This window comes from Salvelinus alpinus, chromosome 11 (assembly GCF_045679555.1).
Source record: "Salvelinus alpinus chromosome 11, SLU_Salpinus.1, whole genome shotgun sequence".
Lineage (NCBI taxonomy): Eukaryota > Metazoa > Chordata > Actinopteri > Salmoniformes > Salmonidae > Salvelinus > Salvelinus alpinus.
The window spans coordinates 2,240,940-2,347,148 of record NC_092096.1 but is presented as its reverse complement, the minus strand read 5'-3'; the positions used below and the strand labels follow the sequence as shown (position 1 = coordinate 2,347,148).

General features: G+C 42.6%; 4 protein-coding genes and 1 long non-coding RNA gene across 15 annotated transcripts in view; 3 read left to right on the top strand and 2 right to left on the bottom strand.

The window, feature by feature from the left end:
• The window catches only part of LOC139533466 (globoside alpha-1,3-N-acetylgalactosaminyltransferase 1-like), a 72,010-nt gene extending 65,743 nt beyond the window's left edge, over positions 1–6,267 (bottom strand). For both annotated transcript variants that reach the window (XM_071331504.1, XM_071331507.1), the window contains exons 1-3: positions 5,976–6,267; positions 1,994–2,032; positions 1,850–1,909 (exon numbers count right to left, since the gene is read on the bottom strand). In XM_071331504.1, the coding sequence (XP_071187605.1) occupies positions 1,850–1,909; positions 1,994–2,032; positions 5,976–6,043 (167 nt within the window). In that variant the 5' untranslated portion in view covers positions 6,044–6,267. The remainder of the gene's footprint in view (positions 1–1,849; positions 1,910–1,993; positions 2,033–5,975) is intronic.
• Positions 6,268–8,477: 2,210 nt separating this feature from the next.
• Positions 8,478–11,371, top strand: LOC139533464 (uncharacterized). Its single transcript, XR_011666756.1, has 2 exons — positions 8,478–10,266; positions 10,426–11,371. It is a non-coding gene; the product is annotated as an uncharacterized lncRNA (long non-coding RNA).
• A 15,541-nt stretch (positions 11,372–26,912) lies between these two features.
• Positions 26,913–83,276, bottom strand: LOC139533463 (globoside alpha-1,3-N-acetylgalactosaminyltransferase 1-like). Of its 5 annotated transcripts, none has more exons than XM_071331499.1 (9): positions 83,104–83,276; positions 79,250–79,288; positions 79,106–79,165; positions 41,815–41,853; positions 41,671–41,730; positions 33,712–33,765; positions 30,063–30,095; positions 29,656–29,790; positions 26,913–28,004 (listed from the first exon to the last, which is right to left on the bottom strand). In XM_071331499.1, the coding sequence occupies exons 1-9, from the start codon at positions 83,169–83,171 to the stop codon at positions 27,314–27,316; spliced, it is 1,179 nt and encodes a 392-aa protein (XP_071187600.1). In that variant the 5' UTR covers positions 83,172–83,276; the 3' UTR covers positions 26,913–27,313. The 5 variants fall into 5 exon arrangements, with proteins under 5 accessions (XP_071187600.1, XP_071187601.1, XP_071187602.1 ...); XM_071331500.1 differs by having other exon boundaries at positions 79,106–79,141; XM_071331501.1 differs by lacking the exon at positions 33,712–33,765.
• LOC139533462 (putative nuclease HARBI1) lies at positions 48,807–52,226 on the top strand. Of its 5 annotated transcripts, none has more exons than XM_071331493.1 (9): positions 48,807–49,242; positions 49,330–49,506; positions 49,597–49,658; positions 49,741–49,827; positions 49,915–50,198; positions 50,278–50,313; positions 50,412–50,966; positions 51,248–51,359; positions 51,454–52,226. In XM_071331493.1, exons 1-5 carry the CDS (start codon positions 49,074–49,076, stop codon positions 50,005–50,007), a joined length of 588 nt encoding a protein of 195 aa, XP_071187594.1. In that variant the 5' UTR covers positions 48,807–49,073; the 3' UTR covers positions 50,008–50,198; positions 50,278–50,313; positions 50,412–50,966; positions 51,248–51,359; positions 51,454–52,226. The 5 variants fall into 4 exon arrangements, with proteins under 5 accessions (XP_071187594.1, XP_071187597.1, XP_071187598.1 ...); XM_071331497.1 differs by having other exon boundaries at positions 48,807–49,506; XM_071331494.1 differs by lacking the exons at positions 50,412–50,966; positions 51,248–51,359; positions 51,454–52,226 and having other exon boundaries at positions 50,278–50,382.
• Positions 83,277–105,222: 21,946 nt separating the features above from the next.
• The window catches only part of mrps33 (mitochondrial ribosomal protein S33), a 16,482-nt gene continuing 15,495 nt past the window's right edge, over positions 105,223–106,209 (top strand). Inside the window, exon 1 of one of the 2 annotated variants that reach the window (XM_071331491.1) lies at positions 105,223–105,415. The gene's annotated coding sequence lies outside the window, so the exon portion shown is untranslated. The remainder of the gene's footprint in view (positions 105,416–106,209) is intronic. The other variant, XM_071331492.1, reaches the window with a different exon arrangement.

Genomic DNA, 106,209 nt, shown 5'->3' with positions numbered 1-106,209 from the left:
ATTGAAGTGGATTTAGCAAGTGACATCAATAAGGGATCATAGCTTTCACCTGGATTCACCTGTCAGTTTATGTTATGGATGGAAAGAGACGGTGTCCTTAATGTTTTGTACACTCAGTGTGTAAACGCAGCATGTTAAGTGTTGGTCCCATGTTCCATGAGCTGAATTTTTCCCCCAGAAATGATCCATACGCACAAAAAGCTTATTTCTTTCAAATGTATTTACATCCCTGTTGGTGATAATTTGGGTATTTCTGATGGGTCATGGGGTTTGGGTATTTCTGATGGGTCATGGGGTCGGGTGTTTCTGATGGGTCATGGGGTCGGGTGTTTCTGATGGGTCTGGGGTTGGGTATTTCTGATGGGTCATGGGGTTGGGTATTTCTGATGGGTCATGGGGTCGGGTGTTTCTGATGGGTCTGGGGTTGGGTATTTCTGATGGGTCATGGGGTTGGGTATTTCTGATGGGTCATGGGGTCGGGTGTTTCTGATGGGTCTGGGGTTGGGTATTTCTGATGGGTCATGGGGTTGGGTATTTCTGATGGGTCTGGGGTTGGGTATTTCTGATGGGTCTGGTGTTGGGTATTTCTGATGGGTCATGGGGTCGGGTATTTCTGATGGGTCATGGTGTTGGGTGTTTCTGATGGGTCTGGGGTTGGGTATTTCTGATGGGTCATGGGGTTGGGTCTGGTATTTCTGATGGGTCTGGGGTTGGGTATTTCTGATGGGTCTGGTGTTGGGTATTTCTGATGGGTCATGGGGTCGGGTATTTCTGATGGGTCTGGGTTTGGGTGTTTCTGATGGGTCATGGGGTTGGGTATTTCTGATGGGTCATGGGGTTGGGTATTTCTGATGGGTCATGGGGTCGGGTGTTTCTGATGGGTCTGGGGTTGGGTATTTCTGATGGGTCTGGGTTTGGGTGTTTCTGATGGGTCATGGGGTTGGGTGTTTCTGATGGGTCATGGGGTTGGGTATTTCTGATGGGTCTGGGTTTGGGTATTTCTGATGGGTCATGGGGTTGGGTTTTTCTGATGGGTCATGGGGTTGGGTATTTCTGATGGGTCATGGGGTTGGGTATTTCTGATGGGTCATGGGGTTGGGTATTTCTGATGGGTCATGGGGTTGGGTATTTCTGATGGGTCATGGGGTTGGGTTTTTCTGATGGGTCTGGTGTTGGGTATTTCTGATGGGTCTGGGTTTGGGTATTTCTGATGGGTCATGGGTTTGGGTATTTCTGATGGGTCTGGTGTTGGGTATTTCTGATGGGTCTGGGTTCGTTGGAACCAAAGCTGATGGTTGTTGGTTTGCTCTTAGTGGGACTATAATTAGTTGGTTTTCTCTAATTGTTCCTCCGAACCAGTTTGAATACAAGGGGAAGCTTGTCGATGGCCCATCAGCAGGCCGTTAAGTTTACTACGTTGAAGGCCTACGAGAGGGTTTTGATCCTCCAGGAACTGTCGTATGCTCTTCTTAATAATAGTGTAGGGTAACAGCAACGATGAACCAACATCACAATATGACTTGTTCACATCCTTATTGGTGCCATGACGATGTTAGACACCATCTATCAACAGCCAATAATACCCTTGAGAGAAATGATAGATTTGACTGTGAAGTTCTAAATATTAGTTTCTCAGCTTGTCCTGTCAGGTCTATAGTGTTGAGGAGCGCATTAAGGTGTTGAATGACTGAATGTAATCCCATAATAGGCCATTAGAACCACTAGTAACTGTGTACAGTACATCTCTGTAAATTATTTAACGGGTAACATTAAGGAAATAGGAAAGAGTGTTTAGAAGTACCAAGTATCATGACTTTTTGGGAGAATTTCTCAGTTTATATCAACTAACCTGGTGTTCCTCTGGTCCTCATCAACCGGGATATCTCTGTTGGAAGCCTCACACCAAACCCTGTGAATATGAATCAAATCAGAAAATCCATAGCACAGTATAGCATCATTCGGGTGTAATAAATGAACAGAAACTTGAGCTTACCAGTTGAGCCTTTCATTGAAGAAGCTGTAGTGAACATACCTATCGGAAGAGAGGAGAAAATCAGTTCAAGTCTGTCATGAAAACATTTAATTTATTACACAACATGTGCTGCTGACACTGCTTTTCATCCACATCAGATTTGCAGCTTGTCTTTGAAGCCTAATTTATATCCTACACAATTAGGCAACGCAGTAATGCAGTTAGCTACTGAAAATGGTGATCCAGCGTAGTTGAGTCGAGTTACAAATTATGGGCTGCACAAGTTTGCTTACACTATCCTTACATTACCTTCTCTCTTGTCACTGGGATGTTACTCTGGGTGTAGACCCTTGGTAATGTAAGAAATGTGTCACCTTCCACGTTGCCAATTTCTAATCCAGATATCTCAAAGCTCATGGTAGAACTCTCCTGCCCCATTGTGCGTAGCAGAATTTCATGCTCTCATTTTCCTGTTCCTCCTCTGTGACCAGCTCTAATACAGATTCATGAGCATTCTGAAAGTAATTTCCCTGTTCCTCCTCTGTGACTAGCTCTAGTACAGATTCATAAGCATTCTGAAAGTCATTCTCCTGTTCCTCCTCTGTGACCAGCTCTAGTAGAGATTCATGAGCATTCTGAAAGTCATTATCCTGTTCCTCCTCTGTGACCAGCTCTAGTACAGATTCATGAGCATTCTGAAAGTCATTTTCCTGTTCCTCCTCTGTGACCAGCTCTAGTACAGATTCATGAGCATTCTGAGTCATTTTCCTTTTCCTCCTCTGTGACCAGCTCTAGTACAGATTCATGAGCATTCTGAAAGTCATTTTCCTGTTCCTCCTCTGTGACCAGCTCTAGTACAGATTCATGAGCATTCTGAAAGTCATTTTCCTGTTCTTCCTCTGTGACCAGCTCTAGTAGAGATTCATGAGCATTCTGAAAGTCATTTTCCTGTTCTTCCTCTGTGACTAGCTCTAGTACAGATTCATGAGCATTCTGAAAGTCATTGAGAACAACATCAAATGCCTCAAGACGCTCATTCACAGTTTCAAAACTTCCTCCATCAACAAGAATGACTATTATTTCATTAATTGTGTGTGTACAACTCTCCAAGTTTGCCTCTCCGGGCTGCATAGAGTGAATTTAAAATGCTCCTCTGCCCTCTCCAGTGGGGTCTTATTTGGGATTTCATCCTCCATCATTCTCTTTTAGTTCACTCAATTTACAATGACACGGTTGTTGGTTTGATTTTAAAGCAGCATACCACCCTGCATACCACTGTTGGCTTGCTTCTGAAGCTAAGCAGGGTTGGTCCTGGTCAGTCCCTGGATGGGAGACCAGATGCTGCTGGAAGTGGTGTTGGAGGGCCAGTAGGAGGCACTCTTTCCTCTGGTCTAAAAAAAATATCCCAATGCCCCAGGGCAGTGATTGGGGACACTGCCCTGTGTAGGGTGCCGTCTTTCGGATGGGACGTTAAACGGGTGTCCTGACTCTCTGAGGTCATTAAAGATCCCATGGCACTTATCGTAAGAGTAGGGGTGTTAACCCTGGTGTCCTGGCTAAATTCCCAATCTGGCCCTCAAACCATCATGGTCACCTAATAATCCCCAGTTTATAATTGGCTCATTCATCCCCCTCCTCTCCCCTGTAACTATTCCCCAGGTCGTTGCTGCAAATGAGAACATGTTCTCAGTCAACTTACCTGGTAAAATAACGGAAAAATAAAAAATGCAACGCCCCTTTAGACCTCCTTTAATGCTTTTAAAACACAGTCATCCATTTCAGCATATTGACCCATTTTGAATTGAACATGTGCAAGTTTGACATTTTAAATGCGTTTTAAACAATTCTTCCCATTCTAAGTTTTGTCCCCTTTAATGAAGTTTAAACACGCAGTATCTTTAGATCCTTTAGTTGCATTCGTTGTGTTGATGCATTGCATTGCCACATTAGGCCAAATATTAGAGATCTGACTAGGCTACATTGTGCAAAGGATCTCAGTGTTTCCCAAACTCAAACTTCTTAATTGTTTTCACAGTGCTGTGTTTGGGGTGTAGTGTTTGAGCATAGCCTGAAGGAAGGGAGGGGCATTTCCTCTTGCTGTTCCGTAGGTAAACACCACGTCTTGTAGTGGAGCTTCAACTGGAAGCCAGTGGAGTGTGTGGAGGAGCGGGGTGACATGAGAGAACTTGGGAATGTTGAAAACCACGCGGGCTGCAGTGTTCTGGATTGCAAGGGGTTTGATGGCACAAGCAGGGAGCCCAGCCAACAGCGAGTTACAGTAGTCCAGACGGGAGATGACAAGTGCCTGGATTAGGACCTGCGCCGCCTCCAGTGTGAGGGTCGTACTCTACGGGTGTTGTAGAGCAGGGCGGCCCAGACTTTAGTTACATACGATCTGCTTTTTCCACACTCTTCCTAATGCGGTGTACCCCTCCCCTCCTCCCCCCGCCAATATTAAATAAAATGTCACCCTATTGACTTTATGGTTTGCACTGCATGCTGTCAGCTAGCTTAGCATGGTCTGGGTTGTAGCTAGTGATTGCTAGCCTCAAGCAGGTGTCCAGGTGATCATCTGCTATTTTGACCTGATCTTCATGTCTGAAAGTGTTGACTCACAAAGCTAGTTAGATCCAAAATATGCTGTCAAGTACATGGCAACTTTTCTCATGTTTGGATATTTCTCCTCCACGATAAGGTTACAAAAGTGTTCCCCCTGATGCCCTCGATTTGTATTGGAGGTCGCTTTGCAGTGTCAAATTTTCACTCTCGACGGCTGATGTTTCCTAATGAAACAATTATGCAATTTTTGTTGCAATTTCGACAACATCAACTTCCACACCAAACGGAAAGAACATAAATGTTGCCAGAGGTTCCAGGATCGCAAAGTCTTGAAAGCGTCAGTCAAAGTCTGCGATAATGTTGTTCACCTTTTCAACGTATCAACCACAGTCACAAATTGCAGGTGCTTTTCCCTGTCTTTCGAGCTCTGACATCATATTTTTTAGAAATTCCTCAGTTCATGTCGCTGCAATTGGGAGGGTGACACTGTGGAGTTGTCAACCATGATGGAGAGGTCTTTGAGCTTGCAGGCCTTCCCTGGGAGGAAGAGCTGCTCCGTCTTGCCGAGGTTGAGCTTGAGGTGGTGGGCCGACATCCAAGTTGAGATCAGATCCTCTCCAGGAAGTAGGGCCTTCGGGGAGGGGAGTCCTAGTTAGACGAGGGTGAGGTATAGTCTTTTGACCATACATACAGACATACATACAAACACGTTATATTATGCATTTTTCACATCAATTAATCTGCTTTAAATTGCATAATTATTTGTTAGATAGAAGAAGAATTAACCTTTTTGTTGCACCATATCCCTATCTGAAGATGAATGTACTGACTGTGATATGTGGTTGTCCCACCTAGCTATCTGAAGATGAATGTACTGACTATGACTGTGATATGTGGTTGTCCCACCTAGCTATCTGGAGATGAATGTACTGACTATGACTGTGATATGTGGTTGTCCGATCTAGCTATCTGAAGATGAATGTACTTACTGTGATATGTGGTTGTCTCACCTAGCTATCTGAAGATGAATGTACTGACTGTAAGTCTCTCTAGATAAGAGCATCTGCTAAATGAGTGAAATGTAAAAAGTACACCAAAGCTAGATAAAGTGCACGTTTAGTCTACATGGGATATGCTAGTGACGTTACTATTTGCAATTATCTTTCAGTGTCACTACAAGTACACCGAAAGTGTATAGAGAACACTCAAATATAATCTCACAAGTACAGTTTAAGGTGGGTAGATAAGGTGGGTATAACAAACACTTGTAGGTGGGTCAGTATACTTTCCTTAGTACACTTAGTTGACATGAAATAGTACTATAACATCACTTTAATTCAACTTCTATTTATTTAGTACAGATTTCATTGTTCCAAAATAACACCATTTACATACAGATATAGTACATGCATAGTAATTACATAAAATATAGAAACATACATACCCCAGAAGCAAGAAGATTCCAACAATGAGAAGGAGAACAAACGGCTTTACATTTGAACTGAAACGCATTGTTCCTCCAATAGTGTCAGCAAGTATTTAGTTTATCCTACACTAGAAGCAATTTCCAATCAAATGAAGATCTCTCCAATGAAACCATCTTCTGCAAGCCTTGTGAGAACTTAGGACCCAGTAAAAGTTGTTTGTTGTCAGTTAAAACTGGATCTTGTGGTTTTAAATAAGACGTGAAATTGATTTTCTGTCCTTTAACTCTAACTGGTCAGCTCTCCCTTAACCCAGACTCATGTCCTCTTAAAGGGGCCCACACCCATTTAACATTTTAAATGAGTCTCAACGTCAACAGTGAAGAGGCGACTTCTAGGCAGAGTTCCTCTGTACAGTGTCTGTGTTCTTTTGCCCATCTTAATCTTTCCTTTTTATTGGCCAGTCTGAGAGATGGCTTTTTCTTTGCCACTCTGCCTAGAAGGCCAGCATCCCTGAGTCGCCTCTTCACTGTTGATGTTGAGACTGGTGTTTTGCGGGTACTATTTAATGAAGCTGCCAGTTGAGGACTTGTGAGGCATCTGTTCCTCAAACTAGACACTAATGTACTTGTCCTCTTGCTCAGTTGTGCACCGGGGCCTCCCACTCCTCTTTCTATTCTGTTAGAGACAGTTTGTGCTGTTCTGTGAAGGGAGTAATACACAGTGTTGTACGAGATCTTCAGTTTCTTAGCAATTTATCATATTTAATAGCCTTCATTTCTCAGAACAGGAATAGACTGACGAGTTTCAGAAGAAAGTTCTTTGTTTCTGGCCATTTTGAGCCTGTAATCAAACCCACAAATGCTGATGCTCCAGATACTCAACTAGTCTAAAGAAGGCTTTATTGCCTCTTTAAATCAGCACAACAGCTTCAACTGTGCTGACATAATTGGAAAAAGGGTTTTTATGATCAATTAGCCTTTTAAAATTATAAACTTGGATTAGCTAACATAACGGGCCATTGGAACACAGGAGTGATGGTTGCTGATAATGGGCCTCTTGTACGCCTATGTACAACTATGTCGATATTCAATACAAAATCAGCCGTTTCCAGCTACAATAGTCATTTACAACATTAACAATGTCTACACTGTATTTCTGATCAGTTTGTTGTTCTTTTAATGGACAAAAAACGTGATTTTCTTTCAAAATTAAGGACATTTCTAAGTGACATCAAACTTTTGAACGGTAGTGTCTTTCGCCAGTAAGTAAATCCTTGTTGAGAACTTAGGACACAGTAAACGTTTTTTTGTTGTCAGTTAAAACTGATTCTTCCGGTTTTAAGTCAGATGTCAAGTTCACATTCTGTCCTTCTTTTGCAAATGCAGTTTCTCTATCTGGTCAGCTCTCCCTTAACCCAGTCTCAGGGGCTCTTAAAGGGGCAGACACCCATTTAACATGAACATCCCTCCTAACTTCTCAAAGATAAACCCATTTGGACATTTGTTCAACAGCAGTAATAATAATGATAATGATTTAAGGGTGCACACACCAGTCAGTGATACAGAGTGAGCCTTCTGGCTGCACTGATGAACTCTCATTGTGCCACTGAGTCATCATGACTTCAGTACTACAGATGCGTCAGGTAAATTAAGTGCTATTTGCATGTTATATAACCTTTATTTAACCAGGCTAGTCAGTTAAGAACAAATTCTTATTTACAATAACAGCCTAGAAACATTGGGTTAACTGCCTTGTTCAGGGGCAGGACGACAGACTTTTACCTTGTCAGCTCGGGGATTCAATCAAGCAACCTTTCGGTTACTGGCCCAACGCTCTAACCACTAGGCTACCTGCCGCCCCTAAATGTCATGGGATGTGATGTCATTTGCTCCATTGTTGAAATGTGTGGCTCAGTCTTTGAGAGTATTGACCAATGAATGAGTGTGGCTATAAACATCCTCATCACAAGCTCTACAAACCACGTTGGCTTGCCAACTTCAACTGGGGTTTCCTCTCTGATTCCCACAGCATTTCCTGCAGGGCTGCTTTCTAATGCATGTGTTTGAAACAGAGACTTAGATAGACATTGCATCATTTTACTGGCCCCATTAAGGGGTCTGTGAGAGCACGGGCAGCGCCATTGAGGCCAACTCCATTATGAAGTAGTACATTTTGTTATTCTACTACTTCTATGAGTTGGTAAACAAACTAGAAAGGGTGCATACTGCCCCCTGGAGGGAGTTGTATGAACAGGTATAAAGCCAAGGTTGGTGATTTACTGCCACCTGGAGGGTGTTGTCTGAACAGGCATAAAGACAAGGTTGGTGATTTACTGCCACCTGGAGGGTGTTGTCTGAACAGGTATAAAGACAAGGAAGGTGATTTACTGCTACCTGCAGTTATGGTATGTTTCCTCACGGATATAATTCATTGGCTGATCCCTCCTGGTGACCTGGATGGAGTTGTGTTCCTTCCTTAAACTTTCAGACGCATGTAATTGTGCCACCGCACACGCTCTCAACGCCTGTGTGTTGCACCGGCACAATCTCAAGAGTCTGATCGTTGTAGCCCCTCCCACCTCAAAATAATTGACTTTGTTTGACCCCCAGGCTTGTCGCGATGAATCGCTTACTCAGGGAGGGAGGAGATGTTTCTAACAATGGATCAAATTGTTAAAATTAGTCAATCACATTTACAGAATGTAAACGCTACAGCAAGGCTTTGGTGAGAAAAATTTAGGAAAAAATGTAAACGACTTTTTTCCACAAAGCGTTAGAACTACAAAGCTGACGCTGGCTAACTAGCTTCTTTTCATTGAAATAGCATGGCTGGTTAGCTAGCTAGCAATAGTCTTCTGTCTAGCCTCTAACTAATGGTTGTTACGTTGTGGAACAGAATAGTTCTTTGTACTTGTAATTTGGTTGAGACTAACATTAGTTTAGAAGGTCATTGTTTACTTTGTGTATATTTGTTGTGTAATTGGTTGGCTTTGCCAGTTAGGAAGCTGAGATGTATTTGCTCAAGTTGGCTATCTTAGCTGTTAGCTAATGTTTTAGTAGAACGTGCTAATTCCCTGCAGAATCTAGACAACGGAGAATGGGGAATAAGATCTTAAAAAGTTATTCTGCTGTCCCCATAGGATAACTTTCTGAAGAACCCTTTTGTTTCCAAGTAGAACCATTTTGGGTTCCAAGTTGAACCATTTTGGGTTCCACGTGGAACCCTTTCCACAGAGTGTTCTACATGGAACCCAAAATGGTTCTACCTGGAACCAAAAATGGTTCTACTATGGGGACAGCTGGAGAACCCTTTTGGAACCCTTCTTTCTAAGAGTGGGTCTAGTTGTTGTTCTGATGGAACGAGGAGGACAAAAGCCTTGTTTGAATGAGAAAGCTAGAACAATAACAACTAGCTGTATCAGATAAACATGTTCGGGAAAAGCAGGGAGAGCGCAAGCTAGTAGTAGTAACATTATTTGAAACCTCACATGCTCATAATCTGTATCTGTGTTGTGTTTAAGCAATAAGGCACCTCAGGGGTTTGTTGTATATGAATAATATACCACGGCTAAGAGCTGTTCCTAGCACGACACAGCGTGGAGTGCCTGGATACAGCCCTTAGCCGTGGTATATTGGCCATATACCACAAACCCCCAAGGTGCCTTATTGCTATTAAAAACAATTGCTATTGCTATTACAACAGTGAACAAGTAATATTGACTCATACCCGTGGTATACGATCTGATATTGTAACGGCTCTCATTGGTGGTAGAAAGAGTAGACCACAGCGCAGCATGGAAAGTGTTCATGATTTTCATTTTAGAAAACACTCAAACAAAATAACTAAATCGAAAACGAAAGCGCACAGTTCTGTCAGGGAACAGTAACTAAACAGAAAACAAGATCCCACAAACGCAGGTGGAAAACGGGCTGCCTAAATATGATCCCCAATCAGAGACAACGATAGACAGCTGCCTCTGATTGGGAACCACACTCGGCCAAAAACAAAGAAACAGAAAACACAGATTTTCCCACCCGAGTCACAACCTGACCTAACCAAACATAGAGAATAATAAGGATCTCTAAGGTCAGGGCGAGACAGTACCCCCTCCCCCCCCAAAGGTACGGACTCCGGCCGCAAACCTGAACCTATAGGGGAGGGTCCGGGTGGGCATCTACTCTCGGTGGGGGCTCCGGTGCGGGACGCAGACCCCGCTCCGCTTGAGGCTCCCCCCACTTCGGTGGCGCCTTTGGTGCAGGGATTGTCGCTGGGGCCTCCGGACCGTAGATCGTCGTAAGGATCTCTAAGGTCAGGGCGTGACAGATATACCATGGCTTGCTATCTGTCTCATGTTGTAACTATCATCAACATGAACAAGACTGAATTCTTTTGAATTGTCAACTGGTCTAAATTCTAGGAAGATGTTGCTGTTCAGAATGACATGTTTATGACTGTTGATGTTCACAGGAATCTCCAAATGCTATGTAGAACGAGCACAACGGATGAAGGAGGGGGGGAGGAAAACGGACAACTTCATTCTACTACACCTTCACCAAGTCATACAATGTTTACTTCATGAATAATTGTTACATCAGAAATAAATACAGAATTATTTTAGTTTATTCTGTTTCTAATGTTTTATATGCTGGATGTGAGTAATTTAGCAGGTCTATAGTATAATGTATTGTTTTGAAACATTTAATAAATAACTATTCAGTCAAAACTCAATTATTATTTTATGTTTGCGAAAATAATGTGTGTTTTGTGCTGTTACTTTTTACATAGTGAAACATTCTCAATAGCTTTGAGCTAGACTGATGGAGGAAATGTCAACTGTAAATGTCTACTACCGTTTTTAAAATGTTGATTGAAATCAGCACCGTTTGAAATAGTTTGTTGCTACTGTCTAGAGATGAAATGGGCAATATGGAATACATTGGAGGAGGAAGGGAGAATTAATGAGAAATCAGAACTTGGACAATGTAAAGGAATGAGTAGGTAAATGTACCGCCTATCAATTACAAAAGAAACGGTGCAGATGTAGCCTTAACATACCATTAGATATGTGCATGTTATGTACTGGACAGACGGCTAGCCAGCTATTCTTGTCACACCCTGGCCATAGAGAGGCTTTTAATTCTCTATTTTGGTTAGGCCAGGGTATGACTAGGGTAGGCATTCTATGTTCGTTTTTCTATGTTTGTGTATTTCTATGTGTTTGGCCTGGTATGGTTCCCAATCAGAGGCAGCTGTCTCTGATTGAGAACCATACTTAGGTAACCTGTTCCCACCTGTGTGTGTGGGTAGTTCATTTCTGTTTAGTGTGTGTTGCACCTGACGGAGCTCTTTCGGTTGTCTCTTTGTTGTTTTTTCATTTTAGTGTTCAGTTTGGAATAAACATGACGAACACTTACCACGCTGCGTTTTGGTCTTCACCTTCTTCCACCAACGGCCGTGACAATTCTCAAAAGATTGGATTACCAACTTGAGCGGTGACATCTCAGTTTGCAGCACATCGTCACATGGACATAGTTATACACTGAACAAAAATATAAATGCATCATGTAAAGTGTTATAAATAAAAGATGTCCGAAAATAAAAGATGGCCGGAAATAAAAGATGGCCGACATTTTCGATGCGCACATTAAGCTTATTTCTCTCAAATGTTTCACCCTGGTCCTTCCTCCGCTGCCTCCTTAACAGTTTATAAATTCCTTTTTAGAAAACATTTTAATCCAGCCTTTGTGGTTTGGAAAATATAGTGACTATTATTGCTTTAATTTATTTATCAAACAAAGTAGGTACTTTTCTCAAAACAATCCCATCTGTGGATGGGAAGTGTCATCATTTTTTTTCACATGGACTTAGTGCTTGATACTTCAGACAAGGAACAATGATGGATAGCTAATTATAATAAGAAAATACCTTTTTGAATTATGGAACCGTTATTTGCTTTTTCTCCACACATAAATTATTTTAAAAAATCACAAAATGTGACATTAGCTACCAAATAAATTGTTTTTGGCAATAATCCTAAAACAACTCCAAAAATGCCATTCCTTACCCAACAGGCTGAACAGGTGTAATGAACAGGTGTAAAAATGCCCATAACAAGCGTTCTAATCACCTGTACATGAACACTGAACAGGTGTGCATTTACCTTAGGATGCTTTTTAACTCTTTTAGTTATAAAATTGTTATTCTTTGTTGTTTTTTATCCTCTTATGATTCTGGAGTAGTAAATATTTCCGTTTTTATTTTAATAGTTTTTTCCTAAGAAGTGCATTGTGTTGCATTCCTTGTCTGAAATGTGCTATATAAATAAAGCCTGATTTGGTTAATTACTCTGTTCCACAATAAATTGCCGTTGGAATGACCCAGGTTCTTCCTCCACTGCAGCTTCCTTAACAGTTTATTAATTCCTTTGTAGAAACAATATTTTCATCTGGGCTTTGTGTCTTGGAAAGGGAAGTGACTATTAATACATGAATCTAACGATCAAACAGATGGGGTTTTGGAAAAGTAGGTACTTTAGTCAAAACACCCCCATCTAGTGGATGTATAGTGTCATTACAATGAGTAGGAAATCACTATTCAAGACGAAGGCTGGAGGAACATATTGTTTCTATAAAATAGTGAATTAACGATGGAAGGGATTTGTTTTCACATGGACTTATAGAAATTGTATAGATTGTTGATGTATAGAAATTAAAAAAGATCAACTGTATTTGTGGCATTGAGCTCTAGAATGACATTTGTTTGTCATCACAGAGAGTCTGTGTAGCGTCAGCCAGTCAGTCAGTTTGACCCTTTTCTGATATCAATGACAACAGAATTTGATTTTATTGCTCACAGTAAAAAAAATATATATATACACATTATGAATTAACACAATAAAAATAGCATAAAAAACACAATTAGAGCCAAATACGGATTACACGATGATTGAGGACACAGTATGGATCCCAAATCAGTCCACGGCCCAGAGGGACACATTTCACACATTTTCCCACTTTGGTGTGGCAAAGTCTAATGACCATATTCATTAAGGTCCATGTCTGTGGGTAATGTTTTGGTTTGACAACCACTTGTAGGAGGTAGCTAAATATGGTTATCACTGGCATTGGTAATTTGAACAAACAGGACTGAGGATATGCAATGTAATTTTGTATTATCAGGGAACAATCTTTGCCAAATAAAGCAATTGATATGTTATTAAATTGAGGTATGAAATAATGTATAAAATAATTGGAGTGACATCTCTATGGGTCCACTTTGGAGGGTCATAGGTCATACCTGTATGCATTGTGGGGTATATTGATGAGACAGAATGGGCAGCATTGGGATGTGCTTTATTATCACATCGTACCATAGATGATAACTACAACAAACTTCCCACAGAACAAGGAGACCCATTGGGAAAGTTTCATAGAGTCATCATGGATTCAGTGTAAAATCAGTCACAACAGCCCATTTTCAAGTTGGCCGCCATTCATTTCAATGTGGAGGAACTGAATAGATTTCTCAGGGCATAGATTATGCCAGTGATAACCACATTTGGCTCCCTCCTACAAGTGGTTATCCTTTTAAGGATCGGACCCGTTTTTAAACATTTTCGCCTGAAATGCAATACCCAAATCTAACTACCTGAGGCTCAGGACCTGAAGCAAGGATATGCATATTATTGATACCATTTGAAAGGAAACACTTTGAAGTTTGTGGAAATGTGAAATTAACGTAGGAGAATATAACACATTAGATCTGGTAAAATATAAGATGATACAAAGAAAAAACATTTTTGAAATGCAACAGAAAGGCCATTATATCATTTAGGAGTCTAGGCACAATATAGATTATGGCCACTAGATGGAAGCAGTGTATGTGTAAAGTTTTAGAGTGATTCAATCATCCATTGCATTTCTGTTCAAAATGTTGTATCAAGACTGCCCAAATGTGCCTGGTTGGTTTATTAATAAATGTACAAGTTCATAACTGTGCATTCTCCTCAAACAATAGCATGGTATTATTTCACTGTAATAGCTACTGTAACTCCCCCCCTTCCTGGGTTGGCCCCATCCCTCTATGGCCCTCTGTAGTGGATCCCCCTGGTGGCCCTCTGTAGGGAGCTAGGTGGATGTAGTGGGTCCCCCTGGTGGCCCTCTGTAGGGAGCTAGGTGGATGTAGTGGGTCCCCCTGGTGGCCCTCTGTAGGGAGCTAGGTGGATGTAGTGGGTCCCCCTGGTGGCCCTCTGTAGGGAGCTAGGTGGATGTAGTGGGTCCCTCTATGGCCCTCTGTAGGCAGCTAGGTGGATGTAGTGGGTCCCCCTGGTGGCCCTCTGTAGGGAGCTAGGTGGATGTAGTGGGTCCCCCTGGTGGCCCTCTGTAGGGAGCTAGGTGGATGTAGTGGGTCCCCCTGGTGGCCCTCTGTAGGGAGCTAGGTGGATGTAGTGGGTCCCCCTGGTGGCCCTCTGTAGGGAGCTAGGTGGATGTAGTGGGTCCCTCTGGTGGCCCTCTGTAGGGAGCTAGGTGGATGTAGTGGGTCCCTCTGGTGGCCCTCTGTAGGGAGCTAGGTGGATGTAGTGGGTCCCCCTGGTGGCCCTCTGTAGGGAGCTAGGTGGATGTAGTGGGTCCCTCTATGGCCCTCTGTAGGGAGCTAGGTGGATGTAGTGGGTCCCCCTGGTGGCCCTCTGTAGGGAGCTAGGTGGATGTAGTGGGTCCCCCTGGTGGCCCTCTGTAGGGAGCTAGGTGGATGTAGTGGGTCCCCCTGGTGGCCCTCTGTAGGGAGCTAGGTGGATGTAGTGGGTCCCTCTGGTGGCCCTCTATAGGGAGCTAGGTGGATGTAGTGGGTCCCTCAGGTGGCCCTCTGTAGGGAGCTAGGTGGATGTAGTGGGTCCCCCTGGTGGCCCTCTGTAGGGAGCTAGGTGGATGTAGTGGGTCCCCCTGGTGGCCCTCTGTAGGGAGCTAGGTGGATGTAGTGGGTCCCTCTGGTGGCCCTCTGTAGGGAGCTAGGTGGATGTAGTGGGTCCCTCTGGTGGCCCTCTGTAGGGAGCTAGGTGGATGTAGTGGGTCCCTCTGGTGGCCCTCTGTAGGGAGCTAGGTGGATGTAGTGGGTCCCCCTGGTGGCCCTCTGTAGGGAGCTAGGTGGATGTAGTGGGTCCCTCTGATGGCCCTCTGTAGGGAGCTAGGTGGATGTAGTGGGTCCCCCTGGTGGCCCTCTGTAGGGAGCTAGGTGGATGTAGTGGGTCCCCCTGGTGGCCCTCTGTAGGGAGCTAGGTGGATGTAGTGGGTCCCTCTATGGCCCTCTGTAGGGAGCTAGGTGGATGTAGTGGGTCCCTCTGGTGGCCCTCTGTAGGGAGCTAGGTGGATGTAGTGGGTCCCCCTGGTGGCCCTCTGTAGGGAGCTAGGTGGATGTAGTGGGTCCCCCTGGTGGCCCTCTGTAGGGAGCTAGGTGGATGTAGTGGGTCCCCCTGGTGGCCCTCTGTAGGGAGCTAGGTGGGTGCGTCACTTGAGTGGGTTGAGTTACTGACGTGATCTTCCTGTCTGGGTTGGCGCCCCCCCTTGGTTTGTGCTGTGGTGGAGATCTTTGTGGGCTATACTCGGCCTTGTCTCAGGATTGTAAGTTGGTGGTTGAAGATATCCCTCTAGTGGTGTGGGGGCTGTGCTTTGGCAGAGTGGGTGGGGTTATATCCTTCCTGTTTGGCCCTGTCCGGGGGTATCATCGGATGGGGCCACAGTGTCTCCTGACCCCTCCTGTCTCAGCCTCCAGTATTTATGCTGCAGTAGTTTATGTGTCGGGGGGCTAGGGTCAGTTGGTTATACCTGGAGTACTTCTCCTATCTTATCCAGTGTCCTGTGTGAATTTAAGTATGCTCTCTCTAATTCTCTCGTTCTCTCTTTCTTTCTCTCTCTCGGAGAACCTGAGCCCTAGGACCATACGTCACGGCAAACCGGGCATGATGACTACTTGCTGTCCCCAGTCCACCTGGCCTTGCTGCTGTTCCAGTTTCAACTGTTCTGCCTGCTGTTATGGAACCCCTACCTGTTCAACTCTTAATGATCGGCTATGAAAAGCCAACTGACTTTTATTCCTGATTATTATTTGACCATGCTTGTCATTTATGAAAATTTTGAAAATCTTGGCTCTCTCTAATTCTCTCCTTCTCTCTTTCTTTCTCTCTCTCGGAGGACCGGAGCCCTAGGACCATACGTCAGGACTACCGGGCATGATGACTCCTTGCTGTCCCCAGTCCGCCTGGCCCTGCTGCTATTCCAGTTTCAACTGTTCTGCCTGCGGTTATGGAACCCCTACCTGTCCCAGACCTGCTGTTTTCAATTCTTAATGATCGGCTATGAAAAGCCAACTGACATTTATTCCTGATTATTATTTGACCATGCTTGTCATTTATGAACATTTTGAAAATCTTGGCTCTCTCTAATTCTCTCCTTCTCTCTCTCTTTCTCTCTCTCGGAGGACCTGAGCCCTGGGACCGTGCGTCGGGGCTGCCGGGCGTGATGGCTCCTTGCTGTCCCCAGTCCACCTGGCCTTGCCGCTATTCCAGTTTCAGCTGTTCTGCCTGCGGTTATGGAACCGCCATCTGTCCCGGACCTGCTATTTTCAACTCTTGATGATCGGCTATGAAAAGCCAACTGAAAATTATTCATGATTATTATTTGACCATGCTTGTCACTTATGAACATTTTGAACATCTTGGCATAGTTCTGTTATAATGTCCACCCAGCACAGCCAGAAGAGGACTGGCCACCCCTCATAGCCTGGTTCCTCTCTAGGTTTCTTCCTAGGTTTTGGCCTTTCTAGGGAGTTTTTCCTAGCCACCGTGCTTCTACACCTGCATTGCTTGCTGTTTGGGGTTTTAGGCTGGGTGTCTGTACAGCACTTTGAGATATTAGCTGATGTACGAAGGGCTATATAAAATAAACTTGATTTGATTTGATTTGATGTAGTGGGTCCCCCTGGTGGCCGTGGGCGGGGGTTGGCCCCCCTCCCTGGGTCTGCCTCAGATCTCTGGCCACTCCCCCCATATCCCTGGGGAAGGGAACTGGGTGGTTGTTTTGGCGCCCCCTGGTGGCCGTGGGCGGGGGTTGGTCCCCTTCTCTGGGGGACGGCCCCCCCTCACTTGTTCGACCTCATCTCCCTGGAGCAGGGACCTGACTGGATGTACTGGTGCCCCCTGGTGCCCCGTGAGCGGAGGTAGGCACCCCTCTCCGGGGGTCGGGCCCCCCTCCCTGGGTCAGCTTCAGCCCACTCCGGCCCCTCCCCCCATATCCCTGGGGAAGGGAACTGGCTGGATTTGCCCCGTGCTCGGGGGTCGTCCCCCCCTGTCTCTGGAGGGAGACTAGACAGAGTCTCCAAGTTATAGCATTAATATCACCTGTAAATTCACACTGAACAGGTGTAATGAACACTGAACAGGTGTAATGAACACTGAACAGGTGTAATGAACACTGAACAGGTGTAATGAACACTGAACAGGTGTAATAAACACTGAACGGGTGTAATGAACACTGAACGGGTGTAATGAACACTGAATAGGTGTAATGAACACTGAACAGGTGTAATGAACACTGAACAGGTGTAATGAACACTGAACAGGTGTAATGAACACTGAACAGGTGTAATGAACACTGAACAGGTGTAATAAACACTGAACGGGTGTAATGAACACTGAACAGCTGTAATGAACACTGAACGGGTGTAATGAACACTGAACGGGTGTAATAAACACTGAACGGGTGTAATGAACACTGAACAGGTGTAATGAACACTGAACAGGTGTAATGAACACTGAACAGGTGTAATAAACACTGAACGGGTGTAATGAACACTGAACAGCTGTAATAAACACTGAACGGGTGTAATGAACACTGAACAGGTGTAATAAACACTGAACGGGTGTAATGAACACTGAACAGCTGTAATGAACACTGAACGGGTGTAATGAACACTGAACGGGTGTAATGAACACTGAACGGCTGTAATGAACACTGAACGGGTGTAATGAACACTGAACGGGTGTAATGAACACTGAACGGCTGTAATGAACACTGAACGTGTGTAATGAACACTGAACAGGTGTAATAAACACTGAACGGGTGTAATGAACAATGAACAGGTGTAATAAACACTGAACGGGTGTAATGAACACTGAACAGCTGTAATGAACACTGAACGGGTGTAATGAACACTGAACGGGTGTAATGAACACTGAACGGCTGTAATGAACACTGAACGTGTGTAATGAACACTGAACAGGTGTAATGAACACTGAACAAGTGTAATGAACACTGAACAGGTGTAATGAACACTGAACGGGTGTAATGAACACTGAACGGGTGTAATGACCACTGAACAGGTGTAATGAAGACTGAACAGGTGTAATGAACGTGTGTAATGAACACTGAACAGGTGTAATGAACACTGAACGGGTGTAATGAACACTGAACGGGTGTAATGAACACTGAACGGGTGTAATGAACACTGAACGGGTGTAATGAACACTGAACGGGTGTAATGAACACTGAACAGGTGTAATGAAGACTGAACAGGTGTAATGAACGTGTGTAATGAACACTGAATGGGTGTAATGAACACTGAATAGGTGTAATGAACACTGAACAGGTGTAATGAACACTGAACAGGTGTAATGAACACTGAACAGGTGTAATGAACACTGAACGGGTGTAATGAACACTGAACGGGTGTAATGAACACTGAACGGGTGTAATGAACACTGAACAGGTGTAATGAACACTGAACAGGTGTAATGAACACTGAACGGGTGTAATGAACACTGAACGGGTGTAATGAACTCATTAACATGTTTTTACTAAAATTATTTTAAAATAAATAATAATTATATCCAACTATCACCTGTCCTGGAGAGAGAGAGGGAGAGAGGGGAACAGAGAGAACTGTCTATCACTCAGTAATACAGGAGCAGAGCAGCGCTAAGGTAAGAAGACACTGGTATAGCCACACACACACAAATTCAAACATAAACCTTACACGCTCACGCACGCTCACGCACGCTCACGCACGCTCATGACTAGAATCTCAAAAGACGAAAACGTCGTAATTTTTGGGGTAAATTGAAATTTGCTATCGTAAATGTTAGCAACACCTCCGCCTTTGCGGGATGCACGGGGGATATGGTCACTAGTGTAACCAGGAGGTGAGGCCTCATTTAACACAGTAAATTCATCAGGCTTAAGCCATGTTTCAGTCAGGCCATTCACATCAAGATTATGATCAGTGATTAGTTAATTGACTATAACTGCCTTGGAAGTGAGGGATCTAACATTAAGTAACCCTATTTTGAGATGTGAGGTATCACGATCTCTTTCAATAATGGCAGGAATGGAGGAGGTCTTTATTCTAGTGAGATTGCTAAGGCGAACACCGCCATGTTTAGTTTTGCCCAACCTAGGTCGAGGCACAGACACGGTCTCAATGGGGATAGCTGAGCTGACTACACTGACTGTGCTAGTGGCAGACTCCACTAAGCTGGCAGGCTGGCTAACAGCCTGCTGCCTGGCCTGCACCCTATTTCATTGTGGAGCTAAGGGAGTTAGAGCCCTGTCTATGGTCGTAGATAAGATGAGAGCACCCCTCCAGCTAGGATGGAGTCTGTCACTCCTCAACAGGCCAGGCTTGGTCCTGTTTGTGGGTGAGTCCCAGAAAGAGGGCCAATTATCTACAAATTCTATTTTTTGGGAGGGGCAGAAATGTTTTTTCAACCAGCAATTGAGTTGTGAGACTCTGCTGTAGAGCTCATCACTCCCCCTAACTGGGAGGGGGCCAGAGACAATTACTCGATGCCGACACATCTTTCTAGCTGATTTACACGCTGAAGCTATGTTGCGCTTGGTGACCTCTGACTGTTTCATCCTAACATCGTTGGTGCCGACGTGGATAACAATATCCCTATACTCTCTACACTCGCCAGTTTTAGCTTTAGCCAGCACCATCTTCAGATTAGCCTGATGGTCCCACCTGTACGTGGAATTTATCACAGGGTTACCCCCACCCCAAGCCCTAGCCCATTTCATCGCCTTAAACAAGTTGCCCTTGGCGAAGGAGACAGCTGATCTCATGATTACTCATCTCTTTCGACAACATGGACTTCCCCAGGACATTGTCTCGGTTTGTGGGTCCCAGTTCGTTGTGCGGTACTAGAAAGCCTTCTGCACCCTGCTGGGGGCGTCAGTGAGTCTCTCCTTGCGTTCCAACCACAGTGTAATGGCAGACTGAGCGGGTGAATCAGGAGCTGGAGAATTTCCAACACTGTTTTGTTGCACCTCAGGCCATCAACTGGAGCAAGTTCCTTGTCTGGGCGGAATACGCTTTTAACACACTGCCGAACTCGTCCACTGGACTGTCGCCCTTCGAGTGTCAGTTTGGGTTTGCCCCCCCTGTTTCATGAACAATAGGCCGAGCTGAGGTGTTCAGTCGATGATGTCGCCGCACCTGGATCAGAGCGCAATCCTCTTTGCTCCGCTCCTCTGCCCGTCACCAACACCAGGCAAACCGGCACCGAGGGGCTCTTCGGCTCCTCCGACCGGGTCAACGGGTGTGGCTATCCTCCTGTGATATTCCCTTAAAGGTGGACTCGTGGAAGCTCACTCCATGCTACATAGGACCATTCAAGATCCTGAGTTGCATCAACCCGGGCCACCTATCATCTCCAACTTCCCAGGTCTATGAGGGTCTGTACATCCTTCCATGTCTCCCATCTCAAGCTGGTTATTACCAGTCCCTTCTCTCTCCCTACACCTGCCCCTCCACCCCCTTGACTTGTTGATGGCCACCCAGCCTACACTGTCCGGGATCTGTTGGAGGCTCATTGGGTCCGAGGCGGAGGGCTAAGGCACCGAGGAGTGGGCGTGGGTGCCTGCCCGGGACATCCTGGATCTGGGATTTGGGACTTCAACCAACTACGTGGTTGTTTGAATACCATGGCAACCATGTTTAACTTTTACTTGGTACTCATCCCGGATCCGGGAGCACCCCCCCCCCACAGTAAAAAAGCTGACTAGCATAGCCTAGCATAGCGTCACAAGTAAATACAAGCATCTAAATATCATTTAATCACAAGTCCAAGACACCAGATGAAAGATACAGATCTTGTGAATCCAGCCATCATTTCTGATTTTTAAAATGTTTTACAGGGAAGACACAATATGTAAATCTATTAGCTAACCACGTTAGCAAAAGACACCACTTTTTTTACTCCACCATTTTTTTACTCCATCAGTAGCTATCACTAATTCGACTAAATAAAGATATATATAGCCACTAACCAAGAAACAACTTCATAAGATGACAGTCTGATAACATATTTATGGTATAGCATATGTTTTTTTTGAAAAATGTGCATATTTCAGGTATAAATCACAGTTCTACATTGCAGCTGCAATCTGAAATAGCGTTGGAAGCAGCCGGAATAATTACAGAGACCGACGTCAATTACCAAAATACTCATCCTAAAACATTTCTGAAAAATACACAGCCTACAGCAATTGAAAGACACAGATCTTGTGAATCCAGACAATATTTCAGATTTTCTAAGTGTTTTACAGCGAAAACACAATATATCGTTATATTAGCATACCACATGAGCTAACATCACCCCCGCATTGAATCAAGGCAAAAGGGGCGATAACGTTATCGCCACCAAAATATATTAATTTTTTCACTAACCTTCTCAGAATTCTTCAGATGACAGTCCTGTAACATCATATTACACAATGCATATAGAGTTTGTTCGAAAATGTGCATATTTAGCATCACAAATCGTGGTTATGCAATGTAATCTGTCAAAACATGGCATGCATTCTGGCCGGCGCCATCTTGGAAAGGCACCTATGTTTACGATTATTTATCGATTAGATTGACTAAAAAAATACAGGTTGGACAGCTAATGAAAGATGCATTGGTTATTAATGCAACCGCTGATTTAGATTTTTAAAATTAACGTTACTAGACATACATTGTGAGTTACAGCCAGACTAGTGCCGCAAAAAATGTCCGACAACTGCGTTTACATTTTTCCACATAAATACGGAATAAAATCATAAATAACTCTTACTTTTGGACGAGCTTCCATCAGTATCTTGGGCAATGTGTCCTTTGTCCAAAATAATCGTTTCTTTGTTGTAAAACGACCTCTTCAACTTCGGAACTAGCAGCTAACGATAGCTACACGGCACACACATGTCCAAATCCTCAAACGCAATACTAAGGAAATTCCGAAAATTAACAATATACTCGCATAAACTGATATAAATCGGTTTCAAATAACTTCGTTATGATGTTTCTAACACCTATTTCGAATTAAATCACAGACGGATATATCTTAGCCCGATAACAAGAGCTATTCAACATGCAATTCTGATGTCCCCTCTTGCGCCTTGGCGAGCGTCGAAAAGAAGGGACATCTGACTCCATTGCCTTTTATAAACTCTGAGAAACACGTAGAGACACCATTCCACTTCTCATTGGTTACTGACATCCAGGGGAAGGCGGGTGCAGTTCATTTCGATCCATAGGGCATACACAGAGTTTTAAACTGATCCGAGATCAGAGCCTAGTTTTCAGACCTTCGCAGTTCCTGTCATGATTTTTGCTGTAGAAAGAGTTCTGGTTCACCCACAGACATAATTCAAACGGTTTTAGAAACTAGAGATTGTTTTCTATCCAATAGTAATAATAATATGCATATTGTATGAGCAAGAATTGAGTACGAGGCAGTTTAATTTGGAAATGTAGAAAAAAGTAAAATGCTAACAGCTCCCCCTATTGACAAAAGGTTAAATTACACAAACTGGAACACACTGCTTAGAGTGACAATGGAAAACAAGCTAAACAGGTGAAATAGTGACTCAGCAACGACCCAGAACAATCTGATCATAATCCTTTCAGGGAACTGAACTGGCTTCCATTTGATCTCTGGTTGGTGCAGATCAATCTGTTCATGGTGTTTAAAGTAGTACACGACATTCAGTTACCTGTCTGGTTATTTAAATTTCATTACAGACTCTCGTAGCCATCACACCAGAGTTGCCCATATCAGACCGCTGCGCTATAGGAGCCTGGCTCCTATAGCGCCAGGCTCCTATACACTAGTTCTTAATGCAATCGCCTTGTTAGAATTCTAAAAATAACTTCATTACGACATCCAGCTTACGTTATAGCGAGAGCGTGCCCAAAATCTGTGCGCTAACTAATAGTACACATGTTCGACAGATATATGAAATAGCATCATAAAATGGGTCCTACTTTTGATGATCTTCCATCAGAATGTTGTACAAGGGGTCCTATGTCGGGAACAATCGTTGTTTGGTTTTAGAATGTCATTTTTCCCTCTCGAATGAGCAAGCAAAACTAGCCAAGTGGCGCTAAGCTCTCCTTCTTCACCAAACGCAAAGAACGCAACACGTCTAAACTCCCGAAAAAAATTCAATAATCTAATAAAACTATATTGAAAAAACATACTTTACGATGATATCTTCACATTTATCAAATAAAATCAAAGCCGGAGATATAAGACGTCTATAACGATTGCTTTTCAGAAGCCAATACTGGTGACCTTTATGCGCTTCCTGAACAAACGAATTCTGGGGTCATGTCATTCCAAGCTGTCTCTTTTGACCATAGAAAGAGATTGAGACCCCATTTCACCTCTCACAGCCTATTGACATCTAGTGGAAGGCGTATGAAGTGCATGTATAGTCATAAATCTCAAGCAAAATGATAGGGAGGGCCTGGAACAGAGCCTCGATTTGAGATTTTTCACTTTCTGACAGGAAGTTTGCTGCAAAATGAGTTCTGTTTTACTCACAGATATAATTCAAACGGTTTTAGAAACTTGAGAGTGTTTTCTATCCAATAGTAATAATAATATGCATATTGTACGAGCAAGAATAGAGTACGAGGCCGTTTAAATTGAGTACGATTTTCCCCCAAAGTGTAAATAGCGCCCTCTGTCCTCAACGGGTTTTAGACTGAACAGGCTAGGAGAAAGTATAATATACTGAACAATAATAGAAACACGACATGTAAAGTCAAAGATTCCAGAAATGTTCCACACAAAAAGTTTATTTCTCTCAACATGTTGTGAACAAATTTGTTTCCATCCCTGTTAGTGAGCATTTCTCCTTTGACAAGATAATCCATCCACTTGACAGGTGTGGCATATCAAGAAGCTGATTAAACAGCATGATCATTACACAAGTGCACCTTGTGCTGGGGACAATAACAGGCTAATCTAAAATGTGCAGATTTGTCACACAGCGTAAAGTCACAGACGTCTTAAGTTTTGAGGGAGCATGCAATTGTCATGCTGACTGCAGGAATGTCCAACAGTGCTGTGGCCAGATAATGACATGTTCATTTCTCAACCTTAAGCCACCTCCAATGTCATTTTAGAGAATTTGGCAGTACATCCAACCGGCCTCACAACCGTAGACCATGTATGACCACACCTGCCCAGGAGTTCCACTTCTGGCTTCTTCACATGCTGGATGATCTGAGACCAGCCACCCGGACAGCTGATGAAACTGTGGGTTTGCACAACCAAAGAATGTGTGCTAAAGCTGTCAGAACCGTCTCAGGGGAGCTCATCTGCGTGCTCGTCGACCTCGCCGGTATCTTGACCTGACTGCAGTTCGGCGTTGTAACCGTCTTCAGTGGGCAAATGCTCACCTTTGATGGCCAATGGCATGAACAGAGTTCCTCATGGTGGTGGTGGGATTACGGTATGGGCAGGCATAAACTATGGACAACAAGCACAATTTCATTTTATCGATGGTAATTTGAATTCTCAGAGATACCGTGACGAGATCCTGAGGCCCCATTGTCGTGCCATTCATCCTCCTTCATCACCTTATGTTTCAGCATGATAATGCACAGCCCCATGTCGCTAGGATTGGTACACAATTCCTGGAAGCTGAAAATGTCCCAGTTCTTTCATGGCCTGCATAATCACCAGACATGTCACTTATCTCCAGAGCACCAACAGCAAATTGCTAAATTGTAATTATTTCACCACTATGGCCTATTTATTGCCTTACCTCCCTCATCGTACTTCATTTGCACACACTGTATTTCTATTGTGTTATTGGCTGTATGTTTGTTTATTCCATGTGTAACTCTGTGTTGTTGTTTGTGTCGCACTGCTTTGCTTTATCTTGGCCAGGTCACAGTTGTAAATGAGAACTTGTTCTCAACTGGCCTACCTGGTTAAATAAAGGTGAAATAAAATAAAAAAAATACAAATAAATCCGCAGGACACAATCAACAGCCTGATCAACTCTAGGAGATGTGTGAGGAAAATGATGGTCACACCAGATACTGACTAGTTGTCTGGTCGACGCCCCTCTACCTTTTTAAAGTTTTATTTGACCAACAGATGCATATCTGTACTTCAAGTCATGTTGAATCCATAGATTAGTGCCTGATGAATTTATTTACATTGACTGATTCCCTGATATGAACTGTAACTCAGTAAAATCTTTGAAATTGTATGTTGAGTTGATATTTTTTGTTCAGTGTCGTATTAATGAAACTATTTGTTTTCATATTATAATCTTGTGTATATATTTCGTTTTCATGTATTTTCAATTTTAACTTGTCATCTTCATTCATTTTAAATGGATTTTATACATCTGTGGTTGTATTGTGTTTTGAAATGGTCAAATCTAATCCCCTAGTGGGTCATGGAACACACCTTCCATGTCGTTCATTATTTTCCATAGAACCCATAGCTCCTCATTGATTATCCCTTACATAACATTGATTATCTCTTACATAACATTGATTATCTCTTACATAACATTGATTATCTCTTACATACCATTGATTATCTCATACATAACATTGATTATCTCTTACATAACATTGATTATCTCTTACATAACATTGATTATCTCTTACATACCATTGATTATCTCGTACATAACATTGATTATCCCTGACATAACATTGATTATCCCTCACATAACATTGATTATCTCTTACATAACATTGATTATCAATGACATAACATTGATTATCCCTCACATAACATTGATTATCTCTTACATAACATTGATTATCTCTTACATAACATTGATTATCCCTTACATAACATTGATTATCCCTTAAATAACATTGATTATCTCTTACATAACATTGATTATCCCTTACATAACATTGATTATCCCTCACATAACATTGATTATCTCTTACATAACATTGGTTATCCCTTACATAACATTGATTATCTCTTACATAATATTGATTATCCCTTACATAACATTGATTATCTCTTACATAACATTGATTATCTCTTACATAACATTGATTATCCCTTACATAACATTGATTATCTCTTACATAACATTGATTATCCCTTACATAACATTGATTATCTCTTACATAACATTGATTATCTCTTACATAACATTGGTTATCCCTTACATAACATTGATTATCTCTTACATAACATTGATTAGATGGTACAACTTGAATTGAAGGATTTCCCCTTTTGCCTTGACATTGGCAGGATGCTTTTACACAAGGAAGTGAATCCTCCATAATACCTTTTTAAAGGGGTATTTTTCTTTGTTTTCATGTTTGTTTTCATGTTTGTTTTCATGTTTGTTTTCATACTGTTTACAGTATATGTCTAGTGGTCAGAGGTTGTTTCTGGACAGGAATGCCAGCTCCACGTTGACCTTCTGCCAATGTTATTCTTAACAGAAATTCAGTCCACCGCTGTGTCTTGTCTGATCTACACATCTATAGATGGAACCGGTGCAATATTCCCCATTTCTCCATCTCTCCACTAAACCACTGGTTTGTTACTCATACACCGCATACCTTTGTCACAGAGGAGATGTTGTTTTTAGTTAGGCTATAGAAAATATAACAAGTAGTGAAATAACACAAACATTCTGAAAGTGGTTAAATATTTATTTCAAGAAAAATACACATAATCGTAATATTTTTTTAAACATAATATTTATTGAGATTGTTCCCAGTAATCAACATACACAGTAGATAAGCTACAGAATACAGGATGAAACAATTATAATTTCCTCTAAGTGGAGAACGTTATGATCCCCAAACTACAGCAGTGACTGATACACAGTACATTTAAAATAGTAGTTTTATGTCAGTGTATATATTTCACCAACAGAAAATGAACGGCGCCGGACAGCTGTATACCCAATGTGACATTTTATGCCTTTCCCTAACCATAACCCAAACCTCAGTGAAACTATACCTGAACTTAACCTAACATTAACCACAATCAATTAAGTTTTTCTTCTGCCGGTCGAATATCCAATTCCTCGTCTTATACATTGGGACGAATTTCAGCATAGTTTTTAATGATCCCAGAGAAGCGAATGACCTTGATCTCTTTGGTTTTGCCATGGAAGTCCTGCCACAAGTACTCTGGAGACAACAGCTTGCTGGGTTTGTTGTAAAGCAGGTACCTGTTGAGGTGACTCTCCTCCTGCCAGGCAGCCTCGATGGAATTCCTTGCATCCTTTTCAAGCTGCTTCCGACATACCTTTGTTAGTGTGTACACATCCTCCACGAACCCTCCGAACACAGCCCCGGCGTAGTAGTAGTCTCCCTCATCCATGGGGATGTAGGCTGTCGAGGCTGGACGCCGTTCATACGAGAAGCGGTCCCGGGGCTGATTGTATAATTCTGGGTGAATCACAGCAACCAGCCTGCCCAGAGACTCGGCCCCCCAGCGAGCGTGGAACTTGCTGTCCACGTCAAGACAGAAGATGTAGTCAGCCTCCCTGCTGATCTGACGTTCGATGGCTGTCTGGATGATCTCCATCCTCCGGGCTGATATCTCCTGCCAGCGGTTTGAACCTGGGACCTGGATCACACTCAAATGTCTCCCCTGGGACATGGTCACTGATGGAACATTATCGGGACGATCAGTGAAAACATAGTAGCGCACGTTGAAGTCGACCAGGAAGTACTTCTCTGCTGTCTCCAGGAAATCTCGGAGAAAGCGGACGTATCTGTCAGAATTTAAAACAAACAGGTAACTGCCAAAATATAGGAAATAGAGAGATGGGCCACCACGAGCCACCTTGGGCCACCACGAGCCACCTTGGACCACCACGAGCCACCTTGGGCCACCACGAGCCACCTTGGGCCACCACGAGCCACCTTGGGCCACCACTAGCATCCTTGGGCCACCACTAGCATCCTTGGGCCACCATCAGCCACCAGAACAGCTCTAATGCACCTTGGCAAAGATTCTACAAGTGTCTGAACAGAGTGTTGGGCCACCACGAGCCACCAGAACAGCTCTAATGCACCTTGGCAAAGCTTCTACAAGTGTCTGAACAGAGTGTTGTGCCACCACGAGCCACCAGAACAGCTCTAATGCACCTTGGCAAAGATTCTACAAGTGTCTGAACAGAGTGTTGGGCCACCACGAGCCACCAGAACAGCTCTAATGCACCTTGGCAAAGCTTCTACAAGTGTCTGAACAGAGTGTTGTGCCACCACGAGCCACCAGAACAGCTCTAATGGACCTTGGCAAAGCTTCTACAAGTGTCTGAATCTCTATAGGAGGGATGCAACACCATTCTTCATAATTTTGAGTTTTGATAATTTGGTGTTTTGTTGATGGTGGTAGATAACGCTCTCTCAGACACAGCCTCATTTGGATTGAGATCTAGTGACTGTCATATGGTTCACATCGTTTTCATGCTCATCAAACCATTTATTGACCACTTGTGCCCTTTAAATGGGGGCATTGTTGTTCTGGGTTCAGAGCCATGGTAGCTAAACGAATGACCAAAATAAATGGCTATCCCAGCGTTTTTACACATGATCATTAGCATAATGGGATGCTAATTGCTTAATTAACTCAGAATCCACACCTGTGTGTAAGCACCTGCATTCCCTATACTTTGTATCCCTCATTCACTAGTGTTTTCCATTATTTTGTCAGTTACCTGTACATAACATAAGGGTTTAAGATGCCTTGCTCAAGGGCACAACGGCAGTATCAGGCACCTGAGATTCTGATGCCAGCAACCCTCTGTAACTGTATGGTCATTCTCATAGGACTGTATAGGACATTCTCAACAGTTTCTGACCAGAAATTACAGTCTACCAGAAAATATACAAAGCAGTACAGTTATTCAAATCTTAGCCAAGCCATGAATCACGATATCATGATATTGTATTACCTGCCGTGTGACATGAGCTGGTTATGTCCTTATACACTGAGTGTACAAAACATTAACAACACCTTAATATTGAGTTGCTTCACCTAAAGTGTTCCACAGGGATGCTGGCCCATGTTGACCTCAATGCTTCCCATAGCTGGTTATGTCCTCATACACAGAGTGTTTTTTTAGTCTTGCCCATTCACCAATCTTAATGGCACACATACACAATCCATGTCTTAAATGTGTCGAAACTGAACCTTCTTTAAACCTGTCTCCTCCCCTTTGTCTACAACTGATTGAAGAGGATTTAGCAAGTGACATCAATAAGTGATCATAGCTTCCACCTGGATTCACCTGGTCAGTCTGTTATGGAGAAAGCACGTGTTCATAATGTTTTGTCCACTCAGTGTAGTTTCAATGTTGTAAAAGTATTGATAGTTTAACTTCCCTTTTGAACATTTGGGAAAAGTTGTAGGCTACTCACTTTCCAACGGCAAACACTGTGGTTGCTATGGTGAGGTTCATGGACTTGTAGATTATGTCGACGAGGTCAGGGTCAAAGGTTCCTTGCCAGACGATGGGTGCCAACCATGGGGTGACTGCCATCACATCAGTACGACTAAAGAAACAAAACAAGATCAAGCCGGACTGTGTTGTACTGATTATTACCTCAATGTTTACAGATATACAGATCAAGCCGGACTGTGTTGTACTGATTATTACCTCAATGTTTACAGATATACAGATCAAGCCTGACTGTATTGTACTGATTATTATCTTAATATTTTTGCAATTTAAGGTCCATGAAAAGATGTGTGGTATACTAGGCTACACGCTGATGTGGAAGATAACAATGATATGTAACTAACATAAGGTAACAACACTACTCACCCCACCAAGACACTGGGCTGCTTGTACAATAGCCTGGGAGAACAAAATGCAATTCATTAGTTAAAACCTCTCTAGGGTATGTGGGACAGTAGCGTCCCACCTCGTCAACAGCCAGTGAAACTGCAGTGCGCCAAATTCAAAACAACAGAAATCCCATAATTTAAATTCCTCAAACATACAAGTATTTTACACCATTTTAAAGATACACTTATTATAAATCCAGCCAAAGTGTCCGATTTCAAAAAAGTTTTACGACAAAAGCACACCAAACGATTATGTTAGATATGAGCCAAGTCACAGAAAAACACAGCCATTTTTCCAGCCAAAGAGAGGAGTAACAAAAAGCAGAAATAGAGATAAAATTAATCACTAACCTTTGATGATCTTCATCAGATGACACTCATAGGACTTCATGTTACACAATACAAATATGTTTTGTTCGTTAAAGTTCATATTTATATACAAAAATCTGAGTTTAGGAGGGACGCTACTGTCTCACTTGGCAAAAAGCCAGAGAAAATGCAGAGCGCCAAATTCAAATTAATTACTATGAAAATTACTATAAAAATCTAACTTTCATTAAATCACACATGAAAGATACCAAATTAAAGCTACACTGGTTGTGAATTCAGCCAACATGTCAGAATTCAAAAAGGCTTTTCGGTGAAAGCAAACGATGCTATTATCTGAGGATAGCACAATAGTAAACAAAGACAGAGAAGCATATTTCAACCCTGCAGGCGCGACACTGTGAAAAGTGAAAATGAAAATATAATTCATGCCTTACCTTTGACGAGCTTTCTGTTGTTGGCACTCCAATATGTCTCATAAACATCACAAATTGTCCTTTTATTCGATTAATTACGTCGATATATATCCAAAATGTCAATTTATTTGGCGCGTTTAATCCAGAAAAACACTGGTTCCAACTTGCTCAAACGTGACTACAAAATATCCCAAAAAATGTCAAACTACTTTTGTCATACAACTTTAGGTATTTTTTAACGTTAATAATCGATAAAATTGAAGACGGGATGATCTGTGTTCAATACAGGATTAAAACCAACAATAGCTAGCTTTCTGGTCACGCGCTTCTATCTAACAGGACACTTCAATAGACTCTCGTTCAAGATGGCCGTACTTCTTCATTACACAAAGGAATAACCTCAACCAATGTCTCAAGACTGTTGACATCCAGTGGAAGCGGTAGGAACTGCAAGCAGGTCCCTTAGAAATCTGGTTCCCCAATGAAAATCATTGTAAAGAGAGTGACCTCAAAAAAAAAATCTGAATGGTTTGTCCTCGGGGTTTCGCCTGCTAAATAAGTTATGTTATACTCACAGACATGATTCAAACAGTTTTAGAAACGTCAGAGTGTTTTCTATCCAAATCTACTACTAATATGCATATCTTATCTTCTGGGGATGAGGAGCTTGCAGTTTAATTTGGGCATGCTTTTCATCCAAAATTCCGAATGCTGCCCCCTACCCTAGAGAAGTTAATCAACATCCACATCATCGGCACCCGGGGAACAGTGGGTTAACTGCCTTGCTCAGGAGCAGGACGACAGACAGGTTAACTTGGCGTTCTAGGGTACGGGGATTATGGTGGTCTGCTTGAAACATCTGGATATTACAGACTGGGCCAGGGAGAGGTTGAAAATGTCAGTGAAGATACTTGCTAGCTGGTCAGCGCATGCTCTGAGTACACGTCGTGGTTATCCATCCCGGCCCTGCAGCCTTGTGAATGTTAACCTGTTTAAAGGTCTTACTCACAATGGCTACGGAGAGTGTGATCACACAGTCGTCCGGGAACAGCTGGTGCTCTCATGCATGGTTCAGTGTTGCTTGCCTCGACGCGAGCATGAAGGCATTTAGCTCGTCTGGTAGGCTCGCGTCACTGGTGCAGCTTGCGGCTGGGTTTCCCTTTGTAATCCGTAATAGTTAGCAAACCCTGCCACATCTGACGAGCATCAGAGCCGGTGTAGTAGGATTCAATCTTAATCCTGTAATGATGCTTTGCCTGTTTGATGGTTCGTTGGAGGCTTTCGTGAGACTTCTTATAGGTGTCTACATTTTTGTTCTGCTCCTTGAAAGCGGCAGCTCTAGCCTTTAGCTCAGTGCAGATGTTGCCTGTAATTCATGGCTTTCGTTTAGGATATGTACGTACAGTCACTGTGGGGACTACGTCGTCGATGCATTTTTGCTTGTTTGTTGAAAAATGTATTTTGTCTGCTTGAGATTGGAGTCTGCGGTTTGATGGCTGGTCTGGTGGAATAGTTAACCGTTTGTCTGTGTCCTTGTGTTGGGGAAGGGGTTGGGTCTGGTGGAATAGTTAACTGTCTGTGTCCTTGTGTTGGGGAAGGGGTTGGGTCTGGTGGAATAGTTAACTGTTTGTCTGTGTCTTTGTGTTGGGGAAGGGGTTGGGGTTGGGTCTGGTGGAATAGTTAACTGTTTGTCTGTGTCCTTGTGTTGGGGAAGGGGAAGGGTCTGGTGGAATAGTTAACTGTTTGTCTGTGTCCTTGTGTTGGGGAAGGAGAAGGGGAAGGGTCTGGTGGAATAGTTAACTGTTTGTCTGTGTCCTTGTGTTGGGGAAGGGGTTGGGTCTGGTGGAATAGTTAACTGTTTGTCTGTTTCCTTGTGTTGGGGAAGGGGAAGGGGTTGGGTCTGGTGGAATAGCTAACTGTTTGTCTGTGTCCTTGTGTTGGGGAAGGGGTTGGGTCTGGTGGAATATTTAACTGTTTGTCTGTTTCCTTTGGTTGGGGAAGGGGAAGGGGTTGGGTCTGGGCTGGCTGTTTCTGGGTGGAGATGGCATTTGTAGTTGGTCTGTGTCCTTGTGTTGGGGGAGAGGTGGGATCTATTGTACCCAATGAGTGAAAAGTATCCCATCCTCTCAAACCCATGCCCTCTTCAACTTACTCTCCAACACTTTGGGGATAAAGTGATATATTTACATGCTGGTAACAGGTAGCCTTGTAGCATTATTAAGACTTGTCAATTGATCACTGACAGGAATAAGTCGCTAATGTAATCTGCACTGACCAAAATGAGAATGGATTGTGTTTGTGATGAATCGTTGCTCATCAAACATCACAAACATATTCTTACAAAACTGATGTCTGCAGCATCAGGGAAAATCATTATGTTCATACGTGTAATAGATCTTCAATGATCTATACAAAATCTGGTTTAGTAATAATATCAACATTACATATGTGTAATTTGACATCTGCAGTCATAAATCACAACTTGTGTAATGTTTTACCTGACATTAGATAATCTGTTGTAAACAGACATCAATCACATACAACCTCTAACATAGTCTTAATTAACATAACTAAAGCCCACAGCCACTGGAGGACACACCCCTACCCCCCCCCCCCCCCCCCCAAATCAGTTCTCCACAAACCTCATGTTTACATCCATGGGTTAAACCACGTGGATGAAAAAACGACATGGAAATTCCACTAATTAAAAAAAGTTCAAATGTGTTTTTGTTAGAGAAATCGTCGCGGACGTACTCAGAGCCAGATTCATTGCGGTGAAGAAACGAACGTCCATGGGCGTGGCGTAGAGTTTGGCCAGGAGCATGTAGTTTGGGTAGCCAGCCAAAATAGTGAACGATGGTACAGTAAAATACAGATACCCACCTTTCCGGAGAGACGATGTTCTGTACTCTGCTCCTGAATATGGGCTTACTCAGACTGTATGAATAGAAAGACATAGTAAAATGATTAATGATGGCTGTACAGTATACATAATACACATACTGAATCTATTGTAACTATTATCTATGCCCGCTACATAGACCATCCGACTGTTAAATAGCCATCACTAGCCAGCTACCACCCGGTTACTCAACCCTGTACCTTAGAGGCTGCTGCCTTATATACATAGACATGGAATCACTGGCCACTTTAATAATGGAACACTAGTCACTTTAACTTCTTAGGTATAGGGGGCGACATTTTCACTTTTGGATGAATTTGTGCCCAAATTAAACGGCCTCGTACTCTGTCCTAGATCATATGATATGCATATTATTATTACTATTGGATAGAAAACACTCTGACGTTTCTAAAACTGTTTTAATTATATCTGTGAGTAAAACAGAACTCATATGGGATGCAAACTTCCAGAAAGGAAGTGAAAATTATGAAATGGGTCGCTGTGAAAGGCATCGCCTATTCAATTGCCTTATATTTATGGATCTTTATGCACTTCATACGCCTTCCACTAGATGTCATAAGGCAGTAGAACGTGGAATGAAGCATATAGCTTCATGTGGGACCGGATGAGAGCCTTTGGAGTGACAGGTCAGGCAGATTGCCAGTTCTTAGCCACGCACAGAGGGAATGTGATGTCTTTGTCTGCACTGCGTTAGATAGACATGAAGAAATGCTCCGTTTGGGACGTTATTGGATATATATGAGAAAAACATCCTGAAGATTGATTCTCAACTGAGTTTGACCAGTTTATTCGATTTGTAATATCACTTTTTGAAGTTTTCGTTCATTCGCGTAAAGTTCGATGGACACGTGAACTACACATGCTAGCCAAAGTTGCTAATTCGACAGAAGTAATGGACATTATAAAAGAAAAAAACGATTTATTGTGGAACTAGGATTCCTGTTACTGCATTCTGATGAAAGATCATCAAAGGTAAGGGAATATTTATGATGTAATTTCGTATTTCTGTTCACTCCAACATGGCGGAGAATGGCTGAGCGCTGTCTCAGATTATTGCATGCTGTGCTTTTTACTAAAGTAATTTTTTTAATCTAACACAGCGGTTCATTAAGAACCAGTGTTTCTTTAATTATATGTTAAACATGTATCTTTCATCAAAGTTTATGATGAGTATTTCTGTATTTCACGTTGCTTTCTGTAATTACTTTCGCTATTTTGGAGCCATTTCTGAACATGGCGCCAATGTAAAACCACGATTTCTGGCTATAAATATGCATATAATCGAACAAAACATAAATGTATTGTATAACATGATGTCATATGACTGTCATCTGATGAAGTTGTTCAAAGGTTAGTGATTCATTTTATCTCTATTTGTGGGTTTTGTGAAAGCTATCTTTCCTGTGAAAAAATGGCTGTGTTTTTTGGGATATGGTGGTGAGCTAACATAAATATATGTTGTGTTTTCGCTGTAAAACATTTAAAAAATCGGACATGTTGGCTGGATTCACAAGATGTTAATCTTTCATTTGCTGTATTGGACTTGTGATTTCATGAAATTATATTCTATTATATCCCTGTGGCACTAGGCTAGGCTATGCTAGTCAGCGTTTTTGATGACAGTTATCCCGGATCCGGGGTGGGTGATCCAGATTAATAATGTTTACATTCTGCTTTACTCGTCTCATATGTAAATACTGTATTCTATTCTACTGTATTTTCATCAATGCCACTCTGACAATGCTAATCATAATACTCATATATTTCTTAACTCCATTATTTTACTTTTAGTTTGTGCATTTCGCTATATAACATCTGCTAAATATGTATTTGTGACCAATAAAATTTGACTTGATTATTAGTGATGGGCACCGATATGGAAACTCTATATCGATGTCAGCTACATTTTTTTCAAGCTGATATCAATATCATATCGATTTTATGAATAACCAATTTAAATATCATTTTGGTTTTATGAATAACCAATTTAAATATATTGGTTTTATGAATAACCAATTTATATATCATATTGGTTTTATGAATAACCAATTTAAATATAATTTTGGTTTTATGAATAACCAATTAAAATATAAGTTTAGTTTTATGAATAACCAATTTAAATATCATAATGGTTTTATGAATAACCAATTTAAATATAATAATGGTTTTATGAATAACCAATTTAAATATCATATTTGTTTTATGAATAACCTGAGGGTGTGCTAGCGAATAGGAAGCCTTTTCCCTGGAGCTAAACAACAAATGATGTTACAGAGACAAGATCAATGTCTATCGTTGCCAAATGTTTTCCTTCCAAGTTTTTTTTTCTCATTCCAAGTAGAATAGCAGCCATTTTGATAATTATAATAGTAAAAACATTGTATCTAAAAATTATAAAACAAAATTAATCCTGAACACTTAGCTAACTCTCCCAACTTCACACACACACAGGAGGGGGAAGCGGCAGCAGAGGGAGAGTAAAACTCTCTCAGTCTTGTAATACTATCTCAGCTCTCTCAGTTTAGTAATACTCTCTCAGTTTAGTAACACTCTCTCAGTCTAGTAATACTCTCTCAGTTTGGTAACACTCTCTCAGTTTAGTAATACTCTCTCAGTTTAGTAATACTCTCTCAGTTGAGTAATATTCTCTCAGTTCAGTAATATTATCTCAGCTCTCTCAGTTTAGTAATACTCTCTCAGTTTAGTAATATTCTCTCAGTTTAGTAATACTCTCTCAGTTTAGTAATATTCTCTCAGTTTAGTAATATTCTCTCAGTTTAGTAATATTCTCTCAGTTTAGTAATATTCTCTCAGCTCTCTCAGTTTAGTAATATTCTCTCAGTTTAGTAATATTCTCTCAGTTTAGTAATACTCTCTCGGGTTAGTAATACTCTCTCAGTTTAGTAAAACTCTCTCAGTTTAGTAAAACTCTCTCAGTCTTGTAATACTCTCTCAGCTCTCTCAGTTTAGTAATACTCTCTCAGTTTAGTAACACTCTCTCAGTTTAGTAATACTCTCTCAGTCTAGTAATACTCTCTCAGTTTAGTAATACTCTCTCAGTTTAGTAAACCTCTCTCAGTTTAGTAATACTCTCTCAGTTTAGTAATACTCTCTCAGTTTAGTAATATTCTCTCAGTTTAGTAATATTCTCTCAGCTCTCTCAGTTTAGTAATACTCTCTCAGTTTAGTAATATTCTCTCTGTTTAGTAATACTCTCTCAGTCTAGTAACACTCTCTCAGTTTAGTAATACTCTCTCAGTTTACTACTACTCTCTCAGTTTAGTAATATTCTCTCAGTTTAGTAAACCTCTCTCAGTTTAGTAATACTCTCTCAGTTGAGTAATAATCTCTCTGTTGAGTAATACTCTCTCAGTTTAGTAATACTCTCTCAGTCTAGTAATACTCTCTCAGTTGAGTAATATTCTCTCAGTTTAGTAATACTCTCTCAGTTTAGTAATACTCTCTCAGTTGAGTAATAATCTCTCTGTTGAGTAATACTCTCTCAGTTTAGTAATACTCTCTCAGTCTAGTAATACTCTCTCAGTTGAGTAATATTCTCTCAGTTTAGTAACACTCTCTCAGTTGAGTAATATTCTCTCAGTTTAGTAATACTCTCTCAGTTGAGTAATACTCTCTCAGTCTAGTAATACTCTCTCAGTTTGGTAACACTCTCTCAGTTTAGTAATACTCTCTCAGTTTAGTAATACTCTCTCAGTTGAGTAATATTCTCTCAGTTTAGTAATATTATCTCAGCTCTCTCAGTTTAGTAATACTCTCTCAGTTGAGTAATACTCCCTGAGTCTAGTAACACTCTCTCAGTTTAGTAATACTCTCTCAGTTTAGTAATATTCTCTCAGTTTAGTAATATTCTCTCAGCTCTCTCAGTTTAGTAATACTCTCTCAGTTTAGTAATATTCTCTCAGTTTAGTAATACTCTCTCAGTCTAGTAACACTCTCTCAGTTTAGTAATACTCTCTCAGTTTACTACTACTCTCTAAGTTTAGTAATATTCTCTCAGTTTAGTAAACCTCTCTCAGTTTAGTAATACTCTCTCAGTTGAGTAATAATCTCTCTGTTGAGTAATACTCTCTCAGTTTAGTAATACTCTCTCAGTTTAGTAATACTCTCTCAGTTGAGTAATACTCTCTCAGTCTAGTAATACTCTCTCAGTTGAGTAATATTCTCTCAGTTTATTAACACTCTCTCCGTTGAGTAATATTCTATCAGTTTAGTAATACTCTCTCAGTTGAGTAATACTCTCTCAGTCTAGTAATACTCTCTCAGTTTGGTAACACTCTCTCAGTTTAGTAATACTCTCTCAGTTTAGTAATACTCTCTCAGTTGAGTAATATTCTCTCAGTTTAGTAATATTATCTCAGCTCTCTCAGTTTAGTAATACTCTCTCAGTTTAGTAATATTCTCTCAGTTTAGTAATACTCTCTCAGTTTAGTAATATTCTCTCAGTTTAGTAATATTCTCTCAGTTTAGTAATATTCTCTCAGTTTAGTAATATTCTCTCAGCTCTCTCAGTTTAGTAATATTCTCTCAGTTTAGTAATATTCTCTCAGTTTAGTAATACTCTCTCGGGTTAGTAATACTCTCTCAGTTTAGTAAAACTCTCTCAGTTTAGTAAAACTCTCTCAGTCTTGTAATACTCTCTCAGCTCTCTCAGTTTAGTAATACTCTCTCAGTTTAGTAACACTCTCTCAGTTTAGTAATACTCTCTCAGTCTAGTAATACTCTCTCAGTTTAGTAATACTCTCTCAGTTTAGTAAACCTCTCTCAGTTTAGTAATACTCTCTCAGTTGAGTAATACTCTCTGAGTCTAGTAACACTCTCTCAGTTTAGTAAAACTGTCTCAGTTTAGTAATACTCTCTCAGTTTAGTAATACTCTCTCAGTTTAGTAATATTCTCTCAGTTTAGTAATACTCTCTCAGTTTAGTAATACTCTCTCAGTTGAGTAATAATCTCTCTGTTGAGTAATACTCTCTCAGTTTAGTAATACTCTCTCAGTCTAGTAATACTCTCTCAGTTGAGTAATATTCTTTCAGTTTAGTAACACTCTCTCCGTTGAGTAATATTCTATCAGTTTAGTAATACTCTCTCAGTTGAGTAATACTCTCTCAGTCTAGTAATACTCTCTCAGTTTGGTAACACTCTCTCAGTTTAGTAATACTCTCTCAGTTTAGTAATACTCTCTCAGTTGAGTAATATTCTCTCAGTTTAGTAATATTATCTCAGCTCTCTCAGTTTAGTAATACTCTCTCAGTTTAGTAATATTCTCTCAGTTTAGTAATACTCTCTCAGTTTAGTAATATAGAGAATCCCAAACGTGCAGTAGGTTCATTTGTTTTTCCACCAGGAAGAGGAGTCCGATGTTTTCGTTCCATTGGAAATAACATTGCAACTGTGTCAATGTTTCATTGTCTGTTCACTTCCAAGGCTTTGTGAGGTCCAGACAACTGCATGCTGATTGCCCATTAGGACAACTGTGAATTATCTGGCAGCATAACTTTTATCCAAATTTCTAAAAATCTGTTTTTGGCTTTGTCATTATGGGGTATTGTGTGAAGATTGATGAGGGGGGGGACAATGTAATCCATTTTAGAATGAGGCTGTAATGTAATAAAATGTGTCAATAGTCAAAGGGTCTGAATACTTCCTGAATGCACTGTATATGTAGCCTTAGAAATAAGATTTATTAAATCAATAACTTGCTAACATCAGATAATATTCTGTATATTAGCCATTTATGAGACTCACTAAGATAATTCCTTTAATGATACAGCAGTAGCAATAAGGAAATAACATCTACAGAAGAGACAGGAATGCTTATGGGGGAGGTGTTGCTGTATATATTCAGAGCCATTTCCCTGTAATGTTTAGAGAAGATCTCATGTCAAGTGTTATTGAAGAGATTGCAGGAGGTACCTGCCTCATCTAAAGCCTTTTAGGGGTATTTATATAGGTCACCAAGTGCTAACAGTCAGTATCTAGACAATGTGTGTGAAATGCTTGATAGTATATGTGACGGTAAACAGAGAATCTACTTTCTTGGGGACCTGAATATTGACTGGTTTTCATCAAGCTGTCAAATGCAATACATGTACAATTATCTCAAGGCTTAAAAATCCTTCTTTAACCTGTCTCCTCTCCTTCATCTACACTGATTGAAGTGGATTTAACAAGTGACATCAATAAGGGACCATAGCTTTCACCTGGATTCACCTGTCAGTCTATGTCATGTAAAGACATAGTGTCCTTAATGTTTTGTACACTCAGTGTGTAAATGCAACATGTTATGTTTTGGTCCCACGTTTCATGAGCTGAATTTTTTTCTCCCAGAAATTATCCATGCGCACAAAAAGCTTATTTCTTTCAAATGTCTTTACATCCCTGTTGGTGAACATTTCTCATTTGCCAAGATATTCCAGCCACTTGATAGGTGTGGCATATCAAGAAGCTGATTAAACAACATGATCATTACACAGGTGCACCTTCTGCTGGGGACACTAAAAGGCCACCCTAAAATGTGCAGTTTTGTCACACAACACAATACCACAGAGGTCTCAAGTTTTGAGGGAGTGTGCAATTTACATGCTGACTGCAGGAATGTCAACCAGAGCAGTTGCCAGATAATTGAATGTTAATTTCTCTACCATAAGCCGCCTCCAACGTCCTTTTAGAGAATCTGGCAGTACGTCCAACAGGCTCCAGCCTCGGTGTGAGCCGAATTAGGAGGAGCTGGTACTCACTGAGCAAGCGGTGTTACATCCGATACACATATGGTTTTGTTCAAGTATTGTAGTTTGTTTGACAATTTTTTACAATGAGAAAACAACCAAACGGAAAAAATACATTGTAACAAATAATCAAACCCTGATTCAACTACAGCAAACAATCTGAGAGAAAATGCCCCTCAGACCCTTTGCCTGCCATTGTGACAACATCAGACTGATTTACATTGCTCGTCGGGTCATGAGGTCGGGTATTTCTGATGGGTCATGGGGTTGGGTATTTCTGATGGGTCATGGGGTCGGGTATTTCTGATGGGTCATGGGGTCGGGTATTTCTGATGGGTCATGGGGTTGGGTATTTCTGATGGGTCATGGGCTTGGGTATTTCTGATGGGTCATGGGCTTGGGAATTTCTGATGGGTCTGGGGTTGGGTATTTCTGATGGGTCTGGGGTTGGGTATTTCTGATGGGTCTGGGGTTGGGTATTTCTGATGGGTCATGGGCTTGGGTATTTCTGATGGGTCATGGGCTTGGGTATTTCTGATGGGTCTGGGGTTGGGTATTTCTGATGGGTCTGGGGTTGGGTATTTCTGATGGGTCTGGGTTTGTTGGAACCAAAGCTGATGGTTGTTGGTTTGCTCTTAGTGGGACTATAATTAGTTGGTTTTATCTAATTGTACCTCCGAACCAGTTTGAATACAAGGGGAAGCTTGTCGATGGCCCATCAGCAGGCCGTTAAGTTTGCTACGTTGAAGGCCTACGAGAGGGTTTTGATCCTCCAGGAACTGTCGTATGCTCTTCTTAATAATAGTGTAGGGTAACAGCAACGATGAACCAACATCACAATATGACTTGTTCACATCCTTATTGGTGCCATGAAGATGTTAGACACCATCTATCAACAGCCAATAATACCCTTGAGAGAAATGATAGATTTGACTGTGAAGTTCTAAATATTAGTTTCTCAGCTTGTCCTGTCAGGTCTATAGTGTTTAGGAGCGCATTAAGGTGTTGAATGACTGAATGTAATCCCATAATAGGCCATTAGAACCACTAGTAACTGTGTACAGTACATCTCCGTAAATTATTTAACGGGTAACATTAAGGAAATTGGAAAGAGTGTTTAGAAGTACCAAGTATCATGACTTTTTGGGAGGATTTCTCAGTTTATATCAACTAACCTGGTGTTCCTCTGGTCCTCATCAACCGGGATATCTCTGTTGGAAGCCTCACACCAAACCCTGTGAATATGAATCAAATCAGAAAATCCATAGCACAGTATAGCGTCATTAGGGTGTAATAAATAAACAGAAACTTGAGCTTACCAGTTGAGCCTTTCATTGAAGAAGCTGTAGTGAACATACCTATCGGAAGAGAGGAGAAAATCAGTTCAAGTCTGTCATGAAAACATTTAATTTATTACACAACATGTGCTGCTGACACTGCTTTTCATCCACATCAGATGTGCAGCTTGTCTTTGAAGCCTAATTTATATCCTACACAATTAGGCAACGCAGTAATGCAGTTAGCTACTGAAAATGATGATCCAGCGTAGTTGAGTTGAGTTACAAATTATGGGCTGCACAAGTTTGCTTACACTATCCTTACATTACCTTCTCTCTTGTCACTGGGATGTTACTCTGGGTGTAGACCCTTGGTAATGTAAGAAATGTGTCACCTTCCACATTGCCAATTTCTAATCCAGATATCTCAAAGCTCATGGTAGAACTCTCCTGCCCCATTGTGCGTAGCAGAATTTCATGCTCTCATTTTCCTGTTCCTCCTCTGTGACCAGCTCTAGTACAGATTCATGAGCATTCTGAAAGTCATTTTCCTGTTCCTCCTCTGTTACTAGCTCTCGTACAGATTCATGAGCATTCTGAAAGTCATTTCCCTGTTCCTCATCTGTGACCAGCTCTAATACAGATTCATGAGCATTCTGAAAGTCATTTTCCTGTTCCTCCTCTGTGACTAGCTCTAGTACAGATTCATGAGCATTCTGAAAGTCATTCTCCTGTTCCTCCTCTGTGACTAGCTCTAGTACAGATTCATGAGCATTCTGAAAGTCATTTTCCTGTTCCTCCTCTGTGACTAGCTCTAGTACAGATTCATGAGCATTCTGAAAGTCATTATCCTGTTCCTCCTCTGTGACCAGCTCTAGCACAGATTCATGAGTATTCTGAAAGTCATTTTCCTGTCCTCCTCTGTGACCAGCTCTAGTACAGATTCATGAGCATTCTGAAAGTCATTTTCCTGTTCCTCCTATGTGACCAGCTCTAGCACAGATTCATGAGCATTCTGAAAGTCATTTTCCTGTTTCTCCTCTGTGACCAGCTCTAGTAGAGATTCATGAGCATTCTGAAAGTAATTTTCCTGTTCCTCCTCTGTGACCAGCTCTAGTACAGATTTGTGAGCTTTCTGAGTCATTTTCCTGTTCCTTCTCTGTGACTAGCTCTAGTTGTCACGTTCCTGACCTGTTTTCCTTGTTTTTGTATGTGTTTAGTTGGTCAGGGCGTGAGTTGGGGTGGGCATTCTATGTTATGTGTTTCTATGTTGGGTTAAATGTGTTGCCTGATATTGTTCTCAATTAGAGGCAGGTGTTTGACGTTTCCTCTGATTGAGAACCATATTAAGGTAGGCTGTTCTCACTGTTTGTTGGTGGGTGATTGTTCCTGTGTCTGTGTCTGTTGCACCACACGGGACTGTTTTGTTTGTTCGTTCGTTCGTTCGTTTGGCTAGTCTTTCCTGTTCGTGCGTTCTTCGTGTCTATGTAAGTTCTCAAGTTCAGATCTGTCTACGTCGTTTTGTTGTTTTGTAATTATTCAAGTGTTCTTCGTGTGTTCGTCTTTGCTTTATTAATAAATTCATTATGTCATCGTACAACGCTGCGTTTTGGTCCGACCCTTACTCCTTCTCCTCATCCGAGGAGGAGGAATTAGACAGCCGTTACACTAGTACAGATTCATGAGCATTCTGAAAGTCATTTTCCTGTTCCTCCTCTGTGACCAGCTCTAGCACAGATTCATGAGCATTCTGAAAGTCATTTCCCTGTTCCTCCTCTCAAACTTCTTAATTGTTTTCACAGTGCTGTGTTTGGGGTGTAGTGTTTGAGCATAGCCTGAAGGAAGGAAGGGGCATTTCCTCTTGCTGTTCCGTAGGTAAACACCACGTCTTGTAGTGGAGCTTCAACTGGAAGCCAGTGGAGTGTGTGGAGGAGCGGGGTGACATGAGAGAACTTGGGAATGTTGAAAACCACGCGGGCTGCAGTGTTCTGGATTGCAAGGGGTTTGATGGCACAAGCAGGGAGCCCAGCCAACAGCGAGTTACAGTAGTCCAGACGGGAGATGACAAGTGCCTGGATTAGGACCTGCGCCGCTTCCAGTGTGAGGGTCGTACTCTACGGGTGTTGTAGAGCAGGGCGGCCCAGACTTTAGTTAAATACGATCTGCTTTTTCCACACTCTTCCTAATGCGGTGTACCCCTCCCTTCCTCCCCCCGCCAATATTAAATAAAATGTCACCCTATTGACTGTATGGTTTGCACTGCATGCTGTCAGCTAGCTTAGCATGGTCTGGGTTGTAGCTAGTGATTGCTAGCCTCAAGCAGGTGTCCAGGTGATCATCTGCTATTTTGACCTGATCTTCATGTCTGAAAGTGTTGACTCACAAAGCTAGTTAGATCCAAAATATGCTGTCAAGTACATGGCAACTTTTCTCATGTTTGGATATTTCTCCTCCACGATAAGGTTACAAAAGTGTTCCCCCTGATCCCCTCGATTTGATTTGGAGGTCGCTTTGCAGTGTCAAATTTTCACTCTCGACGGCTGATGTTTCCTAATGAAACAATTATGCAATTTTTTGTTGCAATTTCATCAACATCAACTTCCACACCAAACGGAAAGAACATAAATGTTGCCGGAGGTTCCAGGATCGCAAAGTCTTGAAAGCGTCAGTCAAAGTCTGCGATAATGTTGTTCACCTGTTCAACGTATCAACCAAAGTCACAAATTGCAGGTGCTTTTCCCTGTCTTTCGAGCTCTGACATCATATTTTTAGAAATTCCTCAGTTCATGTCGCTGCAATTGGGAGGGTGACACTGTGGAGTTGTCAACCATGATGGAGAGGTCTTTGAGCTTGCAGGCCTTCCCTGGGAGGAAGAGCTGCTCCGTCTTGCCGAGGTTGAGCTTGAGGTGGTGGGCCGAAATCCAAGCTGAGATCAGATCCTCTCCAGGAAGTAGGGCCTTCGGGGAGGGGAGTCCTAGCTAGACGAGGGTGAGGTATAGTCTTTTGACCATACATACAGACATACATACAAACGGGTTATATTATGCATTTTTCACATCAATTAATCTGCTTTAAGTTGAATCATTTTTTTGTTAGATAGAAGAAGAATGAACCTTTTTGTTGCACCATATCCCTATCTGAAGATGAATGTACTGACTGTGATATGTGGTTGTCTCACCTAGCTATCTGGAGATGAATGTACTGACTGTGATATGTGGTTGTCCCACCTAGCTATCTGAAGATGAATGTACTGACTATGACTGTGATATGTGGTTGTCCCACCTAGTTATCTGGAGATGAATGTACTGACTGTGATATGTGGTTGTCCCACCTAGCTATCTGAAGATGAATGTACTGACTATGACTGTGATATGTGGTTGTCCCACCTAGTTATCTGGAGATGAATGTACTGACTGTGATATGTGGTTCTCACCTAGCTATCTGGAGATGAATGTACTGACTATGACTGTGATATGTGGTTGTCTCACCTAGCTATCTGGAGATGAATGTACTGACTGTGATATGTGGTTGTCCCACCTAGCTATCTGAAGATGAATGTACTGACTATGACTGTGATATGTGGTTGTCCAACCTAGCTATCTGGAGATGAATGTACTGACTATGACTGTGATATGTGGTTGTCCCATCTAGCTATCTGGAGATGAATGTACTGACTATGATATGTGGTTGTCCCACCTAGCTATCTGAAGATGAATGTACTGACTGTAAGTCTCTCTAGATAAGAGCATCTGCTAAATGAGTGAAATGTAAAAAGTACACCAAAGCTAGATAAAGTGCACGTTTAGTCTACATGGGATATGCTAGTGACGTTACTATTTGCAATTATCTTTCTGTGTCACTACAAGTACACCGAAAGTGTATAGAGAACACTCAAATATAATCTGACAAGTACAGTTTAAGGTGGGTAGATAAGGTGGGTATTACAAACACTTGTAGGTGGGTCAGCATACTTTCCTTAGTACACTTAGTTGACATGAAATAGTACTATAACATCACTTTAATTCAACTTCTATTTATTTAGTACAGATTTAGTTGTTCCAACATAACACCATTTACACACATAGTACATGCATATTAATTACATAAAATATAGAAACATACATACCCCAGAAGCAAGAATATTCCAACAAGGAGAACAAACAGTTTTACATTTGAACTGAAACGCATTGTTCCTCCAATAGTGTCAGCAAGTATTTAGTTTATCCTACACTAGAAGCAATTTCCAATCAAATGAAGATCTCTCCAATGAAACCATCTTCTGCAAGCCTTGTGAGAACTTAGGACCCAGTAAAAGTTGTTTGTTGTCAGTTAAAACTGGATCTTGTGGTTTTAAATAAGACGTGAAATTGATTTTCTGTCCTTTAACTCTAACTGGTCAGCTCTCCCTTAACCCAGACTCATGTCCTCTTAAAGGGGCCCACACCCATTTAACATTTTAAATGAGTCTCAACGTCAACAGTGAAGAGGCGACTTCTAGGCAGAGTTCCTCTGTACAGTGTCTGTGTTCTTTTGCCCATCTTAATCTTTCCTTTTTATTGGCCAGTCTGAGAGATGGCTTTTTCTTTGCCACTCTGCCTAGAAGGCCAGCATCCCTGAGTCGCCTCTTCACTGTTGATGTTGAGACTGGTGTTTTGCGGGTACTATTTAATGAAGCTGCCAGTTGAGGACTTGTGAGGCATCTGTTCCTCAAACTAGACACTAATGTACTTGTCCTCTTGCTCAGTTGTGCACCGGGGCCTCCCACTCCTCTTTCTATTCTGTTAGAGCAAGGTTGTGCTGTTCTGTGAAGGGAGTAATACACAGTGTTGTACGAGATCTTCAGTTTCTTAGCAATTTATCATATTTAATAGCCTTCATTTCTCAGAACAGGAATAGACTGACGAGTTTCAGAAGAAAGTTCTTTGTTTCTGGACATTTTGAGCCTGTAATCAAACCCACAAATGCTGATGCTCCAGATACTCAACTAGTCTAAAGAAGGCTTTATTGCCTCTTTAAATCAGCACAACAGCTTCAACTGTGCTGACATAATTTGGAAAAAGGGTTTTTATGATCAATTAGCCTTTTAAAATGATAAACTTGGATTAGCTAACATAACGGGCCATTGGAACACAGGAGTGATGGTTGCTGATAATGGGCCTCTTGTACGCCTATGTACAACTATGTCGATATTCAATACAAAATCAGCCGTTTCCAGCTACAATAGTCATTTACAACATTAACAATGTCTACACTGTATTTCAGATCAATTTGATGTTCTTTTAATGGACAAAAAACGTGATTTTCTTTCAAAATTAAAGGACATTTCTAAGTGACATCAAACTTTTGAACGGTAGTGTCTTTCGCCAGTAAGTAAATCCTTGTTGAGAACTTAGGACACAGTAAACGTTTTTTTGTTGTCAGTTAAAACTGATTCTTCTGGTTTTAAGTCAGATGTCAAGTTCACATTCTGTCCTTCTTTTGCAAATGCAGTTTCTCTATCTGGTCAGCTCTCCCTTAACCCAGTCTCAGGGGCTCTTAAAGGGGCAGACACCCATTTAACATGAACATCCCTCCTAACTTCTCAAAGATAAAACCATTTGGACATTTGTTCAACAGCAGTAATAATAATGATAATGATTTAAGGGTGCACACACCAGTCAGTGATACAGAGTGAGCCTTCTGGCTGCACTGATGAACTCTCATTGTGCCACTGAGTCATCATGACTTCAGTACTACAGATGCGTCAGGTAAATTAAGTGCTATTTGCATGTTATATAACCTTTATTTAACCAGGCTAGTCAGTTAAGAACTAATTCTGAGATGGCTGACATTTACAATGCGCACAAAAAGCTTATTTCTCTCAAATGTTTCGCCCTGGTCCTTCCTCAAGCTGCCTCCTTAACAGTTTATAAATTCCTTTTTAGAAAACATTTTAATTCAGCTTTTGTGGTTTGGAAAGTATAGTGACTATTATTGCTTTAATTTATTTGTCAAACAAATGGGGTTTTGGAAAAGTAGGTACTTTTCTCATCTGTGGATGGGAAGTGTAATCATTGTTCATGGACTTAGTGCTTGTCACGTTCTGACCATAGTTCTTGTGTGTTTTACTTGTTTTAGTGTTGGTCAGGACGTGAGCTGGGTGGGCATTCTATGTTGTGTGTCTAGTTTGTCTGTTTCTATGTTTGGCCTAATATGGTTCTCAATCAGAGGCAGGTGTTTTGTGTTGTCTCTGATTGGGAATCATATTTAGGTTGCTTGTTTTGTGTTGGGGTTTGTGGGTGGTTGTTTCCTGTCTTTGTGTTCTGCACCAGATAGGACTGTCTCGGTTTTCACGTTTGTTATTTTGTATTTTGTATAGTGTTCACGTTATCGTCTCTTTGTTTATTAAACATGTTGAACACTAGCCGCGCTGCATTTTGGTCCTCTCCTTCATCCCAGGAAGAAAAACGTAACAGTGCTTGATACTTCAGACAAGGAAAAATGATGGATAGCTAATTAAAATAAGAAAATACCTTTATGAATTATGGAACCTCTATGTGCTTTTTTTCGATACATAAATGATTTTTAAAAATCACAAAATGTGACATTAGCTACCAAATAAATTGTTTTTGGCAATAATCCAAAAACATCTCCAAAATTGCCATTCCTTACCCAACAGGCTGAACAGGTGTAATGAACACGTGTAAAAATGCCCATAACAAGCGTTCTAATCACCTGGGGCCTGTTGCACAAAAGTAGAATTAAGACATCCTGGATAAATGACTCAGCTGAGCTCAATGAAGCCAAAACATGTGCGTCCAGGCTTAATTGGTTGCACAAAGACCAAGCCAGGATGAGCAGACACGGATTCATTAAGCCAGGTGAAACCAATCCTGGATAGGTGCGCGCTCACGGCTCACTCAAATAGACCCCGCCACAGATCACAGATTAACTGATTTACCATGGCAACTAGAGCCGCGTACTTTTCACCGTCGGAAGCACAAATCCTCATGGAGGCATACGAGGAGGTAAAAGATATAATTAAGAAGAAAATATAATTAAGAAGAAAGGCAACACCGCCACAGTGATAAAGCAAAGAGAAAAAGCGTGGCAAAGTATTGCAGACCGCCTGAATGCGTAAGTAGTGCACAATTACACACTCACCGCTCCGCTGAAACATCACAATTACAATTCAAATATTTAATTCACATCTCCAAAAATGCAGTTGTACTGTAATTATGAAACGGTTAAATTTTTAATTGAAATGCACTGCAGATATGAGTGAAATTGTGTAAAGTAACTCCATCACACTGTATAAAGCTATGATAAATTTTTTGATATTTTTACTGAAAACAAGACAAAAATACCAAGTAATTTTTTGCAGTGTGACTCCATTAAATGTGTGTGTGTGTGTGTGTAGATTAAACATGAACGGGCCAAAACGGACATGGCAGCAGGTCAAAATCAAATACAAGAACATTCTGCAGAATGGTATGGTCCCTGACTAATATTTAACAAAGCACAAGCATATATTGTACCCAGAAGGTGCCTGCTCACACATTGTCTGTACTGTTTTAGCAGTGAAAAAGAATACCCACAGACAAGGCACGGGTGGTGGGTCACCAAAGGCTGACCTTACCCCAGCAGAGGACATGGCCTTGGAGCTAAATAAAGGCAGGCCCGTCTTAGAGGGGATCCCTGGGGGGAAAGAGACGAGCATAGGTTCCTCCCAAGATGCCACCCGCTTCATTCAAGGTATGTCCTTCCATCTCTACATGGGATACAACCACATTCATATTGAATCAATTTGGACTGTCTGACTTTGGTTTACCTATTGCCTTGCAGTGTCTGGCAGCACTGTGTTCCTGTTAGAGCCACCAGCACAAGCACCAGACGATGCTGATCCAGTGAGTACTCCATCAAAGGCAAACTGTAGGCCTGGCATGTCTTGTCTACTAGCTTCAATATGAATCCGATTAAATGTGATAGGGTGAAGGCCCCAGTGCAGCAGCAACAGCACATGATGGAGACGATGATGAGGAGGAGACCATCTCTCTGGATTCCAGAAGGCATGAGGTATCATGTTAAGACTGTGAAAGTACTATTTACTCTACAATGGTGAGGAGTCCTCATCAAAATCAAAAAATCTAATTTCTTTTACAGGACCCAGATGCTATACAGTGGGAAAACCAGCCTGGCAACATAGTGCGTATTAATAAAAGGACACCACATCCTGCCAAATTCCAGCTGCGCTAATTGTATTGTGTTCACAGAGCTCACAAGCTATCAGAAAGTTGTATGGCAACCACCTCCGGCGCCAAATAGAACTGGCAGACATAGACATTCAGTACAAGAAGAAAAAGATGGAAAATCTTGCACTGGAGTCCGAAATAAAAAAGAGGACAATTAGGAAACTGGACCTTGAAATAAAAAAACTTGAGAGGGAGGTGAGATATGCCTTCAATGTACACTGTATGCTAACTGTAACACAAATGTATTAATCATTATTTTTCTTTCCTCCCCCAGCTCCAAGAAGATGACACAGCTCAAAATAAAAATTAGGTATATTCTCGTAAAGTCAAGTGAGCCATGACATATGAGCTCTTATTGTGAGCACACAGGACGGTGGCATCTTTCTAAGTTTTTTTTTATTTTCCCAGCAATCAGTACAACCAAGTCATCGTTATAAGGCATCGCCCTCTTTTGCCCACCCCCCCAGCACCAGGTGTGGCCACTAGCCTATATGAAGGCCCAAAATTGTGTGTTCCTTTCTGCTCTGACAATGGCATGCCCATTCGTGCGAGATGTGGTGGATGAAGAAGCACTTGTGCTGAGGAGAGCCTTCAGGCGAGAAAGGGTCTTCAGGGACCGGTTGGACCCACTGGCCTTCCCTGATGACCATCTATATGAAAGATACAGGTTTTCTGCAGATGGCATCAGGTATCTATGCAGACTACTGGGTCCCAGGATTAAGCACCGCACTGCACGGAGCCATGCACTGAGTGTGGAGCAAATGGTTTGTGTGGCCTTGCGCTTTTTTGCTAGTGGAGCCTTCCTGTACTCAGTGGGGGATGCAGAACAGCTGAACAAGGCCACAATTTGCCGCACAATAAGGAGTGTGTGTCTGGCTATCAAAGCATTAGCAGATGTCTTCATCTCCTTCCCTGGCCACAGAAGACTCTGTGACATCAAAGAGGAGTTCTATAGGATTGCAGGTAAGAGGATCTACAAATTACAGGACAACTGTTAACACATAGTAGGATACTCATTACTTTGTGTGACAGGTTTCCCCAATGTCATTGGTGCAGTGGACTGCACACACATAAGGATAAAAGCCCCCTCAGGTGCCCATGAGGCCGATTTTGTGAATAGGAAATCCTTTCACAGCATTAATGTTCAGGTGAACATAACTTTTTGATATTGTCCATTGACGAACACTCTGCATTGCCAGTGATGTGCATTGATTGGTGTAATATTCCTCATCTTATGATTTCAGATGGTCTGCAATGCTGACTGTGTGATCAGCAATGTTGTGGCAAAATGGCCTGGCTCAGTCCATGACTCCAGAATCTTTCGGGCCTCTGAAATCTATCAGTGCCTATCACAAGGTAAGCCACACAACCCCTATTTATAGCCATCATGGCTGTGTCAAGAATATCACTGTGTTTATGAGGTAGTAATGATGAGATTTTGTGTTGACAGGTGAATTCTCTGGTGTGTTGCTGGGAGACAGGGGGTATGGCTGCCAGCCTTTTCTCCTGACACCTTTCACAGACCCCCAGGAAGCACAGCAGGCCTACAACCATGCCCATGCCAGGACCAGGGCCAGAGTTGAAATGACCTTTGGCCTCCTGAAGGCACGCTTTCACTGCCTTCACAAATTAAGGGTCAGCCCTGTTAGGGCATGTGATATTACTGTGGCTTGTGCTGTCCTCCACAATGTGGCCTGCCTGAGGAAGGAGAGGGCCCCCAGAGTGCCACCAGCCATGGACTGGGACAATCCGGCAATCTTCCCTGATGACGACAGTGGTCGGCTGCTGAGGGACCAATATGTGTTGAATTATTTTAGTTAGTATGTGTGCTTTCAATTTTGGTTAAATATGTCCTGCGGTGGCAGAGGAATTTGGGTTTTTTTGGGTTCGTTTTTTTACGAATTTGGCCTCTTATGATGTTTGTGCGGTATACTGTGTGTAATACAAGGCTGCAGGGAGGCTACTGCATCCATTCATTTGTCTGTTCAGTTGATGTGTATGGATTTGTCCTGCATTTATTTTAGTGTGCAGACATGCAGGGTGTGTTATATACAGACCTTTGAATGTGTATGTATCATTTTGTATAATATGCTTGGATTCTGTGCTTTCCATCTTGTAGAGTCACTGTGACTTCAGTTTCGAAAGGAGCTGATGGTTTACCTGCTTTGTTTTGTCCTTATTCAATAAAGGAACATAATGTTACACATTGTGTTTTTATATTCATATGGAATGTGTATTTGTTTATATGACAGAGTACTAGGGCCACACTGAAGAAAAAGGATAAAGTCATAAATTTATGAGGCTGGTTCTTTCTGCAGAAAAGCTACATATTGTTTTGATACTTATGACAATGTGATACTTAATATTCTGGCACATCAGCATGTCTTTGTTTATGAAACCATACTGAAGTACAATTTCACGAAATGCCCCACATCTGTCATTTTAACAACTGTCCTCCTTTAAAACAACTGGTTACAATATTATGACTTGTGTTTTTTTCCCCTCTGTGGCCCTAATATTCTATCATTTTATATATAGCCTTATAGTCTATGGGAAACTGTAAATTATCTAATGATAGCAACATCATCTAAAAATCATTTTTTATCCAAAATCATTGAAATTAATGATCACAAACGTTTAAATAATAACAGTGGGTCTAGTTATATGTGATAACAATGTATAGTGAGCAGTGAAATAACTATTGGTTTCCATTTGTGGTGACTGCTGACTGACATTAGGGATGAGATTAAATAGATCCTGGAATTTAGCCTGGTCTGGAGCAGGCTAGCTCCACAGAATAAATCTCCATGGTAATTTATACCATAACATATCCTCCTGCCCCCTATCCATCTTTAGTGCAACCGGATTACGGATCAATTGAGCCAGGATCACCAAGATATCCTGGCTTAATCCCTTATCCTAGTTTTGTGCAACAGGCCCCTGTACATGAACACTGAACAGGTGTGCATTTACCTTAGGATGCTTTTTAACTCTTTTAGTTATAAAAGTGTTATTCTTTTGTTGTTTTTTATCCTCTTATGATTCTAGAGTAGTAAATATTAAAACATTTATTTTCATAGTTTTTTCCTAAGAAGTGCATTGTGTTGCATTCCTTGTCTGAAATGTGCTATATAAATAAAGCTTGATTTGATTTATTACTCTGTTCCAGAATAAATTGCCTTTGGAATGACCCAGGTTCTTCCTCCACTGCAGCTTCCTTAACAGTTTATTAATTCCTTTGTAGAAACAATATTTTCATCCGGGCTTTGTGTCTTGGAAAAGGGAAGTGACTATTAATACATGAAACTAACGACCAAACAGATGGGGTTTTGGAAAAGTAGGTACTTTAGTCAAAACACCCCCATCTAGTGGATGTATAGTGTCATTACAATGAGTAGGAAATCACTATTCACGACGAAGGCTGGAGGAACATATTGTTACTATAAAATAGTGAATAAACGATGGAAGGGATTTTTTTTCACATGGACTTATAGAAACAATTATATACATCAAAATTGTATAGATTGTTGATGTATAGAAATTAAAAAAGACCAACTGTATTTGTGGCATTGCGCTCTAGAATGACATTTGTTTGTCATCACAGAGAGTCTGTGTAGCGTCAGTCAGTCAGTTTGACCCTTTTCTGATATCAATGACAGCAGAATTTGATTTTATTGCTCAAAGTAAAACATATATATATACATTATGAATTAACACAATAAAATAGCATAAAAAACACAATTAGAGCCAAATATGGATTACACAATGATTGAGGACACAGTATGGATCCCAAATCAGTCCACAGCCCAGAGGGACACATTTCACACATTGTCCCACTTTGGTGTGGCAAAGTCTAATGACAATATTCATTAAGGTCCATGTCTGTGGGTTATGTTTTGGTTTGACAACCACTTGTAGGAGGGAGCTAAATATGGTTATCACTGGCATTGGTAATTTGAACAAACGGGATTGAGGATATGCAATGTAATTTTGTATTATCAGGGAACAATCTTTGCCAAATAAAGCAATTGATATGTTATTAACTTGAGGTATGAAATAATGTATAAAATAATAGGTCATACCTGTATACATTGTGGGGTATATTGATGAGACAGAATGGGTAGCATTGGGATGTGCTTTATTATCACATCGTACCATAGATGATAACTACAACAAACTTCCCACAGAACAAGGAGACCCATTGGAAAAGTTTCATAGAGCCATCATGGATTCAGTGTAAAATCAGTCACAACAGCCCATTTTCAAGTTGGCCGCCATTCATTTCAATGTGGAGGAACTGAATAGATTTCTCAGGGCATAGATGAACCTTTTAAGGATCGGAACCTTTTTTAAACATTTTCGCCTGAAATGCAATACCCAAATCTAACTACCTGAAGCTCGGGACCTGAAGCAAGGATATGCATATTTTTGATACCATTTGAAAGTAAACACTTTGAAGTTTGTGGAAATGTGAAATTAACGTAGGAGAATATAACACATTAGATCTGGTAAAATATAAGATGATACAAAGAAAAAACATTTTTGAAACGCAACAGAAAGGCCATTATATCATTTAGGAGTCTAGGCACAATATAGATTATGGCCACTAGATGGCAGCAGTGTATGTGCAAAGTTTTAGAGTGATTCAATCATCCATTGCATTTCTGTTCAAAATGTTGTATCAAGACTGCCCAAATGTGCCTGGTTGGTTTATTAATAAATGTACAAGTTCATACCTGTGCACTCTCCTCAAACAATAGCATGGTATTGTTTCACTGTAATAGCTACTGTAAATTTGACAGTGCAGTTAGATTAACAAGACTTTAATATAAGATATGTCTATGTCCTGGGATATTTTCTAATCTCATTAGCCGACGTTAGCTCAACCGTCCCGCCGGGGACCCGCCGATCCTGTTAATAATCAGGTTAAGACGGGCTTAGGAGATCTTATACATTTTCTTCTTTGAGATAATATCAGTAATTTATAAATAAATAAAATAAATAATGTAACATGACCTTTATAAATTATGAAGCCTTTATGTGAATAAATGCTTTAAAAAAAAATCACAAAATGTGACGTTAGCAGATGAAGATTATCTCATAGAACAAAACGTAGAACATTTCCTAAGCCTGTATTTACCAAAAACGCCATTTATTACCCCATAGGCTGTGGAACGAACCATGGCCAGTTAGTGCCTACAAAAATACGCCATTACAATGTCTCTTTATAGCTGGAACAGGGAGCTGGCTGGATGAAGTGGCTACGGGCGTGGTTCGGACCACCTGTCCGGGGATTGGCCCCGGCTCCCTGGGTTGGCCCCAGCCCTCTCTGGGTGAATTTAGTAGCACCCCCTGGTGGCCATGGGCAGGGGACGGGCCCTCTCTCCAGCGGTCGTCCCCCTCCCTGGGTCTGCCTCAGATCTCTGGCCCCTCCCAGGGGACAGAGTCTCCAAGTTATAGCATTAATATCACCTGTAAATTCACACTGAACGGGTGTAATGAACACTGAACAGGTGTAATGAACACTGAACAGGTGTAATGAATACTGAACAGGTGTAATGAACACTGAACAGGTGTAATGAACACTGAACAGGTGTAATGAACACTGAACAGGTGTAATGAACACTGAACAGGTGTAATGAACACTGAACGGGTGTAATGAATACTGAACGGGTGTAATGAACACTGAACGGGTGTAATGAACACTGAACGGGTGTAATGAACACTGAACGGGTGTAATGAACACTGAACGGGTGTAATGAATACTGAACAGGTGTAATGTACACTGAACAGGTGTAATGAACACTGAACAGGTGTAATGAACACTGAACAGGTGTAATGAATACTGAACAGGTGTAATGAACACTGAACGGGTGTAATGAACACTGAACAGGTGTAATGAACACTGAACAGGTGTAATGAACACTGAACAGGTGTAATGAATGCTGAACGGGTGTAATGAACACTGAACGGGTGTAATGAACATTGAACAGGTGTAATGAACTCATTAACATGTTTTTACTAAAATTATTTAAAAATAAAGAATAATTATATCCAACTATCACCTGTCCTGGAGAGAGAGAGGGAGAGAGGGGAACAGCGAGAACTGTCTATCACTCAGTAATACAGGAGCAGAGCAGCGCTAAGGTAAGAAGACACTGGTATAGCCACACACACACACAAATTCAAACATAAACCTTACACGCTCACGCACGCTCATGACTAGAATCTCAAAAGACGAAAACGTCGTAATTTTTTTTGTAAATTGAAATTTGCTATCATAAATGTTAGCAACACCTCCGCCTTTGCGGGATGCGCGGGGGATATGGTCACTAGTGTAACCAGTTCAGTGATTAGTTAATTGACTATAACTGCCTTGGAAGTGAGGGATCTAACATTAAGTAGCCCTATTTTGAGATGTGAGGTATCACGATCTCTTTCAATAATGGCAGGAATGGAGGAGGTCTTTATTCTAGTGAGATTGCTAAGGCGAACACCGCCATGTTTAGTTTTCCTCAACCTAGGTCGAGGCACAGACACGGTCTCAATGGGGATAGCTGAGCTGACTACACTGACTGTGCTAGTGGCAGACTCCACTAAGCTGGCAGGTTGGCTAACACCCTGCCGCCTTGCCTGCACCCTATTTCATTGTGGAGCTAAGGGAGTTAGAGCCCTGTCTATGGCCGTAGATAAGATGAAAGCACCCCTCCAGCTAGGATGGAGTCTGTCACTCCTCAACACCCAGGCTTGGTCCTGTTTGTGGGTGAGTCCCAGAAAGAGGGCCAATTTTCTACAAATTCTATTTTTTGGGAGGGGCAGAAATGTTTTTTCAACCAGCGATTGAGTTGTGAGACTCTGATGTAGAGCTCATCACTCCCCCTAACTGGGAGGGGGCCAGAGACAATTACTCGATGCCGACACATCTTTCTAGCTGATTTACACGCTGAAGCTATGTTGCGCTTGGTGACCTCTGACTGTTTCATCCTAACATCGTTGGTGCCGACGTGGATAACAATATCCCTATACTCTCTACACTCACCAGTTTTAGCTTTAGCCAGCACCATCTTCAGATTAGCCTGATGGTCCAACCTGTACGTGGAATTTATCACAGGGTTACCCCCACCCCCAGCCCTAGCCCATTTCATCGCCTTAAACAAGTTGCCCTTGGCGAAGGAGACCGCTGATCTCAGGATTACTCATCTCTTTCGACAACATGGACTTCCCCAGGACATTGTCTCGGTTTGTGGGCCCCAGTTCGTTGTGCGGTACTAGAAAGCCTTCTGCTCCCTGCTGGGGGCGTCAGTGAGTCTCTCCTTGCGTTCCAACCACAGTTTAATGGGCAGACTGAGCGGGTGAATCAAGAGCTGGAGAATTTCCAACACTGTATTGTTGCACCTCAGGCCATCAACTGGAGCAAGTTCCTCGTCTGGGCGGAATACGCTTTTAACACACTGCCGAACTCGTCCACTGGACTGTCGCCCTTCGAGTATCAGTTTGGGTTTTACCCCCGTGTTTCATGAACAATAGGCCGCGCTGAGGTGTTCAGTCGATGATGTCGCCGCACCTGGATCAGAGCGCAATCCTCTTTGCTCCGCTCCTCTGCCCGTCACCAACACCAGGCAAACCGGCACCGAGGGCCTCTTCGGCTCCTCCGACCGGGTCAACGGGTGTGGCTATCCACCTGTGATATTCCCTTGAAGGTGGACTCGTGGAAGCTCACTCCATGCTACATAGGACCATTCAAGATCCTGAGTTGCATCAACCCGGCCACCTATCATCTCCAACTTCCCAGGTCTATGAGGGTCTGTACATCCTTCCATGTCTCCCATCTCAAGCTGGTTATTACCAGTCCCTTCTCTCTCCCTACACCTGCCCCTCCGCCCCCTCGACTTGTTGATGGCCGCCAAGCCTACACTGTCCGGCATCTGTTGGAGGCTCATTGGGTCCGAGGCGGAGGGCTAAGGCACCGAGGAATGGGCGTGGGTGCCTGCCCGGGACATCCTGGATCTGGGATTCGGGACTTCAACCAACTACGTGGTTATTTGAATACCATGGCAACCATGTTTAAATTCCACAAACTAGAACACACTGCTTAGAGTGACAATGGAAAACAAGCTAAACTGGTGAAATAGTAACTCAGCAACGACCCAGAACAATCTGATCATAATCCTTTCAGGGAACTGAACTGGCTTCCATTTGATCTCTGGTTGGTGCAGATCAATCTGTTCATGGTGTTTTAAAGTAGTACACGACATTCAGTTACCTGTCTGGTTATTTAAATTTCATTACAGACTCTCGTAGCCATCACACCAGAGTTGCCCATATCAGACCGCTGCGCTATAGGAGCCTGGCTGGAAAAAGCTATTTCCTTAACACTGGTGCAGAGGAATGGAGTTGTGTACCAAACCAAATTCATCCCTACGCTAGTGAGTTTTAAGTCCTTAACAAATTGTACTAAATGTTTTAAACAGAACAGGCTAAGAGAAAGTATAATATACTGAACAATAATAGAAACACAACATGTAAAGTCAAAGATCCCAGAAATGTTCCATACACACAAAAAGCTTATTTCTCTCAACATGTTGGGAACAAATTTGTTTCCATCCCTGTTAGTGAGCATTTCTCCTTTGACAAGATAATCCATCCACTTGACAGCAATTGTCATGTTGACTGCAGGAATGTCCAACAGTGCTGTAGCCAGATAATTACATGTTCATTTCTCAACCTTAAGCCACCTCCAATGTCATTTTAGAGAATTTGGCAGTACATCCAACCGGCCTCCCAACCGTAGACCATGTATGACCACACCTGCCCAGGAGCTCCACTTCCGGCTTCTTCACATGCTGGATGATCTGAGACCAGCCACCCGGACACCTGATGAAACTGTGGGTTTGCACAACCAAAGAATGTGTGCTTAAGCTGTCAGAACCGTCTCAGGGGAGCTCATCTGCGTGCTCGTCGACCTCACCGGTATCTTGACCTGACTGCAGTTCGGCATTGTAACCGACTTCAGTGGGCAAATGCTCACCTTTGATGGTCAATGGCATGAACAGAGTTCCCCGTGGTGGTGGTGGGATTATGGTATGGACAGGCATAAGCTACGGACAACAAGCACAATTTCATTTTATCGATGGTAATTTGAATGCACAGAGATTCCGTCACGAGATCCTGAGGCCCCATTGTCGTGCCATTCATCCTCCATCACCTCATGTTTCAGCATGATAAAGCACAGCCCCATGTCGCTAGGATCTGTACACAACTCCAGGAAGCTGTAAATGTCCCAGTTCTTTCATGGCCTGCATAATCACCAGACATGTCACTTATCTCCAGATTACCAACAGCAAATTGCTAAATTGTAATTATTTCACCACTATGGCCTATTTATTGCCTTACCTCCCTAATCTTACTTCATTTGCACACACTGTATTTCTATTGTGTTATTTTTTTTATATGTATTTTTTTATTTTACCTTTATTTAACTAGGCAAGTCAGTTAAGAACAAATTCTTATTTTCAATGACGGCCTAGGAACAGTGGGTTAACTGCCTGTTCAGGGGCAGAATGACAGATTTGTACCTTGTCAGCTCGGGGATTTGAACTTGCAACCTTTCAGTTACTAGTCCAACGCTTACTAGTCCAACGCTCTAACCACTAGGTAGTGTTATTGACTGTATGTTTGTTTACTCCATGTGTAACTCTGTGTTGTTGTTTGTGTCACACTGCTTTGCTTTATCTTGGCCAGGTCACAGTTGTAAATGAGAACTTGTTCTCAACTGGCCTACCTGGTTAAATAAAGGTGAAATAAAATACAAATTAAAAAAATACAAATAAATCCACAGGACACAATCAACAGCCTGATCAACTCTAGGAGATGTGTGAGGAAAATGATGGTCACACCAGATACTGACTAGTTGTCTGGTCGACGCCCCTCTACTGTTATGCTGGTGAATGAGGACCCAAAAGCGACTTAATAGAAACAGAGTCTTTATTCCAGTCTTAAACAAAAAACGATACTCCTGGATATTATCTTAGGTAAATCCAAAACAGGAAAACTGAAATCCTCTCGTCAGTAGAGAGGAACGACTGGAGACGCGACCACAGACTGCAGGTCGCTTCGGGAAGGCACAGGCCGTAGCTGACATAGACACCTGCTCACACGCAGCATCTGAAGAAGGCAAAAACACGACAGGGCGGAACAAGGACACAGAACAGCAAACATCAAACAAGGATCCGACAAGGACAGAAGCGGAAAACAGAGAGAGAAATAGGGGCTCTAATCAGAGGGCAAAATAGGGGACAGGTGTGAAAGAGTAAATGAGGTAGTTAGGAGAATGAGGAACAGCTGGGAGCAGGAACGGAACGATAGAGAGAGAGAGCGAGAGAGGGAGAGAGGGAGGGGGAGAGAGAGGGATAGAAAGAGGGAAAGAACCTAATAAGACCAGCAGAGGGAAACGAATAGAAGGGAAGCACAGGGACAAGACATGATAATCAATGACAAAACATGACAGTACCCCCCCACTCACCGAGCGCCTCCTGGCGCACTCGAGGAGGAACCCTGGCGGCAACGGAGGAAATCATCAATCAACGAACGGTCCAGCACGTCCCGAGATGGAACCCAACTCCTCTCCTCAGGACCGTAACCCTCCCAATCCACTAAGTACTGGTGACCACGTCCCCGAGAACGCATGTCCATGATCTTCCGTACCTTGTAAATAGGTGCGCCCTCGACAAGGACGGGGGGGGGGGGAGGGAAGACGAACGGGGGCGCGAAGAAAAGGCTTGACACAGGAGACATGGAAGACAGGGTGGACGCGACGAAGATGTCGCGGAAGAAGCAGTCGCACAGCGACAGGATTGACGACCTGAGAGACACGGAACGGACCAATGAACCGCGGAGTCAACTTGCGAGAAGCTGTCGTAAGGGGAAGGTTACGAGTGGAAAGCCACACTCTCTGACCGCGACAATACCTAGGACTCTTAATCCTACGTTTATTGGCGGCTCTCACAGTCTGCGCCCTGTAACGGCAAAGTGCAGACCTGACCCTCCTCCAGGTGCGCTCACAACGTTGGACAAAAGCCTGAGCGGAGGGAACGCTGGACTCGGCGAGCTGGGACGAGAACAGAGGAGGCTGGTACCCAAGACTACTCTGAAACGGAGATAGCCCGGTAGCAGACGAAGGAAGCGAGTTGTGAGCGTATTCTGCCCAGGGGAGCTGTTCTGCCCAAGACGCAGGGTTTCGAAAAGAAAGGCTGCGTAATATGCGACCAATCGACTGATTGGCCCTTTCTGCTTGACCGTTAGACTGGGGATGAAACCCGGAAGAGAGACTGACGGAAGCACCAATCAAACGACAGAACTCCCTCCAAAACTGTGACGTGAATTGCGGGCCTCTGTCTGAAACGGCGTCTAACGGGAGGCCATGAATTCTGAACACATTCTCAATGATGATTTGTGCCGTCTCCTTAGCGGAAGGAAGCTTAGCGAGGGGAATGAAATGTGCCGCCTTAGAGAACCTATCGACAACCGTAAGAATCACAGTCTTCCCCGCAGACGAAGGCAGACCGGTAATAAAGTCTAAGGCGATGTGAGACCATGGTCGAGAAGGAATGGGAAGCGGTCTGAGACGACCGGCAGGAGGAGAGTTACCTGACTTAGTCTGCGCGCAGTCCGAACAAGCAGCCACGAAACGGCGCGTGTCACGCTCCTGAGTAGGCCACCAAAACCGCTGGCGAATAGAAGCAAGCGTACCCCGAACGCCGGGGTGGCCAGCTAACTTGGCAGAGTGAGCCCACTGAAGAACAGCCAGACGAGTAGAGACAGGAACGAACAGAAGGTTACTAGGACAAGCGCGCGGCGACGCAGTGTGAGTGAGTGCTTGCTTTACCTGTCTCTCAATTCCCCAGACAGTCAACCCGACAACACGCCCTTCAGGGAGAATCCCCTCGGGGTCGGTAGAAGCCACAGAAGAACTAAAGAGACGGGATAAGGCATCAGGCTTGGTGTTCTTCTTTCCCGGGCGATAAGAAATCACGAACTCGAAACGAGCGAAAAACAACGCCCAACGAGCTTGACGTGCATTAAGTCGTTTGGCAGAACGGATGTACTCAAGGTTCTTATGGTCAGTCCAAACGACAAAAGGGACGGTCGCCCCCTCCAACCACTGTCGCCATTCGCCTATGGCTAAGCGGATGGCGAGCAGTTCGCGGTTACCCACATCATAGTTGCGTTCCGATGGCGACAGGCGATGAGAAAAATAAGCGCAAGGATGGACCTTATCGTCAGAATGGAAGCGCTGGGACAGAATGGCTCCCACGCCCACCTCTGAAGCGTCAACCTCGACAATGAATTGTTTAGTGACGTCAGGAGTAACAAGGATAGGAGCGGATGTAAAACGCTTCTTGAGGAGATCAAAAGCTCCCTGGGCGGAACCGGACCACTTAAAGCACGTCTTGACAGAAGTCAGAGCTGTGAGAGGGGCAGCCACTTGACCGAAATTACGAATGAAACGCCGATAGAAATTAGCGAAACCGAGAAAGCGCTGCAACTCGACACGTGACTTAGGAACGGGCCAATCGCTGACAGCCTGGACCTTAGCGGGATCCATCTGAATGCCTTCAGCGGAAATAACAGAACCGAGAAATGTGACAGAGGAGACATGAAAGGCGCACTTCTCAGCCTTCACGTAGAGACAATTCTCTAAAAGGCGCTGGAGTACACGTCGAACGTGCTGAACATGAATCTCGAGTGACGGTGAAAAAATCAGGATATCGTCAAGGTAAACGAAAACAAAGATGTTCAGCATGTCTCTCAGTACATCATTAACTAATGCCTGAAAGACAGCTGGAGCATTAGCGAGACCGAACGGCAGAACCCGGTATTCAAAATGCCCTAACGGAGTGTTAAACGCCGTTTTCCACTCGTCCCCCTCTCTGATGCGCACGAGATGGTAAGCGTTACGAAGGTCCAACTTAGTAAAGAACCTGGCTCCCTGCAGAATCTCGAAGGCTGACGACATAAGGGGAAGCGGATAACGATTCTTAACCGTTATGTCATTCAGCCCTCGATAATCCACGCAGGGGCGCAGAGTACCGTCCTTCTTCTTAACAAAAAAAACCCCCGCTCCGGCGGGAGAGGAAGAAGGCACCACGGTACCGGCGTCGAGAGAAACAGACAGATAATCCTCGAGAGCCTTACGTTCGGGAGCCGACAGAGAGTATAGTCTACCCCGAGGGGGAGTGGTCCCCGGAAGGAGATCAATACAACAATCATACGACCGGTGAGGAGGAAGAGAGTTGGCTCTGGACCGACTGAAGACCGTGCGCAGATCATGATATTCCTCCGGCACTCCTGTCAAATCACCAGGTTCCTCCTGAGAAGAGGGGACAGAAGAAACAGGAGGGATAGCAGACATTAAACACTTCACATGACAAGAAACGTTCCAGGATAGGATAGAATTACTAGACCAATTAATAGAAGGATTATGACATACTAGCCAGGGATGACCCAAAACAACAGGTGTAAAAGGTGAACGAAAAATCAAAAAGGAAATGGTCTCACTGTGGTTACCAGATACTGTGAGGGTTAAAGGTAGTGTCTCACATCTGATACTGGGGAGAAGACTACCATCTAAGGCGAACATGGGCGTGGGCTTCCCTAACTGTCTGAGAGGAATGTCATGTTTCCGAGCCCATGCTTCGTCCATAAAACAACCCTCAGCCCCAGAGTCTATCAAGGCACTGCAGGAAGCAGCCGAACCGGTCCAGCGTAGATGGACCGACAAGGTAGTACAGGATCTTGATGGAGAGACCTGAGTAGTAGCGCTCACCAGTAGCCCTCCGCTTACTGATGAGCTCTGGCTTTTACTGGACATGACATGACAAAATGTCCAGCAGAACCGCAATAGAGGCAAAGGCGGTTGGTGATTCTCCGTTCCCTCTCCTTAGTCGAGATGCGAATACCTCCCAGCTGCATGGGCTCAGTCTCTGAGCCGGTGGGAGGAGATGGTTGAGATGCGGAGAGGGGGAACACCGTTAACGCGAGCTCTCTTCCACGAGCTCGGTGACGAAGATCTACCCGTCGTTCTATGCGGATGGCGAGTGCAATCAAAGAGTCCACGCTGGAAGGAACCTCCCGGGAGAGAATCTCATCCTTAACCTCAGCGTGGAGTCCCTCCAGAAAACGAGCGAGCAACGCCGGCTCGTTCCAGTCACTGGAGGCAGCAAGAGTGCGAAACTCTATAGAGTAATCCGTTATGGATCGATCACCTTGACATAGGGAAGCCAGGGCCCTGGAAGCCTCCTTCCCAAAAACTGAACGATCAAAAACCCGTATCATCTCCTCTTTAAAGTTCTGATAATCGTTAGAACACTCAGCCCTTGCCTCCCAGATAGCTGTGCCCCACTCCCGAGCCCGACCAGTAAGGAGTGATATGACGTAAGCGATCCGAGCTCTCTCTCTTGAGTATGTGTTGGGCTGGAGAGAGAACACAATATCACACTGGGTGAGAAAGGAGCGACACTCAGTGGGCTGCCCAGAGTAACATGGTGGGTTATTAACCCTAGGTTCCGGAGACTCGGAAGACCAGGAAGTAGCTGGTGGCACGAGACGAAGACTCTGAAACTGTCCTGAGAGGTCGGAGACCTGAGCGGCCAGGGTCTCAACGGCATGACGAGCAGCAGACAATTCCTGCTCGTGTCTGCCGAGCATTGCTCCCTGGAACTCGACGGCAGTGTTGCGAGAATCCGTAGTCGCTGGGTCCATTCTTGGTCGGATCCTTCTGTTATGCTGGTGAATGAGGACCCAAAAGCGACTTAATAGAAACAGAGTCTTTATTCCAGTCTTAAACAAAAAACGATACTCCTGGATATTATCTTAGGTAAATCCAAAACAGGAAAACTGAAATCCTCTCGTCAGTAGAGAGGAACGACTGGAGACGCGACCACAGACTGCAGGTCGCTTCGGGAAGGCACAGGCCGTAGCTGACATAGACACCTGCTCACACGCAGCATCTGAAGAAGGCAAAAACACGACAGGGCGGAACAAGGACACAGAACAGCAAACATCAAACAAGGATCCGACAAGGACAGAAGCGGAAAACAGAGAGAGAAATAGGGGCTCTAATCAGAGGGCAAAATAGGGGACAGGTGTGAAAGAGTAAATGAGGTAGTTAGGAGAATGAGGAACAGCTGGGAGCAGGAACGGAACGATAGAGAGAGAGAGCGAGAGAGGGAGAGAGGGAGGGGGAGAGAGAGGGATAGAAAGAGGGAAAGAACCTAATAAGACCAGCAGAGGGAAACGAATAGAAGGGAAGCACAGGGACAAGACATGATAATCAATGACAAAACATGACATCTACCTTTTTAAAAGTTTTCTTTGACCAACAGATGCATATCTGTACTTCAAGTCATGTTGAATCCATAGATTAGTGCCTGATGAATTTATTTACATTGACTGATTCCCTTATATGTACTGTAACTCAGTAAAATATTTTAAATTGCGTGTTGAGTTGATATTTTTTGTTCAGTGTCGTATTAATGAAACTATTTGTTTTCATATTATAACCTAGTGTATATATTTCGTTTTCATGTATTTTCAATTTTAACTCATCATCTTCATTCATTTTAAATGGATTCTATACATCTGTGGTTGTATTGTGTTTTGAAATGGTCAAATCTAATCCCCTAGTGGGTCATGGAACACACCTTCCATGTCGTTCATTATTTTCCATTGAACCCATAGACCCTCATTGATTATCCCTTACATAACTTCTACTTCATCACAATCCCGGATCCGGGAGCACCCCCATCAGTAAAAAAGCTGACTAGCATAGCCTAGCATAGCGTCACAAGTAAATACTAGCATCTAAATATCATTAAATCACAAGTCCAAGACACCAGAGGAAAGATACACATCTTGTGAATCCAGCCATCATTTCTGATTTTTAAAATGTTTTACAGGGAAGACACAATATGTATTTCTATTAGCTAACCACCTTAGCAAAAGACACAACCTTTTTTTCCCACCATTTTTTTCCTGCATAGGTAGCTATCACAATTTCGACCAAATAAAGATATAAATAGTCACTAACCAAGAAACAACTTCATCAGATGACAGTCTGATAACATATTTATTGTATAGCATATGTTTTGTTAGAAAATGTGCATATTTCAGGTATAAATCATAGTTTTACATTGCAGCCACCATCACAACTCTCACCAAAGCAACTAGAATAACTACAGAGACCAACGTGAATTACCTAAATACTCATCATAAAACATTTATGAAAAATACACAGCGTACAGCAAATGAAAGACAAACATCTTGTGAATCCAGCCAATATTTCAGATTTTTTAAGTGCTTTACAGCGAAAACACAATATAGCATTATATTAGCTTACTACAATAGCCAACCACACAACAGCATTGATTCAAGCCAACCATAGCGATAACGAATAAACCAGCAAAAGATATCAATTTTTTCACTAACCTTCTCAAACTTCTTCAGATGACAGTCCTATAACATCATATTACACAATACATATAGAGTTTGTTCGAAAATGTGCATATTTAGCGGCACAAATCGTGGTTATACAATATGAATAGTAGCCAAAATGCAAACAAAATGTCGGGGGAAATCTTGGGAGAGGCACCTAATCTAATCAGTAACTAATCATAAACTTGACTAAAAAATACAGGTTGGACAGCAAATGAAATATACATTAGTTCTTAATGCAACCGCTGTGTTAGATTTTTAAAATTAACGTTACTACGACATACAGCGTGCGTTAAAGCGAGACCGCATCGAAATTAATGGCGGAATAGGAGTTTTACATTTTTCAACAGAACAACGAATTAACATCATAAATACTTCTTACTTTTTGATGAGCTCCCATCAGAATCTTGGGCAAGTTGTCCTTTGTCCAGAGGAATCGTTGCTCGGTTGTATATTGTCGCCTTCAACTTTGGAATTAGCAGTAAACATTAGCCATGTGGCGAAGACGTGTCCAACTCACTATAACGCAGCACAAATAAATATCCGAAAATCGCAATATACTGATATAAACTGATATAACTCGGTTTAAAATAACAATATTATGATGTCGTTAACACCTATATCGAATAAAATCAGAGCCGGATATATCTAACTCCTATAACGAGAGCTTTCTAGAACGCCATCCTGAGGTCTGTCTTGCGTCATGGAGAAAGTTGAAAAGAGTGGACCCCACGTTCCAAAACCCTTTATATGTCCTCAGATCTGCCTAGCAACTCCATTCCAATTCTCCCTATTTGTTGACATCTGGGGGAAGGTGTATGCAGTGCATCTCGACCAATAGAAGACATGCAAATTAATAAACTGACCTCAGAACAACCTGCCTTATTTCAGATTTCTCACTTCCTCACAGGAAAATTGCTCCAACTCGAGTTCTGTTTTACTCACAGATATAATTCAAACGGTTTTAGAAACTAGAGAGTGTTTTCTATCCAATAGTAATAATAATATGCATATTGTACGAGCAAGAATTGAGTACGAGGCAGTTTAATTTGGGAATGAAATTTTTACAAAGTGAAAACAGCACCCCCTATTGAGAAAAGGATAACATTGATTATCCCTTACATAACATTGATCATCCCTTACATACCATTGATTATCCCTTACATAACATTGATTATCCCTTACATAATATTGATTAGATGGTACAACTTGAATTGAAGGATTTCCCCTTTTGCCTTGCCATTGGCAGGATGCTTTTACACAAGGAAGTGAATCCTCCATAATACCTTATTTAAAGGGGTGTTTTCCTTTGTTTTCATGTTGTTTTCATGCTGTTTACAGTACATGTCTAGTGGTCAGAGGTTGTTTCTGGACAGGAATGCCAGCTCCACGTAGACCTTCTGCCAATGTTATTCTTAATGGAAATTCAGTCCACCACTGGGTCTTGTCTGATCTACACCTCTATAGATGGAACCGGTGCAATATTCCCTATTTCTTCATCTCTCCACTAAACCACTGGTTTGTTACTCATACACCACATATGGTTGTCACATGGATAGATGTAGTTTTTAGTTAGACTTTAGAAAATATAACAAGTAGTGAAATAACACAAACATTCTGAAAGCGGCTAAAACTTTATTTTAAGGAAAAATATAATAATAATCGTAATATTTTATTAGACATATTTATTGAGATTGTTCCCAGTAATCAACATACACAGTAGATAGGCTACAGAATACAGGATGAATAAGGTTATAAAACAATTATATTTTCCTCTAAGTGAAGAACGTTATGATCCCCAAACTACACCAGTGACTGATATACAGTACATTTAAAATAGTACTTTTATGTCAGTGTATATATTTCACCAACAGAAAATGAATGGCGCCGGACAGCTGTATACCCAATGTGACCTTTTATGCCTTTCCCTAACCTTAACCCAAACCTCAGTGAAGCTATACCTGAACTTAACCTAACATTAACCATAACCCAAACCTCAGTGAAGCTATACCTGAACTTAACCTAACATTAACCATAACCAATTAAGTTTTTCTTCTGCCGGGCGAATAATTCCTCGTCCTATACATTGGGACGAATTTCAGCATAGTTTTTAATGACAGTAGAGAAGCGAATGACTTTGACCTCGTTGGTGTTGGTCTTCGTGTCGTCCCACTGGTACTCTGGAGACAACAGCTTGCTGGGCTTGTTGTAAAGCAGGTACCTGTTGAGGTGACTCTCCTCCTGCCAGGCAGCCTCGATGGAATTCCTCGCGTCCTCTTCAAGCTGCTTCCGACATACCTTTGTTAGTGTGTACACATCCTCCACGGATCCTCCGAACACAGCCCCGGCATAGTAGTAGTCTCCCTCATCCATGGGGATGTAGGCTGTCGAGGCTGGACGCCGTTCGTATGTGAATTGGTCACGGGTCGCCTGGTACAACCATGGGTGAATCACAGCAACCAGCCTGCCCAGAGACTCGGCCCCCCAGCGAGCGTGGAACTTGCTGTCCACGTCAAGACAGAAGATGTAGTCGGCCTCCCTGCTGATCTGACGTTCGATGGCTGTCTGGATGATCTCCATCCTCCGGGCTGATATCTCCTGCCAGCGGTTTGAACCTGGGACCTGGATCACACTCAAATGTCTCCCCTGGGACATGTTGACTGATGGAACATCGTCGGGACGATCAGTGAAAACGTAGTAGCGCACGTTGAAGTCGACCATGAAGTGCTTCTCTGCTGTCTCCAGGAAATCTCGGAGAAAGCGGACGTATCTGTCAGAATTTAAAACAAACAGGTAACTGCCAAAATATAGGAAATAGAGAGATGAGCCACCACGAGTCACCTTGGGCCACCACGAGCCACCTTGGGCCACCACTAGCATCATTGGGCCACCATCAGCCACAGCTCTAATGCACCTTGGATTCTACAAGTGTCTGAAACTCTATCGGAGGGACAATTTGGTGTTTTGTTGATGGTGGTAGATAACGTTCTCTCAGACACCGCCTCATTTGGATTGAGATCTAGTGTCTGTCATATGGTTCACATGGTTTTCATGCTCATCAAACCATTTATTGACCACTTGGGCCCTTTAAATGGGGACATTGTTGTTCTGGGGGCAGAGCCATGGTAGCTAAACGAATGACCAAAATAAATGGCCATCCCAGCCTTTTTACACATGACCGTAAGCATAATGGGATGCTAATTGCTTAATTAACTCAGGAACCACACCTGTGTGGAAGCACCTGCATTCAATATACTTTGTAACCCTCATTTACTAGTGTTTTCCATTATTTTGTCAGTTACCTGTACATAACATAAGGGTTTAAGATGCCTTGCTCAAGGGCACAACGGCAGTATCAGGCACCTGAGTTTCTGATGCCAGCAACCCTCTGTAACTGTATGGTCATTCTCATAGGACTGTATAGGACATATTGCAGTTCTTGACACAACCTGTTCTGGGCGCCTACTACCATACCCTGTTCAAGCAGTATCAGGCACCTGAGATTCTGATGCCAGCAACCCTCTGTAACTGTATGGTCATTCTCATAGGACTGTATAGGACATATTGCAGTTCTTGACACAACCTGTTCTGGGCGCCTACTACCATACCCTACTCAAAGAAACTTAAATATGTTGTCTTGCCCATTCACCATTGGAATAGCACACATACACAATCCATGTCTTAAATGTGTCGAGGCTTAACAATCCTTCTTTAACCTGTCTCCTTCCCTTTGTCTACAACTGATTGAAGTGGATTTAACAAGTGACATCAATAAGGGATCATAGCTTTCTCTTGGATTCACCTGGTCAGTCTGTTATGGAGAAAGCACGTGTTCATAATGTTTGTACACTCAGTGTAGTTTCAATGTTGTCAAAATATTGATAATTTAACTTCCCTTTTGAACATTTGGGAAAAGTTGTAGGCTACTCACTTTCCAACGGCAAACACTGTGGTTGCTATGGTGAGGTTCATGGACTTGTAGATTATGTCGATGAGGTCAGGGTCAAAGGTTCCTTCCCAGATGATGGGTGCCGACCATGGGGTGACTGCCATCACATCAGTACGACTAAAGAAACAAAACAAGATCAAGCCTGACTGTATTGTACTGATTATTACCTCAATGTTTACAGATATACAGATCAAGCCGGACTGTATTGTACTGATTATTACCCCAATGTTTACAGATATACAGATCAAGCCTGACTGTATTGTACTGATTATTACCTCAATGTTTACAGATATACAGATCAAGCCTGACTGTATTGTACTGATTATTACCTCAATGTTTACAGATATACAGATCAAGCCTGACCGTATTGTATTGATTATTACCTCAATGTTTACAGATATACAGATCAAGCCTGACTGTATTGTACTGATTATTACCTCACTGTTTACAGATATACAGATCAAGCCTGACTGTATTGTACTGATTATTACCTCAATGTTTACAGATATACAGATCAAGCCTGCCTGTATTGTACTGATTATTATCTCAATAGTTTTGCAATTTAAGGTCCATGAAAAGACGTGTGGTATACTAGGCTACACGCTGATGTGGACGATAACAATGAGACGTAACTAACATAAGATAACAACACTACTCACCCCACCAAGACACTGGGCTGCTTGTACAATAGCCTGGGAGAACAAAATGTAATTCATTAGTTGATTGCGTCATTGTAATGAAGAGATGTTGTTACTCTCATAGAAAGTTGCTAGTGCCAAAAAGGGTTTTCAACTTTTCTACTGTCGGGGAAACTTTTTTTATATTGGTTCTTTGGATAATCCTTTATTTAACTATTTTTAGAACTGCTGAGGAGTGCGTTTTCTGTGATTGTTTGTTCTAAACAATGTTAAACGATGAAATGTCAGGTAGAATATGAATATTAAAGTCTGGTTTGAGTTGTCAAGAACATTTTAAATTGTTTACTTTATTTGATTCCCAATTGTATTTTGTACAGTATATTTATAGTAATCTATATTATTTATTTTATATTATTCAAGCCTTAGAATAAAAAATTGGCTGACTTTGTTGTGCGTACTAAGAATATAGTATGGTTTGGTACGTTTTTAGTTAATAGTACCTAACTCACGTTCTGACCTTTATTTTCCTTTGTTTTGTCTTTAGTTAGTATGGGCGTGAGTTGGGGTGGGCAGTTCTATGTTGTCTGTTTCTATGTGGGGTTTTCTAGTTTGGCCTGACATGGTTCTCAATCAGAGGCAGGTGTTTTGTGTTGTCTCTGATAGGGAACCATATTTAGGTAGTCTGTTTTGTATTGTGGGTTGTGGGTTATTGTCTATGTCATTACGTAAGTTGCCTGTGTCTGCACTTGTCGTAGTATAGCGTCACGTTCGTTCGTTTGTTGTTTTGTTAGTTTGTCAAGTGTTCTTCGTTTCGTCTTCGTTAAATAAATTCAAGTATGTATTCAAACCACGCTGCGCTTTGTTCCGATCCTTGCTCCTCCTCAGACGAGGAGGATTACGACGTTCGTGACATGCGTACTAAGAATATAGTATGGTTTGGTAAGTTTTTAGTTAATAGTACCTAACTAAATCAAGGTAATCAGTTTCCAAAAATGGTTTGAGTAAGGTCCTATGAATCTGAGTTTCATTGAAGTTAATATTTTGAGATGGTACAACTATTGCACTACTCAATGAAGTTGAGTAAAGATAAAGCATGGCAATTAAATATGCAGCAATTACATTATTTAAACATATTTTTAAGATAAGTACGTACATTTTTTTTGAGTTTGCATAAGTACAAGTAATTCAAAAAGATTTAGGTGGGACCTTACTTTTTACTTTTGAGTTTAACTAACATTTTCCGAGGTAATCTGTTTCTTAAAAACATTTGAGTTCACGGAACTTATCTGGTTTTACAGTGAACATGGTGTGAGCTATTCTTATAAATCTGCCAGAGAACTAGTTTGGATTTAAGTATAGCTTTTGTATTACTGAAGCCTTTATTGAGAGGTCTAAGGCTTTAGTGTATAAATAGGCCCGTTTAATTTTTTCTGGCATACCGTTCCAAGTAAAATGTAATATTTTTTGCTCCTGTAATTAAAAAAACTAGTTGGTAGGTGTAGTCAAGGCCATAAGGAAATAGGTAAACTGGGGTATGACTAAAGAGTTAATCAGGGGGATTTTTCCACAAATAGACAGATATTTTCCTTTCCATTGTAGCAAGATCTCATCTATTTTTGTTAACTTTCTATTAAAATATATTGTAGTGAGAAAATGTCTTTCTTTCGGGATATGAATACAGAGTATGTCAGCTTCGCTGTCAGACCATTTTATTGGTAAACTACACAGTAATTACATTTTTTTTTGTGATCCAATACGTAATATAGTAGTACACTTGTTTAAATTTGGTTGTAATCCAGAGAGGTTTGAATAATTGTCTAGATACTCTATGAGGCTGTGTAGGATTTATAAGAAAACATTAATAGTCAGCGGACAATGACATTTCCAATCCCTTGATATTATTGTAGGATCTGATTTTAACAGCAAAAATTTTGATGGCAAACATAAATAGATATGCCGATAGTGGACAACCTTGTTTTACTCCTCTTGACAGTTTAATACTTCCTGAGAAGTAGCCGTTATTTACTATTTTCCACCTAGGGTCACTAAAACATAACTTTAACCTATTGTATTAGAGATTCTCCAAAATTGAAATATTCCAGGCATTTAAATCTAAATTACATGCGTACTTTATCAAAAGCCATTTCAAAGTCAGCTATGACTTTCATGGTATTCTGTTGTTTCCAGACTTGTCTTATCTCCTTATGGCTGAAGGGGCAGTAATGAGTAGCTTGGATGAAAGTGCCCAGAGTAAACGGCCTGCTCCTATGTCATAGTTGCTAATATATGCATATTATTATTAGTATTGGATAGAAAACACTTTCACAGGTTTCTAAAACTGTTTGAATTATGTCTGTGAGTATAACAGAACTCACATGGCAGGCAAAAACCTGAGAAGTTCCACTTCCTGTTTTTATTTTTTCTGGGGGTGCCAGATTTTCAACCAAGCTCTCATTGAAATTACAGCGAGATATTGATGTGTTTTCACTTCCTACGGCTTCCACTAGATGTCAACAGTCAATAGAACTTTGTCTGATGACTCTAATGTGAAGGGGGGCCGAAGGAGACAGGAATTAGTCACCACTGCCACGAGCCGGCCATGCTTTCACCATGCGCGTTCACATGAGGAGGACCTCCGTTCCACCGCTCATCTGAAGTCAATCTAATTCTCCGGTTGGAACGTTATTCAAGATGTATGTTAACAACATTCTAAAGATTGATTCAGTAGATCGTTTGACATGTTTCTACTGACTGTAACGGAACTGTTGGACATTTCGTCACGTTATAGTGGACGGTAGTGGACGTGCTACCGCTACCATCCACAGAGAGGAGCTGGCGTTGAGAGCGCTGCAGAGTGAGAGTCGAGTGAGAGCACTCCTCGCGTGCTGAGGAGCGTGACACCAGTCCGGTGTCATGTGCACCTGTTTCACGCATCTGGCTTCCAGTGCGCCTCCCCATTCCGTTTTGTCCTGTGTTTCCTCCGCGCACTCGCCCTGAGGTGCGTGTCATCAGCCCGGTGCCACCTGTACCGGTCCCACGCATTAGGCCTCCAGTGTGCCTCCACAGTCCAGTACGTCCTGTTGTGCCTCTTCCCCGCACTCGCCCTGAGGTGCGTGTCATCAGCCCGGTGCCACCTATACCGGTCCCACGCATCAGGCCTCCAGTGCGCCTCCACAGTCCAGAGCTTCCGGCGACAGTTCCCAGTCCAGAGCTTCTGGCGACAGTTCCCAGTCCAGAGCTTCTGGCGACAGTTCCGTCCAGAGCTTCCGGCAACAGTTCCCAGTCCAGAGCTTCCGGCGACGTTTCACAGTCTGGAACCTCCAACGACGGTCCACAGTCCGGAACTTCCTGAGACGGTCCATGGTCCGGAACCTCCTGAGAAGGTCTACGGTCCGGAACCTCCTGAGACGGTCTACGGTCCGGAACCTCCTGAGAAGGTCTACGGTCCAGAACCTCCTGAGATGGTCTACGGTCCAGAGCCTCCTGCGACGGTCTGCGGTCCGGAACCTCCTGAGAAGGTCTACAGTCCAGAACCTCCTGAGATGGTCTACGGTCCAGAGCCTCCTGATACGGTCTGCGGTCCGGAACCTCCTGAGACGGTCTGCGGTCCGGAACCTCCTGAGACGGTCTGCGGTCCGGAACCTCCAAAGACGGTCAGCAATCCAGAACCTTCAGCAGGGGTTCTCAGTCCAGAGCCTCCTGCGACGATCTACGGTCCGGTGCCTCCGGTGACGACCCACGGTCCGGAGCTTCCGGCGACGATCCCCGCACCAGAGCTGTCATGGAGGATGAAGTATCTACGATCGGAGTGGGTACTTCGCCCCGCATTGGAGCCGCCCCCAACGTCCTGTGTCATTCATCGTAGATTCCCACCCGGACCCTCCCCTATTAAGTCAGGTTTTGCGGTCAGAGTCCGCACCTTTGGGGGGTGGGGTACTGTCACGCCCTGACCATAGAGAGCTGTTTATTCTCTATGTTGGTTGGGGCGTGATAGTGACTAGGGTGGGTCAAATAGGTGATTAATGGTTTATGTTTGCCTGGTATGCTTTCCCAATCAGAGACAGCTGTTTATCGTTGTCTCTGATTGGGGATCATATTTAGGCAGCCATTTCCCCTTTGTGTTTTGTGGGATCTTGTCTACAGATAGTTGCCTGTGTGCACACCAGTAGCTACACGTTTAGTTCGTGCTTTTGCTGTTTTTGTTCTGTGTTCATATTAAATAAAGAAAATGTACGCCTTGGTCCAATCCTTACGACGATCATGACAGTATGTCTATATAGGTATGTGTATATGTGTGCATATGTGTATGTACATGGATATATATATTTACATAAAAAATATACTGGGGATTGGAAATTATCCAGACAATTACATTGATGGAAGCAACAATTTTTCCGCAATATTAAGCTGATCCACCCCTTAAATAAAAAAATGTAAATTAAAATGTAAAAAAGTGTTTGTCCTCAGGCCCCTAATCCATTTCTACAACACAGAATGTACACGTGTGTGTATAGTTCATATGTTATCGTGTGTATGCATATGCCTTTGACTATGTTAGTCTTGCTTCACAGTCACCGCTGTCCCATAAGGTGTATTTTTATCTGGTTTTAAGTCTAATTGTACTGTGTCAGTTACTTGATGTGGAATAGAGTTCCATGTAGTCATGTCTCTATGTAGTACTGTGCGCCTACAATAGTCTGTTCTGGACTTGTGGACTGTGAAGAGACCTCTGGTGGCATGTCTTGTGGAGTATGCATGGGTGTCCGAGCTGTGTGCCAGTAGTTCAAACAGACAGCTCCGTGCTTTCAACATGTCAATACCTCTCACAGATACAAGTAGTGATGAAGTCATCTCTCCTGCGCTTTGAAAATATCAGTGAAGACACTTGCCAGCTGGTCAGTGCATGCTCTGCATACACGTTGTGGTAATCCATCTGGCCCTGCGGCCTTGTGAATGTTAACCTGTTTAAAGGTCTTACTCACATCGGCTACGGAGAGCATGATCACACAGTCATCCGGAACAGCCGGAACATCAATCACATACAACCTCTAACTTAGTCTTAATTAACATAACTAAAGCCCACAGCCACTGGAGGACACACCCCTACCTAATTACCAACCCCCCCCCAAATCAATTCTCCACCAACCTCATGTTTACATCCATGGGTTAAACCACGTGGATAAAAAACTACATTGAAATTCCACTAATTATTTTGTTCTAGAGATTGTTGCTGATGTACTCAGAGACAGATTCATTGCGGTGAAGAAACTAACGTCCATGGGCGTGGCGTAGAGTTTGGCCAGGAGCATGGAGTTTGGACAGGAGCATGGAGTTTGGACAGGAGCATGGAGTTTGGCCAGGAGCATGGAGTTTGGACAGGAGCATGGAGTTTGGCCAGGAGCATGGAGTTTGGACAGGAGCATGGAGTTTGGACAGGAGCATGGAGTTTGGACAGGAGCATGGAGTTTGGACAGGAGCATGGAGTTTGGACAGGAGCATGGAGTTTGGACAGGAGCATGGAGTTTGGACAGGAGCATGGAGTTTGGCCAGGAGCATGGAGTTTGGCCAGGAGCATGGAGTTTGGCCAGGAGCATGGAGTTTGGACAGGAGCATGGAGTTCGGACAGGAGCATGGAGTTTGGACAGGAGCATGGAGTTTGGCCAGGAGCATGGAGTTTGGGTAGCCAGCCAAATAAAATACAGATACCCACCTTTCTGGAGAGATGATGTTCCGTACTCTGCTCCTGAATATGGGCTTACTCAGACTGTATGAATAGAAAGACATAGTAAAATGATTAATGATGGCTGTACAGTATACATAATACACATACTGAATCTATTGTAACTATTATCTATGCCAGCTACATAGACCATCAGACTGTTAAATAGCCATCACTAGCCAGCTACCACCCGGTTACTCAACCCTGTACCTTAGAGGCTGCTGCCCTATATACATAGACCATCAGACTGTTAAATAGCCATCACTAGCCAGCTACCACCCGGTTACTCAACCCTGTACCTTAGAGGCTGCTGCCCTATATACATAGACCATCAGACTGTTAAATAGCCATCACTAGCCAGCTACCACCCGGTTACTCAACCCTGTACCTTAGAGGCTGCTGCCCTATATACATAGACCATCAGACTGTTAAATAGCCATCACTAGCCAGCTACCACCCGGTTACTCAACCCTGTACCTTAGAGGCTGCTGCCCTATATACATAGACCATCAGACTGTTAAATAGCCATCACTAGCCAGCTACCACCCGGTTACTCAACCCTGTACCTTAGAGGCTGCTGCCCTATATACATAGACATGGAATCACTGGCCACTTTAATAATGGAACACTAGTCACTTTAATAATGTTTACATTCTGCTTTACTCGTCTCATATGTACTGTATATACTGTATTCTATTCTACTGTATTTTAGTCAATGCCACTCTGACAATGCTAATCATAATACTCATATATTTCTTAACTCCATTCTTTTACTTTTAGATGTGTGTATTTCGCAACATCCGCAATAACATCTGCTAAATATGTATTTGTGACCAATAACATTTGATTTGATAATTAGTGATGGGCACTGATATGGAAACTCTATATCGATGTCAGCTAAAAAAAATTCAAGCTGATATCAATATCATATCGATTTTATGAATAACCAATTTAAATATCATTTTGGTTTTATGAATAACCAATTCAAATATAATATTGGTTTTATGAATAACCAATTTAAATATCGTATTGGTTTTATGAATAACCAATTAAAGTATAATTTTGGTTTTATGAATAATCAATTTAAATATAATTTTGGTTTTATGAATAACAAATTTAAATATAAGTTTGATTTTATGAATAACCAATTTATATATCATATTGGTTTTATGAATAACCTATTTAAATATCATATTGGTTTTATGAATAACCTGAGGGTAGCGAATCGGAAGCCTTTTCCCTGGAGCTAAACAACAAATGATGTTACAGAGACAAGATCAAAGCCTGTCGTTGACAAATGTTTTCCTTCCAAGTTTTTTTTTATTCCAAGTAGAATAGCAGCCATTTTGATAATTATAATAGTAAAAACATTGTATCTAAAAATTATAAAACAAAATTAATCCTGAACACTTAGCTAACTCTCCCAACATCACACACACACAGGAGGGGGAAGCGGCAGCAGAGGGAGAAAATATATTATAAAGTAGAGAATCCCATACACGTCCAGAAGTTAAATTTGTTTTTCCACCAGGAAGAGGAGTCTGATGTTTTCGTTCCGTTGGGAATAACATTGCAACTGTGTCAATGTTTCATTGTCTGTTCACTTCCATAGCTTTGTGAAGTCCAGACAACTGCATGCTGATTGCCCATTAGGACAACTGTGAATTATCTGGCAGCATAACTTTTATCCACATTTCTAAAAATCTGTTTTTTGCTTTGTCATTATGGGGTATTGTGTGTAGATTGATGAGGGGGGAAACCATTTACTCCATTTTAGAATGAGGCTGTAATGTAATAAAATGTGTCAAAAGTCAAAGGGTCTGAATACTTCCTGAATGCACTGTATATGTAGCCTTAGAAATAAGATTTATTAAATCAATAACTTGCTAACATCAGATAATTTTGATCCTCCAGGAACTGTCGTATGCTCTTCTTAATAATAGTGTAGGGTAACAGCAACGATGAACCAACATCACAATATGACTTGTTCACATCCTTATTGGTGCCATGACGATGTTAGACACCATCTATCAACAGCCAATAATACCCTTGAGAGAAATGATAGGTTAGACTGTGAAGTTCTAAATATTAGTTTCTCAGCTTGTCCTGTCAGGTCTATAGTGTTGAGGAGCGCATTGAGGTGTTGAATGACTGAATGTAATCCCATAATAGGCCATTAGAACCACTAGTAACTGTGTAACTGTAAATTATTTAACGGGTAACATTAAATTAAATAGGAAAGAGTGTTTAGAAGTACCAAGTATCATGACTTGTTGGGAGGATTTCTCAGTTTATTTCAACTAACCTGGTGTTCCTCTGGTCCTCATCAACCGGGATATCTCTGTTGGAAGCCTCACACCAAACCCTGTGAATATGAATCAAATCAGAAAATCCATATCACAGTATAGCATCATTAGGGTGTAATAAATGAACAGAAACTTGAGCTTACCCATTGAGCCTTTCATTGAAGAAGCTGTAGTGAACATACCTATCGGAAGAGAGGAGAGAATCAGTTAAAGTCTGTCATGAAAAGCATTTAATTTATTACACAACATGTGCTGCTGACACTGCTTTTCATCCACATCAGATGTGCAGCTTGTCTTTGAAACGTAACGCTACACAATTAGACCGACGTAACGCAATAATGCAGTTAGCTACTGAAAATGGTGATCCAGCTTAGTTGAGTCGAGTTACAAGTTTGCGTATCCTATTGTATTACGGTATATATACATTAGGCTTTACACTATCCTTACATTACCTTGGATGTGGTGTCATGCTGCGTGTGTGTGTGCAAACCATAGTATATAATAGTATTTAAAAGAAGGCGAGTGTAACGATAGTCTGTCGTCCTCCTCATCGGACGAGGAGAGGCGAGAAGGATCGGACCAATATGCAGAGTGGTTAGTTTCCATGGTAATTTAATAGACACGAAAACAATATGCGATACAAAATAACAAATGAAACTACGGTGACATTCCCGTGTGGCGAAACACTAACAAGGAACAAACACCCACAAACCACACGTGAAACCCCGGCTGCCTTAGTATGATTCTCAATCAGGGACAACGATTGACAGCGGCCTCTGATTGAGAATCATACCAGGCCGAACACAAAAAACCCAACATAGAAAACACACATAGACAAACCCACCCCAACTCACGCCCTGACCATACTAAATACATACAAAATAAGGGAAAGTAAGGTCAGGAACGTGACAGCAAGATATTCAAACTATACAGGAGCTTTTCAATTAAACCATATTGCACACTTGAATAATGCAATGATTAAAAAGTGTGAAGAAATGTTTTAAAGGGTTTAATCTTTAGCTATTACAACAACAATGATGTGTAATTATTGCATGGGCACGTGGCCTCGGAGAGACATTGTGTTTATTTATGATGCCCACGATAATATATATATATATATATATATATAGTTGAAGTCGGAAGTTTACATACACTTAGGTTGGAGTCATTAAAACTCGTTTTTCAACCACTCCACAAATTACTTGTTAAAAAACTATAGTTTTGGCAAGTTGGTTAGGACATCTACTTTGTGCATGACACAAGTAACTTTTCCAACAATTGTTTACAGACAGATTATTTAACTTATAATTCAGTGTATCACAATTCCAGTGGGTCAGAAGTTTGTTGAATGTTCCAAGTTGTGCCTTTAAAGAACTTGGAACATTCCAGAAAATTATGTCATGGCTTTAGAAGCTTCTGATAGGCTATTTGAAATCATTTGAGTCAATTCGAGGTGTACCTGTGGATGTATTTCAAGGCTTACCCTCAAACTCAGTGCCTCTTTGCTTGACATCATGGGAAAATCAAAAGAAATCAGCCAAGACCTCAGAAAAACAATTCTAGACCTCCACAAATCCGGTTCATCCTTGGGAGCAATTTCCAAAAGCCTGAAGACACCACGTTCATCCGTACAAACAATAGTACGCAAGTATAAACACCATGGGACCACGCAGCCATCATACCACTCAGGAAGGAGACGCATTCTGTCTCCTAGAGATGAATGTACTTTGGTGCGAAAAGTGCAAATCAATCCCAGAACAACAGCAAAGGACCTTGTGAAGATGCTGGAAGAAACAGGTACTAAAGTATCTATATCGACAATAAAACGAGTCCTATATCGACATAACCTGAAAGGCCGCTCAGCAAGGAAGTAGCCACTGCTCCAAAACCGCCATAAAAAAAGCCAGACTACGGTTTGCAACAGCACATGGGGACAATATTGTACTTTTTGGAGAAATGTTCTCTGGTCTGATGAAACAAAAATAGAACTGTTTGTCCATAATGACCATCGTTATTTTGGAGGAAAAGGGGGGATGCTTGCAAGCCGAAGAACACCATCCCAACCGTGAAGCAAGGAGGTGGCAGCATCATGTTGTGGGGGTGCTTTACTGCAGGAGGGACTGGTGCACTTCACAAAATAGATGGCATCATGAGGCAGGAAAAGTATGTGGATATATTGAAGCAGCATCTCAAGACATCAGTCAGGAAGTTAAAGCATGGTCGCAAATGGGTCTTCCAAATGTACAATGACCCCAAGCATACTTCCAAAGTTGTGGCAAAATGGCTTAAGGACAACAAAGTCAAGGTATTGGAGTGGCCATCACAAAGCCCTGACCTCAATCCCAGAGAAAAGTTGTGGGCAGAACTGAAAAAAGTGTGTGTGAGCAAGGAGGCCTACAAACCTGACTCAGTTACACCAGCTCTGTCAGGAGGAATGGACCAAAATTCACCCAACTTATTGTGGGAAGCTTGTGGAAGGCTACCCAAAACGTTTGACCCAAGTTAAATAATTTAAAGGCAATGCTACCAAATACTAATTGAGTGTATGTGAACGTCTGACCAACTGGGAATGTGATGAAAGAAATAAAAGCTGAAATAAATAATTCTCTCAACTATTTTTCTGACATTTCACATTCTTAAAATAAAATGGTGATCCTAACTGACCAAAGACAGGACATTTTTACTAGCATTAAATGTCAGGAATTATTTAAAAACTGAGTTTAAATGTATTTGGCTAAGGTGTGTGTAAACTTCCGACTTCAACTGTAGATGGGGAATACAACCATCCCAGCTCTGCAGATTTTGCTGCGAAGAGACAGAATCATTAGATCATTTGTTTTGATGTAGCTCGTTTTTGGTTGCAGGTTCCGGAATGGATGAAGAATTACAACATTTAACTCTGCAAATACCACTGCTGAATGGTCTGAAAAGTCATAGTCAACTGATCGATCAATAATATAATAATACTTTTAGACAAAATGTTTTTGTTTAATTTACAATCTGTAGAAACTATGAGAATAGAAAGGTTCAGACTTTTTATGGAACATCACAGTTTAAAAATATACAGCGCATTCGGAAAGTATTCAGACCCATTTCCTTTTTATTGTTACATTTCAGCCTTATTCTAAAATAGATTAAATAAAATGTCCCTCATCAATTTAAATTAAATAAAATGTCCTCATCAATCTACAGACAATACCCCATAATGACATCACAATACCCCATAATGACATCACAATACCCCATAATGACATCACAATACCCCATAATGACAAAGCAAAAAAAGGTTTCTATACATTTTTGCAAATGTATAATTTTTTATATAAAAAAAAATGTATTTACATAAATATTCAGACCATTTGCTATGAGACTCGACATTGAGCTCAGGTGCATCCTATTTCCATTGATCATCCTTGAGATGTTTCTACAACTTGATTGGAGTCCACCTGTGGTAAATTCTATTGATTGGACATGATTTGGAAAGGCACACATCTGTCTATGTATTTCTGATTGATGAGGGAAAATACGATGTAATACATTTTAGAATAAAGTAACAAAATGTGGTAAAAGTCAATGGGTCTGAATACTTTCAAAATGCAAGTACACTTTTAGGTGTCGGTATACTTTAAGGTGGACCAATTAGCACGCAAGGTACACTTAGTTGACATAAAATAGTACTAAAACACCACTTGAATTCAACTTTAAATGTAGTTGTCCCAAAGTAACACCATTTAAGTAACATTAAATACATGCATAGTATATAAAAAATACAAAAAAGAAAAGTATACTGAAAAAGTACACCAAAGCTAGATAAAGTGCACCTTTAGTGTACATGGGATATGCTAGTGACATTATTATTTGCAATTATCTTTCAGTGTCACTACAAGTACACTGAATGTGTATAGAGAACACAGATGTAGTTGCTCCAAAATAACACCATTTACAGACACACATAGTATATGCATAGTAATTACATAAAATATAGAAACATACATACCCCAGAAGCAAGAAGATTCCAACAATGAGAAGGAGAACAAACAGTTTTACATTTGAACTGAAACGCATTGTTCCTCCAATAGTGTCAGCAAATATTTAGTTTATCCTACACTAGAAGCAATTTCCAATCAAATGAAGATCTCTCCAATGAAACCAGTGGATCTCTTCAGCAAGCCTAGTCAAATGAGGAGGAGGAGGAGTCTCAGCCCTTTGACCTGTACCTCCATGGACTTATACACACATCACCACAGTAACCCACACCCAAACCAGAAGTAACCTGAAAATAGAGTCCTTTACCAACCAACCCTAACCAGTTGTACATGTAGTGTCCATCCAAATAAGACAGTAGAGCCAAATAAGGTGAAATATGACCAAATAAGGTCAAATAAGGCCTCAGATTTAGCATTAATTAGGATTCCTGAATAGCTACTCTTCTTGGGGACCAAACAGGAAACAACACAACAAATACATAACATACATACATATACATGGCACTACATTTACATTACAATGTAGTCATTTAGTAGACGCTCACATTGATTGGTCACAAGTATAATATTAATAACTCTTTCACCAGTAAGTAAATCCTTGTGAGAACTTATGACCCAGTTAAAGTTGTTAGTTGTCAGTTAAAACTGGTTCTTCTGGTTTTAAGTCAGATGTCAAGTTTACATTCTGTCCTTTGTTTGCAAATGCAGTTTCTCTATCTGGTCAGCTCTCCCTCAACCCAGTCTCAGGGGCTCTTAAAGGGGCAGACACCCATTTAACATGAACATCCCTCCTAACTTCTCAAAGACAAAACCATTTGGACATTTGTTCAACAGCAGTAATAATAGTAATAATAACTAGATGGTAATTGTACATGAAGTACAACTGATGGGACTTGCTTTAACTCTAAAAGTATGTTTCTGGTAATGGTAGAAGTTTAAAAACGTTTTAAACAACTATTTAAAGTAAAGCAGTTGTAAGTATTTTTTTTTTTAAACGTTATAGTAGTATTAGTGTCTGCAGTAGTAATTCTGGTGACTGGTTATAGTTGAAAAGGTAGGTAGATTAACATTATAGTAGTATTAGTGTCTGCAGTAGTAATTCTGGTGACTGGTTTTAGTTGAAAAGGTAGGTAGATTAACATTATAGTTGTCACGCCCTGACCGTAGAGAGCCTTTTAATGTCTCTATTTGGTTTGGTCAGGGTGTGATTTGGGTGGGCATTCTATGTTCTTTATTTCTATGATTTGTGTTTCTATGTTTTAGCCGGGTATGGTTCTCAATCAGGGACAGCTGTCTATCGTTGTCTCTGATTTGGAATCATACTTAGGCAGCCCTTTTTCCCACCTGTGATTGTGGGATGTTAACTTTGTTAGTGGCACTATAGCCCTCGGAAGCGTCACGGTCGTTTATTTTGTTTCTTGTGTTGTTGGCGACATTCTATAATAAAAGGAAATGTACACTTACCACGCTGCACTTTGGTCTCCTTCCGACGACGGCCGTGACAGAACTACCGACCACCTAAGGACCAAGCAGCGTGGCCAGGAGAGGCAGCCCCAATACGTTTTTTTTGGGGGGGGGGGCACACGGGACGGTCGGTGGAGCTGAGGTTGGAAGCAGAGACAGTTAAGGAGTTGATGTGGAGATTGGAGGAGAGAGTTAGGAGAGAGCTGCTGTGTTGGTGCATGAGGCACGACATTCGCCCTACGGAGCGTGTTCTCAGGTTAATGTCACCTGAGTCAGCTCTCCATACTCGTCCTGAGGTGCGTGCTAGCCGTCGGGTGAAGACTGTGCCAGCCCCACGCACCAGATCTCCTGTGCGCCTCCCCAGCCCTGCACGTCTTGTGCCAGCTCTGCGCACTGTGTCTCCGGTGCATCTGCACAGCCCAGTGCGTCCTGTGCCAGCGCCCCACCTTTGCCGGGCGAAGGTCACTATCCAGCCAGGACGGGTTGTGCAGGCTCTACGCTTGTGCAGGCTCTACGACCTCCAGTGCGCCTCCACGGCCCAGTGTATCCAGTGCCTACTCCCAGACCAGGCCTCCTGTATGTCTCCCCAGCCTGGTGAGTCCTGTGCCTGCTCCCAGAACCAGGCCTCCTGTATGTCTCCCCAGCATGGTGAGTCCTGTGCCTGCTCCCAGAACCAGGCCTCCTGTATGTCTCCCCAGCCTGGTGAGTCCTGTGCCTGCTCCCAGAACCAGGCTGCCTTGACGTCTCCTCACTCCAGTGATGATCCATGGCCCGAAGCCTCCAGTGATGATCCATGGCCCGAAGCCTCCAGTGATGATACATGGCATGAAGCCTCCAGTGATGATCCATGGCCCGAAGCCTCCAGTGGTGATCCATGGCACAAAGCATCCAGTGGTGATCCATGGCACGAAGCCTCCAGTGATGATCCATGGCACGAAGCCTCCAGTGATGATCCATGGCACGAAGCCTCCAGAGATGATCGGCTCCAGTCCGGAGCCTCCAGCAACGGTCCCCAGTCCGGGGCCCGCAACGAGAGTCCCCAATCCGGGGCCCGCAGCGAGGGTCCCCAGTCCGGGGTCGGCGACGAGGGTCCCCACACCAGAGGCGCCACCAAAGTGTGAGCCAGACCTAGCTACGCCCAGGACCAGAGCTAGTGTGAGCCAGACCTAGCTAGCTACACCCAGAGCTAGTGTGAGCCAGACCTAGCTAGCTATGCTCAGGACCAGAGCTAGTGTGAGCCAGACCTAGCTAGCTATGCCCAGGACCAGAGCTAGTGTGAGCCAGACCTAGCTACGCCCAGGACCAGAGCTAGTGTGAGCCAGACCTAGCTACGCCCAGGACCAGAGCTAGTGTGAACCAGATCTAGCTACACCCAGGACCAGAGCTAGTGTGAGCCAGACCCAGCTAGCTATGCCCAGGACCAGAGCTAGTGTGAGCCAGACCCAGCTAGCTACGCCCAGGACCAGAGCTAGTGTGAGCCAGACCCAGCTAGCTACGCCCAGGACCAGAGCTAGTGTGAGCCAGACCCAGCTAGCTACGCCCAGGACCAGAGCTAGTGTGAGCCAGACCCAGTTAGCTACGCCTAGGACCAGAGCTAGTGTGAGCCAGACCCAGCTAGCTACGCCCAGGACCAGAGCTAGTGTGAGCCAGACCCAGCTAGCTACGCCCAGGACCAGAGCTAGTGTGAGCCAGACCCAGCTAGCTACGCCCAGGACCAGAGCTAGTGTGAGCCAGACCCAGCTAGCTACGCCCAGGACCAGAGCTAGTGTGAGCCAGACCCAGCTAGCTACGCCCAGGACCAGAGCTAGTGTGAGCCAGACCCAGCTAGCTACGCCCAGGACCAGAGCTAGTGTGAGCCAGACCCAGCTAGCTACGCCCAGGACCAGAGCTAGTGTGAGCCAGACCCAGCTAGCTACGCCCAGGACCAGAGCTAGTGTGAGCCAGACCCAGCTAGCTACGCCCAGGACCAGAGCTAGTGTGAGCCAGACCCAGCTAGCTACGCCCAGGACCAGAGCTAGTGTGAGCCAGACCCAGCTAGCTACGCCCAGGACCAGACCCTGTTCCATTTATAGAAAACTGGCACACTATATATATATTTTTTTTGTTTACCTTTATTTAACTAGGCAAGTCAGTCAATAACAAATTTGTATTTTTAATGGCGACCTATAAACTGCCTTGTTCAGGGGCAGACCAGATTTTTTTACCTTGTCAGCTCAGGGATTCGATCTTGCAAACTTTCGATTTCTAGTCCACCGTTCTAACCACTAGGCTACACTAGGCTACTCTGCCTATAGGGAATAGGGTGGCATTTTTGGACGTACCAGTGTCGTGTCTTTGGCTATGCCGGATTAAGTGATATGACATGCTATTCTATAAAATACTTTCTCCGTAATGAATATTACCTGAGTGAGCTAATCATGTAAATGTAATTAACTAGAGAGGAGGGGCACCACGAAATAATATTTATAGAGCTGTTATCTTCCGAATAAACTCTTAAAGACCTAGTAATATTTTACATCAATAGCAGTCAATATTAATCGTCACCTTATTTCAGTCTCATCTGAAAGTTGTAAATTCTTGGTTATCTTCATGAACCCTGGCTAACAAGTTGAATCAGCAATACAAAATTGGGTCTAATTATTTATTTACTAAATACCTAACTAATCACACAGAATTACATATACACAGAATGAATCATACCTTGATTACAAATTACATCATAAAGGAAAACGTCCCTAGCGGGCGGAACAGATATGACAGCTTGTTACACAAAAGAAAAGGACTGGGTTTGAGTGAAAGAGCGGGAAGACTGAGGAACAAAGGGCAAAGCTGTGCTAGCGTAAATACAATATATTATGCATTATAAATTACCGCCCATTTGGAAAAGGAAAATGCAATAAATATTTACTCTGAGCTGTGCTTCGGTAGGTTGGTGGTAGATGGAAGGCCGTGTTGCCCAACCGGGTCCTTTGTCCTTTGAAGAATGTCTCTGCTGCTGCTGGGTGGTAGACGGGATACTCTGTCTGTACTAATTTACATTTGCAGCTGCTCTTGCTAACTCAACGTCTAGGAGTTATCACTTCTATAGTGAATAAGAGTTCAAAGTTCATACCATTCGCAACCAAAGCTCATGCTGAGGTTGGCTTAGTTCTGTAGTTGACATGTTATCTGAACCATTCTGACATCGGACCGTCATCCTCACATACTCGGAACAGGAAGTTACATTTTCGTCAATGGCTTATATAGTGGAGGGAGAAGGGTGTGTCTGAAAAGTTTATAACCCATGTCTCTTCACAGGGGCGGGCCACTGGTTGAGCAGAGCCCTAAACGTATGAAAACCCAAATCTCTGATTTGGAAGCTAAAATTACATTTAATCTCTTCACAAATAATTTAATTTTCAAACATTTGAATTGAACAACAATTCCAGGTGAATCCGATACCTCTGATGTGTAGACTTTCCACAGTAGAGTTTATGTCATTCTATCATTGATGAGAATGTGCCAGATGACAACCGAACTGACATAATATACCTTAAGTACCACTGCATATGTTCAGTTGGTCGGATTACCAAAATATAGTTAATTTCCCTCCAACTTCTGATGTTCCTAGAATCTCTATGTTAACCAAATGGGTTTTCTAATGTCACATCAGTAGGGTAGAGAGAGGAAAAAGGGGGGAAGAGGTATTTATGACTGTCATAAACCTACCCCCAGGCCAACGTCATGACAGTCCCCCCATGTTGGGTTCAATCTTGCGATTAACCTGCATGTTGCAAACCAACATAAAAATTACCGTGGGTTGTCCTGGTTGTGGACCATCGTTGTGGTCCCCATCTGGTGGTCGACCCGGGTAGGGTTTCTGCGAATTAAGTCCGCTCCATGGCTGGACAGCAGATGTCCGGTTGGTGATCGCTGTTGCAGTCCCCCCTCTGGTGTCGTCGACCCGGGTAGGGTGTCTGCAAATGAAGAAGTCTGCTCCATGGCTGGGCAGTGGATGTCCTATTTGGGATCGCCGTTCCGGACCCGTCGTCTGGTCGTCCAGACTGGAAGATCTGGGCAGTAACTTAGGCAGATTTTAACTTCTATGCGCTACGGATACCGGTACCGGGTTTAAATTCGACAACATACGGTGATCGCCACATAAAGTCATATTAAACATTTCTGAAAATACAAGTGTCTCACATGCTTCAAAAGCCTAGAATCTTGCTAATCCAACTGCGTTGTCAGATTTAAAAAAGGATTTACTGCGAAAGAATACGATGCGATTATCTGAGCACAGAGCCCCATACCAAAATACTATTTCAACCAGCACAGGAGTAACAAAATCACAGATTGCAATGAAATAAATCATTTACCTTTGAAGATCTTGCTCTGTTTGCAATCCCAAGGCTCATTGTTACACAATGAATTGACCCAAAGAAACCGATTGGAAGACAACAAGTAACGACCTCATTGTGCACCAATTATAGGACCGCTGTTTCGTTGATTGACTGTATTTTAACCCAATGACCACTGATCGTCTTGAAATCTAGCTGGGTAGATAGCCAATGAGCAGAGGTAAATGACAATATGTAATGGTTCTGTGTTGGAAGACCAACCCATGTAGTAAACTCTGGTGTAAAGACGGGCTTTCACCACTGAAGATTCATACTGGAAGGAGCCAAGTTCGTTATGCACAGCTCTATTCCGGTAACACGCAGCTTCAGCTGTTTATATATTTTTTTTATTTTTATTTCACCTTTATTTAACCAGGTAGGCTAGTTGAGAACAAGTTCTCATTTGCAACTGCGACCTGGCCAAGATAAAGCATAGCAGTGTGAACAGACAACAACACAGAGTTACACATGGAGTAAACAATAAACAAGTCAATAACATGGTAGAAAAAAAGAGAATCTATATACAATGTGTGCAAAAGGCATGAGGAGGTAGGCAATAAATCGAATAATTACAATTTAGCAGATTAACACTGGATATCGAACGTCATGGCGTTTATATATCGAACGTCATGGCGAAAAAGTCAGGGAAAGCTAAATCTAAGACTAGATATACGAATGTAGACAAAATTATAGAGGAAATTGATCGTGAAAGTGAAACATATGCTTTTGGAAGACGACTCAGTTAGCGACCATGACTCAAATGGAAGCATATTTTTTGAACGGAGAGGACATTGTTTAGGACTGGTAAGTTCTTCTCATGCTAATGCCGTTGTTTGAAATTAATAATATAAAATATTATTTGTGATTGTTTTTACATTTTATTTGCAATATATAAAAATGTAATGAAATGTTTAAAGTACACTGTTCATATTTACTCTTGAGGTGCTGTCCTGTTGCACCCTCTACAGCCACTGTGATTATTAGTGTCTGACCCTGCTGGTCATCTATGAACGTTTGAAAATCTGTTCTGTTATAATCTCCACCCGGCACAGCCAGAAGAGGACTGGCCACCCCTCATAGCCTGGTTCCTCTCTAGGTTTCTTCCTAGGTTTTGGCCTTTCTAGGGAGTTTTTCCTAGCCACCGTGCTTCTACACCTGCATTGCTTGCTGTTTGGGGTTTTAGGCTGGGTTTCTGTACAGCACTTTGAGATATTAGCTGATGTACGAAGGGCTATATAAATACATTTGATTTGATAGAGGACTGAGGGTCTTCCAAATTTTGAAAGTGTGTAAATAGTTACCCATGTTATTTTGTAAATGTATATGTTTTTTTTCTTCATATTTTTTTTTTTTAATTTTTTCCCTCCATTTTTTTGGGGGGTGTGTTAGAATACCATTTTGGTATTTTGTATATAGTTATTTGTTTCAAAATGTATACCTTCACCAATTTGGCCACTTGGGTACATTTGGGCTACTTGTGTGGGACACCTTTCAATTTCAGGTAGGTCCCTCTACGTTTCAGCACCTCTGTTGATGTTTGCCTCCCAGTGATTACACCCCACGCTCGTCAACAGGCCTCTAGTTGGCGATGAGGCACGAGGGGGGGTGTGCTATATAGCCAATATACCACGGCTAAGGGCTGTTCTTAGGCACATCCATGTTGTGCTGTTCAAGATAATACATTCCTGTAAAATGAGCCTTTTGTAAATGAGCAGCAGGTCTATTCTACTGTCAGTACTGTGAATACAGTATTCTATTTATTTAACCTTTTATTTAACTAGGCAAGTCAGTTAAGAACAAAATCTTATTTACAATGACGACCTACCGGGGAACAGTGGGGTTAACTGCCTTGTTCAGGGGCAGAACGACAGATTTTTTACCTTGTCAGCTCGGGGATTCGCTCCAGCATCCTTTGTTACTGGCCTAATGCTCTAACCACTAGGCTACCTGCCTCCTCTAACCCACTAGGCTACCTGCCCCCTCTAACCACTAGGCTACCTGCCTCTTCTAACCCACTAGGCTACCTGCCCCCTCTAACCACTAGGCTACCTGCCTGCCTCCTCTAACCACTAGGCTACCTGCCTCCTCTAACCACTAGGCTACCTGCCTCCTCTAACCACTAGGCTACCTGCCCCCTCTAACCACTAGGCTACCTGCGTCCTCTAACCACTAGGCTACCTGCCTCCTCTAACCACTAGGCTACCTGCCTCCTCTAACCACTAGGCTACCTGCGTCCTCTAACCACTAGGCTACCTGCCTCCTCTAACCACTAGGCTACCTGCGTTCTCTAACCACTAGGCTACCTGCCTCCTCTAACCACTAGGCTACCTGCCTCCTCTAACCACTAGGCTACCTGCCTCCTCTAACCCACTAGGCTACCTGCCTCTTCTAACCCACTAGGCTACCTGCCTCTTCTAACCCACAAGGCTACCTGCCTCCTCTAACCACTAGGATACCTGCCTCCTCTAACCACTAGGCTACCTGCCTCCTCTAACCCACAAGGCTACCTGCCTCCTCTAACCACTAGGATACCTGCCTCCTCTAACCACTAGGATACCTGCCTCCTCTAACCCACTAGGCTACCTACCTCCTCTAACCCACTAGGCTACCTGCCTCCTCTAACCCACTAGGCTACCTGCCTCCTCTAACCCACTAGGCTACCTGCCTCCTCTAACTCACTAGGCTACCTGCCTCCTCTAACCCACTAGGCTACCTGCCTCCTCTAACCCACTAGGCTACCTGCCTCCTCTAACCACTAGGCTACCTGCCTCCTCTAACCACTAAGCTACCTGCCTCCTCTAACCACCAGGCTACCTGCCTCCTCTAACCACTAGGCTACCTGCCTCCTCTAACCATTGGGATACCTGCCTCCTCTAACCACTAGGCTACCTGCCTCCTCTAACCCACTAGGCTACCTGCCACCCCTAGTATACTGTATGACCAATGTGGACTGAAGACAGGATTATCTGTCTGAGTGTCAAGGTGAATGTGAATGGAACATCTAGTCTACAAAAAGTAATTGTTTCAACAGGGAGGGATAACCTCAGAACACTGATCTGCATTCTACACTAGAAATGTGGTGATTTGCCAAGCAGTGTCCCCTCCACCCCATCACCAGACACAGTGCCAAGCAGTGTCCCCCTCCACCCCATCACCAGACACAGTGCCAAGCAGTGTCCCCCTCCACCCCATCACCAGACACAGTGCCAAGCGTTTGTTTGTCTGTTGTGGTGATTTGCCAAGCGTTTGTTTGTCTGTTTGTTTGTCTGTTGTGGTGATTTGCCAAGCATTTGTTTGTCTGTTTGTTTGTCTGTTGTGGTGATTTGCCAAGCGTTTGTTTGTCTGTTTGTCTGTTGTGGTGATTTGCCAAGCGTTTGTTTTTCTGTCAGTAGTGGTATTGTTCTGTCAGGGACGTGTCATCTGTATTCCGGTCTCAGTATGATGTCACCGCAGAGCGCTGGGTCTCCTCGTGTCAATATGACGTCACCGCAGAGCGCCGGGTCTCCTCGTGTCAATATGACGTCACCGCAGAGCGCCGGGGTCTCCTCGTGTCAATATGATGTCACCGCAGAGCGCCGGGTCTCCTCGTGTCAATATGACGTCCCGCAGAGCGCCGGGTCTCCTCGTGTCAATATGATGTCCCCGCAGAGCGCCGGGTCTCCTCGTGTCAATATGATGTCACCGCAGAGCGCCGGGTCTCCTCGTGTCAATATGATGTCACCGCAGAGCGCCGGGTGTCCTCGTGTCAATATGATGTCGCCGCAGAGCGCCGGGTCTCCTCGTGTCAATATGATGTCACCGCAGAGCGCCGGGTCTCCTCGTGTCAATATGATGTCACCACAGAGCGCCGGGTGTCCTCGTGTCAATATGACGTTGCCGCAGAGCGCCGGGTCTCCTCGTGTCAATATGATGTCACCGCAGAGCGCCGGGGTCTCCTCGTGTCAATATGACGTCACCGCAGAGCGCCGGGTCTCCTCGTGTCAATATGACGTCACCGCAGAGCGACGGGTGTCCTCGTGTCAATATGACGTCACCGCAGAGCGCCGGGTCTCCTCGTGTCAATATGACGTCACCGCAGAGCACCGGGTCTCCTCGTGTCAATATGTCTTTCTCTCTGTCTTTCAGACATTTTACGCAGCTAATCAATAGCTCTGTTACTGTTGTCGCTGAAGGATTCGGATGGATGGACAACATTTAACATCTAATGACTAGTTGTAAGCCAGTATGAATAGCCAGTGTCCGGGACAAGGTAGCACGTCTGGTGAACAGGTCAAGGTTCCGTAGCCGCAGGCAGAACAGCAGAGACTGGATCAGCAGCACGACCAGGTGGACTGGAGACGGGGACAGTCAGGAGTCATGAGACCAGGTAGTCCTGAGGGATGGTCCTAGGACTCAGGATGACACCAGACTAGACGGGAGAATGACACCAGACTGGACGGGAGAATGACAGCAGACTGGATGGGAGAATGACACCAGACTGGACGGGAGAATGACACCAGACTGGACGGGAGAATGACACCAGACTGGACGGGAGAATGACACCAGACTGGACGGGAGAATGACGACAGACTGACTCTATCCTCCTGGCACACAGACTGTTGCAGCATAGATACTGGAGACTGAGATGGGGGAGGGGGGCCACTGTGGCCCTGTCTGGTGAGCGGCAGTAGGAGTAGTGCAGAACCCTTTTTCTATGTGGGATTTAAAATCAGGAACAGCATCATCCACTGTGAAAGCTGTGTGTTCCTCTGTGACAACAGTCTGTGTTTTATGTTGTAGTTCCCTATTTGACAGACCATCAGAGTGCTGGTCTTGTAGTATGAAGTCAACTGAACTAGTCACATTCATGCCTAACATTTTGACTGAGGAAACACAAGAATAGATTTGGGTGATTTCTACTTCTCCTGTTGTCATGAGGTGTTCTAGAACCGTGTTCAGGAACAGAGCAGAGCAGTGTTCTAGAACAGAGCAGTGTTCAGGAACAGAGCAGTGTTCAGGAACAGAGCAGTGTTCAGGAAGAGTGTTCTGGAACAGAGAAGTGTTCTGGAGCAGTGTTCTAGAACAGAGCAGTGTTCAGGAACAGAGTAGTGTTCAGGAACAGAGCAGTGTTCTAGAACAGAGCAGTGTTCAGGAACAGAGCAGTGTTCTAGAACAGAGCAGTGTTCTAGAACAGAGCAGACCTGATGTAGAGTTCCACTCTCTGGGAGAGGAGCTGTACTCCATATATAGACCAGCAAGTTATCAATGTCTCTCTTGTGCTGCTGCTGCTCACTAGTAGTAGACCTACCAGTCAGGTGGTGGATTACAGGAGAGGACCTACCAGACTGATGGTGGATAACAGGGATTACAGGAGAGGGCCTACCAGGCTGGTGGTGGATAACAGGGATTACAGGAGAGGGCCTACCAGGCTGGTGGTGGATAACAGGGATTACAGGAGAGGGCCTACCAGGCTGGTGGTGGATAACAGGGATTACAGGAGAGGGCCTACCAGGCTGGTGGTGGATAACAGGGATTACAGGAGAGGGCCTACCAGGCTGCTGGTGGATAACAGGGATTACAGGAGAGGGCCTACCAGGCTGGTGGTGGATAACAGGGATTACAGGAGAGGACCTACCAGGCTGGTGGTGGATAACAGGGATTACAGGAGAGGGCCTACCAGGCTGGTGGTGGATAACAGGGATTACAGGAGAGGATCTACCAGGCTGGTGGTGGATAACAGGGATTACAGGAGAGGGCCTACCAGGCTGGTGGTGGATAACAGGGATTACAGGAGAGGGCCTACCAGGCTGGTGGTGGATAACAGGGATTACAGGAGAGGACCTACCAGGCTGTTGGTGGATAACAGGGATTACAGGAGACGGCCTACCAGGCTGGTGGTGGATAACAGGGATTACAGGAGAGGGCCTACCAGGCTGGTGGTGGATAACAGGGATTACAGGAGAGGGCCTACCAGGCTGGTGGTGGATAACAGGGATTACAGGAGAGGGCCTACCAGGCTGGTGGTGGATAACAGGGATTACAGGAGAGGGCCTACCAGGCTGATGGTGGATAACAGGGATTACAGGAGAGGGCCTACCAGGCTGGTGGTGGATAACAGGGATTACAGGAGAGGGCCTACCAGGCTGGTGGTGGATAACAGGGATTACAGGAGACGGCCTACCAGGCTGGTGGTGGATAACAGGGATTACAGGAGAGGGCCTACCAGGCTGGTGGTGGATAACAGGGATTACAGGAGAGGACCTACCAGGCTGGTGGTGGATAACAGGGATTACAGGAGAGGACCTACCAGGCTGATGGTGGATTACAGGAGAGGGCCTACCAGGCTGCTGGTGGATAACAGGGATTACAGGAGAGGGCCTACCAGGCTGATGGTGGATAACAGGGATTACAGGAGAGGGCCTACCAGGCTGGTGGTGGATAACAGGGATTACAGGAGAGGGCCTACCAGGCTGGTGGTGGATAACAGGGATTACAGGAGACGGCCTACCAGGCTGGTGGTGGATAACAGGGATTACAGGAGAGGGCCTACCAGGCTGGTGGTGGATAACAGGGATTACAGGAGAGGACCTACCAGGCTGGTGGTGGATAACAGGGATTACAGGAGAGGACCTACCAGGCTGATGGTGGATTACAGGAGAGGGCCTACCAGGCTGCTGGTGGATAACAGGGATTACAGGAGAGGGCCTACCAGGCTGGTGGTGGATAACAGGGATTACAGGAGACGGCCTACCAGGCTGGTGGTGGATAACAGGGATTACAGGAGAGGGCCTACCAGGCTGATGGTGGATTACAGGAGAGGGCTGAGCACGCACCCTTGTGGGATACCTGTGTTGATGGTCAGCGTAGCAGAGGTGTCGTCAACCTTCACCACTTGGGGTCGTGCTGTCAGCAAGTCCAGGATCCAGTTGCACAGGGAGGGGTTCAGACCCAGGACCCTGAGTTTAATGGTGAGTCTGTGGATCTGTTAGGGCGGTATGTGAATTGAAGTGGGTTTAGGGTGTCGGGTAAAGTGAAAGTGGTGCTTAACTTGCTTCTCAAATCACTTCATCCTGACAGAATGAATGCTACAGGGCGATTAGTAATTTAATTCAGTTACCTTCGCATTCTTGGCTACAGGAACAATGGTGGACATCTTGAAGCAAGTGGGGACAACAGATTGGTATATGGAGAGATTGAATATGTCCGTGAACACTTCAGCCGGCTGGTTTGCACATGCTCTGAGAATGCAGCTTGGGATGCCGTCTGGGCCTGCAGCCTTGCGAGGGTTAACACACTTAACCATCTAATTGGACTGTATTCCATCTACGTCCATGGTCTTGGCAAAATGACCCTATCATGGCATTGTCTAATGCCATATCTAGGGCTTTCCTAATTTGCGGGGTGTTGGTTAAGGTACTATCCTAAGTTGATGACTATATGATAAGTCTACAGCTGTAAGGCACTAGTTTTGGGAAGTCTACAGGGATGACCTATGGACTTCTGAGAAGAAAACTGGTGAGTGCTGTAGCTGTAGAGTTAAAGGCCTCAAAATAAATGTTCAACTTTACTAAGGCTGGTATTTTGCTCGGACCCTTAAGTGATCCTAGCATAAATCCTAATTGGACTTCCTAAACCGGAGTCGATGAATAGTAACGGGGGGTGTTGCAAATGGCCTTGTTCTACGATCTACGTAGATCTACGATGATTGGTCTCGTTACTAATCAGTTAAAAAATATATTTAAAAAAGAACAAGTCAAAGTACAACTTCTATCAGGAGAAACAGATACGGAGTGATTGAACAAACCTATAGAGCAATTGTGAGTTGAAGAGCATACTCTTTGGGAACCCACCAGGTCGACCTACGCTAAGGTAATTAACCGCTTGTTGTAATACATAGATAAGGCATTGAGAGTTCAAGTGTTTTTGATGATTATTGATGTTTTATTGGACGTAAAGAGACTGTAATGACGTGTATAACTGAGTGCTTTGCAAACATTGAATAAAAAGTAGAAACTAGACCCAAAACTCTAGTGGAGAAAACATCTCTGACACTCCAAGATCTGGGGGAACACGTCTAGTTTCTACACAAAAGACAATTTAAAGGATTGGACAGCCAACTCATTTATATTGTAAAAGGTAAAGTTATTCTGTATTAATATTCAAGCAGTATTAACCGACGGGTATAGGCATTAAATCGTAAATCGTGTGTCTGGATACAAGAGTAATTGAGAACCCTATAAAGCAATGGCGAGTTGAAGAGTCTACTAGTACAGAAAACACATGCTATGTTTAGCAGTGTTTTGGCCTTATCTAATCATTTGAAGGTTTGTCTTTAAATAGTAGAAAGATGACAAGAATATATGGCATCTGTTGTGACCCAGGATCATTGAGAGTATCGGGTTAATTAAGTTGAACTATATAATTATCTTATAGGTTACTACATAGAAATGTTGAGTTCTATAAAATTAAAATTAATTAGTGCAAACAGGGATACAGTGAGACAGTCAGTCAATATTTGGAAACAGAAACCGTATCTGGTACTGGTACTGACAGTATTAGCTGCGGCAACAGGAAGCAGATGCGGAAGAGAAAAAGGCCCGGTTTTAAACCACAGCCATTAAAGAAGCAGTTGTTAAGAGGAAGTTAAACATAGACCCAACTACATTAAAAGAGCTGAGACAGATAGTGACCCCATTTGCTAATTTCTTAGGTCAGTTAGACACTGAGACAGGAGTAGGGGGATGGGACTTTACATGGAAGCAAATAATGCAAAGAGAGGCTAATGTAGAAAAAACCCTGCACAGGAAAGCTACATCAGTTACAGTACAAAGAGTAGATACAGGCCCACCCAAAGTACAAACTAAACCAGGGAGGTGGGAGAGGGCTAGGGAGAATCCAAAGCCCCGGCAACAAGCTAATGCAACCCAGGCGCCCGCCCCTTACCAACGTAAGCCTAAGCCACCCCCTCAGTCGGGAGGAAAGACTCAATGGCAGAAAAAAAGACCCTAAACCTAGAGGTAGTACCCCGGTAGGGAGCTCGGGAGAAAATACCAGAGGGCCACAGAGGCCCCCTTATTTGGATACAGGGGCCTTTGGAGCCCTCACCCAGGAACAAAGAGACCAAAGGAAAGCAGAATTTGCGGTCTGGAAAGAAGCAAACCCTGGAAAGAAATGAAAAGGTGCAAGCTAGTTAAAGGGAACCCTGGAAAGAAATGAAAAGGTGCAAGCTGGTTAAAGGGAACCCTGGAAAGAAATGAAAAGGTGCAAGCTGGTTAAAGGGAACCCTGGAAAGAAATCTTAAAGTGCAATTGACAGGCCAGAAGTTTCTTACAGACACCGGGGCAGACCGCAGTATGACCACCTTTCCAGGGAAACCAGTGGGTACTTTACAGTTCCCAGATGGACATCAACAAGATATGAAGCTAATAAACCATTTCGGTATAGAAATGTTAAAAGAGGAGGAAAACCTCCTTAGCCTAACAGATGCTAAAACACTACACTCCAGGGGAATTGTCACGTTCTGACCATAGTTCTTGTGTGTTGTGCTTGTTTTAGTGTTGGTCAGGACGTGAGCTGGGTGGGCATTCTATGTTGTGTGTCTAGTTTGTCTGTTTCTGTGTTCGGCCTAATATGGTTCTCAATCAGAGGCAGCTGTCAAACGTTGTCCCTGATTGAGAATCATATATAGGTGGCTTGTTTTGTGTTGGGGATTTGTGGGTGGTTGTTTCCTGTCTCTGTGTTTTCTCTGCACCAGATAGGGCTGTATCGGTAAGCCACATTTGTTATTTTGTATTTGTTTAGTGTTCAGTATTTACGTAATTAAAATCATGTTGAACACGAGCTACGCTGCGTCTTGGTCCGATCCCTGCTACACCTCCTCTTCTCATGAAGAGAGGGAAGGCTGCTGTTACAGGAATGATTAAAATGAACCACTTTAAACCAGTTCATGTCGTAGAACAACGGGAAAGAATAAAGATAGAAACAGATTGATCAAAAGAAAATATTGATCAAATTTTGGATAAATTAGAAAAAATAAAAGTTCAGAAATGTAAGAATGATTGTGGATCCCTAGGAGCAGAATTTGCCCATAAAATAGTGGGAGGAGTGCATGAGCCAGTTAAACAATATAAAATTGCTCAAAACCAGCTAAAAAAAGCTCTAATTACCTTAGGAGAACGGGAAGCCCAGTGAAAAATTCAAAACATTTGATAACCCCATTACCAATACACCTATGCAATGTGTGTCCAAACCAGACGGTATTGTTCGCATGGTGTTTAATTTTAAAGCATTAAATAGACTCACAACTAGCCACAAGGGGTCATACATTGACCCCAACATGGCTCTAACAGAAATGAAGATTGGCAAATATAAGACATGCTTAGATCTGGCAAATGGATTATTTGCAGTGCCTTTAGCAGAAGAGAGTAAAGCCCGGACGGCCATTACTCCCAACAGGACACAATCCTACCAGTTTAATGTTCTTCCACAGGGCTAGCCCCCTTATTTTTACAGAAGCCATGGGAAAAATCCTGGAAGGAGTGGAATGTGAAATATACATAGACAATGTGTATATCACTCATGACGATCCTAAAGAACATACTAAAACTGTTATACGGGCCTTACATCAATTGGATAAGGCAGGAATGAAACTAAACATGACAAAAGTCTAATAGGAAAAAAGGAAGTGAGCTTCCTAGGATTTACTATAGGGGACTATATCTCAGCAAGTACATCCTATGTGGCCAAAATCCTAGAATTGGCCAAACCAACCACAGTTAACCAAATGCAAAAGGCATTAGGAAAATTGGGCTACATTAGGAACCATCTCCCGGGTTATAGTAGGGTAGCCAAACACTGTTATCAGGGCATAACCCGGAGAGAGGATCAAAGGGGTCTCAGCCATAGACAGTTCGGTAAAGAACTATTGGTGTGGACCCCCAAAATGGACAGAGCCTGGGAACAACTTAAAGCCATGGCTGAGGTAGCCAACGAAAATGAACCCAGAGACCCCACCAAGGGGCTATTTTTCTTATTAGAAATTACAGGGGACGCACTAGATAGATACGGTGACCTACTAATCTCTGATGAAGGATTTGAAATGACTATTAAGTGTTTTAGCAAACCCCTTAAAGGCCCCAGACAAAAATATGACACGGAAGGAGCCAAAATGGCCCTCCTAGAAATTTATTGGAATAAAATGATGGCCTTAGCCCAAGGCCATGACATAATAATAATAAAGGACACTCAACTTAACAAAATGTGGGCACAGAACTTAACCAAAAAAATGAGGGAAGTAACCACTACAAGTTGGGACAAATGGCGAAATGTAGTAGCCACTAAAGGTGTTCGGTTTGTATCAAACCAAGAAACAGAAAAAGGGCCTCCTCCCGTGGTACGAAAGAGGAAGGCTACAGAAATAGAAAAACCCAGGGACATAGTGGTTTTTACGGACGGCAGTGAGAAATCAGGTTCCACTGTATGGGGCTTTATTGAAAAAAATAAAAACTCATGAGACACCCTCATTAGAAAGAGAGGCCGGATAGAGGGAACGGCACAAAAAGCGGAAGTAATTGCAGTGTTAGAAGCATTGCTACACTGTACTACATCCAACTTAAAACTTCTTAACGCTAGGGGTCAGAATTGTTTTTTTTTTTTTTTTAAATAACGTGCCCAACGTAAACGGACATTTTCTCTGGCCCAGATCGTAGAATATGCATATCATTTACAGATTAGGATAGAAAACACTCCAAAGTTTCCAAAACTGTCCAAATATTGTCTGTGAGAAAAATAATACTTATTCTGCAAGCGAAATCCTGAGAAAAAGTAACCCGGAAGTGATATTTTCTTTTAAAAATCTTTGTTTCCTGGCCCGTCTAACATCCATTTAAAGGGGTATCAACCAGATTGCTTTTCTAATGGCTTCCTCAGGCTGTGACCAGGCTTTAGACATAGTTTCAGGCTTTTATTTTGAAAAATGAACAAGTTTTTTTCAAAACTAGTGTCCTGGGAATAGTTCCTACGCGCGAGAGAGGGGCTCCCCATTTTCCGATTCTCCAAATTTCTCCAAATTGCTATATGGTGGTAAAGACAGTTGGCCCAAGCTGGGAACCTGCACAATGTTCCTGCACGTGGGACCCTAGGGGCATGATGCACTCAGAAAGCTGCACAACCTGTAGAAGGGCAGCTCTAGGGCAAGGAAATGCCCTGATTAAAGAGGCCTTGCTAACTCCAGTTAGAAGAGAAGGGTCACTATGACCATTAAACAAAGAGAGGCACAATCAAAATGATGGATCCAGTGAGTATGAGACAGCAGGTCATTGGCTGGAGAACAGACGTGTTAGTACCCCAGGGAGTGTGGGGTTTGGAACACACAGGGTTCAGGATAAGGCATGGTTCTGTGTCAAGAGAGAGTGGAAGCTCTGGAACCCCAGAACTCTGTGTGACACACTCCTGGGGGACCCATCTGGATGGGAACAATTTGACGATTACAACATAGACAATAACCTAGAACTCAACCGGCACCCAGGCTGGATTAGGAGGTGTTGGTGGGAGAGTAAAGCTAACATATGGACATATGTCACTATGGACGATGTATGAGAAAGGAAAAAAACGTTTCATGGAGTTATAATAATAACCCATAATAACTGAAATTACCAATCTGTTGAGAATATCCCAGTGAAAGATAATGTGAAATATTTAGGGGTGAACATGGCGAAAAATCATATTGTCCGTCAACATCTCAATTTCTCTCAGAGATTAAAGTCAACTAAATCCCTCTTTAATAACTGCTTCCAGTGTGAACTCTCTAGTATTGGAATGGTTTTACTGTCCAAAGCAGAGGGTCTGTCACGTATTGTCTACCCTGCTCAATCCCTATCTGATCAAACCAGCAAGAATATCAACAAAACTTTCCTAGACTTTATATGGAAAAATAAACGACTCAAACGTAATAAATCTGTAATATCAAACCATAGACCTTATGGTGGGCTTGAAGTACTATAATTCATTGATAAACAATACCTTTTAAAGTAAACTGGATAAAAAGATGAATCTATTTGGTACTTCATTCCCTGTCATATTTTTAGGAAATGGGGTGGTCTTCAATTTTTCAATTCAAGTGCAATTCTCCAGCAAAATGACCCATCAAAACTGTCCAAATTTCATGAACAAGCCCTTTTATCCTGGAAACTATGTTAATGTGTACAACTTTTCAACCACACAAGGCCCTTCTGTGGAGCAACAAAGATATTGTTGCTAAAAAAAACAGGTCTTTGTTCTTTCCTAAGTGTAATAAATATCATATTTGTGCTTGATTTATTTGATAAAGAAGGGAATATACTCTCTTATAGGAAGGTCTTAGAAACATAGAACTTACCAATACATTCTAAATAATTTAAATTCTATATGCAAAGCAACACCTTCAGGATCTACTCAATTAATGAAATGTCATTTGTGTTTTGGAGAACATTGTCAAGATAGATGCGGAATTTATGTTAGAAGGTTGCCCCCTGCTGGATAAGAAATGTAATAATACATTCATACGATAACTTTTTCACTCCAACAACAAGATCTCTCCTAGAGGGAAACAAACAAGATCTCTCCTAGAGGGAAATTCTTCCCGGAACGCATATATTACTGAAATTGAATGGAAGAAAGCTTGGTTCCTCCCTCACACATTTTGTTCATATCAAATAAAGTAAAATAAATTAATTTTAAAATCTTGCACAAAATATACCCTTGCAATAACTTGTAACTACTCATGGACTTTGAAGAAATATGCCTTTTCTGTGATAAAGAAGGGGAAACTGTTATACACATTTTTTTTAATGAGTGTGACTCTGTGAAGTTATTTTGGAGCGAGTTACCTATTTACACGTTTTATTTCATCAATAAGACCCAGGTATTTAGAATGAAAAATGTAATATGTTATTATTCAAATGAAAACAAAACCACTGAATTAGTCATTCATTTTTCATTCTCTCTGGTAAATGTTATATACACAAAAACAAATATTTGAAATCTGTCCCCAATTGCAATACATTTAGAATTCATCAATAACAAAAAAACACTGTATTACAACTCTATCATGTGTTTGTACAACTGTAACCCCTGGCCTTTATTTTAGTAACTTTAACTATTGAAAGTACATTTGAGTTTTTTTTATTTTTAACTTTTAATGTAATTTTGTTTTAAAAAATTGTTTAAAAAAATATAAGTGTAGTGATGTCCTATGTTTGTATTGTAATTTTAAATGTTATAATAGAAAATCTATTTAAAAATATATATACTAAATAGAGATCTGACTGCGCCATCCACTGTTTCGTCAGCCCAGTCAGGCAATTTATAAACTTGATCTCCGCTATAAAAAGCATCTAAACATTATCTCTCATTTAGATTCATATTTAGTTTTCAACCGCGGAGATTTAAGAGAGAGCACATGTATCCAAATAAACGTCACTAGGAAACAGCTTAAACAAATGTAACTGTAGCTAGTGTTATTCTTTTTGAAGTGACTGTAAGTTAGTCGTAGTTGGCTGGCTAGCAAGAACGGGATAAGAACGAATTTGTTTCAGGCATCAAAATCATAGCGCATCTTGGGTTATTTCCCTAGCAATGTACCGGCGTTGCCGTTTCACCTTGGTTACTATTGTTGCACACGGAACTATTTGTGCGTTCGGTGTCCGTCCTTGCAATAACTGAAGAAACACATTTTACCGATTTATTTTTGGCCCTGGGACAAAAATAACAATCACTATATTGAACTTAGCCACATAGTTTCTAAACAACCAACCCGATTATGAAAGAGCTTCATTGGTCATGGTTTAATACCAATCAAATTTTTATTTTTATTTAACCTTTATTTAACCAGGTAGGCTAGTTGAGAACAAGTTCTCATTTACAACTGCGACCTGGCCAAGATAAAGCGAAGCAGTGCGACACAGACAACAACACAGAGTTACACATGGAATAAACAAACACACAGTCAATAATACAGTAGAAGAAAAAGAAAATCTGTATACACTGTATGCAAATGGAATGAGGAGGTAAGTTAATAAATAGGCCGTAGTAGCAAGTAATTACAATTTAGCAAATGAAAACTGGAGTGAAAGATGTGCAGATGATAATGTGCAAGTAGAAATACTGGTGTGCAAAAGAGCATAGCCAACACATCATAAACGTTCATGATCAGTTTCAAAACATGCTCATCTGTCCTTTGGTCTGATGAGTCTAAATTTGAGATTTTTGGTTCCAACCACTGTGTCTTTGTGAGACCAGAGTAGGTGAACGGATGATCTCTGCATGTGTGGTTCCCACCATGAAGCATGGAGGAGGAGGTGTAATTGTGTGGGTGTGCTTTGCTGTCTGTGATTTATTTAGATTTCAAGGCTTAACCATCATGGCTACCACAGAATTCTGCAGCGATACGCCATCCCATCTTGTTTGGGCTTAGTGGGACTATCATTTGTTTTTCAACAGGACAATGACCCAACACACCTCCAGGCTGTGTAAGGGCTATTTAACCAAGAAGGAGAGTGATGGAGTGTTGCATCAGATGACCTGGCCTCCACAATCACCCGACCTCAACCCAATTGAGATGGTTTGGGATGAGTTGGACCGCAGAGTGTAGGAAAAGCAGCCAACAAGTGCTCAGCATATGTGGGAACTCCTTTAAGGCTGTTGGCAAAGCATTCCAGGTGAAGCTGGTTGAGAGAATGCGAATAGTGTGCAAAGCTGTCATCAAGGCATAAGGTGGCTACTTTGAAGAATCTAAAATATATTTTGATTTGTTTAACACTTTTGGTTACTACATGATTCCATATGTGTTATTTCATAGTTTTGATGTCTTCACTATTATTCTACAATGTAGAAAATAGTCCAAACAAAGAAAAACCCTTGAATGAGTAGGTGTGTCCAAACTTTTGACTGGTACAGTATGCTTCAGTAAGATTAGATTTTTAGTATTTATAGCAATGGTTATCAACTGTACTGTAGGGATGGAACGTAAATCGTTGGATATTGAGGTCGTGGTGGCAGCTGCAGTGAGGTATTTGGGTGTACAAGACTTGACATCAGAAGAGTTACAGGGTGTGTTGAGTGGTGGTGTCCCGTCCTTTCAGGCTGTTGGTCTGAGGTAGGACTAGATAGATTTAAATAGCGGAGGAAGGTGGTTAGTTTTTAGTGAGTGCGTGGTTAGATGGTAGGGTATTTGTTGATGTATTTGTTTGACATTTTCAAGCCAAGTATAAGGGAGTTATACTCCAGTCTTGTAGGTGGCGGTAATGCAACATGTTGGATGCCAACCGCCGTTAAACCTCATCGAAGAAGAATGTCATAGAAGAAGTGGTGGCATGCTTGAAGGTTAGCGACACATTTAACGAAATACAATAACAACTACTAGTGACACACATACTGGGTAGCAAGTTATACACTTATCGTGTAGAACATGGTAATATATCTACGTTTGGATATAACAAAGCTACTACACAAGTCGCGGTGATTCCAGGTATGTATTTGGCTGTGGACACAGTGAGCCATTTTGTCATTCAGTGTACGCTTTCCTCTGTCTGGTGCATGTTACGAAACTGTCTGATCATAATGAACGTTTATGATGTGTTGTCTATGATTTTTAGATTGGTTTTAAACCATGACCAATGAAGCTGTTTCATAAACGGGTTGGTTGTTTAGTAACTATGGGGCAAAACTGGGTTTACAGAAGACGTTCAATATGGCGATTGTTATTTTAATCCCAGGGCCAAAAATAATCGGTAACATGTGTTTCATCAGTTTATACAAGGACGGACACCGAGCTCACAAATAGTTCCGTGTGCAACAAAAGTAACCAATGTGAAACGGCAACGCCGGAACGTTGTTAGGGATATAACCCAAGATGCCCTGGATGTCGTAACTTTTGTAAAAAATAAATTTCAACTTTTACAAGTTTTGAACCACAGTGTTCATTTAAATGAAAATGCCCGAGAAGCCGGTGTTTGGAGGATATTAGCACGGGTGGTGTTAGGCCCGAGACAATCGTTCTTAACTAGCCAACTACGGCTAACTTAGTCACGTCAAAAAGAATAACAGCAGCTACATTTGTTTAAGCTGTTTTATATAGTGACATTTATTTGGATACATCCTGAACAATGAGCTAATGTGGCGCGATTTCGCCTGGCATAGAAAATGTGCTCTTGTCAGGACCGTTGTTCAGAGCAGCTAGCCACAACACAGCTACAGTAACAGTCACTTCAAACACTGACGCTGTAAAGGCTGCTGCAACGTTTTGTTGTACTTTTTTTTTTT

Excerpts from the sequence above, each read along its gene's own strand:
- LOC139533463 (XM_071331499.1), bottom strand. The coding sequence starts at position 83,171 with ATGCGTTTCAGTTCAAATGTAAAACTGTTTGTTCTCCTTCTCATTGTT. Across the intron at positions 79,166-79,249 it reads TTCAATGAAAGGCTCAATGG|GGTTTGGTGTGAGGCTTCCA; the intron begins GTAAGCTCAAGT and ends TCATATTCACAG. Across the intron at positions 41,731-41,814 it reads TTCAATGAAAGGCTCAACTG|GGTTTGGTGTGAGGCTTCCA; the intron begins GTAAGCTCAAGT and ends TCATATTCACAG.
- LOC139533462 (XM_071331493.1), top strand. The coding sequence starts at position 49,074 with ATGATAAATTTTTTGATATTTTTACTGAAAACAAGACAAAAATACCAA. Across the intron at positions 49,507-49,596 it reads TGCCACCCGCTTCATTCAAG|TGTCTGGCAGCACTGTGTTC; the intron begins GTATGTCCTTCC and ends ATTGCCTTGCAG. Across the intron at positions 49,659-49,740 it reads CACCAGACGATGCTGATCCA|GGTGAAGGCCCCAGTGCAGC; the intron begins GTGAGTACTCCA and ends TAAATGTGATAG.